At 41.3% G+C, this 126,157-nt stretch overlaps 3 protein-coding genes and 2 long non-coding RNA genes across 8 annotated transcripts; 2 read left to right on the forward strand and 3 right to left on the reverse strand.

Moving 5' to 3' along the window:
- Positions 1 to 13,770: 13,770 nt before the first annotated feature.
- Positions 13,771 to 14,741, reverse strand: LOC145420584 (uncharacterized). The gene is made up of 3 exons (XR_013901909.1): positions 14,306 to 14,741; positions 14,026 to 14,232; positions 13,771 to 13,946 (listed from the first exon to the last, which is right to left on the reverse strand). It is a non-coding gene; the product is annotated as an uncharacterized LOC145420584 (long non-coding RNA).
- A 20,824-nt stretch (positions 14,742 to 35,565) lies between these two features.
- Positions 35,566 to 40,182, reverse strand: gja1b (gap junction protein alpha 1b). The gene is made up of 2 exons (XM_026142917.2): positions 40,045 to 40,182; positions 35,566 to 38,645 (listed from the first exon to the last, which is right to left on the reverse strand). Exon 2 carries the CDS (start codon positions 38,627 to 38,629, stop codon positions 37,463 to 37,465), a length of 1,167 nt encoding a protein of 388 aa, XP_025998702.1. The 5' UTR covers positions 38,630 to 38,645; positions 40,045 to 40,182; the 3' UTR covers positions 35,566 to 37,462.
- Positions 40,183 to 43,563: 3,381 nt separating this feature from the next.
- LOC113007124 (gap junction Cx32.2 protein-like) lies at positions 43,564 to 46,714 on the forward strand. 2 transcript variants are annotated; one of them, XM_026143548.2, is made up of 3 exons: positions 43,564 to 43,619; positions 44,432 to 44,515; positions 45,004 to 46,714. In XM_026143548.2, the coding sequence occupies exon 3, from the start codon at positions 45,013 to 45,015 to the stop codon at positions 45,781 to 45,783; it is 771 nt and encodes a 256-aa protein (XP_025999333.1). In that variant the 5' UTR covers positions 43,564 to 43,619; positions 44,432 to 44,515; positions 45,004 to 45,012; the 3' UTR covers positions 45,784 to 46,714. The 2 variants fall into 2 exon arrangements, with proteins under 2 accessions (XP_025999333.1, XP_025999334.1); XM_026143549.2 differs by lacking the exon at positions 43,564 to 43,619 and having other exon boundaries at positions 44,381 to 44,515.
- A 979-nt stretch (positions 46,715 to 47,693) lies between these two features.
- mcm9 (minichromosome maintenance 9 homologous recombination repair factor) lies at positions 47,694 to 80,478 on the reverse strand. 3 transcript variants are annotated; one of them, XM_026142778.2, is made up of 15 exons: positions 80,345 to 80,478; positions 79,452 to 79,641; positions 77,278 to 77,443; positions 74,881 to 74,987; positions 71,802 to 72,008; positions 71,558 to 71,639; positions 71,066 to 71,266; positions 70,853 to 70,978; positions 69,652 to 69,771; positions 57,967 to 58,141; positions 54,740 to 54,942; positions 54,390 to 54,593; positions 53,529 to 53,611; positions 50,033 to 50,178; positions 47,694 to 49,593 (listed from the first exon to the last, which is right to left on the reverse strand). In XM_026142778.2, exons 2-15 carry the CDS (start codon positions 79,620 to 79,622, stop codon positions 48,075 to 48,077), a joined length of 3,510 nt encoding a protein of 1,169 aa, XP_025998563.2. In that variant the 5' UTR covers positions 79,623 to 79,641; positions 80,345 to 80,478; the 3' UTR covers positions 47,694 to 48,074. The 3 variants fall into 3 exon arrangements, with proteins under 3 accessions (XP_025998563.2, XP_080146177.1, XP_080146178.1); XM_080290051.1 differs by lacking the exon at positions 80,345 to 80,478 and having other exon boundaries at positions 79,452 to 79,730; XM_080290052.1 differs by lacking the exons at positions 77,278 to 77,443; positions 80,345 to 80,478 and having other exon boundaries at positions 79,452 to 79,564.
- A 7,933-nt stretch (positions 80,479 to 88,411) lies between these two features.
- On the forward strand, positions 88,412 to 98,754 carry LOC113007072 (uncharacterized). Its single transcript, XR_013901813.1, has 3 exons — positions 88,412 to 93,044; positions 96,676 to 96,789; positions 98,076 to 98,754. It is a non-coding gene; the product is annotated as an uncharacterized LOC113007072 (long non-coding RNA).
- The last annotated feature ends 27,403 nt before the right edge of the window (positions 98,755 to 126,157 follow it).

Here is a 126,157-nt window from a genome sequence, read left to right on the forward strand (position 1 = left end):
GGTTAGTATCTTGCACAAGGATATTTGGCACGCAGACTGAAGGAACCAGGGATCAACCTACCAACCTTTTGATCAGTAAATGACCTGATCTACCACCCCCAAGTATAAGTCAATGTCTTTTACTCTGATGTGATGGAAAACTGATTTTGTGTGTGTGTGTGTGTGTGTGTGTGTGTGTGTGTGTGTGTGTGTGTGTGTGTGTGTGTGTGTGTGTGTGTGTGTGTGTGTGTGTGTGTGTGTGTGTGTATACAGTCAACAGCCAAAAACATTTAACTGGAAAAGGATAATTTCTTTGTTTCTGTTTCATGCTGACTGCATTGCCTGGAAACACCAATTTCACAAGGCATTTACGACCCAGGAACATGATAACTACAAAATCAAATAAACAGTCTCAGCTACAGGCAACGAGTCTCAGACCTTTTATAACAATTTCACCGTCCAACCTTTTTAAAGCATAGGCATTTTTACACAAGTCAATTTAAACTTTATTATCCTTCATATGTTTAATCCTTCACTACTCATTTTGACACACTATATTGCCAAAAGTGTTTGCTCATGTGCTTTCAGACACATATGAACTTGAGTGACATCCCATTCTTAATCTACCAGGTTTATGATGTCAGCCCACCCTTTTCCACTATAACAGCTTCCAATCTTCTGCTATGGCTTTCCACAAGGTTTAGGAATGTGTTTATGGGAATTTTTGACTATTCTTCCAGATGCATATATGTGAAGTCAGAAACTGATGTTGGACCTGGCCTGGCTTGCAGTCTCCACTTTAATTAATCCCAATGGTGTTTTACCAGGTTGAGGTCAGAACTCTGTGCAAGCCCATAAAGTTCTTCCACACCACTGTCGCTTATCGTCTTTGTAGACCTTTTCTTATGCACTACGTCGCAGTCACGCTGGAATAGGAAGGGGCCGTCCATAAACAGTTTTCCACACAGTTGGGAACATAATATCATCCAGAATCTCCAAAAGTTGATTCTGTTCATCTGGATGTAGCGTTTTGTACTTACCTGGATGATTGAGTGTGCATCAAGACATCATCCAGAATGTCTCAGTATCCTAAAGCATTATCAGTTCCTCTCACTGGAATTAAGGGGCCGAGCCCAACTCCTGAAAAATAACCCCACACCACAATCTGCACAACCACACAAAAAAGGGTTGTTGTGTTTTCATGTATGTTGTTTTTGGCCAGATTGAACAGTTATACTGTGCTGTCTGATCTGAATAAAAACAACCTCAGCAACACCACAGCACTCAGCTTGGCCAAAGTGGTTATTGATTTAACGCCACAGAATGACCAATCAGGTACAAAAGGTAATGGCATTGTAGCTCCACTGGTGGTAGCAATGAATTCTTGTGAATAGTAACTGAGGAGTGGGTATGTCGGAGGCCTCTGGGCCTCCTATTGTTCACCACTTGAAAAAGATGTTTAATTCTTTTTTATTAGGTGCAAGGAAGTCTGTTACACTTAACAGCAGCACATAGGCATTTAAAGACACATAAATATTTATTTCACCTTTATAAAGCTTCACTTTAAAATATAAGTTAAAGTTGGTCTCTGACATTTGTATTTCTCTCTTTCTCTGTGTGTCACTTGGTGCATGTTTTGTACTATAACATTACACAGATACCTCTAGTAAGAAGTTATTTTATCAATGTAAGTAGATCAGGTAAGATAAGATAGACATGTGAATGTCTTATCTTAACTCTCCCATAACTGCTAAACAATTAGCTTTACTCTTTCAAAGTTCGACAAAGATAGTAATAAATGTGTTCTGTGGAAGCAACTTCTTCTTTCAGCAGCTTCAATTAGGGATCACCACAGTAGATCATCTTCCCCTATCTCACCCTATACCTAGCATCCTCCTCAATCACACCAATCCTCTGCATGTCCTCCTTACTACAGCCATGAACCTTCTCTGGGGTCTTCCTCTTTTCCTCCTGCCTGGCAGCTTCATACTCAACATGTTTTAACTTTCTTCAGTAAATCCAGAATCCCTCCTCTGCACATGTCCAATCATCCACCATTTCAGTCTTGCCTCCTTAACTTTGTCTCCAAACTATTTAACCTGCACCTCTGATAAGCTCAATTCTAATCTTGTCCATCCTGGTCAATTTAAAAGAAGATATCTTTAATTCTGCCACATTCAGCTCCAAACTCATTTTTTTGTGAGTACCATTGTTTCCAAGCTATACATAATAGCAGATGTCTACTGCTGAAATCTAGTAAACCATCTCTTTTGTTCTTGTTGCTACACACAAATCACTTCTGACACGTGTCTCTATTCGCTCCACGGTGCCTGCACTTTCTTCTTCACCTACTCTCAACTGTATGTTGTTTTCAATGGTGTAACACAAAATGAACCAACGAGTACAACCAAATTTGTGATTAGTAGCGTTATTTTCTGATTCTGCTTTATTCTGCTTTACTAGCAGTAAGCAAAAAGTATAGATGAGTTTGTCCTGAAAAAGGCTCTTGCACCTCTCAAATGGTTGAAGTCATGACAGAGAGCATCTTAAGCATGGTCATCAACAGCTGGGAACATCGCCTCAAAAATAAGAGCAAGCCTCCAGAGCATGTCTTCTGCAATCGTAAATTCAAGAACTGAATTGTCTGTAACTTTTGGAAACTTGTTATTTTGGAGTGGAAAATAAAACCTTTTTTTTTTTTTAAATTTGACACTTTATTTGAACTTATATCTATTTGCACTTTTTTTTAAGCTTAAATACTACTAGCACTTTAATTTGTGTTATTCAATATTTTGTGTGTTGTTGCTGGACAGGTGGTGGACATGCTTCTTCTATGGTCACTCCTGGCTTTTTTATTCCCCTTTTCAGAACAGCTCAAGCAGCCCTGTACAGAGATCTGCTGCCTGACCTGAAGGCAGCATTGCGGTCTCTGAGAAGTGTGCCTGGCTGGTCATCTAGTCACAATATAGACCTTGATATATAGCCCATTGCTGATCCTGCAAATGTTTCTAGGACAGAGAGGTGGCTGGACTGGCTGAGGGAGGGGTATGGCTCTATATCCATGTTTAATGTTGGAGTAATCATGATCTAGAGTGTTCTCTCCCCTGGTGGGACATTTGACATGCTGTTAGAACTTTGGGAATAGAGTCTTTATGTCGGCTTTGTTAAAGTCACCTACAACTATGTGAACACCGTGAGGGTGCGCTTGCTGCTGTTTCTTAATTGTGTTCAGCAGGATGGAGAGTGCCATGTTTACATTGATATCAGGTGGAATGTACACAGCTGTGATGATCACTACTGTTAGCTCTGAGCCATGAGCAGCTGCAGCGGTCATATTAGATAGAAAAAAGTGCTGGTGTGAATAAGGAAAAGTGTGTTAAACTGCTTTGAGTGCTCAGACAGAGTAGAAAATGGTATATAAGAACCAGTCCATTTACCATTAAAAGTCAGTGTTCAGTGTCTTTTGACATGGCCACATCATGGTAACTTCTGCTGACCACATAGCATAACTGTGTTTTTGAAAAAAGATTAACTCAACTTATAAACTAATCCTGCTAGATAATGGATTCACCTAAAGATTTATCAGTTGCATTAGTAGGCTCTCGAGTGCCAGTAGTTTTCAATCCCAATTAATTTCACTTTGATCTGATGACAAACTACAGCTTTTTGATATTATGGAAGAGTGTCACAAATAAACACTCCGAATCTATCAATTATCAAGCTTAAAATTACAGTTTCTGATGCGTAACTAGCACTTCAGAAATAAACTGCATCTAAGAGTGCATCCCATGGTACAATAAATCCATCCATCCATTTTCTACTGCTTATCACAAAGGCATCCTGAGAAATCTAAACCTCACTCTGGTCACACAATCAATTCAGTTTATCCACTGCAACATTCCCAAGTAAACCATAAGATGTAATCACTCCTGGGTCTACCTTAGGTCCTCCTCTCAGTAGGGCAAGCCTGGGACACCTTGCCCAGGAAGCTTAAACCACCTCAGCTGGCTTATTTCACAACCAGATTCTTTTGGTTATTATCATAGGGTTGTAAACATAGGTGAGGATGGGTGTAGCTCAGGAGGTAAAGCAGGTAATTGAAAGGTTCGTGGTCTAATCCCTGGCTTCTCCAATCTGCATGCCAAACATCCTTGGGTAAGATATTAACTCCAAGTTGCTCTCTGATGCATCCATCAGTGTGACCATGTGTCAGTGTTGGACAAAAAGCACAGAATTAGCGACTGCCTTTAGTTTTCATTATATTTTAGTTTTGTTAAATGGAAGTTCAGTATACAAGGGTAGAAAATAGGAAAAGAGAGAGTTTTCCACATTCTTATATTCTTTATTCATTCTTTATCTGGTTCAATATCATTAGTAAAACACACTAGAAACTATGAAATTAAAACAATAAAGTTAGATATGAAAAAGTAGAGAGAAGTGAAATACACTATAGATTTGGGGGGAACTTTGGCAATATAATATGAAGTATTTGCCATATGAGAGGTTGACCAAGCTTTTCTCTTTTGATAAACACAGAGAATGGATCCTAAATTTAGAAGGCGGGGGGATGTCCATGCCAGTCTCTTTGACACAGAAGAGACTAAGAAAGTAAAGGTGGAAAAAGGGGCCATGGGTCTGAACTTTCTCACTTGAGAAGATAAAAGAGTCAGCGAGGATGGCTTTTCTGAGTCGTGGTGGGGACGCTGATAATAAACAACATCTCCTTGGGCAACATCAGCTGCAGACTGGAATCTTCAAGAGCCAGACTTTTCAGTTGTTGGCTGAAAATGCAATGGGTTATGGTGCATATGTGGTTGCATCAGATAAGTCTGGAGCCTCTGATTATTGTATTAACATGTGAATAAAAGAGCCTTACAGAAGAACATGTCAGACTATCCTGAGGGTGGCTATACTATTCAGTTCAAGATAGAGGCAAGAGCCTCAAAAAGCCAGAGACAAAGCTGCTTCATTTCAAGCTGCCATTTCCTCACAGCCCTCCACTTCCTAGCAACAACCTTTACTATCTTTGTCTGCATTGTTTGTTAATTAATTAATATTTAATCATCAGCTCTGTCTGCTGAATCCAACTTAGATCTACTTAAACTAGAACTGCTGGCACTGACAGTGGGGTTTTACTGCTGTACAACAAATTAGGCCGTATGTATTTTTATGAAATATTTTTTCTCTTTCACACTCTCTCCCTCTCTCAAAAAACTTGAACAGATTTATCCCAGGTAATGATTGGACACTGTGACTTTTCCATATAATTTGTAAGTGAAGAATGTGCATCACATTTTCTAAATATTGTCATGCAAGAAATTACAGTCTACACATTTACTGCACAGAAACCCTGGCAAGTGATTCCTTTTTCTAGTGATATCTGGTTGATGGTATTGCAAGGTGCAGTGAGGACAGGAAAGCAGAAAGGAGAGAAGGGACACACTCATATAGTGGCCTTCTTGGGCATGCTGTGAAATAGTGGAATACACAGTGCCATGGAAATACATCAGTATGCATGTTGCTTAGGAGGAGCTTTGTTTGGAGCCACTTCATGTGGAGAATCCAACTGTTCAATTTAATGCAGTTCAGTTTTATTTATGCAGTGCCAAATCACAACAACAGTCACCTCAAGGAGGTTTATATTGTAAGGTAGACCCTACAATAACACATGCAGAGAAAAACCCAGCAATCATATGACCCCTTATGAGCAAGCACCTTGGCCACACTGGGAAGGAAAAGGGGGAAGGAACTCCCTTTAAACAGGAAGAAACCTCCGGTAAAACTAGGCTCAGGGAGGGGTGGCCATCTGCTGTGACCGGTTGGAGTGAGAGAAGGAATACAGGATGTCATGGTCTGAGTGAGCAGCTGGAAATTTCCATATGTGCCTAAGCATCCTTGGATCCGCCCGTGGGAAGGGCTACCTCAGCTTCACGCATCTGGAGCTAATTGGGGCAATCATCTCCTCCCGGCCAGTTCATCAGCTACCTGATGTTGGTAACTGGCTCTCACACACGATCTGATATCCTCGTGTCGGTATTGTTCCCACATCATCATAATAAATGTTGTTCCAGGTTCACCATTGCAAGTGACCAATCACATTGTTGTGACGTAATACTTTTGCGACTTTGGAAAAAACTGCCTTAAAAAAAAATCTGCTTAACTTGCGAGAAACCGCCTCTGTCCGCCAATCCAGCAATTTGAATTCTTTGCATTTCAGGATACTGTTCTTTAATAAATGGTAAGCATTATACATATTGTCCTTGCAACATTGGAATTTCATAAATGAATGAATCGCTTGGCTTGCAAAAGTATTACGTCACAACAATGTGATTGGGCACTTGCAATGTTGAACCTGGAACAACATTTATTATGATGATGTGGGAACAACACCGACACAAGGATATCAGATCATCCGGCTCGGCACGTTCATGCTTCTGTTCTCAAGTAGATTGACTCACATTGTTTCTTGTGCTTCAAGACTTTTCTCCAGTGTCGACTGCTGCTCACCAATTGGATATTGGTTTGTTTTCACACACTGGGAAATATCTCCAAACCTCACCTGCCTGCCCTCCTGCTCACTCACCACTTTGGATCCAACGAACCCCAGGTCAGCCGTTTCACCTTTTCCAAACTCTGAGGAATTACATCACCTCCCCCTCAATACCACACCTCCACCTCCTGCAAGTAAGCTGGAAAGACTGTTATACTCACCCTCTCTGGTAATCCACTTTAACCCAGCTCTAACTCTGCTCTCCTCTCTCCCCAGTGTGACCATTACTTACCTGCCCAGATCCAGGTGTCCTTACGTTCATGCCATTCTAATTCACAGCTACGCTTCCAAGCCACAGTTTGCCACGTCTCTGTGTTTACACCTGTATTGTACATTCACCAATAATTTGTGTTAAAACGCGCCCTTGCCTCTGCTCTGGGTGTCTGCGCTCGGGTTCTGTTCAAGTTGCTGGCCTCCGTCCAGTGTGACAAAGGATAAAAAACATGCTTGGAAGAGAGCCAGAGATTAATAACAAGTATGATTCAGTGCAGAGAGGTCTATTAACACATAGTGTGTGAGAAAGGTGACTGAAGAAGAAATACTCAATGCATCATGGGAATCCCCATTTAAGGTCATTACAATAAGATGGGGCCTGATTATTTAAAACCTTGTATGTGAGGAGCAGGATTTTTAATGCAATTCTGGATTTAACAGGAAGCCAATGAAGGGAAGGCAATACAGGAGAAATCTGCTCTCTCTCTCTTTCTAGTCCCTGTCAGTACTCTCGCTGCCGCATTTTGGATTAACTGAAGGCTTTTCAGGGAGTTTTTAGGACATCCTGATAATATTGAATTACAGTAGTCCAGCCTAGAAGTAATAAATGTATCAACTCGCTTTTCAGCGTCACTCTGAGACAGGATATTTCAAATTTTTGAGATATTGCGCAAATGAAAGAAAGCAGTCTTACATATTTGTTAAATATGTGCATTGAAGGACAAATCCTGGTCGAAAATGACTCCAAGGTTCCTCACAGCGTTACTGGAGGCCAAGGTAATGCCATCCAGAGTAAGAATCTGGTTAGATACCATATTTCTAAGATTTTCAGGGCCGAGTACAATAACCTCAGTTTTATCTGAATTAAGAAGCAGAAAGTTAGAGGCCATCCAGGTCTTTATGTCTTTAAGACATTCCTGCAGTTTAACTAATTGATGTGTGTTATCTGGCTTCATGGATAGATACAGCTGTGTGTCATCTGCATAGCAGTGAAAATGTATGCTATGTCTTCTGATGATGCCTAAGGGAAGCATGTATAATGTAAACAGAATTGGTCCTAGCACTGAATCCTGTGAACCTCCATAATTAACCTCAGTGTGTGAAGAGGACTCAACATTTACATGAACAAATTGGAGTCTACTAGATAGATATGATACAAACCACTGCAGTGCAGTACCTGTAATACCTACAGCATGCTCTAATCGCTCTAAGAAAATATTATGGTCGACAGTATCGAACGCTGCAATTAGGTTTACTAGGAGAAGCAAAGAGATGAGTTCACTGTCAGAGGCCATAAGAAGATCATTTGTAACCTTCATTAAAACTGTTTCTGTGCTGTGATGAGCTCTGACACCTGACTGAAACTCTTCAAATAAGCCATTCATCTGCAGATGATCTGTTAGCTGTTTGACAACTACTCTTTCAAGAATTTTTGATATGAATGGAAGGTTAGAGATTGGCCTATAATTAGCTAAGATGGCTGGGTTAAGAGATAGGCTTTTAAGTAACTCTTTAACTACTGCCAGCTTGAAGGCCTGTGGCACATAGCCAATTATTAGAGATAGGTTGATCATATTTAAGACTGAAGCATTAATTAATGGCAGGACTTCTTTGAGCAGAATTCACTATGTAATTGTGTGACTTTATTAGCAGCATCCTGCTAATAATCATAATAATTGAGAGTAAGATATGTTACTATTCTATTGTTTTTCTTTTGCTGCTCTTAACTTTGTACTGTGCACTTTATACCACAACCAAGCAAATTTCACACTTGTGGGACTAATAAAGGTTTATCTTATTTCATCCTATCCTATCTTATCGTAATAATAATAATAACCAATCTTTTTGTTTGTTTGTTTTGCAGTGTTAATAACGATTGTTTCATATTTTACATAGGTTTTTTTTTTTGCTTGTTCTTTGCAAATGAGGGCCAGAGTATTTTGTTTTTGTGAGAAGATTATTATAGCCCTCTAATGTCTTTGACTAAAGTAAGCAGTGCTTAACACAGCAATTGGTGGAATGACAAACAGAGCTAAAAATTAACAGATGGAATTAAAACAAGGTAGAGTAGAGCTTCTTGAAGGGAACTCCGTTGCTAAAATAGCTTCAAATGGTCTGGCTCAGTTTTTACTCCAAAGCACAAAACACACACACATGCATGCACACACACGGTCAGCAGTGGAAGAATGAGAGCAGTAGCACCAAGCTGAGAGAGAAGGCAAAAACAGGACTATACTTGTAACACAAGTCTTGTGTTAAATCACTCATTCTGTACAAAGACCCGTTTAATGATGAGCCATTAGAATTTGTAAGAAAATGACAAATGGAGGCAAGAATATTTCCTTTTGTAATCCATTGAAAAGAAAAAGAGTCACTTATTTGGAATTCTTCTGTATGAGTTAGGTGATTCCGTATGAGAGAAACTTTCACTGAACATCCTTTAACTAAATTTGTGCCTGTTTCCATTTTCTGCTCCTTTACAACAGTGGTCTTGTGTTTGGACTTAAATGTCATGTGGTTCCTCCTAATGCACTTAAAGCCCTTTTCAGTGCTTTGACACAGATGCATTGTTTGTTGTTACTGTCACTCTACGGGTGACACTGACAATTTTCTGTCACCCATCAATCATCTACCAGTTAGTTCAGGAGGTAGAGACAGGTCATCTGCGAATCGGAAGGTTGGTCGTTCAATGCCTGGCAGCTCTAGTCTGCAAGCCAAGTATTCTTCTTCAAGATGTTAACACCGTGTTACAGCCTTTAGAGCACAGGTGTCGGACTCCAGGCCTCGAGGGCCGGTGTCCTAAAGGTTTTAGATGTGTCCTTGATCTAACACAGCTGATTCAAATGGCTAAATTACCTCCTCAACATGTCCTGAAGTTCTCCAGAGAGCTGGTAATGAACCAATCATTTGATTCAGGTGTGTTGACCCAGGGTGAGATGGGTACCCCTGCTTTAGACTGTGAATGTTAGAAAGTAATCAGTGAATGAGGTGTCTTTAAAGTGCTTTTTTGAGTCCTCAGAGTAGAAAAGTGCTAAGTTTGCAGCACTTCATTGCCCCAAACCTTAGCACCTGGGTTTCTTGCCAAGACTCCAGCTCAATTTACCATTAGCCAGTTTTGATGCTCTTCCATAACCATAAAAACATGTACAGGGAGTGCAGAATTATTAGGCAAGTTGTATTTTTGAGGAATAATTTTATTATTGAACAACAACCATGTTCTCATTGAACCCAAAAAACTCATTAATATCAAAGCTGAGTGTTTTTGGAAGTAGTTTTTAGTTTGTTTTTAGTTTTAGCTATTTTAGGGGGATATCTGTGTGTGCAGGTGACTATTACTGTGCATAATTATTAGGCAACTTAACAAAAAACAACTATATACTCATTTCAATTATTTATTTTTACCAGTGAAACCAATATAACATCACCACATTCACAAATATACATTTCTGACATTCAAAAACAAAACAAAAACAAATCAGCGGCCAATATAGCCACCTTTCTTTGCAAGGACACTCAAAAGCCTGCCATACATGGATTCTGTCAGTGTTTTGATCTGTTCACCATCAACATTGCGTGCAGCAGCAACCACAGCCTCCCAGACACTGTTCAGAGAGGTGTACTGTTTTCCCTCCTTGTAAATCTCACATTTGATGATGGACCACAGGTTCTCAATGGGGTTCAGATCAGGTGAACAAGGAGGCCATGTCATTAGTTTTTCTTCTTTTATACCCTTTCTTGCCAGCCACGCTGTGGAGTACTTGGACGCGTGTGATGGAGCATTGTCCTGCATGAAAATCATGTTTTTCTTGAAGGATGCAGACTTCTTCCTGTACCACTGCTTGAAGAAGGTGTCTTCCAGAAACTGGCAGTAGGACTGGGAGTTGAGCTTGACTCCATCCTCAACCCGAAAAGGCCCCACAAGCTCATCTTTGATGATACCAGCCCAAACCAGTACTCCACCTCCACCTTGCTGGCGTCTGAGTCGGACTGGAGCTCTCTGCCCTTTACCAATCCAGCCACGGGCCCATCCATCTGGCCCATCAAGACTCACTCTCATTTCATCAGTCCATAAAACCTTAGAAAAACCAGTCTTGAGATATTTCTTGGCCCAGTCTTGACGTTTCAGCTTGTGTGTCTTGTTCAGTGGTGGTCGTCTTTCAGCCTTTCTTACCTTGGCCATGTCTCTGAGTATTGCACACCTTGTGCTTTTGGGCACTCCAGTGATGTTGCAGCTCTGGAATATGGCCAAACTGGTGGCAAGTGGCATCTTGGCAGCTGCACGCTTGACTTTTCTCAGTTCATGGCCAGTTATTTTGCGCCTTGGTTTTTCCACACGCTTCTTGCGACCCTGTTGACTATTTTGAATGAAACGCTTGATTGTTCGATGATCACGCTTCAGAAGCTTTGCAATTTTGAGACTGCTGCATCCCTCTGCAAGATATCTCTCTATTTTTGACTTTTCTGAGCCTGTCAAGTCCTTCTTTTGACCCATTTTGCCAAAGGAAAGGACGTTGCCTAATAATTATGCACACCTGATATAGGGTGTTGATGTCATTAGACCACACCCCTTCTCATTACAGAGATGCACATCACCTAATATGCTTAATTGGTAGTAGGCTTTCGAGCCTATACAGCTTGGAGTAAGACAACATGCATGAAGAGGATGATGTGGACAAAATACTCATTTGCCTAATAATTCTGCACTCCTGTAGTTTGTCGTCAGTTCAAAGTGAAATAACCTTTAAGGTGGTTTTAGAGTTCTCCATGGCAACTAAGACTAATTTTTATAATCTTTGCAAAAAAACAAGCCTTGTCCATTTCTCTACACCACCCTTACGATTGCGAAATCCGTGATTCTCCGGCCAGCTAAAGTCTACAACCTCCCACATCCCAATAGAGAAGGAATGGAAAAGTATATCAAGGAGTCACTGGCAGCAAGAATAATCCAATTATCTCCTTAAATAAGTGGATTAAGAATGTGCTGTTTTTTTCACTGTTAAAGTGTGCTGTGATTTTTTTCTTTGTGAAGAATTAAGAATAAGCCACTCAGGCCATGCGCAGACTACTGAAAACTGAATCATATCACTGTTAAAAACAAATACCCATTTCTTCAGCTTTTTGAAGAAGATGTGTAATGCATATCACCTAGTGTGGATAAGGGCAGACTGCTTTCATCACCCCCTTTGGACACTCTGAATATTTATCGATGCCCTTTGGCCTCACCATTGCTCCTGCAGTCTTCCAAGACCTTGTGAATGCCATTTTGAGAGATTTTCTTAAAGTTGTGCTAAAACAACTTCACTGAAGAATTTTCTGAGTGCCTTTCCTGCTGGGCAAAAAAGAATCGGTTATGGCCTTTAAGGACTGCAGCAGAGACACAAGCCACACCCTACCACAAGTAGATTTAGACAACAAGATATTCCAAAACCTGACTGACATGAATTATTTAAACTTTGAAAATTCTCCATTTTGCTTATTATGAAAGAGTTGCAAAGTCTGCTGTATTACAGAAGTGGACTGTTTTCTGGAATAGGAACCTGGATGCATTGGCCCTGTCTACTGATGATCATCAGTGTTGTCATAATGGTAGTAAGCAATAGTTAACAGAGGAGCTAGAGTTGCTATTGGCTCTTGTACACTAGAAGGAGGATCAATCAATCAATCAATCAATCTTTATTTATAAAGCACTTTTCATACAAAAAATGTAGCACAAAGTGCTTTCCATAGTTAAAAGCAGCCCACCCCACCCTCCAACTCACTCCCCACACTCTCATTAACATAATTGATGTGAATACACACATATCTCCCCCCCCCCACCCCACCCACCCACCCACCCACACACACACACACACACACACACACACACACACACACACACACGCGCGCACACTTAAAGAGTAAAAATTGGGCTGGGTTCACATGAGCCAAGTGAGGAAACACTATAACAGGGAGCCGTCTGCACCGGGAGCCGGTCACAGACCGCAGCCTCCAGGCTGGGCACACAGCAGGAGGGAGGCAAAGGAGCCCCCCAGCCAGGCTGAGAGGACCCCCAGAGACCCAGCAGCCACGGTCGATCACAGCCCCGGTGCAGAGAGCCCCCTCCGAGGAAACACTGGAGATATGACACAATAGGATATGTACAGGGTAAAACGATAAAATAAATAAGAACGGGATACAATATAAATATAAATAGAGTAAGAAGATTAAAAAATGGATAAGAATAAAATCAATAAATATTAGGTAAAGCCTAAATTAATAATAAAATAACAGGATAGAATAAATAAGCATAAAATAAATAAACGCTAAGTAAAAGCTAAATTAAAAAGGTGAGTCTTGAGCCTGTTCTTAAAAACATGTACGTTCTCTGCGGCCCTGAGCTCCTCCGGCAGGCTGTTCCACAGACGAGGACCATACCACTGAAAAGCTGCCTCTCCGTGAGTATGTGTCCTGACTTTAGGGACAATCAAAAGGCCAGCACCAGAGGACCTCAGGGTCCGCGAGGGTTCATATGGTAAAAGCAGATCTGAGAGATAAGAAGGCCCAAGACCATTAAGACATTTAAAAACCAATAAAAGAACTTTAAAATCGATCCTGAAACACACAGGGAGCCAATGCAGCGATTCTAAAACTGGTGTAATGTGGGCCCGCCCTCTGGTCTTCGTCAGCACACGAGCTGCCGAGTTTTGCAAAAGTTGTAAAGTTGAAATATTCTTCTTAGGAAGACCAGAGAGCAGGGCATTACAGTAATCAATGCGACTGGTAATAAAAGCATGCATCAGCATCTCCGTGTTGGCCCGAGAGAGAATAGGGCGGACTCTGGCTATATTTTTTAGATGATAAAATCCAATTTTGGTTACATGTTTAATATGTGGGATAAAACCAAGCTCAGAGTCAAAAATAACACCCAGATTTTTCACTTGTAGCGAAGGACATAGTGAAAATGTCTCTAATTTAGACAAGAGTGTCACGGCGACGGATGGCCGGTACTGAATAGGACCCAGGTGCAGGAACCCAGAGCGGAGACGGTAGATGATTTAATAGTTTATTACGGTTAAGTGCAAGGGGAACAAAAAAAAAGGGAAACGTGGCAAAGACAGAAAATGACGAGACGTGGAGCCTTGGTGTGGCGTGCCCAGGGGAACGTGGCTAGGGCGAGGGAACGAGGCCTGAGAAGTGGAACGGAGCTGAGTGGGGAACAGTCACACTGAGGGGAGAGGATATAGAAGTTAGGCAGGTAGTGAAGGCAGCTCAGAAGTGGCCAGTATAAGAGCAGCAATTCTTACTTTGCAGTTAGGGACCTGGAGTGTTTGAGAGGGGGATGATGAAGATCCAGGGGAGGCTGAGTGGCGTGGAAAGGCTGACCTGAGATCCGGGGCTCCAGATGGAGTGTGATGGCAGGAGGGCAGGCAGGTGAGGCACAGAGGGATTTCCAAAATGATCACTAGGTATTCCGAGTCCGGAGGTGGAGTGAGCCAGGGTGGGTACAGCGACTGTAGCACAAAAGAGTCTTAGTTAGTAAGATGAATCACAGCGAGAACTTGAAACACAAGACCTGTTACCAACATGGGTTGATGACGAACTGGCAGTGAGTGAACATCGATGTGTGGTTTAAATCCCTCTGGCTTGATAGCCTGCAATAGGCTCCAGGTGTGCAGGAGCTGGAGTTGGCCCTGCCCAGGGGCGGATCCCAGGTCAGTTCAGGAGCCTAATGGAAACTCCAGCCACCCACCGTAGACCATGACAAAGAGTTTCTCTCTCTGAGCCTCGGGACCGACGATTAAAACTTCAGTTTTGTCCTGGTTAAGCTGTAAAAAGTTTTCTGCCATCCAAGATCGTATATCCAAGATACAGTTAAAAAGGGCATCCATTGGTCTGGTGTCATCAGGAGACACGGAGATGTACAGCTGCGTGTCATCAGCGTAACTGTGGAAGTTCACTCCATGCCTCCCGATGACACTGCCGAGAGGGAGCATATACTCATATCTCTCTCCCCACTCTCCTGCCTCCCTCGCTTCCCCTCCTTCCTGACACCATGACACCCCCCTCCTCCAATCCCTCTCTCAGCAGCAAGACATCTCCCCCCCTCCCCTCCTCCCAAACATCTCCCAGTGTCACAGTGGATCAGGTCAGGAGGCAACTGAGGAAGCTTCGCCCCAGAAAGGCAGCAGGCCCAGACAAGGTGTGTCCTAGGATGCTAAAGGCGTGTGCTGCTGAACTTGGGGAGCCGCTACAACGAGTCTTCAACCTCAGTCTGCGACTGGGGAGAGTGCCCGCCCTATGGAAGACATCCTGCATCGTCCCGGTCCCCAAAAAGAACCGGCCCAATGAGCTGAATGACTTCCGACCGGTGGCACTGACGTCACATCTTATGAAGACTCTAGAGCGGCTCTTCCTCAACCTCCTCCGACCACAGGTACAACATGCCCAGGACCCACTACAGTTTGCATACAAGGTGGGTGTCGGAGTGGAGGATGCCATCCTGTACCTCCTACACAGAGCCCACTCACACCTGGATGGGGGAAAAGGCACGGTCAGGATCCTGTTTCTTGACTTTTCCAGTGCCTTTAATACCATCCGGCCCTGTATGCTTCAGGAAAAACTGAACAGGATGGAGGTGGACCCCTGCCTGGTGGCTTGGATCTCCGACTACCTCACCGACAGACCACAGTACGTCAGGCTGAAGGACATCACGTCTGACACAGTGGTCAGCAGCACAGGAGCACCACAGGGAACTGTGCTGTCCCCTCTTCTCTTCACCCTGTACACCTCTGACTTCTGCTACAACTCTGAATTATGCCATATTCAGAAGTTTGCAGACGACACAGCCATCATGGGGTGTATCTGGGATGATCAGGAAGAGGAGTACAGAAGTCTGGTGAGGAACTTTGTCGCATGGAGTCACATAAACCACCTGCAACTCAACACCTCAAAGACTAAGGAACTGGTTGTGGACTTCGGGAGGTCCAGAGAAGGTCCACTGCCAGTTCAGATAGAGGGGGAGGAGGTGGAGGTGGTCAACAAGTACAAGTACCTCGGGCTGTGGGTGGACAATAAACTGGACTGGTCATGCAACACAGAGCACCTGTATAAAAAAGCCCAAAGCCGACTGTACTTCCTCAGGAGGCTGAGGTCTTTTAACATCTGCAGGAAGCTCCTGAGGATGTTTTACCAGTCAGTGGTTGCTGGAGTACTTTTCTATGCTGTGGTGTGCTGGGGGAGCAGCACAGCAAAGAAGGACTCATCCAGGCTGGAGAAACTGATCAGGAGGGCTAACTCTGTGGTCAGCATGAAGCTGGACACTCTGGTGACAGTGGCAGAGAAAAGGACATTAAAGAAACTGCTGGACATTATGAACAATGCTGGGCATCCTCTGCACACGGCCATAAACAATCAGAAGAGTCTGTTCAGTGACAGGTTGCTTCTCCCCAAGACAAGAACTAACAGACTTAAAAACTCCTTTGTCCCACACGCCATCAGACTGTTTAACTCCTCTCTGGAGGGGAGAGGGAGGGGAAACAGGAGGACAAAGGAGGGGGGAACAACTAAGCTGTAGTGCCTCTTCACCTCACTGTACAATACCTTGTGCAATACTTTTTGTAAATAGTCAACAGTGCAATAGACTCAATACTTGAAATGTGCAATTCACTTGTATTTTTATTTTTTATTCCTATTTATTCTATTTATCCCCTTTGTATATTTTATTTATATTTGTCTCTGTATTTATATATGTGTGTGTGTGTGTGTGTGTGTGTGTGTGTGTGTGTGTGTGTGTGTGTGTGTGTATATATATATATATATATATATATATATAACAGTTCTGTAACTGTAACTTCGGTCGTTGCTGTGCTTTTTTTGGAAGTCGAATTTCCCAGAGGAACCCACCCGAGGGATTAATAAAGTTCTATCTTATCTTATCTTATCTTATCTTATCTTATCTTATCTTATACAAATTAAAAAGTACAGGGCCTAAAACCGACCCTTGAGGCACACCACATGTCATTTTATGGATCTTAGAGGAGCATGTATCCATACTCACCATAAAAGTTCTGTCAGAGAGATAGGAAGTGAACCAGTTGTGTACAGCACCAGAGAGGCCCACCATGTGTTTCAGTCTGTTTAAAAGAATAGCGTAGTCTACTGTATCAAAGGCTGTGCTTAGATCCAGTAGCACCAGGACTGAGAGCTTTTGGGCGTCCCAGTTACAGTATATCTAAGATCATTTAAAACCTTTAGGAGAGCCGTCTCTGTGCTGTGGTTCACCCTAAATCCAGACTGGAATATCTCCAGGATCTGTCTATCATTTAGAAAATCATTAATCTGAGTAAAAACAAGTTTTTCTAAGATTTTACTTAAAAATGGTAAGTTGGATAGAGGTCTGTAGTTATTAAAATCATTACAATCCAAATTGCTCTTCTTCAGAAGGGGCCTCACCACCGCCGTTTTAAAGGCAGCAGGGAAGACACCCAACTGAAGAGAGCAATTCATCATGTATAAAAGCTCAGCCTCAAAAAATCCATAAAGTGTTTTAAAGAGTGAAGAAGGGATTGGATCTAAAAGACATGTGGTGGGTCTCACTGTGGAGAAAACTTTCTGAAGGTCCTCAGCATTAACCAGGACAAAGCTGTCCAGTGTCTCCTCAGGTACAATTGAGCCCTCAGATGTGTTTACAAACATATCGCGATTAGATAAAATATCAGATCTGATGGCGCTGATTTTTCCCCTGAAGTGGTCTGCAAACTGCTCACAGAGCGAGTCTGTGGGGTTCTTTGGGAGCTGTTAAAATCAGGGTTAAATAAATGATCTATGGTGGAAAAGAGGACCTTGGGATTATTTTTGTTATTACTGATTATTTTGGCGAAGTATGAATTTCTTGAATTCCTTAATGTATTATTGTACATTTTAAGTTGCTCGCAAAATATTTGATGGTTGATAGTATTTTTTTTATTTTTCCTCCACCTCCTTTCTGCTGCCCTGCAATTTCTTTTGAGTTTTTTGACTTCTTCGTTTCTCCAGGGTGATACGTGTTTTACGTTAATCTTTTTGGTGGTGAGTGGAGCAACAGAGTCAAGGCTTTTCTTCAGTTTGCTGTTGAAATGATTAAAAATCAAATCGCAGGGTGCAGGTAAAATCACAGGGGGGCATTCGTCTAAAACCCTGGTAAAATTTGCAGCCACTTCAGAGGTTAGATAGCGCCTCTTCACAGTTCGCACCGAGGTCTCCCGCTGAATAAAACCGGTGATGTTAAAAAACACACAGTAGTGGTCAGAGACAGCCAAGTCAACAACAGAGGACACGCTGGTGGACAGCCCATGGGTGATGACCAGGTCCAGAGTGTGTCCTCTGTTGTGAGTCGGCTGTGTGACGTGCTGGGTAAAATCCAAACAGTGAAGAATGTTTAAGAATTCTTTTGATGCAGGGTCAGAAGGATGATCTATGTGCAGGTTAAAATCACCGGTTAAAATGATCATATTATATTTTGAATGTATGTTTGTTAAAAATTCTGAGAATTCCTTGATAAAAGCAGCGCTGTCTTTAGGTGGTCTATAAATTGTGACAGATAAAACTGGAGGGCTGCTGAAAACAATAGCGTGGAATTCAAAAGTGGTAAAATGATCAAATAAAATTTGTTTGGAGGTGAGTGTGTTGTTGGTTAAAGATGCAGTCCCACCACCTCTCTTACCACTTCTAATAGAAAAAGAGAAATTAAAATTTGGTGGGGAGGCCTCAGTGAGAACAACTGGTGCATCCGAACCCAGCCATGTTTCAGTTAAAAATAAACAGTCAAGTTTATTATCTAAAATTAAATCATTAATAATAAAAGACTTGTTCAACAGAGAGCGGACATTTAAAAGTGCCATACTGATTGAGACTGGTGGATTTTTGACAATAGAGTTCAGTGGATGTTGACATCTTTGAAGAGGCCGGAGGTTATTAATGTTTTTGGAGTTACTGGATTTATGATAATTCTGTTGCTCTCTGTTTGTGATTATGACGGGTATTGTGTTGACTGTGGGAAAGAGAGGTCCGAGTCCAGAGTTTTGTGTATTACTGTTAAAAGTGGAACAAATATAGGAGCTGGGACCAGGGGAACATCAGTCAGTGGCAGACAGATCAGCAGGTAATGTCAATTTGGGGTAGTGACAGGGCGATGTGCGGGAGTGCTGTACGCCAAATGCCAAATTGGCGGACAGCAAACGGCGTCCCCAGGCGTTGAGGTGGAGCCCGTCTGCCCCAAAAAGATGTCTCCTCTCCCAGAAGGCATCAAAATTGTTAATAAAACCCACGCCGTGGGAGACACAGGCGGAGGAAAGCCAGGTGTTAAGACTGAGCAGCCGGCTGAAACGGCCTATCCCTCTGCCACAGGTGGGGGTGAGCCCGGAGATAAAAGCACTCACCTGCAACTGACCAAGGAGGCTGAAGAGTTGGAGGAAGTCCAACTTCAGCAGCTCAGATTGCTGTTTGGGGATGTCATTGGTGCCGATGTGGATGATGAGCCGGTTAACCTGTGGGTGGGATGCCAGAATGTTGGGAATTCTGTCCACTATGTCAACAACAGTGGCTCCCGGGAACGACAGCGTGAGCGCCCCCCTTATCCGCACGTTCCTGACGATGGAATCCCCGAGGACCGCGGTGAAGAGAGGAGGTGCTACCGGGGGCTGCTGGCCATCTGAGACGCCCGCGCCGCGGCACCGGGGGTGTTCAGATGGAGATGCGCCAGCCGGACTGCGTGAGTGACTCCCAGGTAGCCGCGCTGTGGGTCCTCTTCTCCGAGAAGCCGGGGTAAAGCACAGCTCTCCACGGTGAGTTTGCACCACAGCGTCGGGTTGCCCACCGCGGCTCCGGGGGCGTAGTGGTGGAGATGGCGCAGACCTCAGCGACACAGCGGGATGGCGAGGGCTAGCGGTCAGAGGAGGAAAGTCCACAGGATCCAGGACATTGAATTTATTCTCCAGTACTACCGCGCCAGAGGGGTGAGGGTGCGAGAGACTGATCCTCCTGCCCCCTCTGCAGCCACCACGCGTCTCAACCACGGTCCATGGCGCTGGTTGGAGTGGAGCTGACCAGAGCCTTGGATCTGGCCCCTAGCTGAAACCAGGAGTTCTCGTCCTTGGCAGAAGCACCAGCGACGAAAGTTGAGAGCCTGTGTTGACTGTTGGCGGGATCTTGGGACACAGCAGCTGGATGGTGCACTGTGTCGGCTAGCTCAGCGCTAGTAGCGGTGGTTTGAGCTTTGCCAAGGAGGATCGTGTCAAGTTCGCATTCAGCCCCCTGGATTTGGTATAGCGTGGATATCCTTTGTTCCAGCTCGATCACTTTTTGGCTCAGGTTGATGCAGCTTTCACAGCTGGATGTTGAGGTAAGTGGTGCCATTCCGGAATCTCTTACCGGCGACAGCGTCAAAAACAAAAACAGAAACTGCCACTTTAGCTTGCGTTAGCTAAAAAGTCAGTCGTGACGCAGCAAGAAAAGAGTTTCACTAAAAGTTCACTAAAATGACCGTGAACTTGGATGCCAGTGGATCTAAAAATAAACTCCACAGTTTTTGCGCATTCACGCTCAAGTTGCTTTGAAGGCGAAGGTGCAGATTGAGATTGAGTAGGAGGGATAGATGTCATGCATACTACATCACAAAAGTGGATATTCCATCATTAATAAATACATGCATCAATTTTTTTGTTTTACATCAGCGAAAAGAAAATGAAAATCAGGAGGACCAGAAGCCCCTCCCAAGAGAAATATAATCAGATCTATTAAAGATCAGGCACCACAGCGCCCACGGAATTGTAGTTCTGTTCCACATTTCAACACAAGTTTTTTAACAAGGAATTATTTGACACAATTGTAAACAAAACTACTGACCTAAGGACAGTCGCTCCCTTTAGAGGGGAATTTTGATGCTTTTGGTCATATGGTTGATCTTGTCAACAGCCTTAATAATGACATATCACTATAAATGCCATCTGGTTAGGCTTAACCCAGGGGACAGGTAGAACTGTATGAATTATTATTATGGCTTGAATATTTTATACACCACTTAATTTAAACTATGAGGGCCTGAAGGCCTACCTTCCTATGAGGAAATTATATCTCAGTGGGGGTATACCACTGAGATATAAGTGGTAGAAATAAGTGGTAGATATAAGATATAAGTGGTAGAAAGGCAGTACACCACCAACAAGCTTGTTGGTGGTGTACTGCCTTTCTACCTGCCCATCTGTTTTTAGATGGAAGTAGTGTCATGGTCCTGGGCCATGTGGGCCCAGTATTCTTAGTTCCTTGTATTTTTGTATTTCGTTCCTTATTTAGACCATGTTTTCTGAGTTGCCCTGTTGTGTTGTTCCCTAAGTGTTTTCCCTTCATGGCTTTTACCCCCTGTGTGCCCCTCTGTGTATCTGTGAGCCCTCGTCTCTCCTTATGTTTTATTCCATGTTTCCCCTGCCCTTTATGTCTAAGTTCTCCCCGTGCTCTCTCTCCCCCCTGTGTGCCCTCTATGTATTTATGAGCCCTCGTCTCCCTTTGTGGTTGTTTCATGTTTCCCCAGCCTGTTATGTCTGTGTTTTCCCCGTGCTCTCTCTCCTCCTGTCTGAACCTCTGTGCCTGTACCCGTCAGTGTTATGTTCACCCCGCCCTGTCTCGTTATGGTTATCTGTGTCACCTGTGTTCCCCGTGTGTTCCCACTCTCCTCGTTAACCCTCTGTGTATTTCTGTCTGCGTCTTCCTCTGTTCGGCGTCGCGTTCTCCCTCATGCCGTGTGTGGTTCTCCCCGTGTCTTCCGGTATATGTTACTTTAGCTTTTCCCAGTTTAGTGTAGTTTTGCATTGCTTTTGTATCATCGTTATTGTTTATCACCTGTCAGCAATAAAGCTGCATTTTGAGTTTATCCCCCGTGTCTGTGAGTTTGCAATTTGGGTCCTCATCCTGCCTGCCACACGGCCGAATCATGACAAGTAGTGTCAAATTTTTGCAAATTTGCCCTCCGCGAATCGCTACCTTATCGTGGTGGAGGGGTTTGTGTGTCCCAGGGATCCCAGGGGCTATGTTGTCTAGGGGCTTTTGCCTCCTGTTAGGGTCTCCCATGGCAAATTGGTCCTGGGTGAGGGACCAGACAAAGAGCAATTCAGAAGACCCCTATGAAAAGACCATCAAGGGAACAGTTCACCCTGCCCGGGATAGGGTTACCAGGGCCCCACCCTGGAGCCAGGCCCAGGGAGGGTGCCTGAGGGTGAGCGTCTGGTGGCTGGGCCTTAGTCCATGGGGCCCGGCCAGGCACAGCCCGAAAAAGGGACATGGGCTCATCTTCCGTAGGGGTCGGATGCAATGTGAGTCGGGCGGCAGCCAGGAGCAGAGGCCCTGGCAGACCAATTCCCGGCTACCAAGAGTGGCAATTGGGACATGGAATGTCACCTCTCTGGTGGGGAAGGAGTCTGAGCTAGTGCGTGAAGTTGAGAGATACTGGCTAGATACAGTCGGGCTCACCTCAACACATGGCCTGGGCTCTGGAACCAGTCTCTTGGAGAGGGGATGGACTCTGTCTTAGTCTGGAGTTGCCCCTGGTGAGAGGCGTCAGGCTGGGGTGGGTATTCTAATATCCCCTCGGCTTGCTGCTGGTATGTTGGGGTTTCTCCCAGTGGACAAGAGGGTTTGTTCCCTTCGCCTTCGGGTCAGGGAACGGGTCCTGACTGTCATTAGTGCTTATGCGCCAAGCGGCAGTTCAGAGTACCCAGCCCCTGAGTGGGGCACTGGAGGGACATGCTATGGGAGTATGGTGTGTCTGGTCTGTTGCTACAGGCCATTCAATCCTTATACAACCATCGCAAGAGCTTAGTCCACACAGCCAGCAATAAATCAGACACATTCCTGATGGACATTGGACTGCCCTTTCTCACTGATTCTGTTCATAATTTTTATGGACAGAGTTTCTAGGTGTAGCCAAGTGGCAGAAAGCCTATACTTGGGTGGTTTCAGAATCTTGTCTCTGCTTTTATTGGATAGTGTGGTTCTGTTGTTTCCATCAGGGAGTGGCTTCCAGCTTGCACTGGAGTGGTTTGCAATCAAGTGTGAAGCGGTGAGAATGAGAATCAGCACCTCCAAGTCTGACGCAGTAGTTCTCAGCCGGTACCCACTCCAGCACAGGGGTGAGTAACTGCCCAAATGGAGGGCAAAATCTCTGGGTCCTCTTCAGGACTGAGGCTAGAGGGGAGAAGACAATCTACAGATGCATTACTGCAGCTGCAGTAATGCGTTCCATGTACCAGTCCATTGTGGAGAGAGCAGAGCTTAGAAGCCAAGCTCTCGATTTACCAGCCAGTCTATGTCCCCACCCTCACCTATGGTCACAAGCTTTGGGTTGTGATCAAAAGAGCAAGCTAATACAAGTGGCGGAAATGAGCTTTCTCCGAAGGGTGGCTGGCCTCTTCCTTAGAGACAGGGTGAAGAGTTCAGCCATCCTCGAGGGACTCAGAGCAGAGCTACTACCCCTCCACATTAAAATGAGCCAGTTGTGGTAGTTTGTGCATCTGTCAAGGATGCCTCCTGGGCACCTCCTGGGTGAAGTGTTCGAGGACTTCCTATTCTACAGGTGCATGTCCCACTGAGAGGAGATCCTGGGGCAGACCAAGAACACACTGGAGAGATTTTATTTCTCTGCTGACATAGGAATGCCTTGGTGTCCCCTTAGACCAGCTTGAGGTGTCAGGGGAAAGCAAGGCTGGGTTTCTCTACTTAGGTTGCTGTCCCTGCAACCCAGCCCCCAGATAAGTCAAAGAAGATGGAAGACAAATACCTATGGATTTCCATAGGTATTTGTTTACTGACAGCTGGGGTTGTCTATAGGCCAATACAAGGCAAATTTGAGAGGGGTTTTCGACCTACACAAATGTGTAACATAACTATAATAATACAATTATATTATTATAATTATGTTTGGAACTGACCCAAACTTAATTTTTTTTCCATTTTCTCCATCTAGGCACTATCAGAGCAGATTCACTTCGATCTCCACCTCTACCTATACAGGGAGTGCAGAATTATTAGGCAAATGAGTATTTTGTCCACATCATCATCTTCATGCATGTTGTCTTACTCCAAGCTGTATTTGCTCGAAAGCCTACTACCAATTAAGCATATTAGGTGATGTGCATCTCTGTAATGAGAAGGGGTGTGGTCTAATGACATCAACACCCTATATCAGGTGTGCATAATTATTAGGCAACGTCCTTTCCTTTGGCAAAATGGGTCAAAAGAAGGACTTGACAGGCTCAGAAAAGTCAAAAATAGTGAGATATCTTGCAGAGGGATGCAGCAGTCTCAAAATTGCAAAGCTTCTGAAGCGTGATCATTGAACAATCAAGCGTTTCATTCAAAATAGTCAACAGGGTCGCAAGAAGCGCGTGGAAAAACCAAGGCGCAAAATAACTGCCCATGAACTGAGAAAAGTCAAGCGTGCAGCTGCCAAGATGCCACTTGCCACCAGTTTGGCCATATTTCAGAGCTGCAACACCACTGGAGTGCCCAAAAGCACAAGGTGTGCAATACTCAGAGACATGGCCAAGGTATGAAAGGCTGAAAGACGACCACCACTGAACAAGACACACAAGCTGAAACGTCAAGACTGGGCCAAGAAATATCTCAAGACTGGTTTTTCTAAGGTTTTATGGACTGATGAAATGAGAGCGAGTCTTGATGGGCCAGATGGATGGGCCCGTGGCTGGATTGGTAAAGGGCAGAGAGCTCCAGTCCGACTCAGACGCCAGCAAGGTGGAGGTGGAGTACTGGTTTGGGCTGGTATCATCAAAGATGAGCTTGTGGGGCCTTTTCGGGTTGAGGATGGAGTCAAGCTCAACTCCCAGTCCTACTGCCAGTTTCTGGAAGACACCTTCTTCAAGCAGTGGTACAGGAAGAAGTCTGCATCCTTCAAGAAAAACATGATTTTCATGCAGGACAATGCTCCATCACACGCGTCCAAGTACTCCACAGCGTGGTTGGCAAGAATATAAAAGAAGAAAAACTAATGACATGGCCTCCTTGTTCACCTGATCTGAACCCCATTGAGAACCTGTGGTCCATCATCAAATGTGAGATTTACAAGGAGGGAAAACAGTACACCTCTCTGAACAGTGTCTGGGAGGCTGTGGTTGCTGCTGCACGCAATGTTGATGGTGAACAGATCAAAACACTGACAGAATCCATGGATGGCAGGCTTTTGAGTGTCCTTGCAAAGAAAGGTGGCTATATTGGCCGCTGATTTGTTTTTGTTTTGTTTTTGAATGTCAGAAATGTATATTTGTGAATGTGGAGATGTTATATTGGTTTCACTGGTAAAAATAAATAATTGAAATGGGTATATATTTGTTTTTTTTTAAGTTGCCTAATAATTATGCACAGTAATAGTCACCTGCACACACAGATATCCCCCTAAAATAGCTAAAACTAAAAACAAACTAAAAACTACTTCCAAAAACATTCAGCTTTGATATTAATGAGTTTTTTGGGTTCATTGAGAACATGGTTGTTGTTCAATAATAAAATTATTCCTCAAAAATACAACTTGCCTAATAATTCTGCACTCCCTGTAGTTTAGCAGTGCTTCCCTGAGCTCACCTCCTCACACCTGAAGGTACTTGTTAATCGTGAGGGTTAGGAGATGGCTGTGGTGATCCAAAATCCATCCTGTTTGTTCACAGAACCCCTCTGTTCCTCAGCACAGCCAATAGTTTCTGCCTGCTCAGCTTGCCTTCTTCCCAGCCGCACTTTGAACAAAATATAAATAGAATACAACAGGAATAAATATCAAACAGGAGACATATATATGGTAAATGGTCTGTATTTGTATAGTGCTTTACTTGGTCCTAAGGACCCCAAAGCGCTTTACACTATACACAATCATCCACCCATTCACACACTGGTGATGACAAGCTACATTGTAGCCACAGCCACCCTGGGGTGCACTGAGAGAGGCGAGGCTGCCGGACACTGGCGCCACCGGGCCCTCTAACCACCACCAATAGGCAACGGGTGAAGTGTCTTGCCCAAGGACACAACGACCGAGATGTATGTATGTATATATGTATATATATATATATATATATATATATATATATATATATATATATATATATATATATATATATATAAACACCCAGCACGCCCCTGCGGGCGGTTTATCCTTCAAGCTCGGGTCCTCTACCAGAGGCCTGGGAGCTTGAGGGTCCTGCGCAGTATCTTAGCTGTTCCCAGGACTGTGCTCTTCTGGACAGAGATCTCCGATGTTATTCCCGGGATCTGCTGGAGCCACTCGCCTAGCTTGGGAGTCACCGCACCTAGTGCTCCTATTCATGTAGCCCCTTCCGCCGGGGTTACTTGCGTAGTGGCATTCCAACAACGCCCTGTTTTCGTCTCTTGCCCACCGATGCCTTCTTAGTAAAAGTAAAACAAGAAGGCATATATATATATATATATATATATATATATATATATATATATATATATATATATATATATATATACATATACACTGTGGGGCAAAAAAGTATTTAGTCAGCCACCGATTGTGCAAGTTCCCCCACCTAAAATGATGACAGAGGTCAGTAATTTGCACCAGAGGTACACTTCAACTGTGAGAGACAGAATGTGAAAAAAAAAATCCATGAATCCACATGGTAGGATTTGTAAAGAATTTATTCGTAAATCAGGGTGGAAAATAAGTATTTGGTCAATAACAAAAATACAACTCAATACTTTGTAACATAACCTTTGTTGGCAATAACAGAGGTCAAATGTTTACTATAGGTCTTTACCAGGTTTGCACACACAGTAGCTGGTATTTTGGCCCATTCCTCCATGCAGATCTTCTCGAGAGCAGTGATGTTTTGGGGCTGTCGCCGAGCAACACGGACTTTCAACTCCCGCCACAGATTTTCTATGGGGTTGAGGTCTGGAGACTGGCTAGGCCACTCCAGGACTTTCAAATGCTTCTTACGGAGCCACTCCTTTGTTGCCCGGGCGGTGTGTTTTGGATCATTGTCATGTTGGAAGACCCAGCCTCGTTTCATCTTCAAAGTTCCCACTGATGGAAGGAGGTTTTGGCTCAAAATCTCACGATACATGGCCCCATTCATTCTGTCCTTAACACGGATCAGTCGTCCTGTCCCCTTGGCAGAAAAACAGCCCCATAGCATGATGTTTCCACCCCCATGCTTCACAGTAGGTATGGTGTTCTTGGGATGCAACTCAGTATTCTTCTTCCTCCAAACACGACGAGTTGAGTTTATACCAAAAAGTTCTACTTTGGTTTCATCTGACCACATGACATTCCCCCAATCCTCTGCTGTATCATCCATGTGCTCTCTGGCAAACTTCAGACGGGCCTGGACATGCACTGGCTTCAGCAGCGGAACACGTCTGGCACTGCGGGATTTGATTCCCTGCCGTTGTAGTGTGTTACTGATGGTGACCTTTGTTACTTTGGTCCCAGCTCTCTGCAGGTCATTCACCAGGTCCCCCCGTGTGGTTCTGGGATCTTTGCTCACCGTTCTCATGATCATTTTGACCCCACGGGATGAGATCTTGCGTGGAGCCCCAGATCGAGGGAGATTATCAGTGGTCTTGTATGTCTTCCATTTTCTGATGATTGCTCCCACAGTTGATTTTTTCACACCAAGCTGCTTGCCTATTGTAGATTCACTCTTCCCAGTCTGGTGCAGGTCTACAATACTTTTCCTGGTGTCCTTCGAAAGCTCTTTGGTCTTGGCCATGGCGGAGTTTGGAGTGTGACTGTTTGAGGCTGTGGACAGGTGTCTTTTATACAGATGATGAGTTCAAACAGGTGCCATTCATACAGGTAACGAGTGGGGGACAGAAAAGCTTCTTACAGAAGACGTTACAGGTCTGTGAGAGCCAGAGATTTTCCTTGTTTGAGGTGACCAAATACTTATTTTCCACCCTAATTTACGAATAAATTCTTTACAAATCCTACCATGTGAATTCATGGATTTTTTTTTCACATTCTGCCTCTCACAGTTGAAGTGTACCTCTGGTGCAAATTACTGACCTCTGTCATCATTTTAAGTGGGGGAACTTGCACAATCGGTGGCTGACTAAATACTTTTTTGCCCCACTGTATATATATATATAAAAACTTGCATCATGATATTGAGTCTGCTTTTTAGGTTCATTTACAATAAAGTTATTACATCCATCTTAGCTTTTCTTCATGCCTCCTTCTTTATGCCTCCCTGTTAACCCTCTCCAGGCAGACGTTGCAGATTTGCAACAGTTAAGACCTAACAACCTGATTACGCCACATACATATTTTATGAGTTTTTTTTTACTCAGAAGTACCACTGCAGGACTTGGTTGTGCATTAGCAACAAAAAACTTAATTCGGGCCTGAGAGGGTTAAAACAAGAATTGAATTTAAAATCCTTCTCCTCACAAGGTCTTAATAATCAGGCCCCATCTTATCTTAAAGAGCTATCATATCATTCCAATAAAGCAGTTTGCTCTCAGACTGCAAGCTTACTTGAGATTCCTAGGGTCTTTAAAAGTAGAAAGGGATGCAGATTCTTTAGCTTTGGTAAACATCTTATACAGCGCTTTTCTACTCTCCCAGAGCAGTCAAAGTGTTTTATACAACATGGCACATTTGCTCATTCACACAATTACTACGCTTTATGTTTGCTTACTTAACATGCAGACTGGGGGAGCCAGGGATCAAACTACTAACCTTCCAATCAGTAGATGACCTGCTCTACCTCCTGAGCAACAGCCACCCTTCTAAGCTTTTAAGCCCCACTTCTATGGAACTAGGCCACAGTTCGGATATCAAAATAAGATCAGAATACTTTACTAATCCCATAGGAAATTATGTGGTCACAGTTGCTCCAAGACATTAAGAACAGTAACTAACTAAACTAAATTACTAAACTAAACTAAACTAAATATCCCAGTATAGGGCAAAATGAAAAGCAATTTGGTTTCGAAAGATTTGCCTGGTACCTTTTATCAGCTTGCTTCTATTTGTGTGAGACTTAATGAACACCACCAAGAACCTCAGCATTTCCCAAGCCTGTCAGTCGAAGTAGGGACCCTGGGGGGGTAAACTCAAGAATGAATCTTCCCTACCTCAGCTAATGAGTCCTGCAACTCAGGAATTGAAAATTACTCTATTCTTCTATGTGCTTTTAATGATTCTGGGGCAAAACAAAACTTTTTGCATATAAATCTGCCTTAAGAGCTTAACATCCCTCTTACATCTTTTTCCTAAGATCTTGCTACAACCAACCATAATACAAAACAAGTCTTGCTTCTGCTCTTGGGTAACCATTGTGAGTACTTAACTCTGTTCATTTTTGATGCCCCCCACACCTGTTGTCCTTGCACACCCCTTGCTTCAAAAACATAATCACTGATTGGTCCAACAATAAATGTCTGGCAGAAGCCCCCATCTGCAAGATCTTCAACCCCCACTTTTGACAGAGCTTTGACAGCATTCTGAGGGAGACTGAGAACATTGAGCCTGAATGGTCTTAACATCCCTCTTACATCTTTTTCCTAAGATCTTGCTACAACCAACCATAATACAAACCCCATCTTGCTTCTGCTCTTGGGTAACTATACCCATCACCATTTTATATAACTATAAAATCACCAATACACGTTCACGCTGCCATATATTGAACACACCTTGATTATCCCCAGATCGTGGCACCTAGTTTTGAACCTTCCCCATCTATCATGATCTTGCTGAAGTTTTTGTAAGAATCTGACTTTCTCTCTCCCTCCACATGAACTGTGACTGTGCAAGAGACCTTCTCCCTGGCACCCCACAACCCAAAACCTGAAAGAGAAGCCATGGAGCTTCTCTTTCAGAAGCACGTTGTGTAGCTCATAAAGCTTCTCTTCATGAGCCATGGCTCATAAATCCATGATTCATAAGCCATGGCTCTTGTGTCCTAACTCAGTTGAAAATAAGGGCTGATCACAAGTGAAGGAATGTGCAGAGCTATTTCAGCTCCACAAACAGCCAATCTGCAGTTTGTGGCAATACCGCAGACCTTGTCAAACGCAAACAAAAGTAAATCATGACACATAATATGATGAGTTTATGATGAGGTGAGCTGAAAAGGAGGAGAGTACAGAAAGAGAAAATATGGAACTGTTGGCAACATGTAGCACTGTTCTTGAATTTTAGAACGTGACTTAATGTCTAGGCAAGGTGTGCGTGTGGTGATGTCTAACCAACGGGAATTCCCCACATCCCCAAAACTACAGAATCCCTTTAGTTCAAATGTACATTTTAAATAAGTTATGAAATAAATACATGCTGGAATAAATAGTTGCATGTGTTTAGCTTGGAGTAATATGTGTGTCACAATGTGTGTCACAAATGTGAGGGTAACCTAACCTGCTGGCTCACTGAGCAAGGGGCCAGGTGTCAGCTGGGATGTGCAACAGAGGTCACTTCTGACTGCTACTTTGGCATTTTTGGTATTGAGTCCTGGTTCATTAGAAAGGGATTAAATGGGCTTAACCCTGCTGGAAATGCCAAATCTGTGCAAAATAACCGGACACTTCCAGGCAAGGTGTATGTCCAATATAAAGAAAAGCACACATGAGCGGGGTGGCTATCCGACTGTCATGGTGACTATGTTGGACTTGGACTGCACACAGACCCTGGTCCACCAAACCCTTGTTCGGGCAGGGGCATTGTTGGAGGCAGAGTGGGTGGAGGTCAGGTGTGTGCCTTGGGTCATACACAAATGTCCCATAGTGTCGCTATAAAATATAAATAAAATATAAGGGTAGAATATATAGAGTCAAGGCAGCAGTTAGCTCGCACCTGACACATTAATTCTGGGGACAGACTGGCTGGGATTTCATAACCTGTTGGGGTAATATGTGGGGATGTTTTTGTGACCAATTGTGCAGTGTAGTGTCTGTGTTGCACTCAGTGGGGAGACGAGGTTGTCCAACCTTGACTCTGTGGAGGAGACAGCAGGGCCTTCTTGCGAGGCCCTGCCACCTCTAGCAATTTACTCTAAAGGAAATTTCCCACTAGAGCAATTTTGTGATGAAAAAGAGATACTGATTTGACCAGGGGACATTGTTCAGGTTTCACACACTAAAAGAAATGTACAAATTACTGGGCATTAAATCTTTTTAGACCAGTGACTACCACCCTCAGACTGAAGGGTTGCTGGAGCAGCTGAATAAGACTTTAAAATTCATAATTCGTACGTTAATTAACACAGACGAACGCAATTGGAACTGCTAATTAGATCCTACGTTGTTTGCAGTGTGGGAGGTTCCTCAGGCCACCATGGGATTTTCGCCCACCGAGTGACCGTTCAGCCGGAAGTCACAGGGGATGTTGGACCTAATTAAAGGAAACTGGAAGAAAGCTCCAAGCCCAGCTAAAAATGAAATTCAGTGCCTCCTGGACCTGAGAGCAAACCTGCACATGTTGGAGAGGTTGTCACAAGAGAATGTGCTCCAGGCCGAGGAACATCTGAACATCTGCACTGTGGTGCGGCCACAAGGTGGTTGGTGCCTGTCGTGGTGGTAACCCCCGAAACAAATGGTGGACACTAGAGGTGAAGGAAGCCAGTAGGCTGAAGAATGACAGGTACTGACAGGCCAAGTGGAATGCGGATCGGACAGTGGCTAAGGCCAAAACTTGAGAGTGAGAGGAGTTTAGAGAGGCCAAGGAAAAAGACTTTCAGACTGCCTCAAAGACATTTTGGCAAACCGTCGGGCAACTTGGGAGGGGGAAGTGGCGTTCTACCTGTACTGTGTATAGTGCAGGTGGAGCGCTGCTGACTTCAACTGAGGACCTCCTTAATCCCACTGGCACGTCTTCCGTGGTGGAAGCAGGGTCTGGGGACAAGGGGGATGACTCACCTAACTCTCGGGGTGAGGTCACTGAGGCAATTGGATGGATGTTGTAGGAATGTCTTGGTTGACACAACTCTACAATGTTGTGTTGAGATCAGAGGCAGTGCCTCTGGATTGGCAGACCGGGGTGGTGGCTCCTATCTTAAAGGGGGACTTGGGGGTGTGTTCCAACTATGGGGGAACACACTCCTCAGTCTCCCTGGGAAGGTCTATAGCAGAGTGCTGGAAAGGAGAGTGCATCTGTGAGTCGAACCTCGGATACAGGAGGAACAATGCAGTTTTCGTCCTGGTCATGGAACACTGGATCAGCTCTTTATCCTTTCAAGGCTACTTGAAGGTGCATAGGAGTTTGCCAAACCAGTCGACATGTGTTTTGGACATGTATAAGGCATGTGACCGTGTGCCTCAGAGTGTCCTGTGAGAGGTGCTTCAGGAGTATAGGGTGTCTGGGCCCTTGCTACGGGCAATTCAAACCATATACAACCTTTGCAAGACCTTGGTCCGCATACCCTGCAATTAGTCAGATTCATTTTCAGTGGGTGATGAACTAGGTCAAGGCTGCCATTTGTTCCCGATTTTGTTTAGAATTTTTATGGACGGAATTTAGGAGTAGCCAAGTGGTGGAAGGCTTTCACTTGGGTGGTCTCAGAATCTCAACTCTGCTTTTTGTAGATGATGTGGTTCTATTGGCTTCATCTAGTGATGGCCTCCAGCTCACACTGGAACAGTTTGCAGCCAAGTGTGAAGTGGTCGGAATGAGAATCAGCACCTCCATCGTCCTCAGCCGCAAACGGATGGAGTGCCCATTCCAGGTCAAGGACGAGTTCCTGCTTTAAATGGAGGAGATTAATTATCTCGGGTTCTTGTGACTAGTGACGGGAGAAGGGAGCAGAAGATCAATAGATCAATAGATGGATTGGGGCTGTGGCCACAGTGATGCAGACGCTGCACCGGTCCGTCGTGGTGAAGAGAGAGCTGAGTGTGAGAGCTCTTCATTTTCCAGTCAATTTACATCCCCACCCTCACCTGTGGTCACAAGGTGTGGGCCGTGACTGAAAGAACAAGATCGCAGATACAAGCGGCGGAAATGAGCCTCCTCCAAAGGGTGGCTGGCCTCTCCCTTAGAAACAAGGTGAGGAGTCCAGTCACCCAGGAGGGGCTCAGAGCAGAGTTGCTGCTCCTCCACATCGAAAGGAGCCAGTTGAGGTGGTTTGGGCATCTGTCAAGGATGTCTCCTGGGCGCCTCCTGGGTGAGGTGAGGAGGAGGACTCAGGGCAGACCCAGGACATGCTGTAAGGACTATATCTCTCTGCTGGCATGGGAACACATGGGAACTGGTGTTTCCACGGACAAGCTGAAGGAGGTCATCATCGGTGTCTGTAATAAAGCAACAACACATGTACCAAGCTGAGTATCTAATAAAGTGGCAACATGAGTATCTGAACAGATATGATTACGATTAAGTGCACTGCATTCTCTGTTGTGGCTATGGGTTGTTTATAACTCCTGAAGGTCTGTCTAATAATTTGACAATAAATTTTAAGTATGCTGGTATTAGATTTGTTGAAACTGACTGTGTGATTTGCTGTTATTTGCTAATTTCTGAGGCAGGATTGACGGACTGGTGATAGAGAAAGTGATTTTTTTAGAGCATAATATATTATTTCGGGGATTCCCTTCTATTACATAATGAACCTTATAGAATAATGTTGTTGTATTATGGAAGTTGGGCGTTTGCCATTTGTAGTGAGACTAGTTCTTAAACAGCACTTTTCTACTTTACCTAAGCACTTACATGCCTCATTCACACAAGCACTTTTTCCAAAGCGTTCCAGCAAACATTCTCTCTGATGTTAAAACTGAGAGTGGACCACTATTATTCCATTAGTCTTTTTGTTAACTTTGATGTGTGTGTGTTTTTTTAAGGTGTAACATACAGACAAGACTGTGAGAAATTTTGTGGAGGCACCCAGTGAAAAGTTTTTAGATAAGTATACTCAAGACTATCTGTTAAACAACTGCTCAGAATTATAAAATAGGTTTTGAGAATAAAGTCTTAAAAGAATGTGTGAAAGTACATTGTAAAAGTATTTTAATAATAATTAAATGTGTTGTGTGAGGCTTTAGATATTGCTTCTTCCTCAAGGACACTGAGGACTTACCATCGTTAAGCCCTGGAGTTTTGTTTTGTGACTTTTTTTGAAGAAACTGGAATTGGAAAAAATAAAAGAAGCTTTGGAAAAGGAAAATCTAAAACCAGTAAAAACCAGAGGTGGAGTTTAGTTAAAGAAGGCATGCTGAATGATGGTGTTGTGCACATGGGCGTTGGGCATTAAGTGTCTGGTATCTGATTTTCTGCATAACTTGTAGTTGTTCCCTAAATTTAATAAGAGCGATTCAGAGAGGTTTTTTTCAGTGTTTGAATGTTTGGCTGTGGCTCTGTTGCACTGGAGTTTTTACCAGCAATACACAAGGAGGTTATTCTTCTTTGAGCAACACAGACTGTTTTAATCTGCTGTTCTGAAGTAGTACTAGATGAAAGTAGCCATGTGACAGATTTTCAGGTGAGACAGAATTGGCTGTAGCAGAGGAATGCTCAGATTTTGCTCAGTTCAGGTAAAAATTTGTACATTTTGTCAAAAGTGAAGAAAAATGGTTCTGGCTCAGAAGGCTAAAGGAAAGAATAAAAAGTTCAGCATACCACTGACCCCATCACAAGACACACACACACACACACACACTTACACTTCTTTGCCTTTTTAACTTGAGTCACATGTGGTCTTCAAGCTGCACCTTAGCTCTCTGCACACATGTGGTTTGATTTAGTGCTGTGGAAAGATTAAATGGGAAAGTTGGAAATGTGAAAAAGAGCCATGTCCTTCCTATTATGAAATTTAACTCAATTTGTCAGAAACCAAAGGTACCCTTTAAGAATAACTACCTCTGGAGCCAAACAACTCTCATGGATCTGGATTATGACTTGGTTTAAGAGGTGATCAGAAAGTGTTGAAAGCATTAAGTGTAGACTATTCTACAAATGCCATCACAGTGACGTTATAAAACATCTAATCTTAAAATTGAAAATGTATGTCTGTTTATATTTGGTAGCGCAAGTCACATGTCACATTCTTTGTAATCTTGCCTCTGTACACCACAAAAGTGGATTTTAAATGAAACAATCAAGATGTATGTGAAGTGAAGATTTTGATCTATAATTAAAGGAGTTAAATTTTTATGCATAGTAATACATTTTAGCAATATATAATTCACCAAACAAGTGAAACAAACTACAAAAAACATAAGCATATATCCATCCATCCATTCGCTTCCGCTTATCCTTTTCAGGGTCGCGGGGGGCGCTGGAGCCTATCTCAGCTGTCAGCTGAGGCGGGGCACATTTTTTTATTCAAAAATAATAATTCAAGAACTTTAGCTAAGGAAAAAATATTAATTTTACTTGGCAAACCTTTTGACAGCTCTAGCAATAAGAGCTGTCAAAAATATAAATTAGTCACACTGTCTGACAATTGACCTGCTCATCTCCAGCTACATGCAGGACTTGCAATTGGCAAGTGTTATTTCTCTTTAAGCTTGTAAAACAAAAAATAAAGATAGAAAAAACTGAAACCTAACTTACCATAAAAGTAAACTGTAATGACATGTTGTACAATAAAGGGCTATTCTATACATGTCTAAATATGTCTGTTCTAAAAATGTTAAAGATGAAAAATATTTTTTGTAGAATAAACCTTGACTAACATAACATTAATCAACACCAAAAATTTTATGTGAGGTAAATAAGTATTTTTGAAAACATCTTAACATAGATGACATAATGTACTTTAACAGTTCTTTATTGGCAGGTGTTTAGTTCTAACAACAGCAATGGCTAATAATGGCCACATATTAAAAAAAAAATCAATCACTGCTTAAGAAAGAAAAATGTTTATTGGTTAAAGAAGTATTTAAAAACGTTTTATTTTACCGTCATATACTCACACTTTACAGCAGTGGACCCCACACATGAGCATTGTCTGAATACTTGCAAGCAGTAATTATTGCTTCTCTTCTGTCATTGAACAACATTACTGTACCTCACCGAGATATTTGGTGATTAAAAGTCTGATGTTATTGATTATAATAATGTCTGTGTTATAAAATAAATTAGTAACATGTTCATCATGTCATCAGAAAACCACATACTATGTGTATCATAATGCTTCTCAGTCTCCCATGTCTCAGTGCAACTCCTATTGTAGCCAAAATATCAGTTACATATGCAAATACTCCAAAACAATGACCAACTGGCAATTGAAGCAAAATCGCAGTAAAAGACATTCAAATTGAGATTTATCTTAGTGTTTGGTAGTTGTGGAGCTACACTGGCATATCTTTATTAGAAATGACTAAATATTAGTCCGCATCTATAAGCAGTCTTCTACAAACTCACATTTTGATTGCGACACAGTTAGCTTGATTTACATTCCTAAATATCTACTTCTCAAGCAGCAAATTAAATTGAGCTACACTAAGTTTGAAAAACAAAAAAAAATCGAATATGTAAAATGCAGAAAATCATTCGAGTGTCTTTGTTTCTCACAATAGGTTAAAAAAAAGGAACACATTTCAGCAAATGACTGACAGTAATAAAGCCTTTCTTAATAGAACAAACATATTTTGCTGAGTGACAGCAGCTTGCTACCATCATCCCTGCCACCCCTGTGCACACTTCAAAACATGATAAAAGCACTAAAACCTTACACTACACAAATTCAAAGTTTATCAGATAATAAACAATATTATCTGACATATTACCTGATAATAAACGGCAATAAACAGTTTGTGGGGGACTTGTTTGCTTTACTGAGTAGTAGTCAATTTTCTGTCTTAGTGGTAGTTCTCCTAAAGATCCTGGCAATAAATATTAATTTACAAAACATATAAACCCTTTACTGTTAGTCACTGTCAAAGAATTAACCAAGTTATTTATACAACAGCATTGAGCAATAACTTTGTGTTGTGACTAGGGCAACTGACAAATTAGAAGAAATCAACACATCTTTGGGTGAATGAAAATGAGAATGAAAGTAAAGAAACTGAACCAAACTGCACTGATTGGTTGTGGTACCACACTTCATAACTGCACTACAAAACTCAATTTTAAACAGTGTGTTTTTGTTATCCCAAATTCTCTATTGCATGACATTTATATCATTTGACAACATTAGGAAATTTAGATGCACAGGTATGAAGATTTGTGGCTCGCTGTCGTTTATCAGACAAATACAGTGTTCACTGATCTCGACTAAACATAAATGAAACTGAGTGTGTAGTAGCCACTTTACAAAACATTAATGCTGCAAAGCTACTAATGCTTCATACTATCGTATTTCATGAAAAAGGACATCATCAACTGGAAAAACATGAGGAACATTGAAAGAAACAAAAACAGTAAATCTTTTATGTAATATCAGTAAATTGAAACCAAAGCTGTCAACTTATGGGGCTGTGTTCTTGAACAGATTATTAATGTTGGTTGTGTTATACTCTTTCAAATCCCAATTCGTGTGGCTACAATATTCTCTTGAGGCTGGGTTAAAAGCACTAAAAAGTAAAACTCAGTCAGAAAATACTTGTACCTTTGATATTATTACATAATGGTTTTAATGTTTCTTGAACTGACTAAAAGTCTCTATATTGAAGACGGTGATTGAGATTAGTCACACCTCTCAAATAAACCTATGTGATAAAGTGTTTCCTGATGTTTCTGGCTTCAACCAGAAATTCTGTCAGCCAGAGAGAGGTGGAAAGAGACGAAACCGTGTTTTAAACATCCAGGTCATCTGGCCTGGCTCGGCTGCTCATTCTGCTGCTGGCCCTGCTACAAGGCCTGGCATCCATCAACCCTATCGGCTGCAGCTCGTGTCCTGCTGAGGAAGACAGTTTCTTATGCTCGTGGGTATCATCTGGGAAATCAAAGGCTTGTGCGTGGGAGTTTGAAATAGTGCTTCCTCCACCAGTCTGTCCAAGACGGTTCTGTTCTGTAGAGTAGTTAGCCCAGTTCTGCTCGTTGGCCTGCTTATTATAATTACGGCACGAGCCAGTTCCCCGCTCCCCTGTGGCAAGCTTGTAGCCAGGGGGGGACATTGGTGAGAGTGGGGCAGTTGGGGATGAGCAGCCATTATAGTAGGCATACTTCGTAGTAGAGAGTTCTTTAGGGGTAGGGCTTAAGGTGCCTCCGCTGGGGTAGAGTGTGGGTTGTTGTTTGCCTTTTACACGATCTTTGATCCTCTTAAAGAACACATAGAAAAGTTCAATGACATTGAGCAGCAATGACACCAGTGAGACCACCAACATGAAAATAATGAATACGGTCTTCTCTGTGGGACGAGACAAGAAACAGTCCACTCGGTGTGGACATGGGTTCCTCTCACAGGTGTAGACTGCACTCAGACTGAACCCATATATGTACCACTGAATAACCAGGAAGCCCACTTCAAACATAGACTTGAAAAAAATGCTCACTATATAGGTTCTAAGGAGGGCTCCTTTCATCTTGACTTTGCCATGTTCCTCAATACCATACTTTAGCTTTTTCATCTCAATTTTCTTTAAAGGTATGTCGACGTCACCTCCGTCATTTTGCACAGCTTTGAGATCCTCTTCTTTCCTGTTGAGTTTCTGCTCTTTCCTGTTCAGATAGAAGACATGAGCCAGGTATAGAAGTGTAGGTGTCGACACAAAAATAATCTGGAGAACCCAGAAGCGAACGTGGGAAATGGGGAAGGATTTATCGTAACAGACATTTTCACACCCAGGCTGCTGGGTGTTACACTTGAAGGCTGACTGCTCATCTCCCCAGGCCGATTCGACTGCAGTACCGAGCACCAGGATCCTGAATATGAAGAGCACCGACAGCCAGACCTTCCCACCAGCAGTAGAGTAAGCCTGAACTTTGTCCAGCAGACGACCCAGAGCACTCCAGTCACCCATGTTCAGGGAGTATTAGCTAGTGCGAAAAAAGAACAATGTTGAAGTGGTTGCAGTGTACAAACTGTGTTACACAAACAGTTATCAAAGTTAGGAGCAGGAACCCTGTTTTTAGGAAAGATCCCTAAGCTTCTTGCCATTAGCTTTATTTTGGGTTATTTTTTCCACAACTATCCAAAAAACTAAATTGCGCTGAATAATACAAAGTCTGATGTCTCATCAGTACTCAAAATAATTTGGTATATTCAGTTTAATGTCGCCTTTGAAAGAGGTCATACTATTTTAAGACGTCACGGAATCGTTTTCAGCAGGCACACCAAAAAGTAGACTGTACTGTTAATTATACTACCAAATGATAAATCACATGCTTGTAACACATAATACACACACATTAAGACATGTTACTTCAGAGAGCAATGGCAGCGTTGGATATATGTTTGTAAGGCAACTTTTGCGGGGAAGTGTGAAACAGCAGCCTAATCCCCATGGTGCCTGTAGTAAGTAAGTAACTGCATGTGATCTCACTTATACATGTAAATGGTAAATGCACTGGTGCTTTCTATCTAATATTACACACATTCACACTCCAGTGGACATGTCTCACGCAGACTAGTGCAGCCAGGAGTTGAACCACCAGTCTTCAAATTAGTAGATGACCTGTTCTGTCTCCTTAGCTGACAAGTTATACACAATGCAATGTATTTCTGTGAACATTAATTGGAAATGTGAAAATTAACTTTAGTTTGGGAGTGTTTGGCCTTTATATTTAAATATAAGAATTGCGAAATTTGAGCTACTAAGAATTTAAGATAAATTAAGCTTTCATTGGTATTAGATAGGGAACACATCCCGCCACTTTCCACATGAATGAGTTTGTTTGAGTGAAATGATCAAGACAAAGCAGAACAATGGACTCCAACACAATGACCTACTCAGCAAACCACTCAAAAGTACTAAGAGTACTATGGTTTTCATTGAAAAGAAACAATGTTCAAGGGAAAAGAGAGTGAGCCCTAACTCTGAGTTTCCTGACTTCAGTGGCTTTTAAGCAAAGCAATAAATGCTACAAGAGAGGCAGAGAATTTGAAATATAAAAAGAACTTTCATTAAATTAAAATCGAAAAGAGGTCATTGGCCCACTACATAAATAAAAAATCGAGATAGTAAAAACACACAAATAAATAAATAAATCTGGCTTTTATCAGCCATTGCTCCTTGTAGATGTAAACCAGGTTGTAAAAACGAAAAAAGCTGACAAAGCATTCACCTTGGAGAAAGGGATACTCAAAGTTTCTAAGACAAGACGCATGTGGTCTAGAGCGCACCGGAGTTTATCCGAATATTTCTAAGAGCAACAGGCGGACAGCGTTTTCCTTCGGACGCGTTTTTTTTTTAAAGCCAAACTTTCTTTTACTTACCTGGAAAGTTACAGAGACAAAAAAGGTGGCCCGTTCCCCGCCACTTGGCAAAGTTAAAATCCAAGTTTGGCATCAGTAGGAAAACTGAGTCGAACTTGTCAAACTTCCCTTATAACGGTGCCGTCAGAGAAGTTACAGTCACCTGATCTCTACGTCAAGACCGAAGCCCCTGCTGCTGGGAGGGCAAAGAAAAAAAGACTCCTACAGAAACAGCCAATGTGTGGTGTTTCGGGCTTTATTGCTTCATAAGCACATGAGAACACGTACCATCACGTGGAACTAATGTTAAAACGCAGGGTTACAAATATAAAATACCTCGACCCAACAGATATACCTCCTGTGTGCAAACTACTTTGACATGTATTTGCGTCAGTACATCAGTAGGAGAATGTAACTATGTAGCTACAATTCTTCTTCACATTTCTCTGGCAGCTGGGAATACTTGCTACTGTGCAGATGATAGTTAAAAAAAAGGTAAAGGGGTCCATGTGAAAAAGACAATAGGTAACGTACAAACCTGCCTATCAGTTCAAAAAAAACACAAACACTTTAAAACAGGACCTTCTACTACTTATATACTCATATATACTTGGGCGGTTTCTGTTTCACTGTGTATAATATAGTGCTCATATTGCCAATAAAGCCCGTTTTTTAGGCCTTACACAGGGTCCTGGTTATGCTTCACCGAGCACTCAAACTGAAATTCCTCATTTAATTTTTAGTAACTTTCCATTAAACCATTCTGGGCTCCCATAACACACTTGATTGGTACACAGCACCATCTAGTGATGAAAATAAAATAATGCAGGTGTTGTATCAAATAGAATAGTGTGTGGTGCTCCACACCAATTGTGCAGGAACAAAATATAAATAGAATACAACAGGAATATATATATATATATACATACATATATACATATATATACATACATATATGTATACATACATACATATACATATACATACATATATACATATATACATATACATATATATATATATATATATATATATGTATATATATATATATACATATATACATATACATATATACATATATATATATATATATATATGGGTGACTGGAGTGCTCAGAGATCTCTACTCATCTCTGTGAGATGTTAGACGGATCAGCTGCTAACTGAGATTTCTTTGCTTATTTTTGCCATGTTAGATTCAAGAGGATTTGGATTTCTGTTGTCTTCCTGCTGAATTACAACTTCCAAAGAATTCTACTGTTTTTCTATGGATTATAACTTTGAGAAGATTTCCACTGTATTCTTGCTCGATTGAATCCACTGGACTATTATTATCAACATGAACCAGAGATAAGTGCATCTTCAGGCCTGGATAGATTGTTCTCTCCTCAACCTCTCTCATCTCAAGGACCACAACAAATGAGAATGGAGAATTCAAGTGCTTTGATTATTTTATTATTTTTGATTTGGCTTTTGCTTTTCTCCTACTAAATGGTCTAATAAAACAATACTGCATTCAACAAGTCTAAATTGTGGACATTCCTATTTTAATCTCTTGTGAAGGAGTAACAGTAAAAACCTGCATATTATAAGATCACTCAAAGGGATTCTTACAGGTTACAAGATCCTTGGGGTCTCCCATTAATTTAGTGTCCAGGCTACCAAGTTAAACCCAGTTAGTTACCAAGTACACATATTTAGAGGAGAGCTGCTGATAACAGGTGTGGCTAAAGATTTTCTACACCAGTCTTTGACTGGGTTATGTTGTTGAACCAAAGGAAAGTGTGGGGAATCAAAAATAAATAGTGATGTACTCACAGTGGTTTCCTGAGAGATGAAGTGAGATGGGTTTGATGTGAAGTATGATGTTGGTGAGATCTTGGCCGTTCAGAGTCTCGGGGAGAGAAACCAAGGGTGTGCCTAATTGCTTAGCTAGATTAGAATCCAAAAAAAACGTTGCTCTACCCTGGAGTTGACTAATGCCTGGAGTTAATATTTTACAATGGATCGTAACAGGAATCAATAATCAAGGTAGGGATGAGTTCATTTATAACAATCACCCTATTTCCAGCCACTATCCTCCTGCTCTGCTCCTCAAGTGTCAAATGAAACACTTTAAAGAGCAGCACTGCTCAACACTTCATTTGAAACAGTTATTCATTCCAGTGAGAGATATCTCATTGGAATTAATAAATGCCTGTGCCCACTGCAGCGCTCTGCCTCTCATGCAAAATCAGAGGCACAAGTTTTGCAAAGCCATTCAAAGGTCATCATACACAAAGTTATAAAACCCAGTTTGTTTTCTCCACCTCACCAGAGAAAGTTTCGAGTTATGTCAGAACTTTCTCAGTGGGCTCTGGCAGAGAAAGCTGAGGTGGAGAAGTAGTTGAATTAGACAGAGCTGACTCCACCGCAAGTCACAGGAGCTTTGATTGGCAGGTGCAGTCTGCTGTGAATTGCAGAGAGAGTAGGAACGCTGAGAGGAGGTCCACCATTTACTTTCTAAAAGCAAAGAGTGACTGTTTCAAACTGACAGCTGGACTAACCAGCTGGCATTTTTTTTCCCAGTAAGTGAAATCTGTGTTTTCAAGGCTAATGTATGTCCTTAGCTAGGTAGCTAAAATGAGCCATTGGCTGTTGGAAAAAGTTCGTGATATGAATATGAATGAAGCTGCCCTTACTAAAGAAATCACTCCATTGTCCTTAAATGTTAATAAAGTCATGGGTTCGATATTAAAGCAGCAAGAAGTTTAGAGACCTGCAGCAGGCAGCTGAAGATGAGGCAGAAACAGAAAAGTCACTGGAACTGCTAAGTGTCCAACTAACTTTACTGTAATAGTAATAATTATTTAGCTGAACTTTACTTCAGCCTTCTGCGTAGAGCTGATCATTACATATGTGCAAACAGAAGCGTGTTTCTGTCTCTCTCCACACAAGCATTAACACCAACACTAACATTTATAAAATGGTGCACTACGATCTCCTGTTAACGGCCGATGTAATGCAGCTTTAATGGAAAATGAATTACTGAATGGACTGAAAATGTTCTCACTGTATTCTTCACTCAAAAACTGCCCATAGTATCAGATCCAGTTTACTAAAATCTCAGTTTGCTGATAACTCACAAAAAGAAACAGGATTCATGAAAAAATATTGCAAAAAATAATATTTATGTGCTGTAACCAAATGGTGACATTTGATATGATAAAGCAAAAGTTATGTTTAAGTTTTCCAATTTGTTTCAATTATTCAGGCTAAAAACCAGGTTAAATTATTCTTAATGAGGTATTGTTAAAATATACTGCACAGCTTACATCCTTTTAGCGAAATAATATGAATATGATACATTACCATGTCGTTAATAATTATAATTGCTGTTGGTTAGCCACTCCAAACTGGATGAAAATGGTGAAGCTGTCCCTGTCATTATAATTGGGTGACAGTAGTGACATCAGTAAAGAGTGTGGGTGGGACAGTCAGGCAGAGCAGGGAGGAATCTGATGATTTAGCAAGATTAGCCTGAATTATAACAAGGAAGTGAGAATAATCTGAGTTACAACCCAAGAACTGACTGGACTAGAGAGGACTCTTAGCGAGGTAGGAAAGTTTTCAAAACAAGAAGAGTCAATTTTGTATAAATAAAACTTAATCTTTGTTTGTATTATGAAAACAGAATTTAATTCTCTGATTATATTTGACAGTGTTCAGGAATTTAATTTTAACCGGATTTCACACATACACACAATCGGATACTGTCGATGTAATTCAGAATCGAAAACCTTTATAACATCCTTCTTTACTCCTTTACATTAGTTTGGTTACTATCAGCAAAGAAATATCTGCGGCAGTAAATTAAATTTCACTGTCTCTTGGTGGAACAGGAGAAAGCATATGATTGGGTGCCAAAAGAGGAACATGACATGAGGAAGTCAGGAGTAGCAGAGAAGCATGTGATAGTGATACAGGATATGTATGAAGAGTGGGGTTGGATTACATCTGGGATCGGCTCTAAGCCCTTTTTTTCTGCAGTGATAAAGGACAGATTAACTGATGAGGTGTGGTAGGAGTCTCTGTGAACTATACAGGTAACAGACATCATTATGAGGGTAGGGAGCAGGTGGAAAAGAGCCTGGAGGAGTGGTGGTATGCTCTGGGAGAGAGGACGAATAAAATTCAGTAGAAACAAGACAGAATATATGTATGTAAATGAGAGGACGACAGAAAGGTGAACATGTAAGGAGGAGAAATAGTGTGGGTAGCTGAATTTACATGCCTGGGTTCAGCCGTCCAAAACAACAGACAGTGAGCAAGAGAGGAAGCCAGGCAGGCTAGAGTGGGTCGAGTCTTCTCCATTCTGCCTATTTGCCAGTTTCAAAATTTGTAATTTGTTTCAGCTTTTGTGATTACAGGTGGAGATAGCTTCCAACAGGAGGACTTTGGCTTCAGGACAACCTTGAAGGCAGCATATTCTTTTCATTTGAATTGCACAAAAAGTAATCATTTATTTAAAAATTATGTTCTAAGTAGTACTTAAAAATAATTATACATTTAATTACGTTTTACAAATTATGTATGTGTATATACAGAGACACATGTATATATAAATATTGTATTATATATGTAATATTATATGTTTAAAGTGTGCCAATTACTCCCTTGTTCAAGTTTTAGCTAATGAGAATTGAGAAGCCTAAATTCAGAAAAATATACGTGGTAATGTAGAAGTCATGGGTTGTATTATAAAGTGGAGGTTGAATGATCAATAAGCAGTATTCATAATTGTATTACTATAATAATACATGTAACTCCTGAATGATCCATCATTGTTCAGCATACATTTGATTGAAATTTGTATGAATATATCACCTTAAATAATCCACCCAGTTTCAAATATGACTATATATTGCTCGTCTTTTTCTCGAGATTGACTTTTGTCACACAACTGCATATTCATTGTTGTGTTTTGTTTTCTCTCTTAAAGGCTGCTATTATGGGGGAGTGGTCCTTTCTGTCTGATTTGTTAGACAAGGTGCAGTTTCACTCCACCTTCTTGGGAAAGGTCTGGATGAGTGTTCTTTTTCTCTTCAGGATCTTCATTCTGGCAGCTGGTGTCGATAAAATATGGGGAGACGAACAATCAAACATGAAGTGTAATATCCTAACGCCTGGATGCAAGAATTCTTGCTATGATCACACCTTTCCTTTGTCTCATACACGCTTCTGGGTGCTCCAGATTCTCACTGTCTCCACGCCAACGCTTATCTATCTGGGCCACGTCTTACTAGTGATTCGTAAAGAGAACAAACGGAGAAGACGCCTGGAGGAAAAAAGGAAAAAGCAGGAGATGATTAAAGCCCCCAAGTATTCAAATGAACATGGCAAAGTGCACCTCAAAGGCGCCTTGCTGGTCAGCTACACGTTTCAATTGCTGTTCAAGATTTTGCTTGAAGTAGCATTCATTGTAGGACAGTACTACCTCTATGGCTTCATACTTATGCCAAATAAGGTTTCTTGTTTCAAGGACCCATGTAAGACAGAGGTACACTGCTTCATTAGTCGCTCCACAGAGAAAAGCGTCTTTATTATCTTCATGTTAGCAATGGCTGGGTTTTCTGTCATTTTAAACATTGTGGAGATATTTTACCTGATGATCTCAAAGATAAAGGAGAGGAAAAGAAGGACCAGCAGCTCCATTCCACCAGAGGGATTCAATCTCAACAACCCAAATCCCAATTCAACTGAGAGAGTTACATGGTGTTGAAAGACAGTGAGCTGACGTACACATTGACATAGGTCACTATCGTTAGTTACAACATCACTCAACATCTTCATTTGAATTTTACATCTTATTTCAGGTTTAAAATAAATCACCCACATCGGTTAAATTGTACATAGACAGCCAACGAGGTTAAATGCAGAAACTACTGAAAATGAGATGTGCTCGTATTCAAAGTTATAAACTGCCGATATTAAACGCTCACATACTGATCCATCTATCTTTAAAAGTACTAGTAGTTACTAGTAGTTAGGGGTTATCATGGCTAAGCAAGCACACACCTGACATGTACACTACATTCCCATGTTGCGCATCAATTTTCAACCGGAAAACCAGAAACGTAACCTTCTCTTGAACATGATCTACAAATGTCATTTGCAAAAATGTTGGGATTCTAATATCTGTTATTTGGTCATTTACTTCAACTTTCATCTAACAGCGAAAAACAAAATAAAGTGTCCAAGAGCACCTCAATCATGAACAAAATTAAACAGGTTCTAGATTATAATTCTCTCTGGATTTTGTGTTGTTCTCTAATTCTCCCGTATTTAACTTGTTGTGTAGAGGTACGGGGAAATAATTATAAAAATACACTAAATTCGCTTTTCATATTACAAAAAAAGGACAATTGGTATTACACATAAAGTTCAATATCCTCTTCATACAAACTTATTTTTACAGTCGAAATTATTAAAAGTTCATGACAGGGATGAGAGGGGTCATTAAATGACAAGAGGTGTTTTCAATGTGACAAGTCATCACTGTTATATATTGTTGTTAATGTGTATTACATATACTCAGGAAGAAGCTACATAACTACATGACTGAGCTATAAATATGTGAAGGGAGTGGGAGTAAATGCTCCATTTTGTATATATGTATTCATGTACTCTAAATAAACCATCAATCAATCAAACACTGAAATGCTATGTGTCAAGTTGGTCCTGGTATTGGAAATGGTGCACATTTTAAAAATACAAGTCAGCAAAGTTCAGGAGCAGCATACTGTTAGCCAGTTCTGAATCTTGGCTCCCGTGTATGAGCACTGACCCATGTAGTAAGCCTTAATTATACAGTGTTGATGGGATAGCTAAAGGGCGCAATGGCAGAGTAGTCATTCCTCTTATATTTCTTTGAAGTATGCTTGATGATCGGTGTCTGGGTCGCTTACACAGTTTGTCCTTTGTAATATAACGTCTCGGTGAACCAGTCTGCGTAGTCACATAAACTCCATGCTCATTGTGTGATGATAAATTTTTTGCAGACGTGAACCCAAGTTGATCCTAGCTAACTTGCAGAAAGTATAATCAAGGCCTTATCTCTTGTTGCAGGTGCCTAGTTAAACATTACCAAATATTCTCTGAATAACATTTTTTTTTTAAATTGATTGCAGTTTACATTATATGTTTGAAAATATGTGTTCCACAACACATATTTTCACATAATAGGCTAAAACAATGCTAACAAAAAGCTGAAAAAATATATACATAATTTTTTAGGTTTTAGGCGATCGTGGCTAAAGAGTTGGGAGTTCGCCTTGTAATCGGAAGGTTGCCGGTTCGAGCCCCGGCTTGGACAGTCTCGGTCGTTGTGTCCTTGGGCAAGACACTTCACCCGTTGCCTACTGGTGGTGGTCAGAGGGCCCGGTGGCGCCAGTGTCCGGCAGCCTCGCCTCTGTCAGTGTGCCCCAGGGTGGCTGTGGCTACAATGTAGCTTGCCATCACCAGTGTGTGAATGTGTGCGTGAATGGGTGGATGACTGGATATGTAAAGCGCTTTGGGGTCCTTAGGGACTAGTAAAGCGCTATATAAATACAGGCCATTTACCATTTACCATTTACTTAAAACTGAATATAAATAAAGGCCTTTAAGAAAAATATTAACAAAACACATGGATGTGTCTCACATTATGTTTATTTTATTTGCTGTACATAAAGATCTCGGTGAGCAACTCACTTTTAACAGGTGTTAAATGTGTTACACGTAGGTGTAATACAGAACAAGCAACTAAAAAAAAAAAAAGTTGTATTGAGCACATGTAAGGAAGGATATCTTACTATTATGAACACAGTACTTTTTCATTGTACAGGAGTAGAAAAAAAAAATAAAAAAATCACACTGCAGCTAGCTGGTGAAAACTGTGTGACTAGACACTATGCTAAAGAGCTAAACTCAAGTTTATATCCCAGGAAACTTTTCTGTCAAACTTATTCATTTCCTACAACCAGATTATGTTTTCTTCAGGAAAAAAGTTCTTTATCCACAAACGTTGTGATTTCAGACTTTGGCTTTTTTCAAAACCTCTTGGTCCCAGTCAGTGTCAAGAACATCATTATTTAACTCGGCAGACTCAAACAGAGACAATCCTGAGAATAGGCCTTTGGAACCACTACTATTACTATCCTGAGGACTCGTAAAACACTTTCTCTTTAGACTGGCAGTCCTTTGACAGTTAACTGAATCCCTAGTTACCATTTTTACAGTGTTGTTTTCAGTATGACTGAATTTGGTCTGTTTTACTTTGCACTCGGACATTGTTGTACTCGTTGACTTCATCCCTAGTTCACATTTCTTTGCTGGTGTGTAATCTGTTGCTGGGGGTATGGTTTGGCACTTCTTGCCTATGTGGTTGGCGATGTTTAGAATTTTGTGGACTTTTGAATTAGCTCTCAAACAATCAGCATCACCTTTTTTAAGCGTACTCTTTTCCATTTTTGTTTGAGCTGTTGTGGGTTCACTTGTCCAGATAGATGAGAATCCTGAGAGTTTAATTTCTGAGCTTGAGGAAGTTATACTGGTCTTCATCTGTTCTGATTGTAATGTAGTTTGATTAGTGATGCAAGCACTTGATTTTGAAAGTGGGGTGGAAGTAAATACATCTCTGTCATCACCAGTGCTGACTCTGGTTCTCTGACACAGGTGTGCGTCATTATGACTAATTGGTTTCTTTGTGTTAACGCTCACTGTCATTTGCTTTTCTGGACTGGCATTATTGTTATGGTTGTCAACTGAAGTTCTCATCTTACTTGGTTTGAACATGAATCTTGACAACTTTCCACGCAAGTCTATGTGTGTTTCAGCTTCGACTGCCATTTTCTCCCTTGGAACAGCGCTGCTCTTCCTACTTTCAGTCAGGTGCAATTTGTCCTCCTTTACATAGCTGTCTTTGTCAGTGGACAGGTTTGTCTCTAGTACATTTTCACTTTCATCCCCAAACACCAGCCTTTCTCTGTGTCCTTTTCCAACCTCTTTGTGAAATCGCTGATGTTTCAGGTCCAGTTGCCCAATGCCTTTATCTCCCATATTCTTAGAGTCCATTGTGCTTCTAGAAACCTTTTGAAAATGATATCCCAATGGCTCTGGATGTGCTTCATGCTTCTTTCTCTCATATTTCAGTATCTCCTCTTGGCTTTTAGAGATTTCTTCTGTAACGCTTTCATTTTTCTTACCTTGTATGTTTTGTTCTGAAACAGAGGTAATATTTCCAAAAACAACTGGAGCAACGGTCCTTCTCGAAGTCAACTTTTCAGATCGACAGCTTGATTGTCTGGTTACTTTACACACGTCTGTTCCACTTGAAATAGTTTTTGTATTTTCTTGAGGTGTAGTTATGGGTGAGGTCCTATCATTTGGGGACAGTGACAGAGAGGTGTGGAACCAGTTCGAGTCACTCCTCACTGTATTACCACTTTCCAAATTGCTAGTGTGTGTTTTGGAGTTTGCGTCACTGAGTAGATGCTTCAGTTTAGTAGTTGATGAATCACATTCAGGAGACTCTGATGTCTGGCTTTTTGACCTTAAGAGAAAAACAGCCTGCAGTTAAAATGATGATAGCTCCAAACACTCATGTGCACAAAGTTGAATCCATAAATAAACATTTCAAATCTGCTCCCAATTTGAACTCCACTGGCTACATTCATCACAAAGAATCATGTCATTAAGTGTCAAAGAATAATTATCTTATGTGTTTTTGTATACGTTTTATACAAGTAAAGACAGAAAATGGGGCCTAAAAGACTATAGATTATCAGTGGACGTCAAATCATTAGGTCATGATTTTGATGTCATGGGGGATTTCTTTGCAGAAAAGAGACAGTTACTAGCAGCACTGCTTATGCATTCAAATGTTGTGTAGCAGGAGGTAATAATCTAACATTGGGATTATCTTTGAAAGTTAACAAATTAAAAAAAAAACAACAACAACAAAAAACAAAACAAAACACCAATTTACTCACCTGGATAGTCTGTCTCGCTCCTTCTTAAGGAACAGTGGGAGGTTCAGTCCTTCGAGCAGTATCTGACACTGAGTTTGATACTGCTCAACAGGGTCAGCAGGAAATGAGGTGAATAAAGTATTCACATTTCCCTGCAGAGCGCCACCCTAAAAGAAGAACGTAATATGCAGTTACAGACTGACACAGCAGCGTGATGACAACACACCACAAAGTGAATGATATCAACCAGCTGGAAAACAAAGGAGACTAGAAGTGAGAATGTCATCTGTAAACTCATTTTACATTGTGGTCCACATACAGCCCACTTTACTTTTAAGTGGGCCAGAATGCTGAAAATTAGTATATCAAAAAGAAGTGTGACTTCATCACTCATTTACAACAAGTGAATGCTGCTGTAACTTATGAAAGCTCTGTCAGCACTCACTCTTAGATAGTGATAACTTTTCACTCGTTTAATTGTTTATCCATTTCTTGATTACTTTGGTGTAGTATGAATAGCTGTGAGAGTCTTTATAAGCACTTCACCAAAATTTATGGAAATACAATTCAAAGTTTATGTCCTCCTCTACATTTTCAGAGATGTCCAGTGGGCCAGATTGGAGTCTTGCCAGACCAATGCTGCAATTAAAGTGGGAGCTTCAACACAATATACAACGAACAGATTGCTTGCAGTATTGTATACAACTTTAGGCTAAAGCATCAAGTCTAAGCTTCAATGTGAGTAGATTTTCAGCAAGTAAAACTGTTTTAGATACGGTTATGTTAGGATTCTGTTTCAGTAAAGGCAATGAAAACCAAAAAATTAGGCAAGAAATGATCAGATGTGGAATTTATTTTTTCAAACTTAACAGCTGGTTTCATTCAAAAAAATTGCACAGACTTTAGTATCCTACCTTTAGTAAACACCGCTGCTAATTATTTTAGTATAATGATCATAGTACATACAAGTGGTGTGAAAACGTGTTTGCCCTGACTGAGCATAAATGCCAGGATCAGTACTACAGTCAACCGATAACAACAATTTTTTCTGGCAAAACTTCTCCTGTTTCTCCTAAGAAGTATAAAAGAGGGCTATGGTATCCGACCCTAGAAAACCACCAAGTCATTGGTCCAGGTATGTGGATGACACCTGGGTGAAAATCAAATTTCAGGATGTGCAACAATTCACGGATCACATTAACTCGCTGGAAAACCACATCAAATTCACCAGGGAGGATATGAAAAGTTGCTGGTTAGCCTTCTTAGACTGTGAGATCGCCATCAGTAATGGGGGACATTTAAAAGTTGATGTGTACTGTAAACATACGCATACGGATAGGGCTGTGCGATATGACCAAAATCTCATATCCCAATATAAGACATCTACCGTCCGATAACGATATAAATCACAAAAATTTTACATTTTCTGTAAATTATGTGAATCTCGGGCAGCTCGACTTGCGTGAAGTGTTTCCAGCTGGGCGTCGTGTACCTGGACTCGAGTGTTTAACCGATGCATGAAACGAGACATTTTTAGACATAAGTTGTAATGGCCGCCGTTTTCCTTGTGAGTATTTATTACACGACGTGCTGCCGGGAAAAGCCTGTTCTAACGTTTGAGTCTAAGGTTTATTTTTTAGCACCTGACGGCTCTTTTTTGCTTCTCATCCGTAAATAATCTGCTCTTTCGCGTGATTCAGTTTATTTTGAAAAGTCTCAATAGGATCTTGAGCTTTATTGTGAAAGGTTTATGTGGAAAATAAACAAGTGGACACGCGATGGTGTTACCGTCGTTGTTGCTAACGACAATGCATAAAAACAGGCGCTTGTCCGTCTGTAGTGTGGTTATATTAAATATAAGAGAAAGAGAGAACTTTAAGAAATTAATATAGCCACTACAGTGACCATCAAAACGATGAAAAAATATTGCCATAAACGGTTTATTTTGCGACACCACAAAACAAATGATTGCGTAAAATGAAACGATAGACATTTTTATATCGTCATCCGATATATATCGTTATATCGAACAGCCCTACATACAGATTAGTATTTAAGGTTTGACTCTCATCTTCCACTGGAGCATAAACTTGGAGTCATCAGGACACTACAACACAGAGCGAACGCCAACCCCACTGACACAACGGCCAGGGAAGCAGAAGAACATCACATCAAAAAGGCCCTGAGTAAATGTGGTTATCCTACACAGCAAATTCAAAAGTGTTAAATGTTTGGTGTTAATAGTCTCCTTGCAAAAGTAGAGTTAATTTTACTCTAAGTAGAGTCACATTCTTTTAATGTAACTCTGAGGTGTAAAATGATAGTAGTTAAAATCGAGTGTTAAAAATGAGTGTTTCTCTGTCAAATCTGGAGGTGTTACAATGGAAACATTAACTCTTGACCTCTTAACTCTGAACTCCTAGAGGGGCTATGACACCAACAGAGTAAATTCACAGACTCCGCCCCCAGCACCATAGGCTCCAATCGAAGCTGAAGTGAAGCCGTTTCAGAACATTTTGCTCTACATATTTGAGTTGTTTGCCATACTTGGTAAGTCATTTTTTCAAAGATTGTTTCAATTATTATTATGAGCTTTTACTTCTGTAGCTCTTTGGAGTTGAGACAAAGCTGTGTGAAAGGCATTAGCCATGTTGCTCGGTGATAGCATAATATTCTGTTTTAGCTAGCTGAAAGGTATTGTTTGCGGGCAAATACCACAGCCTTGAAAAAAAGCTTGCATGTGAATTTTCAGTCAAACTTTTGGTCAAATACACCTAAAACAATGTCTAGAATGTGAAACGTTGGTATAATGGTGCTACTTGAAGCCTGAAAACGATCGCCCATAAAAAAAAAACGAGCAAACAGCAGTAGCAGACGTCCTGACTGGATTCTACGTTAGCATTTAGATCCCTCCAGAGTTTTGTGCACACGGTTTAGGTAAAAATGAAAAAGGTTGAGGTTTTACATTTAGTTCAGTATTACCTGTTGTCTGTGTCCTTGTCTTTTGGGAAAATACTTTACACAAGTAATGGCTCAAAGAGGATTCCTTTTTTTTTTACTGTGCTGCAATTGTTTACTGGATTATTTGTGCCATTAATTAGTGTCAACTAATTTTTATTCAATCTCCACATAGGATATGCTTGTGAAGATGTCCCTCTCCCCTTCTGTTTTTCTTTTCCTTCCTCTTTCTTTCTCTCTTTCCTATCCCTCACTCATGTCTGTCCCGTCTGTAACAACTGAAAATAAAATAAAATAAATAATAAAAACAAAGGTCGATCAAATGGACCAATACAGCAATGCCACGATGATCCATTTGGCAAAATAAATCCATTGGGTATCCTTGTTGGTCTTCAGACAACAATTCTGACGGCTAAAGAACCAAATGGGACAGGCAAAAAAAAAAAAAAAACCTTTTGGGATTTCCTGCTAAAATAAATACAATGAATACAAAACCCTTTAAATTGAAAGAGCCTCATAGACAGGTTTTAATTTTCAAAGTAACAAATAAAAGCCTTACCTGCATAGAGCACTCCATAACAGAAACAGCAATGACAGCGTCTTCTATGGTAACTGTCTCTCTGTACATGAGCTTGGCATGGGCTGTAAAATTAACAAAAAAAGTTTTCTGCCACTGCTGCCGTTCCACTTTTTTCAGATTTGTATATGCAACAAGCTTTATTGTTATTACATATCATCAGCAACTTCATAGTTAACAAAACTTTAGTTTAAAATCATTTTGCTTTTAAATCATCATATGATGAATGTTTAGTAACTAATTACAATATTTGATTAAACAAAAAAAAAAAAAATCTCCACTTGCTCCTGTGAATGGTCTTTAACCTTCAAGATCTAGTCCTCTAACTGAATCGAATTGATTTTAGAAATCAGTGACAATACCCAGCCCTAAGGCAAAGCATGCTGTGCAAAGACACCCCTGAGACAATCAAGCACATAACAGCAGGGTGCAAGATTCTAGCAAACAGGGCATACGTGGAACGCCATAACAAAGAACATGAACACCTGAGCAGAGTTTGAGAAGTCAGAAGGCCAAAATGTGATGCAGTTCCTAGGGTGGTTGAGAAAGGCTAAGCTAAGTCATGTGGACTTCCACATACAAATGGACGGCTACAAACCAAACATACTAGTGATGGACAAGCAAAGGAAGGAGGCTACAGGGATAGATATAGTTATACTAAAGTGGCAGCAACAACAGGAAGAAAGAACACAAAAACAAAAAACATCTTGTATGCCTTTCGGTGCTGCAAGAGCAGCGTGTAAAATATTATCAGAAGACTCGTTTTAGACCTGACCACAATCAATGACTTGACTTATGAATAAATATGACCAAACTAGTCTGAAGTCAAACTTCTCATCTTACCTTCAGCCAGCCTGCTCAGACTCTCCAATGTGCGTATAGTTGTGCGGGCAGCACTGCTGCTATCACTCCGTCTTTGTAGCTGGTAGTAGCGTGTCAGTATACAGTTGGCTTCTTCTGACATCACTGGTTTTAAATGCTTAATCAGGCTGAAATAAGCTTTCATTTTCTCCATAGACCACAGACTCGAACACTGATCAGGTAGTCCTTAAGAAAAAAAGAGAAGGGGCATTTTTACCACGTTCTCCCCATTGAAGGGTATGTGAGAGAACAATAATAATCAATTATTTATAACAACAGACTTTATTGTTTTAGTCATATTTCACTTCCAAACTCAAAAACATGTCTTCTACCTCTGTCCTCCATAATGAAAGAGGAGATGATGTGGTCCCACTCTGCATTTCTGGTATCCAGCAGAACTAAAACCAGGTCAAAACGACTTAGCAAAGGACTGGCCAGAGCTACGTTCACAGACAGTGGCTCGTTGGGATCATACTGGCCTTTAGGGTTGGTAGCTGCCAGAATGGTAGTTCTGGTATTCAGTTTACACACCATGCTGCAGAAAGAGAGAGCAGTGGATCACACAGAAAAAAAAACGAGAAAAAAAAACAGATGAGTAAACACTTTTTTTTTTTAAATTAAAATGATCCATTTAAATAATCCAGTATGTGGATTAGGAGATTTATTAGTTTATCAAGGTTCATTTTGTATTAGATTCCCCTTGTGTTTTCTACCCCTGTGTTAAGTTTCCCTCGTCCTTTATGCGTTTCATGTCTGCATGTCTTTTGTCGTGAAATTCATGTTGTCATGTCTGCGTTTCATTATGTTTCCTGTTTTATTTTGAAGAGGTCCTATGTTCTACGTTCAATGGGTTTAGTTTTACTCCTCCCCTGTGACGTCATTATGTTCATGTGTGTCAGCTGTTTCCCCATGTGTTCCCACTTCCCTCATAGCTGTGTGTTATTCTCCCTGTCTTCCATGAGTTTGTTGTTGTTAGTTTCCCAGTTTAGTTTTGTTCTTTGTTTCACCTCCACGCTTGCAATAAAGCTGTGTTTTTGAGTTCACGTTTGCCTCGGTAAGGTTTGCGTTTGGGTCATTTTCCTGCCTGCACACAGCCGTTTTGTGACAATGTATAAAAAAAAAAAAAAGCTGTATAATATTACTGTCAGAGTTTGAGTACAGTATTGTCGTGTGAAATAAGTGTAAATAAAAAAGGAGGGGAAAGGAAAGAGTTGTTAAGATCTCAGTGCTACTTAGGAGATGTTTACAAACTTACAAGGTGAGTAAATGTTTAAACAATAGGAAGGAGAGGAATGTAGAAGACTGTAAATGAGACCCATGAGCTGAGCTGTTGTTTGGGAAAGTGGAGTGAGTTGGTCCTGAGGCCCCGTTGATGAGAACCAGAAAAAACAAACCAAACAAAAAAACTGTCGGCTGGATTAAATGATGTTCTATCCAAACTGGCAGCTCACATGTAGCTCTTCAGCAAAATGAGCCAATAGGATAAAGAAAAGAGAAGATTCTGCTGAATACCAATGAGCATGCCTTTAGTAGACTAGGTCATAAACAAGGTCTTAACAAAATGAGCCACTTGGCACAAGTAGAACAAGAAAAAAAGGAAACCCTGCTAAACACCCATGAGTGGACGAGGTCATAAACACAAAACGAGCCACTGATAACCGTGACTAGATGCCAGAACCTTATGAACATACTTAAAAGTGGACATTGTTAAAGGAGAGTTTGCATAGATATTATAATGACTAAAATTACTTCAGTAGGAGAATTAATTAATGCCCAATGCAGATTATATTTGGTAGTAGTGTAGAATATTTGAGAACAGAAAAATGAGGTCATTTTTTATAAATCGTTAAAATAAACAATACTAAACAAAAAAAAGTTTCAACAATAGCAAAATCAAGACAATAAGACTCCAATGATAATAAACGACATTATCAAAAGTAAGTAAATATTAATAAGGCAAAGGTCTACAACTGAAACGTCATATTTGGTCAGTCTTAACCTGCTGGTCAGCAATTTTGAATTTAGAGTGTATTCCCCCAAAACCTGCATCTCCTTAGAGACTGTGTCTGCCCCAAAACCAACAAAAAACACTTTGAGAGTCTTTTGCTGATATACGGCATTGAAAAAAGAAAAAAAAAAAAAGTCATTTTAAGAGTATTCCCTGAAACCCCTCTCAGCTGACACTTTGAGTAATCTTTGAGTTGTTTTTGACCAGGATATAGCCTTCAATGTGCATATTAAATGATTTCATCTACTTTCACAATATCTCTAAATGAGAAACATCCTATCTCAAAGTGATGCTGAAAAACTAGTTCATGCATTTATTATTTTTAGGTAGGACTAATGCATTTTGTTATTAAGAAGATGTCCTAAAACTCTACAACTAAAAACCATCAGTTGATCCAAAATTCAATTTATTTTAATTCAATTCAATGTTATTTATATAGCCCCAAATCACAACTCAAGGCATTTTAAATTGTAAGGTATATCCTATAATAAGAATGCTGCAGTAAGAGTACTGACAGGGACTAGAAAGAGAGAGAAGATTTCTCCTATATTGGCTTCCCTTCGTTGGCTTCCTGTTAAATCCAGAATTGAATTTGAAATCCTGCTCCTCACATACAAGGACTTAAATAATCAGGCCTCATCTTATCTCAATGACCTGATAGTACCATATCACCCCATTAGAGCACTTTGCTCTCACACTGCAGGCTTACTTCTTGTTCCTAGAGTATTTAAAAGTAGAATGGGAGGCAGAGCCTTCAGTTTTCAGGCCCCTCTTCTATGAAACCAGCTCCCAGTTTGGATTCAGCTAGGGTTAGGGAGAACCTAAACAGGTTCTCTTCCTCCACACACTCCTCATTCATAAAGTGCTTTACAAAACCAAACATTACAGCTAACAGGTGCACTGTTTGAGTGCAGCTAGCCAAACAGCGTAGAGCCACTTGCTGCTAAAGAGACAAAGAATGAAAGTGGACACTCTATCCTTGGTTTCTTAGAATAAAACTCATTGTTGCTGTCAAGGGCAGTACTGGAGTGAGCCCTTTAATCTGATTTTTAGTTTTAGTGTCCTTATTTTCCTCTGACTTGTAATTTCTGTCAGTAGTTAACTAACATAAACTAATGTGTGTCAATTAGCCTCAACCAACCAACCACATGTTCGGTACTGGCAGAAGCTGGCGCTAAACATGTTTTTAAAACCTTAAGCACTTATTTCCTAAATCAAGCTTAACAGACAGTGCTATATTTCCATTATGTAAATTAGTTTTTCATGTTCTCTTTAATTCATGATTTGACAGTTATTTTTCCCCACAGGGCCAGGCAGGTTTCCTGTGATAAATGAAATCATTATTTAAGTTATGTTTGTCTAGTATTAAAATTTGTTTGCTGATTGGAAACATTCAAGTGTGACAAAGATGAAAAAACAAAAACAAAGAAAGAAAACCAGGAGGGGGACAAAGAGTTTCCCACAGCACTGTATACGATCGTGGTCATTCTGTGTTTGAAATTCCTAACTTCTGGTGATGTGAATTTATATGTAAATGCATGAGAGTCCTACCCAGCTTTAGCAACACTAATAGATTGTTGCTCCATAGCTTCATGGATGCTGATGCGATCCTGCTCCTTGATGCTGTTGAATTCATCAATGCAGCACAAACCACCATCTGCCAAGACCAGGGCTCCTGCTTCCAGGTGCCAGTCACCTCCATCCTTCACAGCTGCTACTGTCAGTCCTTTGGAAACACATTCACTTTATGAAGTAATACATTGGTATTATATGTAAAAATTAGGGGTGCAACGATATTCGTATCGATATTGAACCGTTCGATACAGTGCTTTCGGTTCGGTACGCATATGTATCGAACAATACAACATTTGTAATTTATTTTATCAACTTTCCTTCTGACGATGCTGTCTGTGTTGAGCGCTCAGTGAATCTGCGTTCGACTACTCCGCCTAGGCTGCACTGTCAAGCGCAGATCCACTGAGCGCTCAACACAGACAGCATAGTCAGGAGGAAGAGCGCAGGGCAAGCTAGCGAGACAGAAGTTAAGCTCTCCTTGCAAGATGGACCTCCCCCACCCTCATTCAGATCTGGCGTTTGGAATTATTTTGGTTTTCATGTGACGTATGACCCTGAAGGTAAGCGAGTCATGGACTAAAGTAAAACAGTATGTTGGATGTGCCATGCAATGCTTAATTACATTGATGTGAACTAGTGTGTTAGCGCAGTTAGCTCGTTAACGTGTTGGCCGTCTAGCCCCATGCACGGGGCGATCGGCGGTAGCTCGTTAACGGAGATTTGCCGTGTTGTGGCGTTAAGGTCATTTCAACGAGATTAACCTGAAAGCACTAGTGGGAACACAACGAATATGACTGCACATTTACGCCGACATCATCCTAGTGCAAAGACAAAAACAACAAGCATGCTACTAACTTTAGCCAAGTCATTTAGACAGCTGCTAGTACGTGATTCTCCTTATGCTGCTGAGAATATAGCCCAGAAGAAGCGGATAGTATAGCTTTTATTTTGGAAAGAGACATTTCTCTGTAATAAACTCTCTTTTCCAAAGATGAGTGATTCCTCAATCAGATACAGGGCTTGCAAAATCGCTAGCCCGACGTCCCGGAGCTAGCGATCTTTCCAGTCGGGCTACAAAAATCTCTCTGCCCTGCCCGTCGGGCTATTGTAGGAAAAATATATGTCAATGCTTTTGCATTCTTTCAGAAATGTAGCTGGGTAATTATGTCATTGGCATCGGTGAGCCACTGTCAATATGTGACATATTGAAATCGCGTTTGAATTTGCGCTTGTTTTTTTGCTTTCACTTTGCAATGACAGCACTGATCTGTGAGTGATGATAATTTGTGCACCAATTCCTCTGACATCGTCTTATTAATCGTTAGCTTACTATGCAAACATGACAAGTGAAATCTCCCGCTGCAAGCTTAAACATGTGAGAGGTTGATCGCGCAGAGAATCGCTGAACTTATGTGAGTCCATGTGTAAAAGCAGCAGGATATATATTTTAGTTCTGCTGAGCCAAATAAGACAGGTCGGGGTGAAGAAGTAACAGCCAAAGAAAAGCTTACCACAAAACGGAGAAGTTATGACAAATGAGACTATAAGGCAAAAAGAAAGTGCAGCTTTATGGTTTCATGGACAAAAGAATTTCTGTGGCTGCGATATGATGAGCTAAATAACCAGGGGTGCACATAAGTGGTCCGCAGGTGCGCATTCGCTGTCAAAATAAAAAACGCGCACAAGGGTTAGGGTTAAATTTAAAAACTGTACTTTTGAGTTAAAATATATATTTATAATTTTAATAAATGACAAATTAAAAAGGCATGAACATTTTTTTGTATCGAAAAAATATCGAACCGTGACACCAAAGTATCAAACCGAACCGTGAATTTTGTGTATCGTTGCACCCCTAGTAAAAATATATAGTTAATCACATGTCCGAGTCACCCTTCATTTCTTGACATTGCTTCCAACAAGGCAGATTTTATTGTATTTTTTTTTTTTTTAAATCATCATGAGCGATACTTCTCGGGCCTTTCAAAGTTTTGGGGTAAATTGGATGTGTTTTAGCTCATTTTCAGTCCAGTCCATGTATCAGAGGAATATTTTATTGTTTGTTAAGCCACTTAACACAAAAACATGTAAAGTAATGAATCACTGTTGTGTCTACTCAAAGAAACAACACAGTTGAAAAGCAAAAAGTAGTATTTTTGCATCAACAAGGTGATTCCAAAAGAGCTGTTAGCCCAAAACCTGGTATATTTTGTATACTTTATTAATCCCCTGTTGGGATATTACTCTCTGCATTTAACCCTCAGTGAAGCCGTGAACAGCCAATCAAGCGCCCAGGGAGCGGTGTGTAGGGACGGTACCTTGCTCAGGGGCACCTCAGGGTAGCCGTTCGGTGGATTTGAACCCCCGACCTTCCGATAATGGAGCGAACTCTACGTACTGAGCTATCTCCACCCCAATATTTCGAAAAGGTTTCAATGTGTCTTAAACAATGTGAGAAAGGGGACAAGTAGAGGACAAAAGTGGCAGACCTAAAAAACTGCTTACAACAGATGAACAGCATCTGAAAGTTGTTACAAACACACATGACAAAGAAGTCAAGCTATACATGACCATAAATTAAGTTATGTGTAATAATGGGCCCCATCTATGAACTCGGGTTAGGGTTAGCTCATAAAACTACTTTTTACACCTCTGTCTGAAATCTTGCAGGGGAGTATCTGGTCATGGCGATATTTTGTTTTTTCACCTTCTGAGAAGTGGAATCTTGCAAATACAACACCTTTGTATAGGCCATCAGTTGAGACAGAGCCAGATAATATTAACTCACAAGTGTTAAGTGACAGGATTGTTTTCTAATCTGACAGATTTTAGCTGGTGCCATGTCTTCCCATTCCTTTTTGCACCTATTTTTCTTCATGTGCTCAATACTTTTCCCTACCTTTCATTTTTCGTTAATACACATTGGTTATGTGCCCAATAATTTTATATAACTGTAATTGGAATAGGTTTCAGTAAACAAAACAAAAAAAAAAAAAACCTGTCTCAGTGTCCAAATATATATGGACCTAACTAATCCTAACAAGGATATGAATACACATGGGTGTATTCATATCCTTATGGGGACATCTCATTGACATAGTGCTTTCCCTAGCCGCTTAACCTAACCCTAACCATCAAAACACTAAAGGTCAAAGAAAAGACACACACAGTGTGTCAAAGAAAAGTGAGACACAGTGTGAAATCCCAGTAACTCTAGGCTCCCTCCACAGAATTGCATGGCAGCATTTGTTTGAACAAACAGATTTAAATACTAACAATATGTTGTCATATTGTGATTTATTAACCACATGAGTGTGGAAATTATGTTTTTTATTATGAAAAAGAAAAACCAAAATGATAAAACTTTATCTTTGGAGGCTGAATCTCCTCCAGAGGGTGTTGGGAGACCTAAAGGGCGTACTTTACCATACTTTGACGGAGATCACAGTGTTTCGAGAGGATTAAAGAAATGGCGGTGATGGACAAGGTTAACAATACATGAGAAGGTATGCACAGGGGGATGGCGACAGAAAGAAGAGGAACCAAAGGGAAACAGGATGGTGCAGCCGATCCCTAGGACCGTGCACCGAAGTTTCAAAGAAAAACAAACTAAGCCAGAACTTCTAAATACCCTAACCAGCTGTGCCAGGGGTCTGTGTCTGACATACTCCCTGAAATGAACTGAAAAGACATTTTTAATAAAAAGAATTGTTTCCTTCAAGGTCATATTGTGCCCCTCCCCAGGTTACACAAACTGTTTGGGTGATATCAAATGAATAGATTGAAACCATTGCTTTCTTTTTTAATAGTGGTTAGGATGAGAGAATTGCAGGAAATTATGACCCGACCCAGAGAATATAACCCGAATTTTAAACTTTTTTGGGAGGGCTGGGAACGGACCATGGGGGAACCTTAAGGAGGAAGTCCCATTCTGGGACGTATAAAGACCTACACCTAACCTCTTTGTTTAAAAGAACCCTCAGAGTCTGTGAGATTTTTAGAAGATAACCCTACTCAGGCTGTATGACCCTAAGCCTAACCTTTTTGGGGACCTGATAAAGTTTATGACAAACCCTGAGGAGAAATAAGCCTGCTCTGGGATGTTTAAAATCTAAAATTTAACATCTTTATTTAGTCAACCCTCAGGCTTTAAAAGACATTTGTGAGACCCCTAGAGGAAGTAACCCTTATTGGGCCACATTAAAACTCTAGGAGATATTGTATTCCTCTAATTCGGTGGGACAGAGAAGAAAAGGAGAAGCTTAGGGATCATAAAGCCTAGTTAAATAAGAGAAACTATAAATGGCACATAAGCAATCTGCTTTCCTTGTTTTTGGGCCTTCCGCTGACCGACAGGGCCAGACTCCTGGTTTTATTAGGGTGAGTGCCTTCCCCCAAACATTTCCTTGTGATTGAGATCGCTGTCAATATGGTGTGCATTCATATTGTAAAGCTAGACAGGTGAAGAGAAGTGGTATTGTTTTTTCCGAGGGTGCTTGAATGCATCACAGTGATATCTCCTGGGGGGGGGGGGTCCCTTTCTACTTGGTTTTTATATTGATTACTTATTTATCATAATTTTAGTGATTTTTTTTGTCATATGGATTTTTATTTAGTTATTAATGTTCTCTATTTAGGTATAAATAAGTGAATCTTGGTTTCAGTTCAGACCTCGGGTTCTCCCCCTTGGTCGGCGACAGTCCTAAGACTCCCTCACGGACCCCACTCCCCTAACCAGTGACTAATTAGTGTCTCGGTTTTAGTTTTAGTTCTTTTTTATCCCCCCCCCCCCTTATTTTCCTTTTTTCAGATTTATTTTGATATTTTGATTAGTTTTGTTACTGAACAGTCTCATTTTATTCACACAGATGAGATATCTAAGTAACACCCCGAGTAGAATGCATGACAAGGTAGGAGTGACACCACACAGTTTTAGGATTTTTGTTTTTGGTACCTGAGAGGAGCATGTTGCATGGGAGCACAATAGGCGTTCCCATGTGACTTAATGGTAACCTATCCTGGGAGAGGCCCACAGGATTGGGCGTCTCTCAGGAAATGATTTAATCCCTCGTTCTCTCCTGGCCCCAGTAGCATGTATCCCTCTGAGGAAGCAGGAGATCCGCAAAATGTCAGAAACGCGAGACCAGACCAGTGGGAGAAATTTTGGGTGGATTAGATCGAATGTAGCGGTGGATTTAGATGTGGATAATGATATTCTGCCTGCTTCTCTGTGTTCTCCCTCTGCATGCTCTGTGGGTGCCGCGGGTTGTGACCCCCCCCCGGGCCGCTCCTGCTGCGATGCTCCTTCAGGCCCTTTTTCGTCTCCTCCCATAGGCGAGCGAATGAACATGGAAGCTCCACCCGTGGAGGACGCGTCCGCAGCGAATCAGCAAAAATGGTTAAAAATCAAAACTATTACTCAAACAGGTGAAGAGGAAGTCGGTGAAATGCTAATCGAGGTCCCGCAACAACATGACCAGGCGGCCAATATGAGCAGTGACTCGCTGGACCGCACAGATCCCGACCATTTGAAATTAAATGTAAATTTCCACCTGAGTGAGGACGGCAGGGAAGGTGACGGGTCTGCTGACGATTTTAAAGCCTTAAGGCTTAAGCACCTTAAGCACCTCCAGGTAGATTTGACATGGGACGAGGAGATGACCGGGCGAGGTGTCGGAGCGGGGAATGGCGGGGTCGCGTGGCACACACCTACATACCATCGGGCGCGAGCAAGCCTCAAGTTACAGGATTGGAAAATTAAAGCAAACAAGCCTATGGTGTTTGGGGAGAAACTCCACTCCCCCACCAGATTTAACTTGGTCTTCCTCTTCTAATATTTTAAATTTATCAAGACTCTTTACTCCGTCTGCAGCACAAATAAGCTTATTAGAAAAGGGCCTGACTTTCATTCCAGCGCCATAAAAATTTTCACGTGAGGAGTTTCGCCGGGACCTACATTGGTACCATAGAAGACCGAAACTACAAGACTTTTTTGAAACCGACAACTTCCACAGGGATCCCTTCGTCCTACCATCTGTGTGGGAACTGGAGTGGGGGGCGTTGAGCGAGTCGCTCAAAGAGCTAATAAAAAAAGATATTCGGTTGTTCCACTCGTTAAGGCCGCAGGTGGGGAGGGAGGGTAGTCTTATGGTGGAGGAAGAACGGGCGCTTAGAGAATTAAAAGTTAATCAGAACATCGTGATTAAACCGGCGGATAAAGACTCAAAAATTGTAATTATGGACAAGCAGCAGTACAGACTGGAAGCCCAGAGACAACTGGGAAATGAGAAATATTACAAATGCATTTCAAATTCAATCCAGCCCGAGGTCCAGCAGCAAATTAGGAGGATTGTCCACTCACTACATCACAAGAGTTATTTCCACAAAACAGCGCGACTATTTCTTAGGTCCTGATGATCCCCACCCACGCTTATCCTATTCTGAGATCCCACCTGGAAGACCTATAGTCTCCGATTGCAGTGGTGCAATACATAACATCTCTCAGTACACTGAGAGCCCTCTCTAATAAACATCCAAGTTATCTTAAGGACACGTATCATTTTTTTTAAAATTCACAATAGATATAGACAGTCTGTACACTAATATCAATACATAGACAGGACAGAGTCGTAAGTAACATCTTTCAGCGGTACCCGGATGCTGTGCGCCCTGACGCGGCAATTCTCTGGCTTTTGGAGATTTGTCTCGTCAATAATGATTTCCAATTCGACAATAGGTTTCATTTGCAGATGGAAGGAACGGCTATGGGCCAGAGATATGCACCGTCCTACACAAACATATATATGAGCGAGTGGGAGACAGAAAGGCGCTGGCCAAGTGCTCATTACAACCGGTGTTTTATTTGTACTTTATAGATGACATCATAGGCGCATGGGGTCACAGGGAGGATACGTTCCAACAGTTCGTACACATCTTGAACACACATCACCCGTCTATAAAACTTAAGCAGGAGCACAGCGACTCTGAAATCAATTTCTTGGACACCACGGTCTTTTTTGAAGATGAGAAGGATGGCAAGAGGTTGCATGCAAAAGTTTATTTAAAACCCACCGACACGCATGCGCTCCTCCATAAATTATCACCCGCCACACACATTTCGAGAAATAGTGAAATCTCAAATATTGAGATTTTACAGAATAAGCAGTAAGGAGGTGGATTTTTGCAATGCTACTTCCACATTGTTTAGGAGTTTGAGGAAGAGGGGGGACTCACGCTCTTTTTTTTGAGGAAGATACACAGGGAGACGCTCTCGGGACTTCGTACGCCTAACGCATGGACACGGGGTGATTTTCGGGAGGGGCGGGGTGGCGCAGGAGAGCGAGTTGATGCTCGGCGGATGGATACTGAACTTGGGACTCCTTTTAATTAAAACACCATCGAGGACATAACGGGAGGGGAGAGACTTTTGCCCTTTGTTAGTACTTTCCACAAGAAGTACACGCCATTTCTCAGCAGTATCCACCAAAATCTTTGTGAAATGCGGACCTGGGGGTATGCATTCGAAGCGCGGATGATCAGAGGCTTAAGGAAAAACCAAAGCTTGGGTGACCTTTTGGTTTGAGCTAAATTGGAGGGGAGGGTAAACGAACCACCTGACACATTGTTGCAGTTTTTGGTACAGAAGCACATCATAAGTAATCTGTACAGTGGAGCCTCTTAGGCGATTAGAGGGAAATTCTCTCTAGAGATACAAAAAATGTAATTTATGCCATTCAATGTAACAGGTGTGGGACGATATATGTGGGAGAAACTGCGGTTCATTTGAGAGCGCGGCTGCAACAACATCTATATGCCATTCATGCAGCGGAGTCGCGTACTTTAGTGGCCACCCACTTTAAAGAGCATGCAGTGGGGGCTCTGATTATCATGGGCTTGCAGGCAAATCCGCGATGGTCGGTCGGTCAGCAGAGAAGAATGGAGAGGGGTTGGATAGACAGATTCAACACTTATGCTCCATTGGGCCTGAATGTACAGTGGGGCAAAAAAGTATTTAGTCAGCCACCAATTGTGCAAGTTCCCCCACCTAAAATGATGACAGAGGTCAGTAATTTGCACCAGAGGTACACTTCAACTGTGAGAGACAGAATGTGAAAAAAAAAAATCCATGAATCCACATGGTAGGATTTGTAAAGAATTTATTCGTAAATCAGGGTGGAAAATAAGTATTTGGTCAATAACAAAAATACAACTCAATACTTTGTAACATAACCTTTGTTGGCAATAACAGAGGTCAAATGTTTACTATAGGTCTTTACCAGGTTTGCACACACAGTAGCTGGTATTTTGGCCCATTCCTCCATGCAGATCTTCTCGAGAGCAGTGATGTTTTGGGGCTGTCGCCGAGCAACACGGACTTTCAACTCCCGCCACAGATTTTCTATGGGGTTGAGGTCTGGAGACTGGCTAGGCCACTCCAGGACTTTCAAATGCTTCTTACGGAGCCACTCCTTTGTTGCCCGGGCGGTGTGTTTTGGATCATTGTCATGTTGGAAGACCCAGCCTCGTTTCATCTTCAAAGTTCTCACTGATGGAAGGAGGTTTTGGCTCAAAATCTCACGATACATGGCCCCATTCATTCTGTCCTTAACACGGATTAGTCGTCCTGTCCCCTTGGCAGAAAAACAGCCCCATAGCATGATGCTTCCACCCCCATGCTTCACAGTAGGTATGGTGTTCTTGGGATGCAACTCAGTATTCTTCTTCCTCCAAACACGACGAGTTGAGTTTATACCAAAAAGTTGTACTTTGGTTTCATCTGACCACATGACATTCTCCCAATCCTCTGCTGTATCGTCCATGTGCTCTCTGGCAAACTTCAGACGGGCCTGGACATGCACTGGCTTCAGCAGCGGAACACGTCTGGCACTGCGGGATTTGATTCCCTGCCGTTGTAGTGTGTTACTGATGGTGACCTTTGTTACTTTGGTCCCAGCTCTCTGCAGGTCATTCACCAGGTCCCCCCGTGTGGTTCTGGGATCTTTGCTCACCGTTCTCATGATCATTTTGACCCCACGGGATGAGATCTTGCGTGGAGCCCCAGATCAAGGGAGATTATCAGTGGTCTTGTATGTCTTCCATTTTCTGATGATTGCTCCCACAGTTGATTTTTTCACACCAAGCTGCTTGCCTATTGTAGATTCACTCTTCCCAGTCTGGTGCAGGTCTACAATACTTTTCCTGGTGTCCTTCGAATGCTCTTTGGTCTTGGCCATGGCGGAGTTTGGAGTCTGACTGTTTGAGGCTGTGGACAGGTGTCTTTTATACATATGATGAGTTCAAACAGGTGCCATTCATACAGGTAACGAGTGGGGGACAGAAAAGCTTCTTACAGAAGACGTTACAGGTCTGTGAGAGCCAGAGATTTTCCTTGTTTGAGGTGACCAAATACTTATTTTCCACCCTAATTTACGAATAAATTCTTTACATGTGAGTGTGAATGGTTGTCTGTCCCTGTGTGTTAGCCCTGCGACAGACTGGCGACCTGTCCAGGGTGTACCCCGCCTTTCGCCCTATGACAGCTGGGATAGGCTCCAGCGCCCCCCGCGACCCTGAAAAGGATAAGCGGAAGCGAATGGATGGATGGATGGATATACAGTATGGGTGAAAGGGGTTGCTTTTTAGTTGTCTCTTGTATTGGTTGCCTGAGGTATTGTGATTATGATATATAATGAATATGTGACACTAATGAATCCATCAGGACCCAGAGGGGGAGGGATGGGAGATGGAGTGGATGACCTGCTGTGATACTCCAGGAGCCAAGATTGGAGGACCTGCCCGTATATTGGTGGTTTGTCTGTTCTTAATCTTTGTTCTGACCTAAATAAAGGCATAGGTTACATCCATGTGATGTATGGTTAATAGACTAAGAGTGTGAAATAAACAAAGGAAGCTTCAAAAAAAGAAAACTGACTGAAGGCCTACTGTTTCGGTGCCACAGGAGCAGAGATGAGGAGATGTGAAAAACCACCACAAGTGCTTCATGTGAGAAAGTGAAATAAACACCAAGAGAGCCCTGAACAGACTTATTTCATGTGCATGAATCTACCAAAAAAAAAACAAATTAATTAAAAGGTTAAGGATGTGAGAGCTGTTGTGAGAAATCCTAGTAAACACAGGCTCCCTCCACAGAAACTGCATGGCATTTGGCTGACAAATAGAGTTTAAATACTAACAGTATGTTGTTATATTCGGTGATTTACTAATCACATGAGTTTGGAAATTGCAATTTTTAATGAAAAAAAATAAAAATAAAAATAAAAAACTAAAATCAAGAAGTTCAAGAAATCTGTGGCTGAATCGCCTCCAGAGAGTGTTGGGGGGGAAAAAAAAGGGGGGGGGGGGTGAACAATATCAGTAATACACAAGAATGGTATGCACAAAAGATGACGAAGAAGAGGAGGAGAATGGTGGTAGAAGGAAGAAGAGGAACCAAGGGGTAACAGGATGCTACAGCCAAACCCTTAGACCGTGCACCGAAGTTTTAAAGAAATACAAACTGAGCCACAATTTCTAAACACCTAACCATAACCTAACTGTAACCCTGACACTAAAACCACATTTTGAGTCTCAAAATTCTCTTCAAACTTGTGGGGACCAGGATTTTGGTCCCCACAACGACTGTTGGTCCCCACAAGTATGTCTAAACAGGTACAAACACACACACAAAAGAATTATTATTTTTTTCACCTGTTTACTGAAACATTCCAATTATAGTTATAATGGACATGGACAGTGTAGACTCTCAGCTTTCATTTGAGGGTATCCACATTCGAATTGGATTGATCATTTAGGAGCTTCTGCTCCTTAACATGTGCCACCTTCTTTTTATAAGGGATCACAAGTAATTGGACACTGGACTGAAAAAAAATTCCCTTCTTTCATGAGAAAGAAAGAAAGCACTGGTGAACTTCAGTAACGCAAAAAGACCTGGATGAAGACCCATGACTGTGTGAAAAATTGATGACACCCTAAACCTAATACCTGGTTGGGCCACCCTCAGCAACAACACCTTTTTAAAAAAAATAATAACAATAAAATTAAATTAAAAAAACAGCCCTGTGGAGGAATTTTGGCCAACTCGTCTTTGCAGAATTCAGCCACATTGGAAGGTTTTCGCACATGAACCACCTTTTTAAGATCATGCCACAGGATCTCAGTCGGATTCGGGTCAGGACTTTGACTAGGCCACTCCAAAGTCTGCATTTTGTTGTTCTTAAACCATTCAGAGGTGAACTTGCTGGTGTGTTTTGGATCATTCCATTTGTGGATAATGGCTCTCACTGTGGTTCGCTGGAGTCCCTAGGCTTTAGACATGGCTTTATAACTTACTTCATTTCTCACTTATTCCTGAGTTTCCGTGGATCGCAACATGATGTCTGGCTTTTGAGGATATTTTGACCTACTCCACTTTGTCAGGCAGGCTCTATTTAAGTGATTTCTTGATTGAGAACAGCTGTGGCAGTAATCAGGCCTGGGTGTGGCTAGAGAAACTGAACTCAGTTTTCCGAGATGTGATACAATATTTTTTTCCCCTTAATAATAAGAAGCGGCATTTTGTGTCTCCTTTGTGTGTGTATATATAGTTTCTTTTGTTTGTTTGGGTTTTTTGTTTTTTTGTTTTTTAAAGGGAAAAGCAGGACCTACCTGCACTTGTTGAGCCAATTCCAGCTGTGAGTACAGAACGACACATAATCTTGGCAGCATATTTCAGGAACTGAGACTTCCCTGTACCTGGGTCACCAACCAGCAACATATGACACTCGCCTAGAAGGAGCAAATCATGAATACACACATTTCACAGAGGGCCATTTGTAAAACACAAAAAACAACATAGAGGCACTGATTTGTCAGAGTTTACATTCTGTCACAAGACAGTCACAATTTTAATTTTCATGAAGCTATTTAAAGGGCCCGAAAAAGCAACATGGGTCTGTCCTCCTGTGGGCTGACCATCTCTGTGGCCCCTCCTGTGGGTGGTGAGCCCACAGGTGGCCTCAAAATCTCATCATTGCTTTTTGAGGATGATGTGATTCTCTTGACTTCATCAGGTGAGGAACTTCAAGCTCACACTGGAGCAGTATGCAGCCAAGTGTGAAGCGGCGAGAATGCGAGTTAGCAACTCCAAGTCTAAGTTCTCAGTCGGCAAAGGGTGGAGTGCTGATTCCAGGACACGGATGAGTTATTGCCCCAAGTGGAGGAGTTCAAGTATCTGTTGTTCACGAGTGAGAGGACAGGGGAGTGCGAGAGTGACAGACTGATTGGAGAGGTGTCTGCAGTGATACGGATGCTATGCCAATCGGTTGTAGACAAGAGAGACCTGAGCATAAAACGAAAGTGGTCCATTTACCAGTCAACCTATGTTCCTACACTCTTGTTGCAAGCTCTGGGGAGTGACCAAAAAGAATGAGGTTCCAGACACAAGCAGTAGAAATGAGTTTACTGCAAAGCGTACCGGGGCTCTCCCCTGGAGGTAGGGTGAGGGACTCAAAAGGAGGTGGTTCTTCTGACATCTGACTAGGATACCTCATGGACTTCTCCTAGGTGAAGTATTCCGGTTGTCTTACCAGGAGAAGGCCCAGGAGGAGGAGGTGGCTGGGGTAAGGGAAGTTTCAGTTTTTCTGCTCCAGCCACGACCAGAACCCAGATGAGCAGCAGAAATTTGATTGATGGTTGGTTCAAAAGAAAATGAACTGCAAAGGGCCAGATTCCACTTCAAAGGCACAGCTTAGAAATGTTTTGGGTTTTTTTTTAAGTTTATTTACTGGTTTGTAGGAGTCATTCTTTGCAGATACTTAAGAATATTAATATGTATTATTTAAAAATTTAAAAAAGAAAAATTGCATACCCCTAATTTTGGTCCCAGAAGAATCTATTCTCTGAACTCCCCCAGCCAAGACCATGGCCACTGCCAGTTTAATTACATACATGCCAAAAACCTGTGGACACAGGCTCAATAAGATATGGTTCCTACCTACAAATAAGAGAGAGGGAAACAAAATAAATGGATATAGAGCAAGATACACAAATATAATAGTCTTACACAGTAAATTATACATACCAGCTATAGGATTATGTTTGTAGCTATTCCAGAATTCTTCAAATTCTTCCTGAGCATCCTTTACAAGCTGTCCAGCAGCAGCCTGCTGGTTGTTTACCTCTATATTGTTAGCTTTGAGGACCAACTCCACATCACAAAGTGCACCATCATAAAAGGTTTTCCAGCGCAGACACGTCACTCCATAAACAGTGACATCATCTCCTGGGAGCATACAGTCCAAAAGCCAATACATGAGATTAATTATTAAAATTTTATTTTCAGTTCTGATTTTGGCAAAGTAATCATAATACAACTACCTTTGTTGCATCGTTTTTCACTACAAACATCTATTAAGAGTTAGAAAACATACATTTCCAGCACTGATGTGGATTTCCAGTGACAAACTTATGTTTGCTTTGCTACTCATTTTAAACTCAACTTGCCTTGAGCCACAAACTGTAAGCTATCAGGAGAAGCGTATCTGGACAGTTCTTACACATTAATGTTTCTTACCAGATTTACAACTGTCGACGAGGTCATTCTCCAGAACTACCAGTAAAGAACGAGGAATACTGCCCACTGAAAGTTTCTGCACCTGTTGTAAGATGGGTACAATTCGATAAAAATGACATTTTACGCACTCAGCATGTGAAGTTTTAACAACATAACTTAACGCTTTAACTATGTTTAGAAATTTTTAAAATCAATACATAAATTAATTAAATAAAATCAAGAAGCTCATGTTTAAAAGCCTAACCTGCTCTTGAATTTTGATCTCCTGGTAATCCCTGCAAGCAGCAGGTTCAGATCCTTCAGACAGACAAGTGAATTTATATGAGTTACAGCTATCGGGGTTAGGGCAGGCTACGGGTGGGACAAACGTGTAGAATTGCTCAAATTCTGCCTGCACTGTGAAAACATGACGACACTTTGTGCACATGTAATCACGCTCATATTCCAGAACCTACGAGAGGAGGAAAAAGACACGGCTGTCAGTAAAACTCAAAGAAACCAAAGTGGATCTGCGTAAGGCTCTGCTCCTTGTCCAAACACCACCTCAAAGTTTACAAAGTGACTTTTTGTGTCTCGTTGAATTTTTAACTTGCATTCAATTTTTTAATCGAATAACTGTTTCAACAGTTAAGCTTAACTGTAGAAGGCTTGTTTGACATTAAGAAACATTTACACATAACTAACAATGGTCATGAATAAGAATAAAAACTGGAAGTTGTCTGTAGGGAGGTGTGGTTTTGGCTAAGCTGCAGAGGAGGCATGGAGCAGTGGGTTTAGGGTGGGACGTCAGGGGAGGCTAACCCACACAGCTGTTCTCAATCACTTTTTTTTTTTTTTTTGCCTGTCCCGTTTGGCTCTTTTGCCATCAGAATTATTGTCTAAAGGCAAAGAAAGATGCCCAACGGATTTACTTTACCAAATTGACCATCCCAGCCTTGCCGTAATGGTCCATTTGATTCACCTTTTAGTGTTTATTTTATTTTCACTTGCTGAATACAGGACAAATTTGATTGGGGGAAAGAAGGGGAGAAAGAAAGAGGGAAAGAGAAACAGCTGAGAAGAGGGACGACGGGGGAGAAGGGCAAAAACCAAAAACCAACAGAATGGGCAGAAAAAAAATTGTAAAAAAATGCATATATCAATCACCTGGATCACCTGTTGAGAAAGAAAAAAGAAAACAAGCAGAAGAGAACAAGAGTAATAGAATAAACAGCATCACAATGATATATGGGAATATGACAGTAAATACTAAATATTAAACATTATTGTGCAGCACGTAAGATCAACAGAACACAGTGTGCTTTGAGGTAGGAGCCAAAAAGGGTGTAGTTTGTGGGTGTGATCACCCGTGTGTACACCTGTGAGCATGGACGCGCTTGTTTTTTTTTTAAAAAGGTTCCTTCATGTAATGATCTGCTAGAGGGTGTGGGGGGGCCACTGCCCCGTCCTCCAGGGCATGAAGCAGGTATGGAGGAGATCAAAACTCCAGACATCCAGAGGCCCCCAGAACACAAGAGACCATGGAAGACCGACAGAGGGGCAGCCGCGCCACTGTCCCAGAAGGAGCTGAGGAGAGTCCCAGATGAGGGCTCACTCAGCAGCCGCGGAGCAGAAGCCAGGGGGGGTTGCAGTGACGCGCCCGTGAGCTCCGCCGGCAGCCAGCCGTGCCTGAGTGACCGAGCCCCAGGCCGAGAGGCCGGGGGCACCCCACCCCCGAAGTGGCCCGAGCGAGCCCCAGGCTCCAGGCCCCGATAAGCGGCCGCCAAGGAGTGAGCCGGTGTGTACCTGGACGCCCATCCCCGGACACAAAGAACCACCAACGCACCGACACCTGAGGGAGTCCGCCACTGGCAGGGGAAGTGGTGGTGGGGGGAGATAGGCCTCCAAACCTTGGAGGGCCTGAGATGTCCCCCAGAGAGGTGGCGTCTGATACCCAACCTGACATATAGACACAGACATACAGGCACACAGAGATACAAACATCCATTCCCACCCTCATGCTCTCATGTGCACTTACTCCACACTCAACCAACGTGGAGACAGACATAAAGAGACGCTGTACACACGATCACACTCCCCAAGCGTACTCTACGAACCGGGTCTAGGTACCCTTGCCCCTGGAGGGGGGAACTGCACCCAGACCCAGGTGGTGTTACCCTTTTCCCTGCGGTGGGGAGAGGCAGACCGCCCCGACTCCGCAACAGCAGGGAGGCCCCACACTCCAGACCGCAGTCGGACGGCCAACTCCTCCTCCTAGCCCCCCCGCTCCAGCAGGCCGCAGAGAACGGGGGTGTTCTCAATCACCTGATCATGCCTTCCCCATTTCAGTAGGATGCCGGGACCTGACGGGAGGACAGCTGGGAAGTTGTACAAACCAAAAAGTGTGCTGTATGTATAATATCAATCGACTTGCAATGCTGTGTGCTTCGGGTCTTTTTGTCACAATGATGCCGAAACCCAGTCATGGGATGATGGACCGCAACCTATTCGGCTGGTGGAAGTGCTGGCGAAGATGGTGGTGGAGCTAGCCGCTATGCATCAGTAGCAGGCTGCAGTGCATCATCTGCAGAGCAGCACCTGATGGTTCATCTAACCCTTTTCCCCTCTACAGACACCATCCTCCACTCACCGGGAGCCGCTGGGGCAGGAGTGTTGAGTGCGGGGGGGGGGCCAGGACACGTCTGCTGGGAGCGCCCACAGACGTGTGAGATAGATGTTCCATTTTGCTGGCCCTCCAACACCCTCCTTCGGTCTAAGAGGTACGTACAGCATAACGGTAAGGTGCGAAGGGGGTACATGCCAGTCTATGGTGGATATGGGTTGCACGCACACCCTGGTCTACCAAATCCTTGGTGGACACTGACCCCCTGTTAGGGCAGTGTGTGGGGATGCATTCACAACCAGTAATGATGTGTAGTGTCTGCATTGCACTAAGCGGTGACGTGGGGTCATCGAACACTGACTCTGGCCTGGAGGAGACGGCAGGGCCTTCTTGTGATGCCTCATCAGCTAAAGAAATTCCCTCCATGGAAGACTTCCCACTAAAGCAGTCTTATGATGACACTATATGCTAGGTCTTTGACCAAGTGATAAAAAAATGATGGTCACATGTTGCACCCTGACCTACCCAAAAAAGACGGGTTGTATCAACTGGGTCCTTTCACAAATATTTAATTCAAATATTGACACGATGTGTGGGCGTCTAAATCTCTACTCCACTATTAACTGGTGGCTTATATGTATACTGCTCATGTTTTTTGCAGTGTTGGAAGCAGCATTCCATTTAATTGAATAGCACATGTACATATATGAAATGCTGTTACCTTGGCAATACTGGTACGTATTACAGTACCAGTTACAGACAAAAAGTGTCCTACATCTCTAGTCCTAGGAATTGTATCTCTTGTCAGCTCTGGGCACACTGGCAGACCTGGACACAGGAGAAAAAAAAAGTTATGTGAAGTGACTCAAACAAGCAACAGTGAAGAGCAGCAACGCTCGAAAACCCTCAAATGTGGCTGTATTACAACAATTCTGCAAAGATGAGTGGGCCAAAATTCATCTACAGTGGTGTAAAAGACTCATTACCAGTCGACACAAATGCCTGATTGTAGTTGTTGTTGCTAAGGGGGGTGACCCCGAAACGGTCACAGTAGATGGCTGTTTCCCTGAGCCTGGTTCCACAGACAAGGGGCCTGAAAGCTGAAGGCTCTAACTCCCATACTGCTTTTAAACTGGACATGAAACGCTACAAGTATAAAGGGTAATTTACACCCTGGAGCACTGCACTGAAAAACTGATACTGATGTAACACTGTCTGTGAAGCTGGATTTAAGAGAGAAATGCTGATAGAACATGTTTAGTGCCATCTTGTGTCAGTACAAAACATGACGTGACCAGCTTGGTTGGTTGTGGTCAATAGACTTTAGTCTAACATTACTTTATGTTAGCTAACTAGTGACAGAGCCGATAACTCAGGTGGCTCCTTATTTTTAGTCTTATTTTCTACTAAGAGGGGGTCAATTTTGTACTACCATTGGCTGTAGCAATGAGTTTTATCTTAGGAAACCAAGGATCTACTGTCCACTTTCACTGCTTGTCTCTTAAGCAGTCAATAGTTCTTTGTTGTTTGGCTAGCTGCACTAAAATGGGAGAATATAGCTGTTAGCCGTAATGTTCAGATTTATAAAACTAGGTACACCATATAGGAGATGCAAAAACTAAGTGCAAGCACATAAACACTAGATCAGGCGTCTCCAACTCCAGTCCTCGAGAGATACTGGCCGGCAGCTTTTATATGCATCCTTGTTCCGACACACCTGAATCAAATGAATGGCTCGTTACCAGGCCTTTACCAAACTTGATGGCATGCTGAAGAGGTAATTCAGCCATTTGATTGATTCAGCTGTGTTGGAGTAGGGATGCATCTAAAAGCTGCAGACAGTAGCTCTCAAGGACTGGAGTTGGACACCCCTGCATTAGATATATACATAATTCCAGTTTTGGTTATTTGGACAGCTTTACTGATATAACTGTGGGGACTTGGACTTAGAGCTTAAGGCAACAACTAACGTACAGCTGCACGCTGAAATCTGGGAACTAAGGTTAAAAACATTTTGAGTGTCATTCTCTAATATATTTTTCTTTGTGACGGCATAACCATGTTTCCAATAGTTGGAATTCTGTTTCCAAGTTGGGATTCTGTGTAAAATTTTGATCTCTGCCAAGAAGGTTATATTTTCAGTACCATTTGCTCCATGTGTGCCTCTGTGAATACAACAGCTCAAAAGGTTTTGAATGAATTCGAATAAAAGTTTGCAGGAGTACAGAGTGGGGTCATTGCGTTAAAATGTAGCTTGCATTTACCAGCGTCTTCAAGGTCAATTATTAGTCGAAAAAGTAATGTGCCGAATAAAGATTTGAAATAACTGACCTCTCCTTCACAGTCAAACTGATCTAAATGTCAAAGTGATAATAAGCCTATATTGGACTCTCAGATTCTTACTGCCACTGTTTGCATTGACAACATATAAACTATTAGAAAATGATATTTGGGGATTCAAGGTCAAATAGGGTCAAACTGGCAATATTTAGAAAATCACATGAGAATTCTAAATATCACATTATAGTTTTCAACTAAATACATCACATTTGACCTCACCTTTACATTTCAGAAACAAAAGGAACATATACAAACTAAAATTGGAAGTTAATACTCCCCAGAGAGATTGAGCTACCAAGGCAGAGGTTTGTACTCAGAGTGCTTCTTGTTTTTAATATAACATTAACATGAAATATTTTATATTAATATAAACTTTAATTTAATTTGAATGCACCTGCTAAACTATCAAACTGGGAAATTGTATTGTTATCTTTATTAAAATGTACACATCTGATTAAGCACTCAAACTCTTTATGCAGACAAAGAAAGGCAACTATTCCTAGTTAATTAAAATAACAGTTTATCCAGTTAAATATTTTAAAAATCAGACTGATATAAAGGCTTTTTCTTAGCTTCCTGAAAAATACAATAACAAACTTGGTCACCATCTTTAAAAAAAAAAAAAACTGCTTTTGAAACTATGTGCTGCTTTCATAGAGAGTGACCGGATCTATAGCATAGATTTATAACTCAGTTTATTTAGGCTTGACAGCATTTTGGTTGACATAGACACACAATCCAAATTGAGAGCTGTAACTAGTATAACTGCATGACTAACCTGTGATGCGAGCATGAAGAGTGTGGACCAATCTCTGGTCTTGTTTTCTTTGCCCTTCATTATGTTTGAGTGAGCCGTCGTCTGTTACCGCTTTGGCTTTTCTGTTTAATACTTTATCAAATATAGCCAGGATATCAGTGGGATATGCATTGAAATAGTCCCCAATCTGTGGGAAGACAGTACAATAACCATGACATTAGTGCAAATCCACATTAAATAATGAAGTGTAAGTACGTCAAAATAATAAATGAGTGTTTGGATAAGAAATACTTAGAGGCTAAATATTCAAGAAAGAAAAACAATGTTTCAAAATGAACTGCTCACTGGATTCCAATTTAGAAAATTCCTTTTTAATAGTTTAACTGCATCTGTTAAAAATATATAAATAAACATTTTAAGAAAATTTTTCTTAAAATGCAAAAATTAAAAAAACCCAAGTACAGACATGTCAGCTAAGCCATAAAATAAGATACTTTTTGTCTTTTTACCAGATGGAGCATCATTGTTGAGAAACAAATCTGATCATGTGGGCCTGATCATTTTGTTAACATATTACTGTTCGTTCTATTAAAGACGAAAGGATGAGATCGCAGGTACGAGTGGCGTAAATGAGATTTCTCTGAGGGTTGGATGGATCCTTTACCGATACGGTGAGGAGTTCAGTCATTGGGGAGGGGCTCAGAGTACAGCCACTGCTCCTCCACATTAAAAGGAGCCACATGAGGCAGTTGCCTCCTGGGTAAGCTGTTCCAGCTGGACATGTCCTACCAGAGGAAGGTAGGACAGGGAGAGGGAGGTTTGGGCTTCCCTGTTTGGCCTGCTGACTTCAAATAAGCAGAAGAAAATGAATAGATGATTTATCGTTTTGTTACTCAAGCTGTCTGCCCTAATCTTAGTATATCACGTTTGCAATTTATTTTAATAATCTGGTGCCAAAAAGCAGCACTCCCCGCCACCCCAAAATAAGTTTTTTTTGTTTGTTTTTTTAAACTATGCTATCAGTTTTCAATTGATTGCAATATCCTCTAACTATACATAGTAAAATATCTTTGTATAGTCAATTGAAAATTAATTAATTTTAACATATTTAATTTCACTTTGGTCCACTGTAAAACCATATCTCCTTTATTAAGATATGGGATAGTAGCATTTAATGTTTAAATTTATCCAGTTTAAACAGCAATATAATAATTAACTAATAAGTAACCACTCTGTGCCCTAAGTCCCAAAAGGATTAATCTCTTGTCTCATGTTCGACGGTGTTCCTAGGGATGATTTTTGTGTATAAAAAGATTAATGAACTGAAGAAGACCCCTTTTATATGAGCGTTCACAGAGGCTAACCCAGAAAGCCCGGCTTAACAGAAAAAAAAGTATCCCCACCGTCAATATACCCTAACTAAGACAAATAAAACTTTGATGTGAAACATTTAAAAGTGACAAATATGCAGAAAAGGAAGAAATCAGGAAGCAAATAGTTTTTCCACATGCCATTTGTTGATGGCATGATGAACTATACTCACAAATAGTGTTTTCTGGCAGTGTTCCTAAGCACATGCTGACAGTGCAGGGCCACCTGATGGCCTAAAGATCACAAGCTTCCAGACTCGTCACACAAAGACTTCTCCTGCTCCTCAGAATTATTTGATATTATGTACTGTATTATAAGGAGATATAAAAAGTCTATATTCCATAATTTGTAGACATAGTGTTTGGCGGATGAATGGTGAAACCCTGCCCATGTTTATTTCTGAGAAACATTAGCTCTCCAAGCTCTTTTCAAACCTAATCATGTTACTGAACTGTTGCCAATGAATCAAATTAGTTGCAAAATGTTTCTATGATTGCTTCACTTTAGTATCATTTACTTTTCCAGCCTTTTTTTCTACAGTTCCCAACTTAAAATGTTAAATTTGGTCAGTTTAAACATTTGATATGTTTTTGAGGTGCTTTTGTGAATAAATGTGGTTTTGAGATTTAGAAATCATTGCCTTCTGTGTTATTTAAACTTTACACTCCAATGCCCATCATTTTAGGAACCGGGATTATAATAATACTATTCTGAGTTTAACCATGACACATGACTTTTTTTTTTTCTTTTTTTAAACAGACATACAAATCTCAAGGAGCTTACTTTATCTATATCCCAAACACAGAAACCTGTGTTAACATTACCTCCATATTGGCCTCAAACAATGTCATGGCATTAACCACTAGAGGGCGATGAGTGTCTTCATTATCTTCAGTCTCTTCAATAAGTTGAAGAATGTCATTGTGATGATGATCTGTCAGATAGGTTTCAAACACCCGATCAATCAGTGCCTCCTGTTCCGGGCTTATCAACATGATGCAACAATTTGAATCCCTGCAAGAACATAAACAATGAAACTGACGTTTATAAAGACTAATGTTACAAACACGTTGTGTGCTGGTCTTAAACATCATTTTAAATATTCCATATCCATGTGCATTCACAGTTAAAGATCTCTCTTTATGCGTGCTCAGCAGTCAAACAAAGATGTTAAGCTGCTGGCTAGCTGCACACAAAAGACATGGAATACAAACGTGGACAGGTCTATTGGCAGCAGAGTGGCCCACTCTCAATATTAATATTAATATTAAAAACCCGTAACGTTAGAAAATATGATTAGGTTAAACACATAATTGCAACACAGCTATTGCACATTTAAAGAAGCCGTGTGGGAGAGAGGAAACAAATAAAATTCAAATGCAATACTGCTCTATTAGAAGTTATCACCTTTGTTCTAACTGCCTAAAACTGCGCGACAAAGCAACAAATAATGTTCCCATGTCTTCCCGGTGCTCATCAGGCAAAGACAGAGATTTTAACTATAGACACTCCTACTGTCTACCCGAGAGTTACAAAAGGCACTTCTTTGTAATTGGATTAGTACACGTCAGTCACATTGATTTCAAACAAAAATACCACTTTACATGTCATCTATTAGCGTAAACACCCTGCATACTAAAAGTTGTATAACAAGTTTCTCCCGCTGATAATTACGTTCATATCCTGTCTCGCTGTAATAATGTAAAGGCTCACATACCGTTTGTCAGACACACGAACATTTTCTAATAAGAAACCCACTTGTACAGCCACAGCGACTTGTGCTGCGCGGGCTTACAGCTGTCTTCTTCTACGTCTAAACTGGCTTCTGCTTCTTCTTCTTGTTTGTAAACGGTTGGCAAACAACAAAAGAGTTTGTCATTGCCGCCAACTGGTATGGAGTGTGTATCGGCACATTCTCATGCAGGAGCTTGGAACGGTGTGTATGGAGGGCTACAAGTGCCAAAAGGATATAAATAAATAATTACACAGTTAATTTAATATTTCATTTATTAATAATGAAGGTAGAAAATAATAATTCATTAAATATTGATTTATTTCATTTGAAACATTAAATAAATGTGTTTATTTGTAATTTCCATAAAATATTGACATATTTAGTTCAAACATTTTGACACTCCTGGCGCTGATGCAGTGTTCATGAATTTCAACCTTGCTCATCAAAGTAACAAGGCGGGGTCAATGCCGATTTGTTTAGTGGGCATTTCTCAATACCCAAAGCTCATTTGGACTTAATGGAACCCAGACTGTCAGTAATCTTTTAAAATACTACTGTTTTTGTGTCAGCAAATACACTTCTGATATTTTTTTTCTAGGCAACAATTTTGTGATGTAAACTTCAACCATCTGGGCAATCAGTCGAAATGAACCCTATATGCAAAAGTGCTTTGATATTTTCGGAGATGTTGTTCCCGATGTTTCTTCCCACTAGTCTAACAGCCAGCTTTATGGTTGGAGCAGACAACACCCAGGTCCCTGCACACAAACCCTTGCTGACCCTCACCTCTTGAAGACTAAACAGGGATTACAAGGAACTCAGAAACATAGACTGCTAATGAACCTTAAATCGTGATCATAATGCATAACAATCACAAAAACACAAGAAACTCAAAATGCTGCGACCAAGACAAAGAACCATGAGAAAGTGTGCAACATATTGAGAGATGTTCTGCTTGTTCCTAAATTAAAATCAGAATAAGAATAACCTTATGTGTTAGGTTTGTATTTTACTTTTTCATAATCTACCCCCAAGTCAAAAACATACAAAAAAGTACACTTTACATAGAAGTTATAATGTATTATATACATAATTGTACCCGTCCAGTGGTTAATTTCATAACCACGTGGCAGCAGGGATTTCACAGCACAAGCCTAACCCCAAGACTCTCTAATTCCCTCCCTGGTCACCCCTACATCACAGCCTAATGTGAGTAAGAATGATCAGAGTGCTAAAACAGAGCTTTTCTTTATTTCCTCATAATAAAGCATTTTTATTCAGAAACAAAGATAAATCAAAATAAGTTTGATCAATATATAAATGAGAAATTTAGGTTGAGTAGTGAAAATGATTGTCTGTGAAAACTAATATCTAAGCAATGAGTTTATCATACACATAATCCTAAATTAGAGAAATAATGTTAACTGTTACACAGAGCCTGGTGTAGCCCCATTTTTCTTGTGGTAAAGAAAGATGGGTTTTGTTAGGATTAAATAAAGCTGTTTTTAATTATTTTTATACATTGCTATGTGCTCATTAAAGAGTTGGCACTCCATGAAATGAGGGTCAAAAGCTTAATTCAGCTCTATGACTGAATTGAATTATCATGACTGTCATGTAGAAGTGCAGAGGGTTTTGCAAAACATTGTCACAGACAGCCAGGGGCCAGCACGAGAGGTTCGGATCCAAAAGCAGACACCATGAGCTCAGCTGCATTTTACACAAGTGATTTATTAAAGGGTGACAGTGAAAAACAAAACACCCTAATCCTCAGTGAACTAACCTAGTTCAGTTCAATTCAATACTTTATTGTCCCGCCAGGGGAAATTACACTCAACAAAAATATAAACGCAACACCTTTGTTACTGCTCCCATTCCCCATGGGATGGACGTAGAGACCTAAAATTCATTCCAGATACACAATATAACCATCCTTCCCAAACAGTGGTCACAAATCAGTCCAAATGTGTGGTAGTGGGCACATCTGCTATATTGAGATAATCCATCCCACCTCACAGGTGTGCCACATCAGGATGCTGATCTGACATCATGAGTAGTGCACAGGTGTACCTCAGACTGCCCACAACAAAAGGCCACCCTGGAATGTGCAGTTTTGTCTCACAGCAAAATGCCACAGATGCCACAAGCAATGAGGGAGCGTGCAATTGGCATGCTGACAGCAGGAATGTCAACCAGATCTGTCGCCCGTGCATTGAATCTTCATTTCTCAACCATAAGCCGTCTCCACAGGCGTTTCAGAGAATATGGCAGCACATCCAACCGGCCTCACAACCGCAGACCTCGTGTAACCACACCAGCCCAGGACCTCCACATCCAGCAGGTTCACCTCCAAGATCGTCTGAGACCAGCCACCCAGACAGCTGCTGGAACAATTGGTTTGCACAACCAAACAATTTCTGCACAAACTGTCAGAAACCGTCTCAGGGACGCTCAACTGCATGCCCGTCGTCCTCATCGGGGTCTTGACCTGACTCCAGCTCGTCGCCGTAACAGACTTGTGTGGGCAAATGCTCACATTCGATGGCGTCTGGCACGTTGGAGAGGTGTGCGCTTCACGGATGAATCATGGTTCACATTGTTCAGGGCAGATGGCAGCTGAGAATGTCCCAGTTCTTGCATGGCCAGCATACTCACCGGACATGTCACCCATTGAGCATGTTCGGGATGTGCTTGACCGGCGTATACGACAGCGTGTACCAGTTCCCACGAATATCCAACAACCTCGCACAGCCATTGAAGTGGAGTGGACCAACATTCCACAGGCCACAATTGACAATCTGATAGACTCCATGCGATGATGTGTTGCACTGCATGAGGCAAATGGTGGTCACACCAGATACTGACCGGTTCTGGGTCCCCAGACCCCCAATAGCGCAAAAAACTGCACATTCCAGGGTGGCCTTTTGTTGTGGGCAGTCTGAGGTACACCTGTGCACTACTCATGATGTCAGATCAGCATCCTGATGTGGCACACCTGTGAGGTGGGATGGATTATCTCAATATAGCAGATGTGCCCACTACCACACATTTGGACTGATTTGTGACCACTGTTTGGGAAGGATGGTTATATTGTGTATCTGGAATGAATTTTAGGTCTCTACGTCCATCCCATGGGGAATGGGAGCAGTAACAAAGGTGTTGCGTTTATATTTTTGTTGAGTGTAGTTTAGCTGCAAGGGCAACAATAAGAGTAAACAAAACAATAATAAAAAGGTACAAGACAGTTATTTGCCATTAAGGAGACGGGTTGCAGTGGGGATAAGGGAAATATGGAGTCTTTTGGTATTCCTCACAGGTACTCTAAAACGACGGCCAGAGGTCAAACTCATTGTAAAGTGGATGGTTAAAACAATTAATAGAATAAGCCTTTCCCAGCACGTGCTTGTTATAAATGGCCAAAAATCCATCTTGCAAACGCCTTGAGAGTTTGCTGGGAGTTTTTACCAAAAGTCCCAACCAATTCTTGTTCTTCAGAGTCCTGTTACCAAACCAGGCAGCGATACAGAAAGAAAACATATTTAGTAAAACTTTTGTAAAACAAGGACAACATAATAATAATAATAATGGATTGGATTTATATAGCGCTTTTCAAGGCACCCAAAGCGCTTTACAATACCACTATTCATTCACTCTCACATTCATACACTGGTGGAGGCAGCTACAGTTGTAGCCACAGCTGCCCTGGGGCAGACTGACAGAAGCGAGACTGCCATATCTGGCCATTTCAGATAAGACATTAAAAGATCTCATTTTTGATAAAAAGAACAGACTTTGCTGAACTTTTTTGGTACTGGCATCAGCATGAGGTTTAAAACACAGTTTGTGGTCAAGAACAACCCACAGATACTTGTAACTCTCCACAATCCCAATATCAGCAGTTTTAATGATAGTAGGTGATGGGCTATAAGAAGACTCCCTAAAATCAATAATCATGTCTTTTGTTTTTGACACATTTAATGAAAGGAATGCCTTATCACACCAAGCAGCAAAATCTTCTGCAACCGGCCCATGGACTGTCTCGTTTCAATCGTTCTGGCCAACGACGTTGAGGTCAAACAACGTGCGACTGCTCTTAAGTGTCAGTCTGAGGTCCAAGCTGAGCATCTTACTTACTGAGCATCTTATAGAGAGCAGGTTCGATTCTTTCAAGGTTACTGCTGAATTCCACAAGGGGCTCCACAGGGGCTCTGGTCTGGTGTTTTTATGAACCACACAGGCCCGGTCAAGCACAGTGGATCCAGCAGGGGAGATAACTGCACCTTCTGGTGCTAATGTATCTTCGGAGATTATCTTACAACTGTCGTGGCTTGTGTTTAGGACAGAGTGCAGGGGATAAAGTTCGATGGATTGTTATAGACAGTCGGAATGCAGACATTTTATGTTTGCAAGAGACAGGGTTGTCCAAACAGGACTTGGGAAAACTCAATTGCCTTAATGCAAGGTTTTGGGAGTGGGGGGAATCAACAACTGATCCCAGCACAACTATAGTCAGAAGCACAATACCAGAAGGGGTTGCTGTTCTCTGGGACAAAAAATAGACCCTGTGATAAAGCCCATTAGATTGGATGTAGACTGGTGTATTGGTATACAATATACACAGAATAATAATAGCTTTATTATTCTTAATGTTTTTACTCCCTATGAATCTTTTGAAAATGAGGAGGAATACCTCAGTAGTCTGGCTTTTATTAATGCATTTATTCAAGATAATGATACTTACAGTATATATGTTGTGGGTGATTTTAATGCCACTCAGACATCAGTTCTCGGTTTGCTAACCACTTAATCCATTTCTGTGAAGATAATAATCTTATCCTTTCTATCAAATTGTTACTGCCTCCAGATAGCTACATATACATAAGTGAAGCCTGGCATAGTACATCATGGCTGGACCATTGTATCTGTATAGCTGATGTACATGCAACTTTAGAAAACAGCAACAACTGTAAATAATATAGCTAATATTGCTACCAATGTAAAATTAGACTGGCCAGCGTTTAGTGACTAAACGCGAGACTCTGTCTTCAACGCAAAGTCACTAACAAGAATTGAGGCATGGAATGTAAGAACTTTCCTCCAATGCAGGAAACTGGCCCAATTGCTGCTTGAATTCAATTGGTACACAGTACCGGAACACATCAGAGGAGTAGGCATTGTCATGTCCAAGAAGGTGGGGACAGCTCTCGTAGGCTGGAAGTCTGTCAACGACTCACAGCCTGATTTCGCACAAACGTCACGAAGATCACGATCTTCCAAGTATATGTTACACTGCCAAATAGACCTTCTACAACCACCTTCATGAAGCCTTACGCGAAATCCCTCACCATGACATAGTCTTGCTTATTGGAGACCTAGACGCAAAGATCAATAAAGAGCGGCGTGGTTTGGAACACTTTATCGGTCCCCACGGTTTGGCCTCTTCAGTTGCAGCCGCTTATCACGTGGCCGGCCCCCTGAACTGTTTCACTTGCCCTCCTGGTCAACCCCCGGAGCTTCTTGGCTTTGGACAATTGAGCAGTCAACCTTCGGGCCGGCCTCCAGAATTGTATTTTTGGACTCTGTTTTGTTTTTGCTCGTTGCTCCGACTGCTCCAGTCGTGCTCCATGTTCCCTGTGTTTAGTGTCAAGTCCACATCTGTGTTATTCTTCCTGTTTTACTTTGACAGTCCCTTGTCTGATGTTAGTGTGTCTAGTTTTGCTTCACCCTGGTGTCATCATGTTGATTGCTCCCAGCTGTGCTCCCCTCATGTGTCTCATTTCCCTCAGTTTATTTTAACTCTGTGTTTCTCTCTGTCAGTTTCACGTTGTCCCCTCACCATGCTGTGTGTTTCTCCTTCTGTGTTCCCTGAGATTTCTGTCCCTAGTTTCCAGGTTTCCCAGTCACGGTATTACAGAGTTTTTAGTTTTAAGTTTATTTTTGTGAAAATTATTCAACTGCTATAAAGCAGCCTCTTTGAGTTTATTTCTCCGTTGAGTGTCTTGCGCTTGGATCCTACATCCTGCCTACCACATAGCCATACCCTGACAAAAAGTGTGATTATTCTTTTGTTGTATTTCAACACTTCTGTTTCATCAAAGCAATTTTTTTTCTGTTAGGGAGTTACACATTTTACAGATTTCAAAAATTTTGAGAAAATGTAAATTATGTCAACCAGCAATACTTTTAGCACTACCTAGTATTGAAATCTTGTATCAAACAAATCTAAATTGTGTCTATGTTCTATATTTGTGGGTGTGAAATTGCACTACTTGCATTCTCTCACTACTGCAGAAGACTATTTTCATATACAGCCAGCTCACCCATCATAACAGTGTGGTGCTGAAGAAACTAGTTTCCAAGAGTTTAGAATTTGTCTTTTTGCAGACATTGTACCAACCAATTGTCAACAATCATAACAAACAATTTTAGCTCAGGCCTCCATGTTTCCATGAATTCCTGAGATATACATACTCTTGTGTCACAAATGCATGTCATGGCACCACCAGTTACACAAAAAGCCTACATGTCATCTTTTGTAGTTTTCAAATAAATATGTGATATTTAATAGCAGTTTTTACTCTACATTAGGCATACATTTTTGAAGTACTCTTTCCAAATTCAGACAGCTTTGAGTTAGAGTATGAAATCGTTTGGTTTAAAAGTCTTAAAACTATAGTAAAAGGGTTTTTATTCACCATTCACTGAGACAAATCAGTGACTGACTTTCCATTTTTGACCGAAAGCTTTTAATAATTTTACTTTACTTTGTATTTTGTGAGCATAACTTATGAAATATGCCTTAACTGTTTTGATAACTGCATTAACTGTGGTGAGAATGAACTTGCTCGTGTGAGAACAGCACCAAAGAAATCCATAAAAATTGTAATTTAAATATCTATTATATTTGTACTATACAGTAGGTGCTATGCTATGTTAAATAATTTAAACAATTTGTTCTTGTTTTACCAAAGCATGCTCTTAAGTTGTTAATTATTTCACACTCACACTGGCAACTTGAACATGTCTCCACCTTCAAAGGAAGAGAATGACTCTGTATTCCCTCAAACAGGTTGGATTTTAAATGACTTTCCCTCTATGAACACAGTGTCTCTAGTTACAAACTATGTTTATTTGCCAAATCTACTGTTATTTAAAGGATGTTTTGGAGGCCAGTGAGGACAATGGCAATGTCCAAAATGTTTCTGCTGAACTGAAACAGCCACACACTGATGGAGTGGAATACAAATTCATCGACCAATAGTAGTGCTGACAGTAATGCCGAAGAGGATTTTTTTCAAATGCTCTTTGCCACAGCAACCATTTTGGGGTTTTTTTGTCATTGATCAGAAAGAATAGCAAAAAAACACAGAAAGGGAGGCTTTTCCAAGGTCTGCAGTGGACTAATGTTATAGCCACTGGCATAAAGTCAGTACACCCCTTTTGCATTTTGGTATTTAAGAGGCAGAGCATCAAAACCAGTCAGTCAAGGACTAAGGCACCTGTATTTTCTTGTACGGCATATTGCCGTATTCAGGATTGTTCAGTGACTATGGGAAACAATGAAAAAACCCTGAAGTGTTTTCCCAGGAGGTGAGATGTGCCACAACACAAAAGAACTGAAAACAAGATGCGGTGCGTGGAGAGTCCAGAAATGTCATAGTGGAAAAACTGGAACCCAAATTACCACAAAGTCTTTACCTGGATTCTCATCCTAAAATCCCAGAACATAAAATCCCAGAACAACAAGCAGAGTGTCGGGATGAGGCGCCATCAAAAGATGTCCTTTAAAATATTTCATGGTCACACAGAACAAAAAAAAAAGACCTCATTCAAATGAGATGGCCAAGTATTCATAGACAGACAGCAAGGATTTCCAAATGAAGTCATTCAAAGCGTGCTCCTGCATCCTAAGGGGATAAACACTCTTTCAGTCTTTTACTAGAGGTGCAAAGAAGTCATTGTTTCCTTTGATGCGACAGCAAGAATTATCTGTAAAGATAATTCTTCTGCTACTCCGCACTATGTCTGTGAAGTCATCATGAGAAATCCATTCAAGGGATCATCACCACTACCAGTTGCAACATATGTGACATGTGACCACACTACTGTGTCTGTGACATATTTTCTTCAGGCTTTTCAAAAAGAGATTATAGGATGTATAGAAGTAGGACAAACAAAAGGCCAGTGATGATTATATGTGATGGCTCTCTTGTGCTTCTACAGTCCATTTCAATAACATTCTGCAGAGTAGCTTTGGAAGACCTTCTGGAGAGAAACTTTCAGCTTATCACTGGACAGAGACACAGACAACTTTGATATACTCATTCTCTCTTTTGGATGAACTGATGCTACATGTCTTATATCATAGTCCCAAAAAAATTTAGGAGTCAACAACACATACATAAAGACCTTATGTCCCAATTCCTAAGCCACATTTGAAGGCCAATTACGTCACAGCCAGACTCCCAATTCGAGGGCTTCTCCAAATGCATCCTTCATTTCCCTGGATTTGAAGGATGGGTCGGGTGTATCTTTCGTGGTCCAGTCTATCCCAGAATTTATAGTGCAGCCCAGTCAATTCACTTTCCAACAATGGCGGCAGCTACGGAAGCGGTAGAAGGGGCAGCAGAGGACAACTACATTTTTAAATTTGAAATACATATGTTAAGGTCGAGGGTTTTTTTGTTTTTGTTTTTTTTTACAGTCATTAGACTTACGTGACTGTAGATCAGGGGTGGGCAATTCCAGGCCTCAAGGGCCGGTGTCCTGCAGGTTTTAGATCTCAACTTGGGTCAACACACCTGAATCTGTTAGGATGCCTGGGTCGTTGACCCAGGGTTTTTGAGTTTATTATATTATTTATACTTTCTAGTCTTTGGTTTCTTTGAGTTCTGTCTTATGGTTTATGTCTCTGTCCTCTCTAGTTGCTCTGTCTCCCCTGTCACCTGTATCCCCTTGTCTAGTTCGCATCTCTGTGTATCCTTAGTTGCTATATCCCCGTGTCCAGTCAGTGTCTGTGTCTGCCCTGGTCCCACGTCTCTGTTCCCTCTGTTGCAGTGCGTGCGAGTCTGTGTCTTTAGTTCAGTCTGTGTCATGTTTCCTGTTTTATTTTGAAGGTCCTTGTCTGAGGTTAATGTATCTGGTTTCGCTTCCCCTTGTCTCGTTAGGCCTGATTTGCCCCAGCTGTGTTTCCCTCCTGTTACCCATTCCCTGATTGCTCCCTCTGTGTATTTAAGCCCTGTGTTTCTCTGTGTCGCGTTCTACCGTTTATGTTGCTGTGTGTTTTGTCTGACTGTATAAGTTATTTGGATTCTTACTTTTGTTCTGTTTGAGTTCAGCATTAAAGCTGTTTCAGTTTACGTTTGTCTCTGGAGTCTGCACCTTGGGTCCTTTTCCTGCCTGCACACAGCCGTCACATAACAGAAGATCGCAACCAGAACATGGACCCTGCAGACTCTTTTTCCTCGGAGTTCAACGGCGAGATGATGCGGATGGTGAGTCTGCTCGACCGCATTGCCCAGTCACAGGATATACGGACTATGGCAGTCGGGCTAAGTGCAGTAGATGCCACCATTCGTCATAACCCTCAGCTTTCTCAGTTTGCTAAGGACACTAAGTTGGATGGCACCATTACTGCCTGGAGAGAGCAAGTCAAGGCTGGTGAGCTTGCTCTCTCACTCACTACATCTTCCCCACCGCTGCCCCAGGACAACACACACTCTCCCCCTGTCTCAACATTGCCACGGACTTCCTCTCCCTCCCCACAACAGCCGGGTTCTCGTTCGCCTGCCTTTTTCCTGGCGGCTATGTGGTCGGAGGATGAGGAGGAGGTCTCTTTTTCTCCACCGGTTCTTCTTCCCTCATCCCAAAGGAAACTGCGTTCAGGCCGCCGCCACTCCAGAACCGTTGAACAAACTCCCCTCGGGGGAGACGGTGACTGTTTATTGCACGCTCCATTTGAGCATTCTGACTCTGGACATTCTGACATCGCACCCACTGTGAGTAACATTGTGTTTCACTCTGAGGAATCTGTTTCACCTGAGCCAGCTAATACAGAGACTGTTAGCAAAGTTGCTTCTTTGGATTGTTTAGTTTTCCAGTCATCTGTTCTGCAACCTGGTCTTGCTGGAGGGTCCGAGGGGTCCGTCCGGCCTTCATCTGTTGGTCCCGCTGGGGGTTCTGGAGAACCGCTCCAGCCGTCTTGAGTCTCCGCTAGAGGGTCTGAGTGGCCCGTTCAGCCTTCTGTTTCCGCTGGAGGGTCCGAGGGACGGCTCCCAAGCCGTCGCCTGCAGCGCCAGCCTCAGCGGCTCCCAAGCCGTCGCCTGCAGCGCCAGCCTCAGCGGCTCCCAAGCCGTCGCCTGCAGCGCTAGCCTCAGCGGCTCCCAAGCCGTCGCCTGCAGCGCTAGCCTCGCTCCGTCTAGCTTCGTTTGCGCCTGAGGTCCCCATGCTGTCCGGCCTGCTCGTCCTGTCCGGCCTGCTCGTCCTGCACGTCCTGTCCGGCCTGCTTGTCCTGTTCGGCCGCTTTCCAGGCCGATGACTGGACGTCGTTGCCGTCATGGACGGCCCCCTGAACTACGTCGCCGCCGGTGCCTCCCGCCTGCCCGGCCCCCTGAACTGTTTTCTGGGCTCTTGGGCCGTCAGCCTCCGGGCTGGCCCCCTGACCTTTGTGTGAACTGTTTTTCCTGGCCGCCTGCGCCTGTCGTGAGCCTGTGTTTTGTTATGTTGCTTTCCGGGCTCCGGTGTTTGCGCTTTTTTTTTTTTTTTTTTTTTTTTTTTTTTTTTTTTTGTTTCTGGCTCTTTGTTTGGTTTGTTTTGAGCCCTCCGTCCTGTTTCCCCCCTGTCATTGTACTGCTTTAATCATACATCAGAATTTAAGTTAGTAGCTTTGTCACTTGACTGTATATTGGCAATGACTGTACTTTCATAAAGATGTCACAGACAGGAAAATATTAGGAAATGTTGTGGGTAATGATAACCACCATGACAGGCTATCATGTCACAAAGTAACATACATCAATATACTGCCAAATTGTACAACTGGAGCTCACTGAAATACAGTGAAATTTGATTATGTAGATCCTTAAAGTTTGACTAACTGTTTCACTTGTGCTGATAGGAGGATGGCCCAAGCTTTGCATCTACCAATGGCAGTGCTGAATGCACAGGTAACAAAGCTCTGTATTACCCTACATTTTGCTTTTTTCCTTCATTGTTGGTAAAACTGTAAATTGGCTTCTGTCATTTTTAAATTGCAAATTGTACAATTGGTTCCAAACCTGAATATATCAAATAAATGCAGTTATAATTCTCATTGAGGTAGAACAGCAAATCACCAGAGAAATGAAAAGCTACAATTCAGATGTGTCTTCAGCAGATACTCTGCTGTCACTGTAGGTAAATAACATGAAATATTTTTTTTTTTGTTAGAAATAAATTTGGTGTAAGTAGAGGTTGTGCAACAACTATTCTTTTCCAATAAATTCAGCCTTTCAAGTGTTTAGGCTATTTTAAGGCAAAACTCAATATATTGTAAATTAAACACATTGCTCAAAGACAGTCTCAACTTGCTATTGTTAGTTCATCTTGAACCAAGTCAAAATTTTTAATTTTGCAGTTGCTGATGGGACAGATGCCTTTAACCCTGCACACAAGAAAGAGGTAGGATATGTCATCTTTCTTTGGTTCTTAAAATGGACCAGTAAACCAGCTGTGCACTTAAACAGCTGTGATAGACATTGCACATTGTTAACGCTGACATATTCACTTTACATTATTATTTAAGGAGCAGTTTAGGGTTGTTTGAGTTCTCATCTACACATTATACAGCTGTCAAGCCAATATTGCAATTAATAATCCATTAATATTGAAATTTTCACTATTCATTCAGTGTACATCATGCTAGAATGACTAAGAATGATTGCTGAAAATATCACATGCACACATTATGTTTTTGCCGTTGAAAATAAACATTCTGGGATAGTTTGATGTGTAATATGTACAGTTCATTCAGCTTAAAGCAAAGGTTAGACTGCAGTGTGTTTAGACGGTTAAATTGGTAGAAGGATTAAGTAGGCAAACTCCTCCAGTTTGGACCTCAATATAAAAGGTAGTAAATTAGTTTATGCACTGCAGATACATATTCATGATTTCTGATGTGATAAATATTCTTAGTATTTGTTTTCATGATTGGGTCCATATATTTTATTTATGTCAAGATATGTACATCTTGTGATGTGAGAGCTAAGTGGAATCAAATTGTGGCCTTGATTTTTGTTTTTTTTCTTAATTTTAATTTAAAAAAATTACAAATGTCAGCCACATTAAAATGTTTGAGGACAACGTTAAAAACAAATCATTCATTGTAATACAGTTGTTTAAATACAAGGTATGATTAGGCCTTGTCTCAGCAGTAAGGCTTCTTTTCGTACCTAGGCTTTTTGCTGTTTGTCATTCCCTCTTTGTTCTGTCTTGTCTCTCCACTACTATCTAATAAACCAAAAAACAATAAAACAAGGGTTTTGATTTATTTCTTTGTTTGCAGGTTCAAAGTCGTGGCTTGCCTAGCCTCCAGAAACTCAGGTGACATAGTGTATGTGAGCAACGCTACGAGAGGGCACATAGTAAAAAGTTAAACGACCAGAGGGAGAGGACCTTGTTTCTACACCGTAGCCTCAATACGAAGGTCAGTTGTACTACTACTTCTTTTGGATCCTCCTTTTAGGGGTCGCCACAGCGGATCATCTGCCTCCATCTCACTCTATCCCTAACATCCTGCTGTCACACGCTCTTGACTTGTTAGCACATCTCCATTTCTGTCTTTTTTTTTTTTTTTTTTTTTCTAAATGACATCAGAAACAGCAGTATGCGACATTACGTGATGGCAGAGCTTCAGTTCATCCTTTGTCATTTTTTTTTTTTTTTTTTTTTTAATAAATAGGACAGGGGGAATGAATGAGAGAGAGGGGGAGAGAAAGAAAGAAAACCAAAGGGGAGAAGAGACGGTGAGAAGGGGGGGGAAGAGAGAGAAAAAAAAAAACTCCTGGGTCACCTGTATGGAGAAAAAAAAAAAACAAACAAACAAAAACAAACAGAGGAGACAGCAAACAACAAAGAGCAACATAATAATAGAGAAAACAAAGCACCATCACAATAAACTAGCTAGTCATAGATATCAGTATTTACTAAGTAATAAACGATATTGTGCAGCACGCAAGATAGACAGCGCACAGTGTGCTTTGAGGTAGCAGCCAAGAAAGCTTTAGTCCGCGTCTGTGAATACCCATGTGTGCATACCTGTGTGGATCAGCATGCTTGCATTCCAAAGGTTTCTCCATGTAATGATCTGCTAGGGAGTGTGGGGGGGCCACAGCCCCGTCCTCCAGGGTGTGAAGCGGGTATGGAGGAGATCAAAACTCCAGACATCCAGAGGCCCCCAGAACACAAGAGACCATGGAAGACCAACAGAGGGGCAGCCGCGCCACTGTCCCAGTAAGAGCTGAGGAGAGTCCCAGATGAGGGCTCGCCCAGCAGCCGCGGAGCAGAAGTCAGGGGGAGTTGCAGTGACGCGCCCGTGAGCTCCGCCGGCCCCCAGCTGCGCCTGAGTGACCGAGCCCTAGGCCGAGAGGCCGGGGGCACCCCACCTCCAAAGGGGCCCGAGCGAGCCCCAGGCCCCGACAAGCGGCCGCCAAGGAGTGAGCCGGTGTGCACCCGGACGCCCACCCCCAGACACAAAGAACCACCAACACACCGACACCTGAGGGAGTCCGCCACCGGCAGGGGAAGTGGTGGTGGGTGGAGATAGGCCTCCAAACCTTGGAGGGCCTGAGGTGTCCCCAGAGAGGTGGCGTCTGATACCCAACCTGACATATAGACACAGACATACAGGCACACACAGACACAAACATCCATTCCCACCCTCATGCTCTCATATGCACTCACTCCACACTCAACCAACGTAGAGACAGACATAAAGAGACGCTGTACACACAATCACACTCCCCAAGCGTACTCTACAAACCGGGTCTAGGTACCCTTGCCCCTGGAGGGGGGAATTGCACCCAGACCCAGGTGGTGTTACCCTTTTCCCTGCGGTGGGGAGAGGCAGACCACCCCGACTCCGCAGCAGCAGGGAGGCCCCACACCCCAGACCGCAGTCGGACGGCCAACTCCTCCTACTAGCCCTCCCGCTCCAGCAGGCCGCAGAGAATGGGGGTGGGAGAAGACTCCAAACCTCCCTCCACCCGCTCATTGTAGTGTTGATGCATATGTGTTCTAAGGTGCAATTAAAACCCAGGAGGGCATGGAGCTACCTGCCAAGGAGCAGCAGGTAAGCGCATAGTCCCTCCTGCTAACCCTCAATGACTAAGTGTATTTAAAATTGAGAGGTGGGCAACGACGTCAGGGGTGAGGTATACACCCTGATGGTGATTTGGACTGTCTTTAATCAGCCTAACCTGCTGCGCATCCTTTCCAGCTCGATCTCTGTCTAGCCAATCAGTACAAGTCCTTCCTTCGATCCTCACATACAACTCACTATAAGCCTTTTTCTTCTTTGCCACCTCTCTCTTGGCTGTACTCCCAATGCTCATGTCTACCTCCTTAATCTCTCTGACTATCACACTTTTTCTTTGCTAACCTCTTCATTTGGACATTTTCCTGTACTTCACAATACCATCAGGTTTCCTGTCATCTTTTCTCTGTCTAGAGGATACCCCAAGTGCTTTCTTGGCCGTTGCCCTCCCACTTCAGCTGTACTTTCCCAGTCATCTGGTAACTCTTCTATACTGCCCAACGCCTGTCTCAGCTCCGTCATGAACAACTGTCTTCCTTCCTCATTTTCCACCATTTAATTTTTGCCTCTGCCTTCACTTGCTTCTTTGTCGTTACGTTACGTCCAACTTCATCCTACAGACTGCCATATGATGCCGCTTAGCTACATTCTCCCCTGACACCACCTTACAGTCTCTTATGCACCTTCTGCACACTTGTGTGCACCTATCTTCACTCTCATACATCACAATATGTTCCTCCCTCTTCTTGAAGTATGAGTTAACCACAGCCACTTCGATTCTTTTGGCAAAATCCACCAACATTTGTCCTTCTGCATTTCTATCCTTAACACAATACCTAACCAATAACTCCTCATCACCTCTGTTTTCTTCAACTACATGTCCATTGAAATCTACTCTAATCACCAGTCTCTCATTCCTAGTAAAACTCTCTACTACTTCATCTCACTCACTCCAGAACTCCTTTCTCGTCTACCTGACATCCAACCTGTGGGACATACACACTGACAACATTCAACATAGCCTCTCTCTTCAGCTCTACCACACTATTCACATACTCTTCCTTCAGGATTACCCGTACTCCATTTCTCTTCCTATGAACACCCTGGTAGAACAGCTTGAATCCACCTCCAATGCTCCTGGCTTTGCTTCCCTTGCACCTGGGCTCCTGCACACACAATTAATCTACCTTCCTTCTTTCCATCATGACTTCCAGCTCTCTCCCTTTACCAATTATATAGTCCCTAGAGTCCGTACTCCCACCCCCCTGTGGCTGAGTTTTACTACATCTTCTAATAATGTACTTTAGACAAAATGGTGTAATGCTGAAATATTTCCTTTTTTTTTTTTTTTCTGTCATGGTAAAGATTATTTCTGGCTTCAGCTGCAGTGTCTGTCTTAGCTTTGTAAGACTTTTTCCAGGTTCTAACAAAGAAAATAAATACACTGCAGTGGTTTGAGCTGAAGGAGAGGAGGTTGTCTGATATGTGTACTTATTGATTTAGGTATATTACATCTTGCAGTAGTATAGCTTAGATGTGCTACACTGAGTCACACAGAAGATGATTTTCATACGCTACAGTATGATTTTATTGCTTCACTTGCTTAGGTTGAGGAAGGTGAACATAGTAGTGTATTGTGGTGACAGCTTGTCAGACTGCTGATAATAAAGTGTGCGGTTAAGAATGGTGCTTTATGTACAGTGCAGAAGCACAAGGAGAAAGTAGTTTTATGATAACTCAACATGCTAAACAGTGTAATACTCAGGTCTTTCCACCCTGCTGGAAAGTGTGAGCCTTTCACAATGACAAAAACAAACAAACCCTTGTTTAGAGTTTATATTTTGCTGGCCAAATCAAAACTGTGACCCATCTTATCTGAAATTGACAACAACTGTGATATTGCTAGAGCAACTGCTGCAAAAATGCATTAACACATTTACAAATCTGTGTTGTAGCAATAATTATTCTGGAATTTATATTAATCTGTAATTGTTATTTGTATCTTTTTCTATTTACTTTTCAGATGGAACAGCAGTTGTCCAGTGACAGCAACAGTACCATTATCATTAAACCCACTTCAGCTGATTCTGACATGGATACAAGTGTACCTGAGCTCAGAAGGACAGACAGTGTTATTGTAAGTTTATTCGTATAACTCCACAACAGATCTCAGATTCTTGTGCACAGAGCACAAAGTGAATAGATGGTAACAGTCAAATTTAAAACTAAGTGTTGTGAAAAAAAAAATTACAATAACTATCCTGTACAATCATGTCACCTTCTTGGATTAAGAGCAAGCCTTGATAGAACGACTGTAAGCTTGAGACAAGGGGTTTCTCATTTATCAATATTGTCAGGGACACTGATGTTTAATGTCTTTTCTAGTGTCTGAAGTTCAGAGGTTTTAGTGCTTCAAGTTCAAAGGTTTTCAAGGTGTTACAGCTACAGTAATAACAGCAGTTTAAATTCAATTAGCATTGCATTTGCATAGGTAGTAATGTATGATTGCATTTAGTTTGCAATAAAAGATTTTAAGGAATAGCTTAAAGTACGTAATGACTTAAAATGAATCAACTGTATATTCTGTATGTTCTCATAAAAGGTGATACATGTTATTTTTAAGCCTACTTATATTTTATCTGTGACACATTTTAAAGTCTCTTTTGTGTAGTGAGGCAACAGGATTCTTCATTGTGATAGGATCGTTTGGATCATTATTTCTTGTGAGGTGGTTCCAAAATGCCCATTTTATTGTTTATGCGCTATGACTAAAAATTATTTCTTTGAATTTGACAAAAGGAGCTCAACAACTGACTGTCATGCTTTTGTCGCCTACTAATTAAGCATTTGTCAGTCTCATCCCCTGACAATCCTAAAATGCAATGCACTACTAAAATCTTCAGTTTACCTGGAACACAGTAGATGAGTAGATATTATTCTACCTTACAATCATAAAACAATGTTCTTCAAAGGTTATTGGTCCAGGTAAAAAATTATATCATATATTTAAATAAAGAAAATCAATTTCTATAAATATTAGTGTATATATACAAAAAGAAAACGAAGTTCAGCAATTTCCTAGAAACAGGTTAGTTTTAAACATCTGGGACAATGTAATCTCTAAGCTAACACTAAGTGACTGTTAATGAGTGTGACACCACAGCTGTATTGACAGTCTTTGGGTAATGACAGCATATCCAGACAAAGCCACCCAGGGTTGTTTGGTAAATGTGATGCAGCAGAGGAAAGATTACTTAATATGACTAGTTCAAATTAAGTTGTGACATGTGTGGTACGGTAAATGGTATTAATACCACTGTCAATACCAGTACAGCTGTTACAACTACTACTGTACTACCTCTGGTCTTTAAATGCTTGTGTGAGTGGAAAAATTTAACTATTTTCTTTCTTTCTTTTTTTTAGCTTACCAGACAAATGCTTGGATGCCTATCTATATCAAGTCCTGACATCAGTGAGGAAGAATATGCTCCTCAAACTGCTGAAGAAAGTGACAGTTCTGCAGAAAGTATCATACGACACAAAAGTAAGAAGAAAAAAAGCACGGAAAACTACTTCAGGTAACTCTCAGGAAGATGTCCGACAACTGAAGAGAAGGTGTACCCTAACTCAATGCAATTCCTCAAATTCAAATGCTGCAGAAGACACAAACACATCTGCTTCATTTGATGACACCAGAGAGTCCTCTTCACCTGATTGTTCTGACGTGACGGTTATGACACTAAGGAAGAAGAAACATGGTGGCTGATTGTACAACAAAAAGTTCTACTGTAAGTTTTGCTGTAAACCTTTCAGCAAGATGGCACGCCATTTGCAATCAAAACACAAAGATAAACCAGAAGTGGCAAAAGCAATGGCTTTCCAAGTAGGGTCTAAAGAGCAGAAAATACAGTTGAGTTTATTAAGAAATCAAGGGAACCGTGCCCACAATGAGGTGATTAAAAAAGGACGAGGAACGCTGATACCTCGTCAACAATCTAGTGTACCTGTGAAAGCCAGTGATTACTTGCACTGTATTAATTGTCAGGGTTGCTTCAAGAGAAGGTCACTATGGAGGCACATGCAGAGATGTCATCTCAGCAGGAAGGTCAAAGCTTTAAGGCCAGGAACATCTACAGTCCAGGCTCCATGTAAATATGCAGAGCCAGTCCCAATGTACAATTTTGGAAATTGGTACAAGTCATGCATGATGATGAGATAACAAATGTTGTCCGCACAGAGTTGCATACTGAAATTTGGGGAGCATCTTTTCAATAAGCATTGGCATGATGTCACTAAACATGATTATATCAGACAGAAGATGCGTGAGACAGGGCGACTGGTGCTCCAAGGACAGAAAAATGGCAAGTTGAAAATGGTGTCAGATTTTTTTTGCGAGATCTCGCAAAAGTTTTAGCCGCATTCTTCGGACGCCGGCTCGAAGCCGACCGGGAGGTCGAGGCACGATGTGCCGGGAAAGCGGTGTTCCTCCCGGCTGTAGTAGGTCTCGACCTCCTGTTAGCTTGAAGCTAACGTGAGGATTGCGGCTAAAACTTTTGCGAGATCTCGCAAAAGCGAGATCTCGCAAAAGTCAGTCTTAATTTTTTTTTCTCCCATGTCCCCTGCGGGGCTCCGTAAAAGGCAAACGTGGAAGAAAAGTCCCCATACTCCTCACACCTGATATGATGACATCAATGGATTTGCTCGTGAACACTCGCTGAAATTGTGAAGTATTAGATGAAAATCCTTTCATGTTTGCGAGACCGAAAGCACTTACTCACATCAGAGGGTCAGATGTTGTTCGACAGATCACGCAGAGCTGTGGAGCAAAACAACCAGAAGCGTTGTGCTCTACTAAATTAAGGAAGCACATGGCCACCATGTCCAAGATCCTTAACTTAAAAGACAATGAAATGGATAATCTGGCAGACTTCCTTGGCCATGATATTCGAGTGCATCGCAAATATTACCGACTGGGGACGTTACAGCTGGCCAAGATAAGCAAAGTCCTTATGGCCATGGAACGAGGACAGCTGTCAGATTTCAAAGGAAGAAATCTTGATCCACAAGGTAAAAAAAAAAAAATGTGTTAATTGTGTATTTAAAATCGAAGTATTTCAAAAATCATGCAGTATTATGCAGATGGCCCATGAGGGATGAGAGCTCCCATTGGTGTAGAGTAGCTAAGACTGTGCGTCCATAAGCACGGTGGATGATAAGTTCTGTTCTTCTACACTGTCTACAAATGTTTTATTACTCATGAAAGGAGCTTCTTTCTGAGGAAAATTGGTAGGAGGCCTCAAATAGGAGACTGAAAAGGGCTCATTTGTAATAAGCCTTTTCAGGTCATGTGTGACATGAAACCCACCTGGTGGATACATTTGTGTTCTACCAACTTTCTGCAGACTGAAGAAACTCTCTGGTAGAGTAATAAAACACTTTAACCTAACAAGAAGTTCAATTGATGCAGTTTCTAGAAAACTTTATCTGGATGACTGACAACCTTCAGACAAATACGTATACAGAGCTTTAACTACAGCTATCCTCCTCTCCCTATACCCTATTGTGTGATACTTCTTAACATTGCTTAGGAGCAGTCGTAATGTTGTTGTTTTTTTTTCCAAATGGTTGCTGTGTTTCCCAGAGAACGTAGCTATTGACAGTGATGCATCAAACAGTGAAGATGAGGATAACACGAGTGTGACAGATGCTGCGTCATCTGCTGCTGCACTCTCATCTGCTGCTGCACTCTCATCGACAAAATCTTCAGGTATGTTGCTAACTTGTGGATTACTCTGCTGTTGCTAAAGTATTACCATTAACATAAGGGCTATTGCCGGTTAAGCACAAGAAAAAGATACCAGATGTAGGTTGCAGTCATATCATGGATTCACGCTATAACTTGTCAGTCTGTCACAAATGCAGCTGTGGAGGTAATGTCAGAGGTGAAGCTTTTATGCAATGCATTATGGGCATTTTCTTGTACTTATACTTGAGGAATACCAACAAGTACAAAGTATAGTCCAAATGTACCTATAGCTTTTGTTATACTTGTCGACATACTCCAAGTATCAGATCTGGTCATAAGGGGAGTCATGTGATTACACACCAACTTGATGCTCTTCTTTTTGAATAACACGGTTACTGTCTACTTTATTCAGGGGCATCACAAACCACAAGAAGGAAGTGGACTGAAGCAGAAATAAAGGCTGTGGAGAAGACTCTAATGGAGTACATCAGCTCTGGAAAGGTTCCTGGGAAGACAGTGTCTCAAATTTATTGAGACTTCACCATTAGCACTGAAAGAGAGACGTTGGGAGGGAGTTAAGTTTTACGTGAAAAACCGAATTAATGCTATATAGTGAGAGTCAGTGAAAACAAGCTAATGTCAAACAAATGGAACATAAACAGCTCCAGTTACAGTTAAAATTTTCTCCTGTTTAGAGAAGAAAAAAAAAAGGATTGTTCATTTCAACCAGGCAATTGTCACGGTGCTGGGTCGGGGACCCAGTGTTCTTTGTTATTATTGCGGGCTCGTGTTATGCTGTGACCCCTCTGTTCTGTGTCCTGTCATCCCTGCCTGTGGGCTCCCTCTGTTCCAGTTTAGTCAGGTCCCTTTGTTAAGCCCATGTCTCTCAGTCTGTCTTCACATGTGTGTTTTCTGTTTTACTTTGAAGTTCTGTGCCTCTTGCTTTGCCCTCGTCTTTGTGATTTGTATCAGCTGTGTTCCTCGTGTGTTCTGACGCTCCTTGTTATTCCCCTGTGTATTTATGTCGGCATCTCCCTCAGTTCCGTGTCACATCGTACCCTCACCCTGCTGTGTTTCTGCCCGTGTATCCTGCCTGCTATTTCCTCAGTTTGTATTCTCAGGTTAAGTTAGTTTGTGTTCAGCAATAAAGCTGCTTTTTCGGTTCACTTTCGTCTCCGTGAGTCTGCATTTTGGGTCCACCATTTCCTGCCCATCTACACACAGCCATGACTGCAATGGTACATTAGTATTGAAAAGATTGTTTTCTTTGCTGTTCAGGTTAAGTTTGAGCAGGGAGTTTTCTCTCACATTTAACTGCAGCTATATAATTTGCTGTGGACAGAATTAAAGGGTCTGTGAACCCTTTCTATAACCATGCGAGTATAACATGTGACCATACTTGTTTATACTAAATTTTCTTTTCAGTCCATGTGTGCCTTTAGGTTTAGTGTATTAATACTTTGAGTTTATGCAAGCATGAGATGGAGAATTTGTTTTTGATTGGTGGTGTCTTTTTAAATTATTATTGAATTTGGGAGGCTAATTATAATGATTAGTAGGGGTCTGCAAAATCTAAAATAAATAAATATTGATAAATTACATTTGGATAATATTGGTCACATTAATCATACAATTAAGGCAAAATTGTGGTACTGAAATAGTCTTGATTAGGCTGGGGTCTAAAATACCAAAGTGATTAAAACTGTCTTAATGTCTTCTCACATTCACTGTTTTTAAAAGGGTAGACCACATGAAGCAGAATGTTAAATGTATGAGCACATTATACATATTAAATCTTCAGTATTTTGTATCCCCTTGTGGTATTTTGATATTTCAGTATTTCTTTTTATACTGTATATCTGAAAGATAAGTTGGGAAGCTAAGCTCTTTAGTTGAAACATTTTTTTTTTTTTTTTTTTTATTGAAAGCAGGCCAGTGCACAAATACAAGGGGTAATGACAAAATAACAAACAATATAAAAATCAATAAATGAAAATATGTAGCAGACACCATTCTCTGAAATCCAACCAGCACTTGAAAGCTTTTTCATTATACCAGCTTTGATTACTCTGGGTTGTAAACGTGCAACAGTGTCACCTGGTGGTGGTTTGTGAAAAGACATAAAAGCTGTGTCCCCACCAGGTAGAAAAACCTGACAAAAATTGGATTTTGTAAATTTAACAAATTGTGGTACCAAAATAGATGTTTGGGCCCTAAAAAAAATTAAGAGTTCAAGTTATGCCTTAATAATACCTCTATTACATTTAGAAATGTTGTGTCCCCATGCGTAACCTCCTAGATGGAAGTGCCCACGTGGCTGGAAAAACGTGTATGTGTGTACGGGAGCGCGCCTGAGGCTGTGTGTTTGTGCGCGTTCGTGGGCGCGCCTGTCTCGGGGTCCGTGTTTATAGGTGAAAATTAGGGCTGGGTATCGTCACTGATTTCTAGAATCGATTCACAAGGTCCTGAATCGATTCGATTTAATTAGATTCGATTCGATTTGAATCTGGGAAATTTTGACAGTCAGAAATATTATAATTCAGATCAGTACATTTACATATTTTTGTATCTATTAAAAGGAAGCTGACACATGCAAGACTTTATCAAAGGTGTGAGCATCACACCAGATGCCTTTGTGTCAAAGTAGCTGAAGATAAAACACAGAAAAACATGAAGGTGATTTTCCTGGCCTGGGATTTTATAAAAATAATCTGCAGTACATCAAAAATAGTGATGGGTCGTTCGCGAACGAAATGGCTCTTAGAGCCGCCTCTTTGACGTGAACGACGCGAGCCGGCTCCTTATCGCGAGCCGTCACGTGAGTTGTATTTTTTTTTTTCTTCTCTCACCCTCTCTCTCGCACTTTTTTCCGCTTCACTCTGCACGCCAGCCTTGTGCTTTACGCTGGGCAGAGGGGGGAGGGGCGGTAGTTACACTCAGTAGCACAGGATCAGAGCCAGAGGGAGAGAGAGAGAGAAAGAGAGCCAGGGACAACAACGTCACATTAGAAAGGTATAGTAATCATCCACAGCTATTTTCGGTTGCAGGTGATAAAGGATTCAGAAAGTTTATTCATGCAGGTCCATATGACAGAGAATGTGCATGTTCTTTTTGTTTTCATATTATAATTTATATTTAATTGTGTTGTGTCTTGCAGTGTTTTGTGTTGTTTTCACTTTCAATTTGTAAAAGGAAAAAGCTGAAAATTTAAATAGTTAAAAGTTGAAATGTGAATAGTTGATTTTTGTATTATATGATTTATTTATTGCATTTTATGTGGAGTGAATAAATAAAAGTATATTTACGGTGGCCCCTAGAGACAAAGCACATACAAACTTCAAATCAAGTACGAACTCTGAAGCACGTACAAACTCCAAAACACGTACAAACACGTATCGAGCAGATATTTGAAGTTCACACAGCTACATTCTAACATGAAAATATCTTAAAAGTTTATTTTGTGTCCCAGAAAGAGTAATATTTCAAACTCCGCCACTCTGTGTTCCTCCGCCACTGCCTCGTTTGAGCTTTGGACGAAATGGATTCTGGGATATTGCATTTCGTCCTTTCGAGCTGATTGGAGACAAAAACAGCCAATCAGATTTTTTTTGCATCCAAGTCTGTGATTGGCTGGGTTTGTGGCACAAATATAACGGTGTACAGAAAGAGTTGAGCGTGCACGGGCAGAAATGTTGAGAGCGTGAGCGACACATTGCGAGCGCAAATACAAAAACTGAGCGAGAGGGGCTGCTATTGTGCGTGTGTATATGGATAATAGCAAACACGGATATACATTTTTTTGCATGCAGCAATGAATTTTGTTCACTCAAATTCAGCTTTTCTTCGCTCAAAATAAATTTCTCCTCAAAATGCAACACTTGCACCTGCAAACCTTTTTTACGTGCGCTCAGAATAGTGGCACAAAAATAACGCCATAATCTAGTAGCTCTGCTTTGGAAGTTCAGTTCATGCTAGAAATGTGTTTTGGAGTTTGTACGTGTTTTGTCTCTAGGGGCCACCGCATATATTTATATATAAACATATATAAATAAAACCACTTTTTTTTACGTTAGTAATTCCTTTTGTGCATAATTTTATATTATTGTTAATAATAAATTAATTAAAGCAACAAAACAACCCGAAGAGCCGGTTCGGAGCCGAAAGAGCCGGCTCTTTTTAGTGAGCCGAACCGAAAGAGCCGGATCTCTAAAAAGAGCCGGAAATCCCATCACTAATCAAAAACGAAAGAAAACCATTAATCAACACATGAACATTACCTCTGAAGTTACAGCTGTTTTATTAGAGACACGGCTAAGCGTTTTGCATTTTGCTTAATTTTAAAAAGTTTAAATTTGTTCAGTATTGAACGGCAGAAATTATGTTTACTTTTCGGAAGTAAGTAAAAGGGAAAAAAAAACGTCGGCCGACAGCGCTGTAAACAACGGTAGACTTGTGCGTAACAAGCAGGCAAATAATGCAGAAGAGAGAGAGAGAGAGAGAGAGCTGTGCGTGAAGTGTGATTTTTATCCTGAAAAGTCAGCAAAAGTCAGAGGGAATTCATGACGATGTTTATGTAAAGCGTAGTTTGGATCTTCTTTTGCTGCTGGTTCGGTCAATATTGTTTGGAGAGAGATAAAACTAACAGCCATATGATCAGCGCAAAAAGGGCATAAACACAGCGCAGACCCGCGGATCAGAATCAGCAAGCTGTCGGCTTTCAGCCCCGACCGTCAGCTGAGAAAGGCGACATCTCACTGATTCTGATCCGCGGGTCCGCGCTGTGTGTTTACGTCTTTGTGCAGAAGCCGTGTACCTGCTCTCATTTACTGTCTTAGCTGTTTGGTGGTTGTTGAAATTTTGTGATCTTTCACCTGAGATTCTGGCATTTCGGGCAAAATAAATTAATATTAAAAAATCGATTCAGGATTTTAATGAATCGATTTTATGTTATCCAAGCCAGAATCGATTTTAATCGATAAATCGATTATAAAAACCCACCCCTAGTGAAAATGTGTTAAACCATAGTAAAAGTGTTTAGTTAAACTTGTGCTTTTGTAACGTTCAATATGGCGAGACATACAGGTTGCATGCCTCGGGGGAAAACTTTATTTCAATTTATATGCATTTGTTTAATACGAACAAGGAGATTTAGAATCAAAGTCCGAGTCGCAAAAGACTCTCGCGATCCCACCGCGGCTCCCAGCAAAAAAAAAACAAAAAACAAAACTCCTGAACTCCGTCTTTTCTCCAAAAACGCACGGCAAAAAAAACCCCTAGAATAACTCTATAAAACTCTCGCGGTTCCCACTTACTTAGTTACTTTTTAAAAACATGATTTACAACCTGAATAGGTGATAAATCGATAGATCTTTCAGCCCAATTCTACTTTTTCTGCATAATCCATCATACAAAATGTAATGAAATGGAAAAGTCTTTTTAAAATTTGTTTTATTAGTTTTAACCTTTTAACTTTATGCATCAAGCAAAAATGTAATTATATGCAACATTCTCTGACTGGAAGAAATTTGTTTAACATTTAAACTTATTTTCTGCACATTCCAGCACATAATTTTTTTTTTTGTGTGTTTACACTCAGTCTTTCAAATAGATGCAAGTAAAACACAGCAGAAAATAAATAAAATCAAACACTAGTGGTCCTGTTGCTCTATTTTCACCTGTAAAGCAGGAGTGGCGTAGGCGGAGGTTTGCCCTGGTGCAGGTGTGCCGCAGCGGTCAGTGGAAGAATCCGCGAGTTTCTCTGTGAGTTTCCCATTACGTCGCAGCACACTCTGTGCTTGCTTGGAAGTTTAGTGGGGGGGTTTTCGCTGTAAAAAGAAGTTTTCTTCCCACACACAACGGACGCTAATGTTTTTGTCACTTTTTACGGAATCAAACTCAAAGTAAGGTCAGTACTTCCACGCTTTAAACGCTGCATGCTCATACTCTCTCCCGCACTCGATCCACTGTTGATCTGCACACAGCTGTTGTCATGAACGTCGCACTCGCTTACGTCACTGTCATGAGACATTGTCGCCAAAAAAAAAATAAAAAAAATCACGGTTTCAGTAACGCAGTGTTCCTACGGGAAAGTAACAGTAATCTAATTACCGTTTTTGCAATAGTAATACCCTTACTTTACTCGTTACCTGAAAAAAGTAATCAGATTACAGTAACGCGTTACTGCCCATCTCTGGACATACCTGGCCAGAGGAAAGGCATCAAGAGACACCGGTACCGACATAGGCCTGTGGGCACGTGCTGGTTTGTATTATTATTGTGATGGGTACAGATTGTATGTCAGAATTCCTAGTGGGACTTCTGGTCTCTGTGCCATGGTACGTTTAGGTGCACCTCTCGTTTTAATAGGTGGAAAGGGGGTGCGGCTGGGTAAGCCCGGCACCGCTCATCTGACAGCCAGGCGGAGACGCCATGTGTTGGCCAAACAGTCACCAGGATCGTTTGACCTTACAATAGGATCACCGACATATATAGATGCCATTGGGGTTCCTAGGGGTGTGCCTAATGAATTTAAGTCAGTGGACCAAATTGCTGGAGGGTTTGAAAATCACCCAATAATTTCTGCATTCTTTCCAGTAACTCCTAGCAAGAATGTGGATCGTATTAATTATGTGCACTATAATGTCCTGAGACTGGCAAACCTTACCAGGGACGCAGTTGAAGGGCTTGCTGAGCAGTTGGGTCCAACATCTTTAATGGCAGTACAAAATCGGATGGCGTTAGACATGTTGTTGGGGGGAAAAGGGGGTGTTTGTGCGATGTTTGGGGATATGTGTTGCACCTTTATTCCAAATAATACAGCTCCCGATGGCTCTGTGACCTGAGCGCTGGAAGGCCTGAGGACGTTGTCCATCACAATGCATGAGCATTCGGGAGTGGATAACCTGCTGGAAGCATGGATGACCTCTGTCTTTGGGCAATGGAAAGGTTTCATTACTAAGCTAACAGGCAGAATGCTACAAGCATAGCTCTAAAGAATGTAGCATCATGGGCAGTGTAGTCCGTGCTGCAGGGAGAATGGACTGCCATACACGTTGTGGGTCTGTGAGCGCGAGGAGGGAGAAAAAGGGGAGTGGAAAGGTACGAGTTGTCATCGAGGAAAAACGGCAGCTGGAAGCATGTAAATATAATAACCACTGCAGCCAAGAAGAGTGCCTGACGAGCCCAGTTGTAAGTAAGCTATTAAGACTCGACTGTACACCGTGTTCGTGTTTTCCTCCGAAAACAATAAGTTCCGTTGGAGCAGCCTTTCAACGCCTCTCTCTGTCCCTCGCAAGAAAAGTTGACCCACACAACAAAGTAAAGCTATTTTTCGGCTACAAGCCGACAGGGACCCCGCCGTATTAGTCAGAGGTCCCTTTACTACAGTTCGGAGTCGCGGACCTTCAGTAATAGTAATAAATCACACAGCAACAGTACATTCACGTTGTTGTAAAAAGCATATTAAGTAATCCAAAGTATTCAGAATACGTTACTGTCATTGAGTAACGTATTCCGTTACTCCATTACAGAATACATTTTGGGGCATGTATTCTGTAATGGAATACATTTTAAAAGTAACCTTCCCAACACTGTATACACATGCACTTACACACAGGAATGCGCACACGCATGACACACATGCTCGCACACACAAACATGTAAACATAGTGCTTAGTTTTATGGCACCTGGCAGAGGGCTTAGAAGGGGTGGGTCACATAAACAAAACTGTTTAACAGACAAAGGAGTTGAGATCTGCAGAGGAATTCCGGGGTCCTGTACATCTCCCTTCTAGAAGGTGTAATCAATGAGTGTGGATTAATAAAAGTGTTGTGAATTGACTGAGTCCCGGTGTTCTTTCTGGAGGCCTGAGGAATCAACGAACCGGGGTGAAACTGCTTTCACAACATAAGACATCACACAACCATGAGAATTTGAAATGAAATTACTAGGTTTAACATGATCTCCATTTGTTTTTCAAGATAATGTATCTAAAAGAGATGCGGGTTGTCTTTGTTGACCCATTTGGGGCAACACAAGCACAAATGGATAAGTGCAGGAATGTAACAAGGTAAGTAAAAAAGGCTAATGTTAACCACAGCAGTCATTTTTCTACATGTGAATTACATAAGGCTGCTGCACTGAATAACATTCAGTACCTGGTGTATTTGTTGTTGTTTTTTGGGTTTTTTTTACACAGCTCTGGTTAGGAGAAAATGTCCAACCATTGGCAAATGGACGTGTTCAACTGTTGCCCATCCAAAACAGCAGCACCTAACATCCTGTGGCGTCTTTGTATGCAAGGTAAGTAAAATGCTCATGGTGTATTGTACCTGAATGAACAGATTCTAAGGAGTAGACAATGTTCAGCTTGCAGAACAAATACTTTCAGGGACCAATATACTCTACCCTGTTGACGAGGAGGGGGTTGCCAGGCTCAGACTGGACATAGCGCTCTCTCTGATCCAAACCTCAGGTATACCCGAGAAACAGCATTTGGACCTCCATTTAAAACATTTGTGTATATCCTCATTGTGGCATATGTATTTTTGTACTCAATTGCAATCCCGGCAATAAGTTCTGGAATCTACAACTTCTCTACCAGGGCATGTGCTGATGTCATTGTTGAGACTACCATGATAATGTAAAAGTGACTTAAAAAAAAAAAAAAAAAATCAGCAGTTTCAGATTTGTCTTATTGATAAGGAGGAAGAAACTATAGGGGAAATTGAGAGGGCATGCAGAGAACTGTTGTGTGACTCATTTGCAGATAGTGAAGGACAAGGAAATCTGACAGAGGATCCAACTACAACTTTAACAAGTTGACCTAAGGTAATCATTGCTTTTGGTTTATGAATTTACTAATTATGGTAATTCAGTTTCCATTGATGTCAAGACTACCATATTTTCCGCAGTGCAAGGCGCACTTTAAATTCTTATATTTTCTCAAAAATCGACAGTGTGCCTTATGAATTCTGGTTGTGCTTACTGACCTTGAACAGATTTTCCGTGGTACACGGCACTCAAGAATCTGTTTTAGTACGACTTTGGTAAGCTATGAAGCCATACCGCTTGATGGATTGTTGGAGCTTTACAGCTACCGTAGTCAGGAGCCTTGGAGTAATCTGGGAGAAAACTCTGCTTCAGGTCCCAAAGTCAAACGAACACTGCGGCATCACTGAGCGTTAACTGTCTGAATTCCTTCATCTTTAATAAAATGATCTGTGTTGCTGCTTTAACAGGTGCAACAATTAAGTTTAACATCCACGCATCCATGAAAACAGAATAGTTTCCACCTAAACGTAATATACCATGTTCTGACTGAGAGACTTCTCTCAACAACAAAAAAAAAAAAAATTAAAACATACAGCTCTGCTATCACTAACAGGATAAATAAAGACGGAAAACTAAACAGCAATGACTTTTGTAGGGTTATTGAAGTTGGACTAGCTTGTATATAATGATGTGCTACATGTAGCACATCATTATATACAAGCTAGTCCAAATGATCACTAGCAACACAACTATGTTAGCATAATAAACTCAGGCTACGTCCACACGTACACGGGTATTTTTGAAAACTGAGATTTTCGGCACAGTGTGACGTCAAAAAAAGCGCACACCTTTGACGCTGCGTTTTCTCAGTTTTTCTCGTCCACACGTAAATGCAAAAATCTCCGTTTTCAGTGACCGAAAACGCCGTTTACGTGGACGAATGGTGCAAACGCATAGAAAAATCTGCGTTTTCAAAAATACCCGGGTACGTGTGGACGTAGCCACAATGAAGCTGGAGGATAATTGCTAACTTTTTTCCACTTGATAAAGTTACGTGAGGGTTCCCGATGGTTGGGCACAAATGCAATCGCTTGGCAGGATGCTGTAAACTTCAGTCAGGAGAACTACTGAGATAATCCATCCACAATACGAGGTTAGTCATTAATATACTGCAACAACGTGGGAATAATGCAGCTGCGAGAGAATTCAACATTAATGAATCAATGGTATGGAAGTGGAGAAAGCAATTAGAATGAGTTGAGCAAAATTTGACTTATCTGACTGTTTTGTTTCGCTTAGTGCGCCTTATAATCCGGTGCGCCTTGTGGTCCGAAAAATATGGTAACATAAAAGTGTTGCAAGACTAAACACTTGAAAACCATGAAATGCAATATACCATTAAACATCACACATTAAACCAGAGGTTCCCAAAGTGTGGGGCGCAGAGCCATTGCAAAGGGGGATGCAGTATGAAAAATGGACAGGTTTTTGATGGGGCTCCCACACAAACGCAAAGCAAGAGATGAAGCATCGCCAAATATGTTTCCAAACAAACTTCCTTTCAAGTCAAATACTAGAAAATATGATAAAGCATATCTTGCCTTTAGCTTCACCTGCACAAGTGCCGAGGTAGGTCTCCCCGACAGAATTAGTTTCCCCTACATCAGGAGCACGCGGTGGGCTGTCCAAATCACTGTTTGTCCGTATCCCACATTCTTGATTTTTAGTTTATAAACACTTCTTACTTCTTGATTAACTACTCCTGACATTTTGGAGATGTTCGCTCTTTATACAGTAAAGATACAAATAATATCAGTCTGATCCGTCACAATTTGTTCCTCCAGCCCAAATTACAGACAAACAGTATCTCACAGTTGTTCATGTTTTTGAACCCATTTTGCACAGAGAGGTATTTTTTGAAAAACGTATTGATAGCAATGTTGAATATTATTACACAGGAAAAAAAGCAACTACATGTAAAATAATTACACCATGACGCCTCTGTCTTTCTAAATAGAGGGACTGTGTGTGTGTGTGTGTGTGTGTGTGTGTGTGTGTGTGTGTGTGTGTGTGTGTGTGTGTGTGTGTGTAAAAAAAACAAAAAACTGCAGATATTAAGATTAACAGTATTTTGTCGCCATCTACCACTGTAGAAATTTATCTCATGTAAACAATAACGTGGCGCACAGCTTTGACGTTGCGTGATGAACTCCGTATTCCTTGTCCACAAACGCAAAAACTGAGTTGGAAAAAAAAAAATCTCAGTTTTCAGTGATTCGAAACGCTGTTTATGTGTGGACGCAAGACAAACACAGAAAAAGCTGCGTTTTCAAAAATACCCATGTACTGTAATGTTCTCGAGAAACCTAATATATTGTTTTTGGTGTGCTGTAAAAGACAGTTTCCCTTTGTTCTAAAAGCAAATAAATATTGCATTATAAAAAAATACCCATGTAGGTGTGAGCGTAGCATAAAAGAGTTAGTAGTTTATTTTATTGCTACCTGTAATTTATTGCAGTTTACTTTTATTTGTTTACGAAATAAACTGCACGGGAGTTTGAAAACAAAACCAAAGGGGGGCCTAGCAAGAAAAGTATAAGAACCACTTCATTAAACAATATTTTATTGGTCAACTGTTGCTTGAATTAAAGTCACAGCATGTCTTATAGAGCCCAGAAGATACGGAAGGATCAAATATACGAGCCACCTCCAGAGAAGACCACAAGGAGAGAAAGGGCAACACAGTGTATAAATTACAGGTAAATCAATCATTATAAACTTTAATGAAAACATAATGATCAGTCCTAACATAATGATCACTAGAGGTGCAGCTCTGTCTTTCATACACAGTTCAGAAAGGAGACGGTTACATCACAAGAACCTGAGCATTTTTAAGTCAGAAAGCTGTGTATTAAACAAAGTGCAACACTGTGTTCTCTTGTGCTGAAAATTATTTCTCTTCCATTTCTAATAGTCTTCCTTTTAATAGATTTCCCCTGCTGATTAATTTTTCATTGCGGTAGGTTACACAGATGTCAAATTGAGGAAATTAGCATTCTGTTATGATCTGTGTGCAGCAGGCAGGAAGGGAAGACCAAATGCAGACTCCAGGACATGAAACTTCAACTCAAAAAACTCAGCTTTATTGCTGGCACGAGTCAATACAAAACCAAACTGGAAAACTATGAAAAGAACACACAGGCGGGCATGAGGGAGATCGCGAAGCTGAACAGAAGAAAACAAAGGGTTTAAATACACAGACAATGATGAGGGAACGGGAAACTGATGGTGAACACAGCTGGGACCAATTACACACAACGAGACAGAGAATGGAAAGCTAAACATAACGCATGAGACGAGGTACCTTCAAAGTAAAAGAAGCAAAGCAAAACATGGTGCACACAGACAGGAGACTACAAAAGTAAAACAGGAAGTAGCGGGAACACAAACACATAGATGCAGACAGACACACAGACATGACTGGGGAAACATCGATAAACATGACAGGCAGGGGGAAGAGAATGAAACACGAGGGAAGCGAGACACAAGAACTCGCAACAAAGATAAACACAGACACACAGAGGGCAAAAACACAAGAGGGACTCTAATAATCAAAAAGCTAAAAAGAACAACCTTGGCACTATAGAATAAATCCTTAGCATAACAAAGTGGACTTAAATATAAATCGGAATACAAAATGAAACACACGAAACTCGTGACACGTTCCCAACTTTAAATTGTTAAAGTCACAATGCTGTGCACAAAAACCATACATGCATTAGTTGGCCTTTAAATATTTTAGGTTTCTATGAGGGTATGTTACAGTATAGTAATTTATGTGTTTCCATATGATAAAACAGAATGAAAGCACTTTTACTTGACAGAAATTTTAAATATCTTCTCAAAGTAGGCATATAGGCACTGTGCTGTGGAAAAGAAAGGAAACAGAAGTTGTTGTTACTGTGATTCCATCACAGATAAAAGGGTGTTCACCACAGTGAGGTGAAACCACTGGAACCTCATCAATCACTTCATACTCTACAGCTAAATTTCGCAGTACCCTTTCCAAAGTCAGTAAGGTTTTGGTAGAAGTGAAAAACATGTTGATGACTGAGTCTTTAAAAAGTGGAGAAGGTTTTTTTATACAGCCATCACAGAGTGAACATCCAGTGTGACAGCTATTCCAGGTGGTTTCACACACAGTGCCTCCAGATGAACACAGAGCAGTTTTGGAAAGCAGAGGCTGGAGAATGGGACCGCTCTCTGTGTGAAGATGAATGTATGTTGTCAAGACAACAAATGGGTTTTCTAACATTTTCTTTATCATTTTGAAGTCTTTGTGTCCTTGTGAATAATGTATATAGTGTTGAATAATTTCATTTAACTTTAAGTGTTTTTATCAGAAAGTGACAAATAATATTTTTCTTTTTTTTTTGACTATTTTAAGTGGATTTTTGATATAGAAGCAGAATGACAGAATGTTAAAAGTTACGTTTAGCTGCTCTGGGCTGGGAATTGGATTCTCTGGCTGTTCAAAGCCATGGAACTTTAGACCTGTCATGCAAATAAGCTAAACACTATGACATTGAGTCAATAAATATCATAACATGATGTCCTGGGTCTTTGACCCTGCATTTTCAGTTTTAGGACGTTTCCATTCTAACTTAAACTTATGACTTGTTCTTTTGGAGTTTTAGATGTGGATTATATTTGGGCTGTCTCTAGTCTTTTCACTATAATATTGTTTCATTGTGCTTCTAAGTGTCCCTTTTTTTCCACTCAGTTCATATGTCTTAGTCCTAGTCTATGTTTGTTACTTCCTGTTTTATTTATGTTGTCAATTTTATTATTTGATATGTTGTATATGTTGTGTGTGTTGTGTTTAGTTTTGCTTTTCCTTGTCTCGTTAGTAAGATTCTGTTCAGCTATGTTCCCTGGTGTTTCTCATGTCCCTAATAACCTGGCGTATATATGTTGTTGAGTTTTTGTTTTTTGATCATGTTATTCCTCCTGGGTGTTTTCACACTAACAGTATGATTTCCCTGTTAACTCATTCACTGCCAGCCATTTTCAAATCAGGTAACTCCCCACTGCCAGGGTTTTTGAGCATTTTTACTCATTTTTGAAGAGCCACAGAAAACTGTGTGTTATGATCATATAAACGCTGAACCTACCAAAATGAAGAACAGACTCTCTTCTTTCATCCAAAAAAAAAAGCTTGTTTCTACCATTTTCCATTCTTTAGTAATCAGCTGTAGAAGAGAGGTGGGTTCCACCAAAAATGCCTGTTTTGACCAAAAAAAGGGAGAAAACGAGCTTTTTGTGAAAAATACATTTCAAGCAGAAAAGTGCCTTTGACACTAATATTTCTTGCTTTGTGACACCTCTAACATATAAAATAGTTTTTCACTTCTATAAAACAGAAATAACACTGAGAAAGGTTATGTTATATCAAAACAATTTATTTACAAATATATGAAAAAATAAAATGTACATAGTGAAACATTTATTCACAATGAATAATTCACTTTTGTGTGGTAATCATTATAACACTTTCCGGGATGCAAGGGCACACAACAAGACTTGCACCACATTTTTGTCTCACTGTGCAATCCCTTACGTGCGCAAACCCTGCACCTCCTTGCAGGTCTACTTTTACTGCTGGTGGGCTTCAGTTTTTCAAGTTGCCTGAGGTTGTATTCTAGCCCCTCCCATTGAAAAACGTAACTGACGTCTATAGACGTCAATGGCAGTCAACGTAAGTTTTTCTATAGACGTCAATGGCAGTGAATGAGTTAAGTGGAAGGCTTGATCCCCCCCCCTCCTCCTTGTATTGTTGCTCGTGGTATTTCGTATGTTGTTGTGGTTTAATAAAATCACCGTTTGGATTATTCCCTGATGTGCCCGAGTTCTGCTCTTGAGTGCAACTGTGAAAGGCACACAGCAAGCCTTGACACATAATTGTTCTATAAATTTCGATGAATATTGCAGCGGATAGAGATGAAACTTGGCCCAGATGTAGACTCGTTGGAGGAGGATTGTGTCAAAAGTTTGACGTCCCCCCCTCATCCCTCTTTTTTTTTTTTTTACGTCTTTGTCATAAACTAGAATGTTTAAGGTAGAAATATAATTGAATAACGAGGTTTGTTTATTTTCACAGTAGTGTGCGGAAGTATGGAGGGGAATTTTTTATTTTATTTGCTTTTTCTTTCTCTTTTTGCCTCTGTCGGTGACTCTAGCTTGGTTTCACGGGGCCCAGTTTCCTTTTTCCTATGGATCACAAGATCAGCTTATTTGGGGAGGGAAGGGGGGTATTAGGTATTTCTGGCCAAACAAAGTTTTCTGAAGCATTTATAGAGCGCTTTGAGTGCTCAGAAGGGTAGAAAAGCGCTATATAAGAACCAGTCCATTTACCATTGTATTTTGTGTTTAAAAAAAAAAAAAAAAGGTTCATTACTCTCTTTTCAATACAGTCCTCTCTGGTGACCATTGGTGGCAAAGAATATGAATGGGGTTTTTTTCTTGGGGGAGCTGTGATTTCTTGATGTTGGTAAATACAATAGACAAAAAATACATAATAATAACGTACAACACATTTTGGAGTATGCCTCTGCTGTGAGGTCCTGACTCCAGGTACTTTAATCACTGGACAGCTGGACAACTATGTTTATAAATAATATTATATTAGGCCATTTTCTTATACATATTTTTGAACCTGGAATTGATTGTGAATTGGAAAGGGAAAATGCTTATGAACTTGTAAAGTAAAAACATGATGCATTTAAAGTTATTATGTTGGGGTTTTATTTAAGAGAATTTGTTCCACTGTGCGATGGCCGAGTCTGTTTCTTTTCTGGGAGATAATTTCTCCTGCCTTAGAGAAAATAATCTCACATCGAACAGAAGAGGCTGGAGTGCACAGAAAGTGCAATGCAAGTTGGTAGAGATGCAGGTATACGATCTTCCTGGGTCCCACAGACGCACCTAAAAATAATAAACAAATTGCTGCAAATTTTGTAGAGTAACATTTTAAGATTATTTTAAAAATAAAATATTTTTTATTATATTAAATTTAGAACAGCCAACAAAACAAAACAATCTGGAGCACCCAGTCCAAAAACATAACTGGGTCTCCGTGAACGTGCTGTCTTGACAGGCGGTACTGAACGTGGATTTGGGGAGGCAGGCCGTGCTTGACGGGCTCGGCTGATCTCCACATCTTTTACTGTGCATATCTGAAAAATCTGTTTTGATAATGTTACAATTCCATTGTCAAATGTTCCCATCTATGTTATTCATCTATTTTTTTTTTTTAAATGCTGTCCTTAGTATTTATTTTTTTTCCAACTTATTAACAAAATGAACATGGTCTACATTGTTTTGTTCACTTGAATAAAACTACATTTTTGTATCGTACTCGGGGTTCTTGAAGACCACGCTGTCTTTTAACTTTATTCTTTATTTTCTGCGTATACTGTTCTTTATTCATTTCTTTACTTTGAAGCTGTTCTCCTGGCATTCTGTGTTCCTAGTGCAAAGTCTGCATTTCTGTGTCCTATCTTTAGTTGGTTACTGCTTTATATTGTTGACCTCTAGTCTTTTGTGCACTTGCTTTTGCTTCCACTGGTCATACTTGTTTGATTCAATTCACCTGTGTCTTGTTTCTCCCAGCTGCGTCCTCTCTCCCTAATCAACTTGCGCAAGTATTTAAGCTCTCAGCTTTCCTCAGCTCTTTACTCTTTGTTCTGTTTCAAGTTGTACACTTTGTTTGTCTACCTTGTGGCTTCCTGTGCGTTAGTTTTGGATTCTTGGAACTTTTTTTAAATAGTCAATATTATTATCTGTCTTCACTTCATCTTCAATTATCTTTCCAACACATCTTCTAAAAAAGATTTTTAAGGTTGTCAGTTCTGACATTTTAGCTATTTTTAATAGCAGCCTTAGCTCAGGTGTTGTGCCAGCCTGTTTTAAACATGCTGTTGTACAGCCTGTACTTAAAAAAACCTAATCTTGACTCCTCCATCCTCACTAACTTCAGGCCTATTTCAAAGCTCCCCTTCCTGTCAAAAATTTTGGAAAAGATTGTGTTTGTTCAGCTGCAATCTTTTCTAAATGGACACAATGTTCTTGAGAGGTTTCAGTCTGGTTTTAAAACTCTTCATAGCACAGAAACTGCACTTTTAAAAGTTCTTAATGATCTTTTATTAGCCACTGACTCAGGTGACTCAGCTGTGCTTCTGCTTTTAGATCTGACCGCTGCCTTCGATACTGTTGACCACAGCATTTTAATCTCACGGCTGGAGCATTGTGGCGTAAAGGGCACCCCATTAGAGTGGTTCAGGTCATACCTGTCTGACAGGACCTTCTCTGTTAGCTTTGGCGATTTTATCTCTTCCTCAGCTCCCCTTACTTGTGGTGTTCCCCAGGGATCTATACTGGGGCCAATATTGTTCTCCATTTATATGCTGCCTTTAGGTCTAATTTTTAGAAAATACAGCATTTGTTTTCATTCATATGCCGATGATACTCAGATCTATCTTCAATAGAAGGGAAACAGTCCTGCCTCACTAGAACCCTTACTTCAGTGTCTCGGTGAAGTTAAATCCTGGATGGCTTCTAATTTCCTTAACTTTAATGAGAACAAAACCGAAGTGATCATTTTTGGACCAAGCGGCAATCCCAACACTTCTAATTTTAACCTGCACAGTCTTGAGCCTTTTGTCAAATCACATGCCAAAAATTTGGGGGTTATATTTGACAGCAATTTCACCTTTGAAAAACAAATTAGCTCAGTTGTACAGCAGTCTTTCTTCAAACTGAGGCTTTTATCTAAGGTGAGATCATTTTTATCTTTTAAAAACTTTGAACGAGCGATTCATGCTTTTATTATATCCCAGCTGGACTATTTTAACTCCTTATATGCTGGAGTCAGCCAGACCTGCCTGGCAAGGCTGCAGTTGGTCCAGAATGCTGCCGCTCGTCTTCTGACACGTACTAAAAGATGTGAAGACATTTCCCCGGTTCTTGCCTCCCTTCATTGGCTCCCTGTCCGCTTCAGAATTAATTTTAAATTTTTATTGTTGACTTGCAAAGCCCTGAATGGACAGGCTCCCAGGTATTTGTCTGACCTCTTGCAGACTTATACCCCCCTTAGATCTCTTAGATCAAGTGATCTTTTGCTTTTAGCTGTACCAAGGTCGAGGCTGGTTCATAGAGGTGATCGAGCATTTGCAGTCGTAGCGCCTAAGCTGTGGAATAATTTACCCCTACACATCAGACAGGCTCATACTGTCAATCTTTTTAAATCTTATCTTAAAACGCATTTTTATTTACTGGCTTTTAATACAGCATGAGAGTTGTTTGTTAATTCATATTTGGTGTTTGCTTTTAATACTCTAAGTTTTATTATGTATGTTGTATTCTTGTACAGCACTTTGGTCAACGCTCCTGTTGTAATTAAATGTGCTATATAAATAATTAAACTGTGGATTTCCCGCACTCATATTTAAGGTCAGTTTTCAGTTCATGGAGTTTGTCTTTCAGTCTGCAGTGTCGGGTTTACAGACTGCTTAACAGTCTCATTTGGCTCTTTGTATACCCCACTGTATTACTAAATCCTTGTATTGTAGATACAATTATGCATGCGTTTAAAAAGGCATATGCGTGCTTATCAGGATGGACATCAAAAGCTGAAAATTCTGAACATCTGTCACGATCTAATTCAGATGAGTTTACTGAAATTACAACTCGGTGTTGCACTATGACTTCATGGGTTGAGTCTGTTAATCCTGCTTACTGGAAAACGGCTCTTGGGATAATTACTTGGCTGTAGAGTTAAATGACTAAATTTCTCCCATTGAACATAATGTATTATATGCAGCACTTACGCACAACCATACCGGAAAATCAATGCGCAATTACGTGGCTCTAATATTAGAGCCACATAATTGCGCATTGATTTTCCGGTGAGCATGCAAAGTAAAGTCACGTGGGCATGCTGTGTGAGCAATCGAACTGAGTCTAAAGTTTTCATGTGCGAATTGAAGCGGGTGCTCTCCAATCATCAAAGGTAACAAAGTCATTGAACACATTTATACAGTTACGTTTACCAATCATATATCACAGAGTTATTATTATTATTATTATTATTATTTTTTTTTTTTTAGTACTATGCAAAAAAGCAACCACAGAGCGACGGTCTGGGTCAATGGTGGCCGAGGCGACGGCAAGGCTAACAAAGGAACCCTCAACGCATTAGGCTAGCTTTGTAACGGAATATAACAAGTATGAAACAAAAATGTGTTCTTTGTTGCTGGACTGTGTTCGCAGTGCAATTTATTTGTTGCCGGACTGTAAGATGAAAGTAGACAAAATTTCGGGCTCCCACATTTTGTCCGAAACTGTATATTAACGAGTTTTTTTACTGTACTGGAAATAACGAATAGAAGAAAATTCATTCTTACCTTATACTAATCGTGGTGCAGGCCAGTGCAGTGCATGAACTTGTATGCCTTCTCCGTGAATTCCGCTGAGAGTAAATGTAATGTTCCGCTCTACTGTACAAGACGAATAGTTATGTCTATAACTTCTGTTCCCTGAAGGAGAGGAACGAGGTACAACACATAAGTATAGGATATCACGCCCTCGCGTGTCCTGCCTGACGAAACCTTTATTCACGCCTTTAAGGCAGATGACGTGTGATGACACGTGCACGGCCCCGCCTGCACATATAGCCGCTGTCATCACAGTCATCCTTCAGCTCGATAGCCGCTCTTCACCGAGCCAAACTGCTCAGTGGGGCCACCTTGTGTTTTACCTCGTTCCTCTCCTTCAGGGAACAGAAGTTATAGACATAACTATTCGTTCTCTTTCAGTCGATTCACTCGGTACAACACATAAGTATGGGACATATATACACGCCCCACAGAGCAGCCACCGAACCGGAATCGGACCACCACATCCTTAGTGAGTGGTAGACCCAGCAGAAAGGACAGCATGAGCCACCGAAGGGGCTGTAACGTATAACCGATAAAACCGCATAAACGTGTGCGGTGATGCCCAACTAGCTGCTGCACAAATATCAGCTACAGGCACCTCTTTAAAAAGAGCCCATGAGGTTGCCATCCCCCTGGTGGAATGAGCTCTCACCCCGTGGGGCAAAGCAAGACCTCTGGTGCCGTATGCCAGTGAGATAGCTTCTATAATCCAGTGGGACAGCCTCTATTTGGACAGAGCTCTACCTCTATTTGGATTAGCGAAGCAGACAAACAGCTGGTCACATAAACGCACATTCTGAGTGCGCTCAATGTAGGTGCGTAGCACACGCACTGGACAAAGAGAATGCATCCTCCTCTGCTCCTCAGATGCAAAAGCTCAGCAACTCAAACTCCATTGAGCTATAAGACGCAGGCATGATCTTGGGAAAATAGGCAGCATTTGGACGCAATACGACCTTGTGACCATCAGGAGAGAACTGTGTGCAGGAGGGATGCACAGACAGCGCATGAAGGTCACCCACTCGCTTTGCCAAAGCCAAAGCGAGAAGTAATGCAGTCTTATATGAAAGAAATTTCATATCCAGACTCAATGGGTTCAAACGGGGGGCTACAAAGGGCCTCCAGCACCAAAGAGAAGTTCCAAGCAGGGACACTGGACTTAAGCACGGGCCTCAGCCGTCGAACCCCTTTCAGAAAACATATGGCGAGGAGATGTGCACCTGGTGTCACCCTGTCAAACCCAATATGACAAGCAGATATAGCTGCTAAATAAACCTTAATTGCCGAAAATGAAAGGCCCTTAGCCAGCAGAAGGTCCGCCCCCAGGTTCAGGTGAAAGTAAAAAGAGCCGGCTCTTTCGGCTCCGAACCGGCTCTTCAGATTGTTTTGTTGCTTTAATTAATTTATTATTAACAATAATATAAAATTATGCACAAAAGGAATTACTAATGTAAAAAAAGTGGTTTTATTTATATATGTTTATATATAAATATATGCGGTGGCACCTAGAGACAAAACACGTACAAACTCCAAAACACATTTCTAGCATGAACTGAACTTCCAAAGCAAAGCTACTAGATCACTTAAATTACACAACTGAAAGCATGTATGTATTGTTTGTGTATTCATACACAAGCACTCATATATATTCAAATAATTAAAAAAAAAAAAGTTCATTTACCTGTTACTACCACACATCAAATCCGGTCGTTGGTACTTGCTGGATTGTGTAGCCACAAGATAACAAAAGCTCAACACTGCGCCCAGCATCCTGGAGCACTTCTGTTGTCTTTTGTACGTGTTTTGAGTTTTTATATGCTTCTAAGTTTTTACGTGCTTATCAGTGGCGTGTCTAGAAAATTTTTGTTGGGGGGGCCAGGTAGGGGCACAGATTTGGAGAAGGGTGGCAGATTTAATTGGCAGATAATGTTTAAAAAAAAAATTCTACCAACCGTTAACCATAATTCAATAATCCTATAAACCTAATAACCAAATGCACTTTTAACTCTTATTAGAATGAGATTTTAACCACTACGGTGCAAAGTTTTTAGATACTGCGTTGATAAAGTACAAGAGATACAATCAGTGCTTTGTCAGTGTTTACTCAGCATTCAAGGACAGCAATATTTGCATAGTATTTTTACTGACATAAAGTGCACATATGTTTTGGGCAAAAACATTTTTGAAAATTAAAATACGAACATTTGTAACAAACAATTGACAAATTAGCCAATGCCAATGTAAAACTTTATCTGCCTGTTAAAAAAAGAAGATAATCTTCTCACAAACTGGTGTTTGATTTTGAAACAGGAAAAAAGTGGGGAAACAACTGAAAAGACTAATATTTGAATAAAACCTGAAAGCAAGTAAATACTTTCTATGCTGCCTTATGGTAAACTTTGGTAATATTGATAAAGAACAACACTGGCTGATGATGAAATACAGTCAGCTGGCATGGTGACACTGCCAGTATTAACCTGCAGGGCTGGACTGGGACAAAAAAATTGGGCATTTTTACTACAGACCGACCCACCAGGTATTAAAGCCATAAAGCCTTTGAATGAAAACAAATGCTGTTGTGACAGTGATGTACAGTCTTGTTGGTATATGTATGATTTCTATACATTTTACGTCAGATAAAAACTTTGGTTGTAAGATTTAGATAATTATTTAATAAAAACTAGGTATTTTAAATGAGAATAAGAAAGAAAAGTATTTCTTTGTGCCCACCTTTCCCTGTTAATGCCCTACCTGGCCCCCTGGCAAAACTTTGCTAGACCCGCCCCTGCACAGTTACCAGCTGTCAGCTACCTAAAAAAGGATCCTGGTGTTATTTGTCTCTCAGAAACAGTTCATAACTTCCCTTCAACTCATTCATGTCACCTAAAAGGTAAACCTGTTTCTCCATCACCTGCAGAGAAGTACACACCCCCATCACCATCAACGGCGCTGCTGTGGAGAGAGTGAGCAGCTTCCGGTTCCTTGGCGTACACCTGGCTGAGGATCTTACGTGGTCAGTACACACAAACAAAACAGTGAAGAAGGCCCAGCAGCGCCTCTTCTTTCTCAGGAGACTGAAAAGATTCGGCATGAGCCCCCGCATCCTCAGGACCTTCTATCACTGTGCCATTGAGAGCATCCTCACTGGATGCATCACCACCTGGTATGGCAACAGCACCGCCTACAACTGCAAAGCTCTCCAGCGAGTAGTGCGGTGCTCTGAACGGATAATTGGAGGTGAGCTTCCCTCCCTCCAAGACATCTACAGGAAGCGGTGCCTGAGGAAAGCGGGGAGGATCATCAAGGACTCCAGTCACCCCAGCCATAAACTGTTCAGACTGCTTCCATCAGGAAGGAGGTTCTGCAGCATCCGGTCCCGTACCAGCAGACTGAGAGACAGCTTTTTCCATCAGGCCATCAGACTGCTGAACACGTCATAGACACCTCAGCTTCACTACTGGAACTTCAACATTATGCACTCCACACTGTATATAAATGCCACTTGTTTTGCACATATTCAACTCTGTATATTTTATATATTTTATTATTATTATTATTATTATTTTATTTTATTTTTTTACTATTTAATTTGTAAAAATGTGTATACACACACACACACACACACACACACACACACACACACACACACACACACACGTAGGAAAATATTTAGTATACACATCCAGAAATGCATACACTATTATATATTGTACATATATTTATTAGTTTCAGGTTGGCCATTCTTGTATTTTGCTCGTTTGTGTTGTTGTGTTTGCACATCTCTGTTGCTTGTGGGGCTCGCACACAAGAATTTCACTCGCATGTGCTGTGCCAGTGTGCCTGCACATGTGATGTGACAATAAAAAGTGATTTGATTTGATTTGTTCAGCTCTGATGGTTCAGTAAGGACATCTCCTGGTTTCATCTTCATGTTTCCCTCTCACCACATATCTAAACAGACATCATGACCAGCAGCTTTACAGCTGTGGCTCCAGCAAACATCAGCTGATACTAGAAATTAATATTAAATACATTCTAACAACAGCTGATCAAGCTTAAACGTGCTGCTGTTGTTTAGCGCAATATCCGCTGGTTTCCTCTTTCTGGCGCAAAGTGGGCGATAAACAAACAAGAGAGAAAAGCCGATCAGCTGATCATTGATCAGTTTCATGATTGAAGTAGCAACAGGAGAGGGAGGGGGAGAGAATGAGAGAAGAAGAGGCAGCTGTGCAGCATAAAGACAGAATAAATCCAGCTTTGTGTCTTTTTTCCATTCTAGCTAAAGTCCGGGACAAACTGCGTCTCTTCTCAGCTCGATACGAAACGCGTAATATTTTCTCTGAATGAGGGACCATTCCATTTTTTTAAGGAGCCGTTGGCAACTCTACTAACCTTATGAATAAAATAAAGTTCACTATCAGTAACATCATAGCACCCACCCAGCTGTATAAAAACTCCGTCAAACTGGCTAGAACGCAGTATGAGTTATTGCAACTGACAGTAAAAAGTCAGCAACATGAAAATAAACTCCACCTAAACTTGGTTTATATCTGACCCAGATAGACTGCAGGTCATAACTTCTTACCTGAAGTTCAGTTCACCTGACACTCGGACTGGCGGCTGCTTCGGGGCTCTCCTCCTGCCTCCCCTTCCCTCATCCACCTGCTGCCTCTGTGGAAGCCCCGTCATAGCCACCACCAAACAACGGAGTTATTTCTACACATCGACCTGCATCTGGCCAATCCACCACCTCTCATTGTTCATGCCATTACAAAAAAAATAAAAAATAAGTCACTGGGGATATGCCCGGTATGCCCGATGGCCAGTCCAGCTATGTTAACCTGCAACCAAATCTGCAGCTCCATACAGCAATGTTACGACTTAGATTATATCTTATAACTCATAACTCTTATGTTAGCTGCCCTCAGTAGCATACTGTCTGAAATATTCCACAGCTGCAATAATTCTTGAAGTGTTATTTTTTTCCTTGGTATTCTAATTTCACCGAAGTTTACTAAACTCAACAAACTTGATATTACTTACCGGGACATTTATTCTGTCCTCATCTTCTTTCACCGAAAAATTGTTTCCTGCAGTGCCATCTTTCGGCTTGGCTCTCCTACCTTTGCTAACGTGATGCGCATAGCGCAGAAGCGATGCTGCAATCACTTACACTCGGATATCTGAGCGTCACCGTGAAAACATAATCGGACATTTGATATTTGATTGAATTTTATTGTTTTGCCTTTGGGGTGGCACCTGGGGTGGCCAGTCTGGTTTGGGGGGTGGCCTGTGCCCCCCCCCAGGCCACCCCGCTGGACACGCCATTGGTGCTTATGAGTTTTTACGTGTTTTGGAGTTTGTACGTGTTTTGGAGTTTGTACGTGTTTTTACGTGTTTTGGAGTTTGTACATGCTTCAGAGTTCGTACTTGATTTGAAGTTTAGATGTGCTTCATCTCTAGGGGCCACCATAAATATACTTTTATTTATTCACTCCACATAAAATGTAATAAATAAATCATATAATACAAAAATCAACTATTCACATTTCAACTTTTAACTATTTAAATTTTCAGCTTTTTCCTTTTACAAATTGAAAGTGAAAACAACACAAAACACTGCAAACCACAACACAATTAAATATAAATTAAAATATGAAAACATAAAGAAGATGCATATTCTCTGTCATATGGGCCCACATGAATAAACTTTCTGAATCCTTTATCATCTGCAACCGAAAATAGTTGTGGATGATTACTATACCTTTCTAATGTGATGTTGTTGTCCCTGGCTCTCTTTCTCTCTCCCCCCCTCTGGCTCTGTTCCTGTGCTACTGAGTATAACTACCGCCCCTCCCCCCTCTGCCCAGCGTAAAGCACAAGGCTCACGTGCAGAGTGAAGCGGGGAAAAAAGTGCGAGAGAGAGAGAGGGTGAGAGAAAAAAAAAAACCCACGTGACGGCTCGCGATAAGGAGCCGGCTCGCGTCGTTCACGTCAAAGAGGCGGCTCTAAGAGCCATTTCGTTCGCGAACGACCCATCACTACTGCCCAGATAGCAAGGAAACAATGAGTCAATATCAGGCGATGTCATTGAATCAACGTTGAAGTGTGACGTTGACCTAACGTCACTCTTGCACCCTTTTTTTTTTAAACGTTGAAACAACATCAGGTTTTGATGTTGAATCAATGTTGAAACCTGACATTGATTCAACGTTATATTTTCTAATACTGTTGACATTGTTTCAATGTCAGATTCTGATATTGAAACACTGTTGAGCTATGGTGTTGATTTTCCACCTCTTTCGCACAGTTGCTTTTTATTAAAACAACAATTAAATCATGACTGGAAATCTACCATCTACCTTTCTTTATAGGTATTTTAACCAGTACTAAACTACTGCATGTTTCCATCAATACTTAAACCACCTAAACACATAATTGTACTTATTCCTCAAATTGGACACCCTTTATAAAAAAAAACAAATGTCTC

This window comes from Astatotilapia calliptera, chromosome 15 (assembly GCF_964374335.1).
Source record: "Astatotilapia calliptera chromosome 15, fAstCal68.1, whole genome shotgun sequence".
In the NCBI taxonomy this organism is placed as follows: Eukaryota; Metazoa; Chordata; class Actinopteri; order Cichliformes; family Cichlidae; genus Astatotilapia; species Astatotilapia calliptera.

Coding starts and splice junctions, on each gene's coding strand:
- mcm9 (XM_080290051.1), bottom strand. CDS start 79,721: ATGATGTTTAAGACCAGCACACAACGTGTTTGTAACATTAGTCTTTAT. Junction 69,772..70,852: donor TTCTGGGACCAAAATTAGGG/GTATGCAATTTT, acceptor TGCTCCTTCTAG/GCGAGTGTCATATGTTGCTG. Junction 54,594..54,739: donor TTTCATTATGGAGGACAGAG/GTAGAAGACATG, acceptor TTTTTTCTTAAG/GACTACCTGATCAGTGTTCG.
- gja1b (XM_026142917.2), bottom strand. CDS start 38,629: ATGGGTGACTGGAGTGCTCTGGGTCGTCTGCTGGACAAAGTTCAGGCT.
- LOC113007124 (XM_026143548.2), top strand. CDS start 45,013: ATGGGGGAGTGGTCCTTTCTGTCTGATTTGTTAGACAAGGTGCAGTTT.